Source organism: Buteo buteo, chromosome 24 (genome assembly GCF_964188355.1).
Source record: "Buteo buteo chromosome 24, bButBut1.hap1.1, whole genome shotgun sequence".
Taxonomy (NCBI): Eukaryota; Metazoa; Chordata; class Aves; order Accipitriformes; family Accipitridae; genus Buteo; species Buteo buteo.
Window position 1 is genome coordinate 3,198,812 of NC_134194.1, and position 144,179 is coordinate 3,342,990.

Below are 144,179 nucleotides of genomic sequence, written 5' to 3' on the forward strand. Positions count from 1 at the left end.
CTTCAAGAGAAGCAGGAGAAGGAGGAATAAAGACAGAAAAGGGGGAAATACCCACACTCTTGCCCAGCAATTACAACACTTGCTGCTGTATGGGAGGTTTTGGTTGAAGCGCTGCGACCCATGAAACACTAAACCCCCTGTCAGCACAATAAATAGTTGCTCTTACAGTAATCACAGAAGTGGGACAAAGCCTGAAGGACTCGTATCAAATGGGCAATTTCTCTATCAAAGATTACTTTAATCACTTTAATCAAAAGACCTACCACTTGTCCTCATCAACAATTAGTAGCTTCTCAGAATATTCCCAAAAAGGAACTCAGATGCCTCTTATTGACAACTCCAAGACCATATGTTACTTGATGCTAGTTGTTACAGGTTTTCTTGCAAATATAACTTCCTTGATTTAAAACCCATTGACGTTCTGCAGTAACCTTTCATCTTTTATAGTTAGCACAGTCCTGCAAATCTGGAATTAACTCCTGTTGGCAGCAGGGCTGAGCTGTACCAATTGTGGAGGGAACGGCGTCATTCTTGACAGTGAAGTGCACAGATTTGGGGCTGTGCTGGCCAGGTACCCTCCATCACTTTGAACTACTTTAACTGCAATGTTTGCTGATTGCTCTTTTCTCAGTGTTGGGTTAGTAAAGGGAAATCATCAAATCAAAGCCAAAAAATATGCTGCTCGTGAGTACTCCGAGGCAAAAACATGCCTTTCAGGTGACTGTGGTATCAGTCTCAACACTCAGTTTTTTGAGAACAACAGGTCATAAGTGTGGGGAAATTCAGATTTCTCTGGGGAAACAAGAAACTCCAGAAGATGCTTGGTGTTTTGGTTTTTTTTTTTTGTTTCAATCTAGAAGTATCTGAGTTCTAATAAATATACACTGACTTTCTCTTCAGAAATTAATCTGCCTTTTCTTTTATATTCTGCATTTTTGATAGTTTTATATAGAATCATAGAATCATTTAGGTTGGAAAAGACCTTTAAGATCGTCAGGTCCAACCATATGATAGAAGCAATGCAATTAGTTGATATGGAAAAATCCATGTCAAAACATTATCATCTATATTCACTGTCTGACAGGCAAACCTATATATTTGATGGCTATCAATAATTACTCTGGGTCTGTTTTATCTTTTTTGGCTTGGAACTTTGCCTGTTTGAGAGCTGAAAACTTTTAGTATGTTTTCATAATGTAAAAATGTTGCATACATTCTTTAAAGTTTCTCCAGTGTTTCATCTTGGAAAGAAAAGGAGGGAAAAAAATCCCCAAATATAGCAGGTTTTCTTCAATAGTGTTTAAAGGCATATTTAATGATTTAGATGGAATAAACTCCTATTCAGACGGAATAAATAAACAAACTCAGATTTAGGTGGAATAAACTCATATATCCCATACTTCTGCCAGCTAGTATTTGTCCTTCCCAATAACAGTCATCAGCCATAAGTTCCCCAGAGCCATTCAGCCTCCCAGGTGCCGGTGGGTCAGGGATGCTACAGCTGAGCACGGGGACAACCTGGATGCCACAATGACCTGCTTAGCCCATGCATCATCAGTTGATGATGATAGCCTGTTGCCTTTAATGAAATTCTTTCAACCCTATCGGTAGGACATCCTGGTTATAAGCCTTGGGTATCCTGTGGCCTCATTTCACAGTAATCTCCAGAAATGAAAGGTGTTTCTTGCCCATGTTTACCTGGGGGTAAGCATAAAAGGAGACTATTAAAGTGTCTGATGATCTACCAGGAGCGGGGAGATTGCACTGAAATTTAGGAAGGACATTTTCAAAGGCACAAATCTCAGTTAGGAGCATAGCTGCAATCTGTACCTTTGAATACGTCCCTTGGTGCTTGAAGTTGGGCTCCAAAAGAAAATTCAGCTCCTACCCAACTGATCTGGTCTCCTGAGGACCTGCCAGCTCCCACCACTGCCCCTGCCACCAGCCTGATTTACAGTCACAGAGAAACCCCCTCCATTTACTTCTCTTGCCTGAAGATATTATATTTTTAAATGCCGTTTTATGAACTTGAAGCCTGCAGTATGTTTCAGGAGAAAGCTCCTTTCCTTTCTGCTTTCCTGAATTGCTTCTCACCTCTATTTTCATCTCTTCTCCCTTCTATCTTCCTGGGATTTCTCAGGAATCATACTATTAGATTATCTCATCTTTTATAGTTCTGGCTCTCCTGGCCAGAATGGGACAGCAGTCCAGGTCAGGCACCTGACCCCAGCCACCCATAGCTGGGATGCCAGGTTAGGACCATCTGGAGCATCTCAAGCTCAAAAATTATGTGGCAGATTGTAAAATGGTACTTGCTAGAAGTGTACAATCTACGTTAAGCAGGAAAAAAAAAATTAAAACACAATTATGTCCTTGTATGGGAAAAGCAAAAATAACTACAGAAAGCAGGTATTTCAGCGAAACTAATCAGCTTATAGGGAAAACTTAACTGCTCAGATAAGACAAACACAATTGGCTGCCACATGCTGATGTTAAAACATTACCATAGAAACAGGTGAAATTAGGGGATAGCAGGACTGGGTCTGAAATGGCACAAAAGAAACAGGAAGATGGTCACAAGTACCAGACCTTCCATGTGCATTAAACCTGCATCTTCTCATCATCTGCCATAGTCAAAAGCTCTGTGTACAAGGCTGATCATGAATTCTAAAGCCAGTTCCTTGGCTGTGATTAGTTTTTGGTTGTCTCAACTATCCCCGCTGAAGATGTACATTCAAAAACTAATGCAAGTTTTTTGTTGTCTGGGAAAACTATAGACCACTTGGATTTAATTGCACCATTCTTAAGCGAAGCTTTGACTTGTATATATCTTACCGAGAAAATTAAATGTTTTCATCATCCAGCCATACTGAATAGTTCAGACTGCCAGTACTACTCATTAAATACACAGATGTTTTAAAGTTTGATTAGGGAACTGTAACAAACAGCCCAAATTTCATTAGCATATGGAAAATGAGGTAGCAGAGTTGAACATGCAAGAAGAGTTACTTAAGGACTAAGAGTAACGCTGAAAAATAAGAGCCTCATGGAAAAAAAAAGCCTCAAATACTAAACAATATGGAGCCACCCAGGGAAGTGGGTTTCCCTTTCTTGGTATCAGTTTTCTCCCCAGTAGAAAGGGGAATACAGCTGCCTCCTTCCCTCAGCACAGCCACTTGAGTGCGGTTCAGCCAGATATAGAGCATCAGCCACCCCACGCAGAGAAAGTAGTCTTTATGCCTTCAACAAAATTAAAGTCTTTACACACACCTGCCAAACAAGATGTACTTTCCCCCAAAATAACAGATATTGCATAGTCCAGTCTGGTTTTTCTATACTATGGGGATCCACATGGATGTGGTTGTCAACATCTCAGTGAGTGCCCAGTACAGCAGCAGCCCTTAAGGTATTAAATGAAGAATTTCTTACTTCTAGCTCCCAACCTGTGGATGTACCAAAGTCCACTGTACGCAAACCTGTCTCAGCACCAGGAAAGGGGCTTTCTAAACTGCTGCCTGCGAGCAGCTCAGCCTGACACAGGCAGAGAGCCTGGATCTGAACTCCCATCCGTGACAAATGTTACTGCCCATGAGAATATATTGTCTCTGTCTGCCAATACCAAGAGCATCAGAAGTGAAAATATTCTGCATCAGCTCCCCCCATCCCCTTTCTGAAATCACAAGACTGCATCAAAAATCATAAGACCGACTTAAAATATTCCATTCTGGGTTATTTATCTTTGTGATTCAGAGACTTCAATAAATATTTACTTGGTTTGGAGCTATTCCCAACGACCAAGATGGTTAAAACCTGTACTTTAAAATTAGCACATCAGTTCTTTGGAATTCTTTTCAATTCAACACTTTGCATGTATGCAAATGTATAAAAATTGAGATAATCACCCAATGTGAACCTGGATGCAGCTGTAAAAATTTTCTTCCAACATAGGTGAGCATCACCACAATAGCAGCAGAAAAGCTCCCTAAGTCAATACATTTCTTAAAATGGTTCAGCATTCAATAATTTCTACTTCTTTTCTCCAACCTGTCACATACATTGTCTTGCACAAATGCTTGCTAAAATTTGAATGCGCACATGCAATAAACCACAAGCAAAATGAAAGTTTAAAAAAAAAAAAAAGGGAGAGGCAGAAAACCAAGCAGTATCATTGTTTTCCTGTTCAGAATGTCATTCAAATACTCCTTTTCTTTGCATATGGTGAAATTAAAGGAAAGGAAGCCAAAGAGCAGAAGGTGACCACTTTTCTATCTACTGACCCGAACCCTCTGCACAAATAGCTGGACAGTTTGTATCACCAGTATCTGACACTTACAGTTATTGGATTTTGTTCTTTTAATACCACCCCTGACAAATGGAAATATCCATCCTATTTTAGCAAAAAGGGCACAGGATGACCAGACATGAGGTGCGTGGCTGAGCTAAAAATTTAATCTACAAATCCTAATCCAAGACGTCTTCTATTAAATCATCCTTTCATAGGCTTCAGTCGCTACATTTGGGTCTGTAGGAAGCCATCCCATGGATTTCAGCATTCCCTGGGTACTCCCAAATATCTTCAAAATTTGAAAAATAGTTTATTTTGAGACTGACATGTGAAAAGCTCTAATCTAAACACACATCAAACACCCTGCATGGAAGACAGAGAGAAGGAATTTTAATGCTTATTAGAGCTGTGGTTCTCTGTTAGTCTTTGAGACTTTGATTACAACCATCCTTCCTATTTTTATCAGGCCTGTCCTTGGCCACAAGAACATCCTGTTAAATTCATGAAGATCCAACTGTCAGATCCTTTGATCACTTGTTCCATCAGGCAACACCTGTGAAGCCCCAGGTCAATTTACTGAGTTACTACCAAAATACCACAAAAACTCAGACAGGGTCCCAACATGCAAATTTAATAATTCCTTTAGTTAATATTTCAGTGTTAGGGATATAAGTAAAAAAGTAAAAAATTGGAGAGAGAGACACAGCCTTCCTAAGCTTTCATTGCTGGGAAAATGCCTAAAGCCTTGACTTCAGACTTCTCCAAAATGATGCAACAGAATTGGATCTAAAGGCTTTCTCCTTTAACATTTAACCCAAGCTACTTTTCTTTCAAAAACCTGCAGTTATTTTTTCAGTATTTGTTAAGAAAATAAGGATAAACTTTGTGTAAGCTAGAGCTCTCTAGGTTTTCTATTGACACGAAAGTAGCAATGACATCCCACGTGCTAGGGTCCAGACCCTTATTAGGGCTGGCTGAAATGCATCACTGCCCACTGGAAATAACCCTAGTCCGTGCAGGTTTTTGGTTCCTCACGTGCTTCTATTTCCTACAGCAGTGGGGGATATATCCAAGCAGGTTACACGGGGTCAGGATGAGTGGGAGTCTTTTCTTTCTCTAATATTTCTGTTAACTCACACAGAGGGGAAGAGAGAAAAAGGAAAGAAGTATCAAGTGCAAGGCGGAGATGAAAAATCCCATCTGGCTTTCAAATGTGCATTTATACATGTCTCTAAAGCAGACATCCTTCACTATCCTTGGTCCAGTCCTATGAGGACTTGGTAATGTAGAGCCAGATGGAAAGAAAGAGGAGATAAATAAATGCATGTGTATGTGTAACGGTGCTTTATAGGCAAGTTCTTCTTTAAGTATGCTGTGCCTGAAGCAACTGTTTAAACAGTATTAAGCAGCTGAAAGGAAAAGTCCTGCAACCTCCCAGCCAACACCATGACTAGATGAGGGGATAACCCAAAAGCTGCATCTTCCAGCACTGAAGCTGCATCAGCCAGGCCAACGGTCCTGGCCAAAGATGGTGGAAAATAAGTGATTCATATGAAATGGAAAATACCTACTCACCCACTTAATACAACAGCTCTGGGGAATACAGAACAAACTCTGCAATTTGGGTTAATGGCCACTGGTCCTCGAGTGAAGTAAGCACATTGTGCTACATCTGTAGTCTGTTTAGGCTTTCGCTCCAAAGTATTTTTGCTTTACTATGTCCAACTGGCATAAAGCAACTCGCTCCTCCACCAATTTTATGAAGGTCTTTAAGTACACATAATATTCGATGTAATCATGTAGGAAGATGTGCATATTAAATATTACATTTACTGATGTGTCTTAAGGTATGTGATTAATGGCTTTATTTTACCTGCCTTAAAAAGAACAGAAATTCAATATAAAGAGCTGCACAATCCAAGTTCACATTCTACGGGGATTTTTGTGGGCTCAAATCCAAAATAAACTAATGAACAAATGAACTGGAAAAAATTCTAAAAACACACTCTGTGCTACTTTGGTTGAACCAGGAGAAATCCAGTGACCTGGGAATTAAATTGACGCAATTCGGTACTTCTTCACGACATACATTTTGTTCAATGTTAACTGCTTAAGCGCTCAAGGGACTTTTCAACCCCAGACTTCAGTGGAAGTAACGTTTCAGCTTTTAAATCATATTAAAAACATAAATTATACATTATAAATATAAAATTTCTAACACTTAATTTAGAACAAGTCCCGAACAGGGTGGAGATGACATTGCTGGGGCCAAGTGGAGAAGACTCCTGGGGTCTGCTCTGAATTGCCTCACTGACTTACAGATTGACTTTGGAGCAAGTTGCACAGGTCACCCTCCTTAAACACCAACATCAAAAGTTAACCTAAGGAAGGTACACAAGTGTCACTTATTCAAGTGCATACATACCAACTGCTTTACGTAATGCTCCAAAACTTAACCCCGCCTTGATCAGTATTATGTCAGTTTGAACACCTATCGTTCAGCTATAACAGTGAGCTCCTACCGGTGTAGTTAGAGTCTTACTAATGGCAATAAAGCATTTTTATAATAAACAGGTCTGCAATATTTATTCCCTACCCAAATATTTACCACTGAGAGTCTCTACCCTTATTCCATCACCTCTTCTGGCAAATCACTTATCTCAGTTCTCACCCAGCTCCAAGACCCTCTTGGCACACACATGGCAGGAGGTCAGTGTGAGAAGAGTACGTTTCTGCAGAATTAGGGGCTTGCAGTAAGAGGTCTCTAACACGCAGGAGGGAGCCATTCTACATTGAGTCAACAGTCAACGAGCCATCTCCAAAGCCTCGACCTACCTCACCCCAACAAAACAGCACACGACAGAACAAGACCAGAAAACTCAGCTCGTGTATGCAGCAAGAGCAGGGTTAAGCTGGCTCGTTACTCAGTGCTATCAGGAGCTGCACGTGCCTGGTAAAATCCTTCATCAGACAAGGACACGCAAGATACAGCCACGAAGGAGACCTCAGCGCACCGTCCCTGCCACCACCATGGCAAGGCAGAGATGAATTAGCACAGCATCAGCTGCTCCACCCCTAACCAACGAATGAAGCAGGCTGCTCTCCAGCCCTTGCTTTTCTGCATCTCTGACTGCACACCTCTTTTTTTTGATTCACAGTTACCGGGCGTTTGGCAGCTCCCAGGGCTTATTTGATTCATGCAGCCTCTCACTATATAAAAAATGCCCAGGACTCACCTTAACTCCTCTGCCTCCAGAAATCACTCCCCCTACTCCTCTTCCCAAGCATCCCAGCGTGGCATTCTGTAGCTCTACCAAACCGCTCCAGCCTAAGACAAAGTCACAGCTAACCTTCTTCTCCCTCACTTAACAACTTCTACAAAGGCTTTTAGTTCCAGTTCAAGCCTCTGAGATCACTTGTACCCTCCTACCTTCGCCAGTCCCCTTTTATCAAGGAGGCTTATCTCTTCCCACTGCTCGTATCCCTGATGACGTCCCCAGCAGCAGTTGTCCCAAGCCCCTCCACCCGAGTGCCCATCAAGCCAGAGCAACAGCAGTCAAAAGGAACCAGTTATTAGAAAGAAACCTGAAAAGAATAAATCCAATTAAGCATGTAAAAAAAGGAAAACTTAGTAAAACTTTTCTACATGTTTTGAGTAACCTTTGTGATAGGAAGGGCTACAGGGGATTTATTGTGTTTTCTGGGACCAGTAAGACTCCCCAGATCTCACACAGTAAATATGTACACAGCAATTTCAAAGTTCAGAAGAGCTGGTTGATGTCAAGCTTCTGCTCTATTTATTTATTTGGCTAAAAATAAATAAAAGATAAACCTCAAAATATCTAACCAGAAACATTAATTCTAGCTGAAACTATGTGTTTTGCAGCTTTTGGAAGTTATCTTACACCAATCATCAGTCTTAGTGCTTAAAAAACCCCAAAAGCATGTGTTTGCATTGTATTTATTTGCAGATGGTACTATGAAAACTTGGCAGAGTACTCAAGATTTAACTAAAGGAAACTGGAAGAGTCTTTCAGAGTCGTTGTTTTATTAACACATGGGAATAAATCATTTAAAACTAACAGCATAACGTCTGTGTTACTATATCAAGGAAATATGAGCTGTAGTGTACATCAATACTTGAATTATTCAAGTATCTGAAATGCATTTCATGACTTTGATACATTCCACAGAAAATACAGTAGATTTTTATCTGAAGATGGGAGTTAGAGATGAAAACAAATTGCTGGTAGATTCTGTTGGTAAACAGCCCAGATAAAAACGTTGGATGAGATCTTCCCATTTAACCTTGCCTATCTCCTCACCCATCAGAGAAAATTATTTAGTAACAGAGGAAATCTCAGAGGTCTGTTTGATGCAAACTATAAAAAGTAGATTTGAAAAATAAAACTAAGCATTCCTGAAATTATTCAGACCTCTGGCCTTCAGGAAGTACCACTACACAGTCTATGACCCAGCTGGAAACCCTTCAGCCTCACTTTCCCTAGCGAACTTCACCACTGCAACAGGGAAAAAGAAAACAAAAAGCTGTGCGTTCTACCAGCCTTAAATCCTCATCAATTTGTTTCCTTTAATTACTTTCTCTTAGCACTCCAATGGGTCAAGGACACCAGCATGCTGCAGCATCTGGGATTCATGCTGTGTTTTCTGAAGAGAAAGAGTAAATGGAAGGAGGTGTTGACATTGCATAAGAAACATGGTATTTCTCAGCAGACCTAATGGGTTATTACACAGGAACAAATGAAAGGTAAACTTTGCTGTGCGAGAGCCTTCTGTCAGCAATAAGGTACAAAAAAGGGAAATTATCTCATTTAATTTTTTAAAAAATACTGTCTTGATACAATTTATAAAATCAAATAATAGCCCAAATTGACTGAGGGTGTAACTTGATATAATTTCAGCAGAGTCATGCAGATTTGTAGCAGAGGTGAATTTTCTCAAACACATTTGCTGTTAATGAAAAACTGCCCATTGAATCCTTCCGTGAGACTTGCGAGCTGGCGAGGCTTTGTGTGTTGGACGGCCTCAGCGAGCACCCGGGCGTCTGCTGTAAAGTCACCTCAGATGTTTGAGAAGCGGCACAGCGCATCGACATCTGGTCCAAAATGCAGTGACCCACCAGGAGTAGTTAAGTATTCAGCTTCATGAGCTCTACAAATAATCATCGAGAGGTGACAACGATGTAATTTAGCCCTGGATGGTGACAGCGTCCTCTGGCCAGGACAGAGCAGAGGTGGCAGTGGTCACACTACAGTGGCAACCTCTACTTTTCCACCTTTTGGAAATTTTTATATATTTGGATATTGCTGTCTTTTGGCAAATAAAGCCACAAACTAGTGTGCATTGACAACATCTGTTATCAAGGCTGTTTTTGGAATAAGGTTGTTTTATTTTAATACTGAGGGCCTTGATGAAACAACCCATCAATCCCATCCATGGGCTTTGAGTATTATAATTTATTACCCACAGAAATGAGATCATTAAATGACCGGATAGGTAGCCAATTAAAACCGAAAAGACAACTGCACATCTAAGCTTTCCTCTTCTCCTCCTCCCAATCCCCCCCCCCTTTTTTTTTTTTTTTGGTGAGGTCCCCTTTATTCTTTTCCCGAAGGACCTTCCCCTCACTAAAAGCCATAGAGCAACTCAGTAAAGAAAAACTGCCCCTGTCACTGTCCCCTGCACAGGGCCCTTCTCCAATACAGCTCAGAGGACTTTCTGTCATTGACATATAGGAAGTCATTTTGTCTTCTGCTCTAGAAAAATGCCGGTGGGACAACAGTTAGGAGGGGGGGGTTGTTTTTCACTTTCGTTGCAGCTACTTTTGAGGAGCGGGGGCTCTGCTCCACACCTCCCCACTGCAAAGGGTAAAATGAACATCTGGGTAAGGGAAGAGGAGAAATGCCAGTAAATCCAGCCCAAGCTTATTTCGATACCTACAAAGGGTTTCGTGTATTTTTTTTTGGATGTGCAAATAGTTATTCCCTTCTTCCTTCTTAATTCCATTTGGAAGAGGGAAGAAATGATAAAAACGCCCACATTTTTCTTGTGCTCTTTCACGTCTGGAAGCACGCATAACCCTGGGCGGGGAGTGCTTGACCTTGTCACATCTTCAGTCTAATCACCTGAGAAAACACATGATGAGCCTGGGAGCCCTTCAGGTGATGCCCCAGCCCCTGCCCGAATCCAGCCCCAAAACAGGACCCCTTCCCCTTCCCATCAGAGGAGGGTAACCACGTCCTCCTCAGCCTGTGCTTTATAATCAGACAACACCTGCAGTCATTAGCAAACTTAGAGAAAAGTGGCACTGATTTTGCAATTGCAAGCATACTTAACATTTTATCCTTGCTCTCTTTTATCCTGTCCCTTCCAATAGTCATTAAATTTATTAAGTGGCTTCTACAAGTGACTCCTCTCACTTCTAAAAATGACCAGATCATCAGCACAGAATATATATCTAGGTTCAGTCCCTCTTTTCTTATCTTTTCTGACAAACCACTCTCCTTCACAGTTTTATCTATATAATTGATGAACCACACATGGCATAATTTACAGCCCTCTCTAGCAACCTTCTAAACTGCACACCAGTCATTCCAGGATCGCACTCTCTCAACTCTGCCGCTCTGGCCAGCTCCTATAAACTATTTTTTTTTTCTTTGGTCTATACAAATCTGCAGTGGAATAACCAACAACAGAGGCTTAACTGAGATTTCAGACAAAATATGCCAAATGGCTAAAAAAAAGAAGGAAGAAAAAAAAGCAGCTACAGTTACCAGAAATATCTGCATTCCTTGTTTGTGCACACAAAGGCACAGCTCAGCCCTTTGCCTTTGTGCAAGCAAAGGGAATTCAGGACTAGTAGACGCACTAACAGATAGGGCATGGGGGAAAAGGATGCTGCTCCTGCTTTCTTTTCCCTTTCTCTTAATGCATGAAGACCTTGCATCTATTGCTCTCTTATTAAGAACGCAGGAGCCGTGTCTCAGAAAGGAAGCCTTTCCATCGCATTTCCTAATAGCGGTGTGCGACAGACAAATGAACAATATCAATTCCCCCACAAAGGGTAGAATACGGCAGCAGATAGAAAGTAGCTCCTGCATAACAGAAGCCACCATTATGGGGATGGCAAGCATAAAAGAGTGCCTTTATGGGGTCTGAGATAGATTACAAAATCTCTACGAACTGAGGGAAAATAGTGAGAGAGAAAGCCTCTCCCAACAGTTACAAGAAAAATACAAGGGCGCACATACACGCAGAGAGAGAAAAAACCACAGTGACACAGAGTGTCCTACGTGGTGGAAGTGCTGGATCCGAGCTTCTGATGTTCAGACAAGCAAAGCTCACTTTCCACCCACAAAAATGGCATTCTCTGCCTCTGTGGAGTAACACCGAGCGCATAAAGCCTTCCCTTTCCTTCCCATTTCATTTAGATCATTTTATTAGGAATGTTTTTCTGCCGCAGTAGGCAGGACCCTGGGAAGAGGAGATAAATTCTTTTAATTATTGTGTATCCTGTAGCTCAGCAGCGAGCTGTGGTGGGGCAGCACTTCGACTTGCAGACATGAAGGCATCTGCCTGGCGCTGCCTGGAAATGCAGCAGAGCTGCCCCCTGCCATTTCCTTCAGCTCTGAGAGACAAAGGCTCCGAGCAGCCTGGGGAAGAAAACCTGATCTTGTAGGGGAGGCCACCGCTCCGTTCCTGAAAAATAAGAAAGCGGGTCCTTTTATATATATTTTTTCCAAGGCTCTGCTGCGTCCTTCAACTTTATCTTATAGGACTTGCAACAGCCATCGTTCCCTTCAGGCTACGCCCAACGTCCTAAGGTGTCAGTGAAAAAAAACCTGCAACAAGCTGAGAATCAACTTTTGTCCCCCTTTTTCATAGGTATTACTTAGGAAATGTACCATGTGGTCAAAGGTGCATGAAGACAGCTCAGAATAGCAGTGTCATCTGATTTACTTCTCATTTAAACTGGAAAACGCATTGTTCTTAGATAAAAAAGTCCTTTTATTTTTAGAAGTGATGTATCAAATATGCATGAATAGGCACATGTCTTTTCCATTGAGTGATTCCAAGCGTAGGGTTTGGCTCAGATACTGCCACCCTCCTCGTTAGACCTTGAAAACAAGCTTTGAAACAAGGGGAGAAGTTCCACAGAAGGAGCTAGAGAAAGCTCAGGAGAAAAATCTGCTGTCAATAGGAGTGTCATGCACTATAAATGGTCAAGAAGGGGTAACGATCAGAGAGACAAATTAATTTTCATGAACTTCCTTCTCCTTCTGCAGAAAAGTCCTAATTGAGGAGCATTTTCCCTGACCACAACATGAAACCTCTGGTGAACGAGCTCATTATCTGAGTGCCACACTGGGACAAGATTTGCCGCATATTACTTTTTAATAGGCAAGTGCTGACTATTTGCAAATAAGTAGTTATCTGAAAGTGTGAGAATAAAGCTGGCTGGCCACATTTTTCTACTTTTAACTGAGAAGGAGAAACTGTGTCTGTTTCTTACTTCTCTGCAGCATCCAGAATCACAAACTGTGTGCCTCTTCCCTGCGCACCTCTCGCTTAACACCATCGCTTCATCGTGGGTCTTCTTAGTGCCCCTGACCTGCTACAATTAACCACCACGAGCTTTGTCATTGCCATCAAGCAGGGAGGGAGAGAGCCAGTAGCTCTGACTTCTGCTCCAGCCTCTTGCAATTACCAGCCCACCGTATTCCATCATGTCTGGTCCAGCATAGATTGGAGGAAAATCCCTCATGGTCATCTCCAGATATTAGCTGGACATTTTAGGAGTTGAAGATTCTTTTACTGTTTAATTTGATGACATACATAGAGCAAGTGCATAAGCACTTGCCTGACAGTTTAAAAGCAGGAGTTTACTTTCCTTGCCATTTTTTAATATATCTGCTTAACTACTTTATCATCTGATTTCCAAATTGCCCTTTCAAGCCTTGCAGCAAAATGTGCATAATTGTGATGGATTTTTTTCTTTCCCTTCCCTTTGTCAACAAATGCATAATCAAGTCTAGTAAACTAAAAAAAACCAAACCACCAGAAACAGGCTAACAAGTTCTTCCAGCTATTCATCTAATTTGTATTGACATGGAAACTCATGAATTCAATTTAAAAGAATAAGTAAGAGTCAGGAGCAAGGCATTTACGTTTATGTGTCCTTCTTGCCGAACAACAAAACAAGACCCCTGCAGTGCTGGTCACATGAAAAAGCCATTAAAGGATTTGGTACTGAAGTGGCAAATTTCAGCTCAGTCGTGATAAATGTGTTGAAGTTACTTTGAACAAGATAAAGCAGAGGAGACCAAAATGATAAGAGTGGCTCTCCTGATGCTTAAATGTTTATGTCATTGGATGCTTGGGACACTATTATTTATCTCAGGAGCTTAAATATTATCCTGCATTCTTTAGCTCATCTTTGAAGTACTCTGTATAATACTATGCTAACTTCAGCCACGCATTTTGTAAATGCACAGACCAACAGAGCTGCTTCAACACATAGGAAATGGATGAGTGCATGGGTATTAAATCTACTCTGGCTCGATTTTTACAATGTAAAGCTACAAACAGAGCCTAGAGGAGCCGGAGATGCTCGGCAGCACTGAAGACCATGCCACTTTTTAAGCTGTGCTGCTTCTGTCTGTGATGCTGAGCACTGTCTGACTTTTCCATGCCCCAGTTTACCCATGTGTAAAATCTGCATGATAAAATGGAGGTGTTTGGAAATTAATTGATATTGATAGAGCCCTGAGAATCTTGAGTGAAAAGGGCTTCAAGAATGTGTAATAGGATCATTAAGTGAAATGCCAGCAGAGATATTAAAAGCAGGGTCAAATTTTTCAGGCTATGAAGAAAAGTGGAGGAGGGAGGGCAGAGAGATTAAGACCCCAGAAGAGGATGAAAGTGGAGAAGAGGCAATGAAACAACCTGTCAGACATCAGGAACAGAGGCAGAACAAAGGTCTGAATTATTAAAGCCAATTAGCAACTTAATAAAGAGACAAGTCTTTAAAAATGAAGGGATTAGACTACATTATGAAGGAACTTGAGACACTGGTCACCTAAGGAGAAAACAAATTGTGAGAGAGCAACGGCGAGGCAGATTGCCACAGAGCTGGTGATGGGGTTAGAGAGGGTAGGGGCAGCCGTGGGGCAGAGCCGGTGGATCTCTGCCAGCAGAATCAGGTTCATGTTCCATTTACTTTCTCTTGAGACATTTTGCCTCCTGAACAATTCAAGATCATGTCCAAGACTTTCCATTGGTTTTCGGCTGATGTATATCTCAGCAGCCTGGTAGCCAGTAGTTCAAGATCCTTTCCATCTCAGTTGCTCTGTAATATCTGGAATTTCCATAGGACTGTGCTTAGAGCAGCCTCTGGGAGTTTCCTTTGCATATTTCATTGACTTGTGATGTCAGAAATGCTGGTTTGATTCCATCTGCTAGCTCAATGCAAACAAAAAAGAGCAACAAGAAGTCATATTAGATCATTATCATGCCTATTTCAGTGTTCAAAAGACAAAACTAGTGGTATAGGAGATCATCATCTGCTTCAAAATGAGAGAAAGAAAGAATACAAAATATACTGCAAACAAAATCCTAAACTGAGCTTCAGTGTTAAGCTATGGGAGCAAAGAGATGGAAGAGAAAAATGAGAACGGACTCCACTGTGGACTGTCAAATGAAAAGCAGAAAACAAAGATGATATCTTGTCCTGCTCGGCACGGTGTTTCTTGAAAGTCTTGTCCTTTCCTTTCATGAGCAGTGAGGGTACACCTACGTATGTACACATACTTGCCAGTGCATGGGTAAATGAGGACACCCTGTTGCATGCCTACGAGTCGGGGCTTTCGCAGTAGTAGGTCTGGATTGGGCACCTGGACATCAAAGGGAGGTGATGGAGCCCAGCACCAGCCCACCGCTGATGAATCGCTTCCACAGAGGGGAGGGGAAGAGATGGTCCTCAGCAGTCATCGGACTGCTCCCTCCCTTCGTTCCCTCTCCTCATACAAACCTCCATAGGATTTTCCTGACCACGTTATTAATTCCACTGGTTTGATAATTGCCCTTACAAGAGATACCGCAGCAAAACTGCAACTGCTAAATAGGATAAATAGCATATTTGTAAAGCAAGAAATCAATAGATCTTTGCTTTCCTTCAGTAACCTCCTTGATGCCAAGTAATTTTTAATGGCCTTTTTGTCAATATCTGTACAGAGAGAACATATTACCTAAAATAACATTAAGGGCATTTGTCACTAGGATTTCTCCAGTGTGGGCTTGACTGTCCTTACCCAGTTCCCCGAAAACCTCAACAGACGGGAAGCATCACATACAGGTAATATTGCCTCCTAAAGCAACATTAGCAAAACTGCTGTTAAATATTGTGTTTGGCTCTGGATTCACACTTCAAGAAGGACATGGAAGTATTGGGAAGAGACTACAAGAAGGACCCAGAGACTACAAGAAGGACCCAGAATGTACCCAGTGGCTGAAAAATAAAACACATCTTATTTATGTCTAAAGCTCATTGAGCTGAGCTCGTTGAGTTGGCCTAAGGGCAACACACAGTATTAGCAAGCACACTCACACACAGGAATGTTTGGTATTAGGGAACATTTGACATTAAGGAAAAGGTATAATGACAATTTAGAGTTGGAAGCTGGACAAACTCAACCTCAAAAGAAAACGTACAGCTTCCTAGCACTGATTAAAGTTTGTAACCCAAGGCAGATGTTTCACTTTTTGCCACTTAAAGTTTTTAAGCTGTGCTTCAGAGCTGCAGAGAAGAGTTTTCCTCTCCTCTGACTGCATGACTTGACTTTGTGCTCTTTCTCTTTTGCTCAGCACTAGCAAGCCAAGCTGAGGAGGGAGTTCTCCACCGGGCAGACTGGTCTTTTGACATCATTCTGACAGTAGAGAGAATACATGTAGGTACTTGGATTTTTGTCCTTGGGAAGTCAGCGAGAGTTGAAGTTAACTTGTTCATTTTTTTCAAGAACTAAAATAATTGGGTCACTGAAGTATTGAAACGGGTTATTCATGGAAATACACCAAGGTTGTACAGGCTTAGGTTTCATGTGGATGATCTAATGGCTCCCCCAGAAAACAATTAGAAGCAATTTCTTTCTTACTTCTATGCAGAAATTGATCTGTTCCCATGCAGCAGCCAGCCAAGCCAAGCTTGACTGGCAGGTAAGTAGAAAATGATTTACGATGGGAAAACATGACACTAATTCTAAGCAAAACCTTGTCTATCACGATTCAAAGATCATATAGCTACATCTGAACATAGTACTGATAGCTTTCTTGAGGAGTTCAGCTAGCTCTACTCATGCCTCTGCTGAGCTGATATTGATGCTGCATTAAGATGTTGACATCGTCATATTTCTAATGATAAGACAGATCTCCCCCCTCTGTGAATATCAAAGAGCCATATGGTCAATTAACTGGGCCCAATGCTTACCCAGCATTATTACAACTTGCAACAAAGAAATATATATTTTAAATTCTTACTTGCATTCAAATTAAAAGTTGTTAATATTTTTAAAAAATCAGATTTATTGTGAACTTATAGCTTTTCTTAAGGAATCCTGGGGGAGAAGTGGCATTCAGAGACACAAAAAAAGAAAATTCACTACAAATTTGAGAAAGCGAGAATGAACCCCACGAAGCAGGAAGTTTATGTTCATAAGGATGTATAAGAATATAAATAATTTATTCCAAAAAGTACATGTTGTAGATTACTTGGCATACAAATGTCTTTGTTTAGGACTCATGACTTCTATTAGTATTAATTACTTTTGCTGGCAACTTTAAATGTATAGTGGCCTCAAAGCAAGGGCAATACCTATTAAGCTTAATTACTTTCTCCTTCAGCCTAAGCAATAAAGTAGTATGGTGGAGATCTGGTTATTAACTGAGCGTGGCATCCAAATGAAGACACAGTACACAATAATTGTATTTGTTGGGCCACAAGCTGGTGTTTCTCATTGGTGTCTCCTATTCCAGAGATGAGACGGGCCGTAGGCAGACAGTAAAGATTTTCTTCCCTTGACCTACTTTGGACAAAATCTCGTCCTCAGTCACATTTAAGCCCTCATCACTTTCAGCAGAAAGCCCTTGCATCAAAGGACAAACAAAGAGCTCCCCTCCCTGCTTGCAGATCAACTGTCACAAGCCAGGGCTTCAAATATTCTAAGGACTTTGCTGTATTTTTTGGTTGGCTGGATTATTTTAAACAAAAGAGGTATCTGCCTAGATAGCAGCATGTTTCGTGTTTTTCAGAAGAATAATGGTGGGTTTGTTTCCTTCAAACAATTTCCACCAGCATTTTTATGAAACTACTGAAATTTGCTCTGAGGATGTGCTTTAGCAGTAGGAAAAGTGATGTTTATGTGGTTTTGTGTCGGTGTCTATATCTATAGCTTTGAAACTTGTTTAAGTTTACCACTAACTTTGGAACTCCTTGGGAGCTAACTCACCTTACTAATACAAGATCAAAATATGACAGGAAAAATAGCTTGTTTTAAAAATGAACAAAATAAGTGAAAAGGCAAAAGTTTGCCCAAAATCACAATGACTTCCACAGGACCAGGATACCCTGCACAGTCCTGCCCCCCTGCCTTTTCTGATCTTAACTCTTCTGCACAGATTTCTAAGCCATTCTCATCATTAGCATTTCCAAAATGGCCCAGCTCTACCATGCCAAGCAGTTTTCAGATGTATTTCTTTGTTTCTTACTTTTCATCCCAGAATAAATATATTCGGGGGATATTTTTGAATAGGAACCCATTGAGTTTTTGCATTCAAACCAGCCTGTATTTCTGCCTAACAGTGATCCTAGGTCATCCCTGACATAGTTACTGTGAGTGATGTACCAAAACTTTACTTCCCAAATATTCAAAAAAGGATGAAAAAGGAATTTCAAGTATTGCCATTGTCACACTAGAGATATTTGTTTTTTAAAAAATCAAGCACACAACACATCATATAAAAATGCATCTGCTACTATTTGTCTAATCTTCCCACGCAAGTTTAACAATTTGCATGAAATCAGTAGACCAGCATATGCTAATAAGCATCAAAACGTCTAACTGCCCATTTGCATTCACAGGTACCCAGAACAGCAATCAAGGAACTATTAGTACAAGCTTAAAATAGGAAGGAAATTCCAACTTAATTTTTATGAGTGGCTTTTGACCATTTGAAGCATCAAGCATGTGCTGAATTCACAAAACGAGATAAGATCCTGGCCTCTGTTTTACAGTCAGCGAATAGATAAATGTGGGTCCTACTTACAAGTGTTTATTTACATCAATAAAAAAATCACACAAAAAGAATCTATACCATTGACCCTGGAGAGAAAGACTATAATGACTTGCCTAAATCTCAGATTAATGGGAAAAGAAAGAGTGCTGCAGCTTAGCCACCCAGAGGAGAGACTCCACAACTGCCGCTCGCTGCCAGGGAGCAGAGGGAGCCAAAGTTCTTAGCAGCCTCCTGGGCAACAGGGACATTATTTGGGATGGAGAAAATTTACCCACAGAATAGGAGGAAAACTCATGCTTGCGCGGATTTCAGTGGTGAAGCAAATGTTAATAAAGCAAAATGCCTAGTGACAAAAGGGGAGAAACATTTCCTTGTGCTTTTTGACGTGGGACGAAAATACTGCACTGACCGGATTTCTCCCTATACTCAGGAAAACTTTCCCCTATTTGTGTATCTTCCTCTTATGGTTTAATCAAATAAGAATCGATGCAAAAAGCAGTAAATTTCCTTCTTTACCCTGCCCCCCACATTATTGCCTGTTCTGGCTTATTTCAGCAGAATAAAGTCCATTTTGCCTGGGAAGATGCCGTGGCAGTGGACATCCTGTTGGAACTGGTGTCCTCCCATGCCGGCTGAGAAGGCAGCCCACTGCCTCTCCTCTGCAGCAACACAGAGATCAGAGAGCTCTCTGTGAGCTACAAGTAAAAAGACAAAGAAAATAAACTGAGCATTAAAAAGAAAAAAGAAAGAAAAAAAGGAAAATTATTAGACAGAAGATGGTATTTAAAAAAAGACACTAAAAAAATGTTATGAATGGGCAAAAAACTACTAGCGAAGAATTTGCTGTGGTATATGCCAACATTGTGGATCAAAAACTAGCAAAATAGGGAGAGTGTTTTCAAGAGCCTCTTTGCAGACCAGACCCAAGGACTAACGGTGCAGATAACGATGCGCACGTAGAAACACCCTGCTGTAACAGCAGCACCGGAGGCTGCGGAGGAAACTTCTCCAGGAAGGCAGAGGCTGCAGCAGAAATCATTTGGGGCTGGCAAAATAGTGCTTAAAGGGAGGATGTAAGAAAACAACCATGAGGCTGTTAAACAAGTGCAAGTGAACCTGGAGAGGCAAGAAAGTAACTGGAAAAAGGCTTTAATTGCCAAACTGCCAAATTACTGTGATCTGACAGATTGTACCAATCGGTGCCGCATAGACTTACTGTCAGCATCAGACAAAACTTCCTAAGAGGATAATTTTATCGCAGATGAAATCAGAGACACACAAGCAGCTAAAAGAAAAACAAGAAGGTTTCGGAGGAGAATTGTGCACCCATCATCATTAACTTTATTGACTTTGAAAAAGCCTTTGATAGTCTCAACAAAAATGCTTCCAGAAGATAAAGGCTAAGTGTGGATTATCTCAGGAGATAGTGGGAAGAATAGCAAACCTTTATGGAGATCCTGACTGTTGCAAGAGACTCACAATAGCAACCGGAGTCAAGCAAAGATTTTCTGGCACCCGTGCATTTGTTCATTAGAAAATTACTGGAAGAAGGAAACCAACAACCCACAATTTTGCAGACAGCAAGGCAGATTTCTCATTTTCGGCATAAAAGAAGCAGGTGGACACCAAACGTTGGTTGATATAGGGGAGGACTGAAAAGAGGTGGAAGAAAAATTTCCATGAAAATAGTACAGGATATGTACAACTGTAACAGTGACAAACAAACCCAATGTAACTGCTTTTCAAAAGTCAATGGAGAATGCTGAAAGGTTTAACTCCCCTTCTAGTCTAGCAGTAGAAGAAATAAAAAGAAGAATAGGAGGAGCAGGTGGAATTATGACCCAGGTAGGTAGACAGCGGAATAACAGACTATGTGTCATTGACAATAGGCTGTTGGGCCCTTCTTTTTCATACCATACCCGTAAGCTGTGGATATTTTTGCAGGTAAAAAGATTAATAAATTTAGAAATCCAGGGTGAAGCACACATCAAAAACAATTGGGACCAAGACTCACAGTTTTTTTCTCACTTAAGACAGGCAAATGCCTTTAGATTTAGGCATGATAGTCACTGAAATAATCACTGGTGGAAAAAATAAAATCTTTCAGGAAGCCATTAGAGAAAGCACTGGTAATCAATGGAGGATGAGGACAAGCTTGTGCTTGTTATTTTCCCCTCTACTTTGTGTGTCTGTGTTGCACTCCCCTTCCTTGGAAAAAGCAGATGCCTTTATAAGTTGTTTTCCTAGCTTTTATATTTCTAATTCACATGCAACATATAATTTGCTTTTCTTCGTTTTTCCTCATACCATCATCTTCCCAGGCCTCTTTCCCAGCAGTGAGTAACAAACAATGTTGATCGCCTCCTGCTATTTGTAAATCTTTACCTAAGAATATCTCAAATTACCATGATAATTTGCTCTTCCCAATTAAAATTAAGGAACATTGAGACTGAGAAAGAAATTAAATGCTGCAGTAGCCCACCAGGCACCAAAAAACCTGGAAGGTAGATTTATACATGCAAGTGAACAGCTCATATAGTAATAACAGTTTTCACATTAGTCTGGAGATGCTTTTGGGGAATATTGGCCTAAACGTGACATTATAATATATCATAGCATTCTGTAAAAATTATTTATGCACTTAAATAAAGTGTATGGCAAAAATCATTAATACGACATAAAAAGTTCTTTTGAAGAAATCAATATTTTTAAAGTATAATTTTAAAAATAGCTATTTCTGAGGACCATATCACAGCCCTCCATTTCCAAGCACAACAGGAGGTTGTAAAACCTCGTATTAATTTTCCAGTTCACAGACCTAAAAAGCATGATGTGAGCTTCTGTTCAGGAAAGGTGAGCCTTCCCAGTTTACCTTGGCTTGTCATCATCAACAGCATCATTAATTTAAGCAACACAGGGGCTAATTTAGTTATACCAAGCTTTGTTCATCCAATGCATCACTTATAGCTTCGCAGCCTGTATCATCCTCATTTCAGCCCCGTGGAGGAAGCGGTGGAGGAGAGAGCACGCCGCCGTGATGGACACGCGGTGAGGGGAGTGATGCAGTGCAGCAGGAACAGGCAGTGACAGTGATGTGAGCGCATGTCACAAGCGGGGCTGAGGCACATTTGTTGGAAAAGTTTGTGCTAATCTGCTGGCTGAAGTGTACCTTTTTGGACTTTGGTCTCCATTTTCATCTGCTGGTACCCCTCACTGATATAAATTCCCTTAAAAATTAATAATTTAAAAAAAACCCCTTCTCTTTCACTCTATTCTTATGCGGGTAGCAACCGTTAGAAAATGTGCTAGGTTTTTACTTCATCACTTCACCAAATATTATGGGTCTTATCATATGAGAAGAAGGGAATATGCCAACAGAGGTTGTCCTTCTACTGGGCCATAATGGCTGCACCACAGGCCTCAACATTCATCTCTCCAAGAAAAAAAAGCTGCCTTAAATTTCATGCTATCCATCTGTTCTTTCACAGAGGTGATAAACATGGTGCAAAGGCAATCCACCATATAAACCCTGAACTCAAAGTGGCTTAAAAACCAATGCCCATGCTGAATACCAACGCAAGTACTCAGGTTTGCGAGGAAGGCAATGGTGTAGTGTTGCACCCAATGGTTTACTTTTCCAAAGAAACTTTTCAAAAAAGCTTTTTTTCAAAGGCTAGGTATGGAAGAATATCATACGTACGACTACGTGACTGTCACGGACAGGCATTTTGCCTCAGTCTGCCCCTTCTGCATCATCCCACAACTCTCCCCAGGTGGTGCGGGATGCAGGATGCCTTCCCTGACCAAGTACCGGGCTTTTTAAAATCCCAGCCATTTCTGCTTCTTCTTTTGTTGTAGGTATTGTAAGAGAAATAATCCATAATTCTTTTAAGATATTTACTTATCCTTCAGGCATGAAAGCGTTTCAAAAGTGATACCAGCATCTATGTTATGGAATTGCCGCTTGTTTTTGTAAATTAAAGCCATACAATGTCATACAACACCCAATTACAATAGTTAGTCATTCCATTATAATCATGTGTTGTTGGCTTAGCTCTTGACAAAACATGGGGGTTTAAAATACATTTCTGTGACTCTGCTTGTAATTCTAAGCAGACATGATTCCAAATATTGATTAAAAATTATACAAGTTTTGAGATGCTTGTTTCCATTTATTGCAATAATGATGGTGTGACTATTTGGGACAGAAGGAAACTACCAGGATATAATATTAAAAAAAAATAATCAAGAATTAAAATTAGCCAAGGAATGAACTGCTTTGGGATGCAATAGGAGAGCTCCCACATTCTTTTACAGTCCACGGCATCTATGTAGGCTAAGCATTTCCCTGGCACGATGTTCTGGTGTGGGTTCAGTTATGGTGGCTGATTTTACTGCAAGGGCTGAGCCAACTGCTGCTGCTCGCTCTCCACCCTACCCGCCCCATGGCTTTCTGCTCCCATGAAATAAGCGCGTAGCAGCTCCCAGGAGACCACAGTTCACAAATTGGCATATGAAAATTAACGGCTCTGTTTATTATGTGGGTGGGGATGGGAGGGAGGGGACAGCTCTGTTGCTTGTCAGTGTATCAGTATAATTCACTCCAGCACTGGAGTGTTTTGGAAACAGATGCTAGGGCAGACCTTTACATGCATTTCTGTGCCAGATTTGCACTGACTTCACACCTCTAAAACAATGACCACTGAGAATTATGGAGGCTATATCCAAGCGACTCGCCAGGGCACAGGCTCAAGAGCCTGACTCGCTTTTGAAAATTTTAGTCCATAGGTCAGTAATAAAAAGCCATTACAAGCAATGACTATTTGATGACCATTAAGAGAAGTTTATGGGCTCTATCCAGCTGCTGTGGTCATGCCCCCAACAGAAAAGGATCGTCAAAGCACCTTTCGCTGTACTTAAGACCCAGCGGCACCCTCTCATCCAAACCATGACGCTCTGTGGGGTCAGAGCTGCTCCGTGCTTCCTAAAGCGTGACCTGTGACCAATAAAACATCTATGTTGTTTTAAGTAGCCATAAAAACAGTTAGCTATGACATAGCAAATGCATTTTTTCAAATTTTAAAGTACCCAGGAAATATATGCCTCTCACAAATAATGAACTTTACAGGAGGCCAATAAAAAGCTGAAGTATTTAAAAAAAATAAAAATAAAATCCTTAGGATCTTCTAATAAATTATACGTGAGTAAATCTTTGTAGTCAATCACTTTTCTTAAACAAAACAATATCCCTTAGTCAAAATCTCTGCAGTATCAAGGTAAGTGGTTTTCTCGTTTCCACTTTCTTAAAACAAACCTGAGCAATATTTTATCATTAGAACAAGTAACAGCCACTTTCAGAAAAATGCCTACATTTCTGAGATGGTTTGACCAATTATGGTGACATGTCTGTCTGGTTATGTCAACAGATGTTGTCTTGACATTAATGGAAGTAAGTGATCAACATTAGTGAATCTGACAAGTCACAGAACAAAGATGCACAGTCAGAAGAAATGAATTTTGAACAGATGTACCCGGGAAGATAAGTGAAACAGTAGAGAGATCAACTACACCTTGCGCTAGTCCTGACAGTCCCACAACATCAACGCCTGAGCTTTCCTGTAATTTACTCCGGAGCATTTTAAAGCTTCTCACTTTCCCCGATGAGAGACCATGCAAATTGTCCTTTCAGGGAAATACTGCGCTTGCTGCTATCTCTACCAGCAGGAGGAAGAGCCTGTGGATGGCTCAGTACAGTTTATCGTGTTTGTTGAAGTATTAAATCTGTGCCCAATTTTTTAACTGTAGAGACAGAGCTGTGCATATGAAACGATGGGTACCTAGCAATTGTGCATGCTACTGGCCAAACAGCTCACGACTTGCACGCATAAGAAATGAACTCTCTGAAAACACAGTAGCCACGTGGAAAGTGTATCAGAATAACACACACCCTCCATGTGTTCGGCATTTCAATGTCTTCTTCATTAACGCCTCACAGAGTACTATTATAGGATCCTTAAAACTCACAACTTGTTCTTTTGAAACTCACACAGGCTGAGAAGATAAAGCAATCCCTTGACAACATCTGCTTGCTAGCAATTAGCCTGACCTTCTGCTTCACTGGGCCAAATTCCCAATCATCTCTTCTATTCAAAAATGGAGATTTTGCATAAGACAGACCAAGACTAGCCACCGGCTCACTCAAGAACAAGGTTCGTTACACTTCAACACGCATGTCACCAAATGTCCTGCAGGCATCATCTGGGGATCTGCACTCAGGATAAATCATATTTGTGACAAGGATATTAAGACTGACCACATATTTAGGGGATGCTGCTGTGTCAAAAGCCCTGGAGAGGCTGGATTCGTGTACAGATTGCCTCAGGTATTTATCGCACTATATATGTAGTAGAATTGGGACACATATTTGCACCAAATACCATGTTTCCATGCTAGAGGAGAGTTTCAAAGATAGAAATGGGACTTCAATAACAGCACCTGATTCCTTCTGAGTGCGAAATGAGAAGTTAATTGCCTTTATGCCTTCAGAATATCAAACTGATAGTTTTATTCTGACTGCTGTAAATAGTGATTGCCAGGCAACAAGGACAGGATTTTCAAACAAACCCAACACGAAGAAGCTCAGATCCCAAGAACTTTCACTGGAGCTTATGCTCCAGAGTAATTTGGGCAGTTTTGCAAAACCTTATTTCAAAATACATATTACAGGCAGCAACCTGGAAAAAAAAATGGCTAGTAGCACAAACACTGTTCATTTTTCTGCCACACATTTATTAACATTTTGGAGGCTGAGTGGGAGAACTAAACTGAGGACACATAATAACAGACTTTGCACAAATAAGAGTTCAGACAAAATAGGTTTTAGTCACTGTAGAAGGTCATGGTCTTCAGAAAATGCTGAACACTTTTCTCTGCAGGGGAAAAAAAGGCCCTCAAAGATGTCACAAGTTGGACAGCTGAAGTAATTATTCACCTGGGAAACTTTAGGCTATTATCTCCAATCATACCTTCAAGGATTGGATGCTGATAATTCACAGTCATGGAAATGAAATGCTCCGGTATGAGACACGAGTGAGGGAGATGAATTACGGACTTCCCTGATAATGGAAAAATGAGCAGCATGTTGATCATATACACTAAAATTACAAACTTGGTCAGCCTCGCTGCAATGTAGAACACGTAGCAGGGCATAATAAATTACAGTGCAGCTAAATTATGCTGTCACATCCCTATAGAAAGTAGGACTGTTGAACTGAATACTGCCCTTGCACTCAGGAGACCTGACTTTGGCTACTAGCACTGGGCAACACTGGACAATTTGTTTCTGTGCTTTGCTTTGCCAGTCAGGAGGAGTGGGCAAAGGGAAAATGATGATTGGCATGTATCCCCCTTGCACATGGCCAGCATCAGAATCTCTTGTGATAGGTACTTGCCATTCTAGAAAATCCAATATATACCCCTTTCAATGGAGTCACCAGGCTGAGACAGGTCCTTTCTGCATGAACTCAGCCTGTTTTGGACAAGCAGAGACCACATTTCCTATACATTCAAAAATGCACCCTTTCAGCCATCGCTGGCCAGTTCCATACCACCAGCCAAGACCTGCTACTTACCCTTTGGTTGCTCATAAAACATGAAGGTTTGGTCAAAGCAATATGTGTTCTTTAAAGACCCTCTGAAGAACATGCTCTCTGAGCAGTGCTGCCTAAGCAGGGATTTACAAGCGTGCTTCTGTGCACATCTGTATCATCAATAATAAATACGGAAAATACATGTTTCCACGTGGGCTCTGAGACCTCCCCAATGCAATTCCATCAGCAGCGGTAGTCACAGCAGTCTTTTAAATTTTGTTCTACTTTATACGAAATGTCCCCTTTGTGTTTTGTGTAAATTCTCATGACCTGAGCTCAGAGGCAACAACCAGAGAGTGCGGAAAGAGCAGACGCAGTGCAGGACAGGAGAAGATGGGCAGCCACGCATGGACAGAGGAGACAGCCAGGAGCAGAAATAAGCCTGGGCAGCAATCAGAGGGAGAGCGCACGTAGCAGGGGTGAACCTGCCCATTAATGATAAAGACATAGAAACTGGAATATTAAGCCAAAACAAAATGATCTCCTAAGGTATAAGATAGTGTAGAGTGGTCTAAGAGATGCAGTTAAAAAGGAGAACAAAGCTCGGGAAGAACAGACAGGAAGGAAATCTAAATAACGCTGGTTAAACCGTTACCTAACTGAAAGCAATTAGGAAGCTCTTTGAAGTCCTCAGAGGACTCAAAAGTTCAGAAGAGTTCTGACGAAGGGAGCTTGGATTTTGGACCTTTGCTGGAAAAACTACAATTAACAGCCTTTTCATCTCTTAAGAAATTAGGTCCTACAAAAATCCGATTAAAAAAAAAAAAAAGCAAAATATATCTCTTGGCAGCCAGGTACTTTATGTAGTATATACACAGTATGGCAAAAACAGGTCACATTTAAATTCACACTGCAGGACAATTGATTTTTTTTTAAGATTTACTTTTTCATTGATTTTTCAGATAGCCCAGACACCATTTTGGTCACTTCATCAATAATATTAAAACAGAAAAGAGAAAGGAATACAGGAAGGAAGGGCAATTGATTTACTTTATTTCAAAGCCTTCTACTCCAATGTCTCCTCTGCTGCACGGTGGGCCAAAACCTCCCCTGGGACAAATCCAGGTATTGAAATTACAAGAGCTATTCCTATTTATACTTGGCCTGATCATGGTCCTTCACATTCAAAATCACAAAGCAAGCCATGGAAATCATACCAGTGCTAATTCCAAAAATACCCCACTCAACAATTGCTAATCAGTTCATTGATTTACCCTCATGCCGCTACATGACGAATTCAGGCTGACAGTCCATGATGGGAGAAAGCCTTTTAGTTAACCAGCTTTGACAACGGGATGGGAAGCCTTGTAGTGGTGTTGGCCAACCATTGAGTCATTGCCACTTTAAAGCATTCCCTCTGGGAAATTTCAATTATCCCTTTCCTCAATGATTTTCTTCTCAGAGTAGTCTTTAAGAATTTAGAAACAACTGTAAACAGGGAAAAGTCTAAGAGACAGAGAGTGTTCTAGAAATGAAGGGACAGAGGCAGAGTCCTGCCCCAAATCCTTTCTAACAAGCTGTTTTTGAGAGCTTCTACTTGACGTCGGCTGTAATGTTACAGTCTCAGAGCTGGAAGGTCCACAACGAGGAAAGCAGCCCCCATCTCAACCTTATTTTCCTTATCGTAACCATTTCGATTGCTCAGAAGGAGGAGATACCAACATGAGGGCTGAAACCAAGAAGTTTACCGAATATCTCAAATTCACTGGAAGATCTGCTCAAGTCCAGTTCATGTGTGTGGAAATGAAACACCCAAAAGCCGCAGTCCATTTAATGATCTCCCCAAAGCCATCTGACAGTCTGGAGCTGCCTCTTGCCTAGGGTACCTGGGTCAAAAAGACCCAGGCTGGCTCAGCCTCCAATACCCTCATGGGTGTTGGTCATAAAAAGTGTAGAATGTGTTCGCTCAGTGACATGGTCACATCAGTGAAAGCCCAGCAGAGACACCGAAAACACCTGCAGAGACACAATCCCCTCACCAAAGCTGCAAATGGCTCCACTCGTTCTTCTATCACGGTACCAGTTTTTGCTCCCTGAGTTATAAAAATCTGGCTAAGGCGGGCCCTGCTGATGGGAAGTCAAGAGCTGCCCAACTCTTGTAGGTGTGGGTGACCTTTTGCCTGTCCTCCCCTTGCAATTGAAGCTGCTCCCTCTCCCTTGCTAGAGGAGATCAAGGGAGGTTAAGTTACACCTTCCGGGATACAACTCTGTCTTCTCTTCCAGATGTGACAGACTCTCTCTCTGCTCTGGTATTTTACCTCGGGCCTTTTCCTACATGATTTTTTTAAGGTGGCTGAAAAGCAATCTTGATGTCATGGTTGAGCTGCTGCCTCCCTCACATCTCAGAAAACAGATAATTCGTTTTCCCTCCAGATATGTGACCTACTCCACAGATACTGGATGACCAGTTGGAGAAAATTAGATTTGACAAGTGTCAGGAGTGGCGTACGTCATACTCCCCAACTCCAGCCTTCCTCAGCTTCTCCACCACCAGCGCTTGAAAGAGTAACTGCGATTTCCCTGGAATTACTGGACAGAGAAGTTTATCAAGATGTGTTGCAGTCTGCTTGGCCAACTGCTAAAGTTAAGTCAGGAGATGGCTAGTGTCTCTGCACTGGTTGCATTATGGAAAACAGGGATTTCATGGACTGTTCTGATATCTACAGGAATTTCTGGAGTAGGGTTAAATTTGGGGTTGGAGTAGGGTCTCAGGAGCTACGTGGGCTCGCTGGTGGGACATGTGCTGAGCTAGGTAGGGTTGACTGGTAACCAAGTCACATGTCTGTCCCCTGAGCTTCTAAATAAAGATATATATTCTGGAGGAAGAAAAAAAGTAATTAAAAAACCCATGAACGTACAATCTGATCAGACATGGCCAGATCGCACATCAGCGGATTACCAGGACTTCAAAGAAATGTGTATCAAGGTTTTCAGAGGACATGGCAAGGCAGAGACAGTGAGGAAGGAAGGGCAGGTTGCCAAAAATCTGGTGGTGATGATGCTCCATTCTGGGGAGCAGGAAGCCAGGGACTGGACCAGCTTCAACCTTCCACATCGCTGTCGGGAGGCAGATGTGAGTGAAAGGGCAGTTCCGATAAAAAAAGGAGCAAAGAGTATCTGGACTCAATTTACAGCTCTAATTAGCTGATGTATAGTTATGAATACACTAAGGGTTCATACATACATAATTAATGTTAAATTATACAGATATTTGTCTGTCCATATACAGAAAGCAGGGATAGACTCATAATACAGATAATTGCTATGTAAGAAGAATGACTAAATGCACATAGTATTTCTGCTGTTCATAATTAATTAAATCACCACTAAAACTAGCTGGAGGCTTTTCTTCTGCTTAATGGTACATTTACAAGCATTTTTCTACTTACGGCATTGCCCCGTATAAGACTGGATAGTAAATATCCAAAGAGTAAAGAAGAAATACGTGACATCCAATATATACATTAGGAAGAATTGGCTCCTCTGAGGCATTTGAGCTCATTTTCTAGTCATGTGGATTGGCTAAAACAAATTAGCCATAAAAGAAACATGTTTTCCAACTCAAATAGGGTAGATATCAAATAAGCAGTCTGAAAACACAAGAGGGCTCACTGGTTGAAGCAAAGAGTTAAATCCACCCAAGGGTAAAGCTTAAAAACTTTCAGGAAATATTTCTGGATTATAAGGGTTCAGGAGAACAGACACACACACACACACACACACACACACAAAAGAAAAAGGATTTTTTCCCTATTTTGTTCAGACATATTCATACAATTCACAAAAAAGAATCACTGAAAGCCTTAATCTCTTTTGTTGCCTCACATTATTACCATTTATGATTATCCGGCAGCTTCCAGAGGCTTCAGGACACTTTACAGACCTACAAACCCAAGGGCTAAGTCATCACCAGAGCTGATGCAGAGCCTCTCCCTTTACCCCAGCCACGAGACAGCATACTGCATCACCAGAACCAGGCACAAATTATGAGGACAAAATAGCCTAATTCTGCAAAACCTGATTAGAGCCTTTCGGAAGCAATTCACGAGCCTCCTTCCACCTTTTAAGGAACTTCATTTAGTGATGATGTATGGCAAAACCACCACTTAGCCGGGTTGCGAACAGACAACACCGAATTGTTTTCTCATCCCCGTCTTGTAGGACCTTCTGTGCCAGTGAGATGGTGGGATTGTGTTTGCACAGCTGCACTGACGCTGCACTTGCTTTATCGATACAGAAACATTTCCAGCTTTTCCAGCTCCCTGATGGGCACCTCATATATACCAAGTTCCTTTCTAGAGTGAAATATAGACTTCAGAATTACTGCATGCTGCATGGTGGCATTGCAAAGCAGCAAACGGACATTAGAGAAGGGTTTGTAGAAACCATGGCATGCCATCAGCACAAGGCAAAGTACCCAGAAACTACAAACGATTTACGTTAGTGCCAACCTGTGAAAAATAAGAAAGCAAATAAATATACTCATCTCAAACTCTGGCTGCATAAATTCCTTTAACATTAGAGATGAAAAGGTCAATGCCCAAAGGCCACTGGCTTAATGGGTTGCTGTAATGTAATTGATACTGTCAGCCCCAGACACACAAAAATCACAGGTCAGATCCCCAAAACATAAAAAAAGGATTTAGTATCACAAGATTAGGCCTTAATATAATTGAAGCCTTTATTTTAGCCCTCCAGCTTTTAGTCTTTTGAAAAATAACATTTTCAAGCTCTTTTCCCCAGTACCATGAAGGTTAGAATTTTACCTTCCTTTAAAAATGGAGATGTATTTCTGTCATTCTAGCTATAATTACAGAAAAATTACAGCCATCCTATAAAACTATGGTTAACTACTAGTATAATTATTATCAACTAACATCAAACTAGCCTAAACTGACAAAAGCCACGTAGCACTGTTGTCAGAAGAAATTAAAGAAAAAAAACGCCACCAAAAAACCTGTCAGGAGACTAATGATAAAATCCCTAGAGCTGGCAATGCTGTCACTTAGCACAAACAACAAAATGCATTCAAATGAAAGTTTGTGCAGGCTGTCACCGGGTATATAATATGCAGAAAACATTTTTTTTATAAGGGCGTAGGACTGCTTTCTTGTTGACACTAATGCACGAAGAACAGCTGCAGATGGGCAGCAGCATTAATTTTTCATCATTCTCCCCATAGATTTCTGAGGGCTGTGAGGGTCCAAGGAAGGAGAATAAATACAGTGGCCACCTATAAAGCCAGATTGTCCCTCATTCTTATTTTGTAGCAGTATAAACAATGTTGTTGAAATTAATAGGATTTTACTACATGTACCTAGGAGGCAAAAAAAAAGGAAATATAATAACAGAAATAAACAGAAGTGTTTCCCTCGTTGAGGTAATAGAGCTTTCGGGCTGTTGTGTCTAAAATGGCACAGTCCCGCAGTTAAAGGCAGGCAGGCTGGTGAGAAGCTGCTTCCAAAGGTAACAGCTATAGTCCTCTGCAGCTCGCTCAGTGGTACCCGACACATCTCACCATGACCTAAGAATTATGAGCCTTGGAGACAGGCTCTGCAGACGTCTTCTGGAGTCACTGAGTGCCACCTGAGGCCACGTTCGGTCTCTCAGCAAGATGTCCGAATCGTTGACCCTCTCTGGATGCCGGTGAGAACATGCCCCTGATGAGCCCAGCTGGCTGCTGGATCTCTGCTCATTTGTGATCCAACTCTGCACTAATTCAGCTGTACTGAAATTACACACATCTTTAAAAAAATAATGTTCTCTACTGCTGTGATGATGATCAAGAAGCAATATTAAAACTGCTCTACATTGACAAAAAGCCACATAGCGGAGTTACAAAAGTGGCAATTTTTAGTGACTAATAGAATCTTATGGGGGCTTAAGCACTCAACTTCTCAGACACACACAGGGAGCCTGACCCACCTGGAGGGATGGTGACTGCTGATCCCAGGTTGGGGAATAGGGTCGAAAGAATTTGGGAATCTCAGAGAGATCTGGACTGTGGGGAGAAGCACATCTCCTCCACACATTTCTGCAGCGTTTCTCCTTCCCTAAAATAGTCCAGAAATTAATGACCTGGTTAATGCCTAATCATTATCTAATTTCATTTCTTTCAAAGATACTTCATTTTATCCCTTCCTCTGCTTTTTCATAAGCAGCGCTTCCTCGCTGTGCTATCTAGAGAAGTGAGGCCAAATTTCAGCCCAGGTGCCGGAGCACTAAAACGGACTCGATCACTACATTCACCTGAAGCAGCGAAGGGGTTTTCAGATCTTAAAAACAGCCATGAATCAAAACTGCTACAGTTCACACATTAAATAAATGCAGTTTCTTCGGATTTCCTGATGGGCATTTTCCACGACAAAGCTAATCATTAACTATAATCTGCGATTTCGTCTCTCATCAGCATAAAAATTAAGCAAGTTTGTAATACTGCAAAACCACACTGTGATGAGTCCCCCCGTCCCTCCTGCATGGCCCCAGTTCAGTTACTGGGGACTTAGACCTCTTGGTGGGGCTTGGGAGGTTGACCTGCTGCCCCATTCCAGCAGGGAGCAGGGCACAAAAGTGCTGCTAATTCTCCAAGAATTTCATTTAAAGATTCTTCCTGTCCCGCTGCTGTGATGTGACACCTAACCAAGAAATTTTCAGGGACTTCCATGAACGGTCTCTGAAAGAAATCCTCCTGAGAGAAGGGTTTGGCTGCATAAGCTTGAAGAAGGCCAAAAGACAAACAATGTGATGTAAAGAAAGAATAGGTAAATTAGGAAGGAAAAAAAAAAAGAGAGAGAAAGGTGAAAAGGTGCTTGTTTTAGACAGGGGGAAACTGAAGTTTCTTTTGCAATACCCAAGGAAGAACTTCAATGACAGTGATGGTTTCAAATACACTGCTCTATCTCAAGGTACTTCAGTGCGTCACCCCCGAGCATCTTTCACAAACCAAGTCAGACATTAAAGCTTTTCCCATCTAAAAATTCTAGGCACCTCTTAAAGAGAAAATGTTTTGAATGTCAAGAGAGACAACTATAAAAACTCCAGTTTAAACTACCACCATTTGCCATTTAATATCACTCATTAAAAACATCTGCATCAAGAATTAGGGGTGACCATTATTTTCATGCTTTATGCAATTTTGAAGTTTCAGGTGACCATTCCATGGGATGTAATAAATCCTCTGTGGCTGTGAGCAGTTGATATGGTTTATTTTAATGGCCACAGTTAAAGGTTTCATGGGATCAGGCCACAACCAAATCTCTTTATAATAATTCTTTAGGCTACTGCATAATTTATAGCCCTTATGCACTTTTCATGATCTAATTTACCTTCCTCTTAAAATATTTTGTAAAACCAGTGTTCCATTTATAATGATATATATCCCATTATAAAACATACTCACTACTTTGTTACCAGAATAGCATTTTATGTGTGTAAACCAAGGGGCATTAGCATATGCCAGAATTACTCTCCCAACTCGGTGATATACAGAGCATAATGGAATTATGAGCAATTTGGTTCACACTGTCAAAAATATAAATGCAGTGAGAGTCTAATAGCAGGCCTGCAAATAATGTTTCATAAGAAAGGCGTATTTTTGCAAATGAGATTCCCCAAAAAGAGTAAAATCTAGAAATGAGGTGGAGGAAGGCAGAGGAAGCAGGGTGTGGAGTCAGCTATGGGGATTGTGATTTTACGTTCTTCGTACACAACCACACAGAAGGGCGAGGGAAAAAGGCAGACTCCATGGGTTCACCATCAACATTGCCCTGGCATGGGAGGGAACGAAAAGGCCAAAAAGGTTGTGGGAAAAGGTTGCAATTTTTTTGAAGGAAGATTCACCAAGAGCAAACATACTAACAAACTCAATATTTTTTACCCTAACTAAAACATCAGAAAGCATTTCTCTCTAAAGCTGGCAGTGAGTGATCTCTATGGGCTCCTTCAATTCAAGTTCTTTCTACCCATTTCAATGGTATTTAACCATACCCAACTTAAACTAGATTTTCTTGACTTTGACACTAAATAAGTTTCTCTGCCTAAACCATACTCTAAAGGCATGGAATGATAGCTCAAGAGACACTCCAGCATGTATTATCAACCCCATATCTGGCCTTCCCTAAAGAAAACCTCTCACTCACTCAAGCATGTAATATACTCTCCTGGCAGGAAAAGTTGCAAAACATAGTTTTCTCATGTTACTGCAATAAGTAAAATATTACATCATCTGCCATGTCATAATTCATTAAAACAACAGGGGTTTGATCAGTATTTCCTTTTGCAAGATTGTGTATATACGCACTTACATGTGGTGGTTGCCTTGCTGGAGATATTTGTGATACAGTAGTTTTCATTTTTATCAGGGTATTTTCGAAATCTTGTTAGTTTCCCAAAAGTATCCACACAAATCAGGTGCTGCAGAGCTAGGCTATACTTACACCCAGAAATCTAAACTCTGAGCTGTATTACCTAAAATATCTATGGGAAGCAAATACCAGCAACATCTTACAAAGTTCTTATTTCCTTTTATTTATTTTTTCATTTACTTATGCTTTACAACATCAACGTTACCTAGTAAAACACAGCTACTTATTCAAAGATTTCCATGTTTCACAAATATCAATGACTAACTATAATAATGTTGTCACTTAATATTTAAGATAGTATCAAAGAACCTGTGCACTTATTCCCATTTTATATATCATGAAACTGAAATAAAGGAAATTTTACTGGTTTTCCAATAACTTTTCTATAATTGAATGTTTGGGCCAGAGTCAAGAATAGAATCCAAATTGCTTCATTTCCAATGTTAGGTTTCAAAAACAACCACGTTTTACCTCAGAGCAGTTCTCTTGCCAATTGCTAACGTCTCTGTCTCAGGAGTACCCGGTCCCTTTGCCTATTTCAAAGCTGGCAAGAGGAAGATTTGAGTTTTAAGGGAACTGGATGGGAACATATTTATTTGCTCCCAAAAAGTACGTGCATGTGTTCTTACAGCAAGAAGATTCAGCCTGGCTATACCCCTCCCTTTTAGGCTCTCTAAAAAGCTGTGCTCACTTCAATTTACAGTAGCTTGCACCAACTCAATAACCCTGTTCAAACTCATGACAGTGACTATTATCTGTATGCCAGCTGCTTTGATATAACCAAAAGGCTGTACAACAGTAATCCAAGGATACATGCTCTGCTAAGTTAGATTTTAGCTCCCATAGCCCACTGACTAGAGGACATATTTCTGCATCTCCCGAAGTCATATATATAGAGAAACACAAATCGCATCTGCAGCTGTGCCACCAAGTAATGATCAAGTTCTGTAAGAGGCACAGCATTTGCCAGGCTCTTTGCTGCTTCTTATGAAAAAAATAATAATAATAAAAAAAATATATATATATAATCCTTTACACCTGCATTTAAAATGCATCTTGATTTCTGGAGGGTTACTGAACACAAGACTGCATATTGCATTTGGCAGTGATAAAATCAAACTGTCATTGCTACTGGAGACTGAGCACAGCTCATATATATCTTACCTTTTAAGCCCATTCTATTGAAGCTGTACCACAAATAAAGATGAATAGTATCTCTTTCTAAGCCAGCACAAAAAAAACCTCAACCTAGCAGAAACTGCACAATACTTATCACCTTTTCACAGGATCCTGTTTAAGCTTATAAATACTTTTTTATTATTTCCAGATTTCATTCAAGATTTTTGTTAAAGCTTTTCTACAAAATTTGCTGGTTTAACCTCTCTCTATCAGTTTAAGATTTGTATCAGTTCCTAACAGAGAAGCTACCTGTAACAGACAGATCTGCTGTCAATGTATACGGGCTCGAAAGCAGCTGTCAAATTTTATATATAGCCAAGAGCTTTGCTCTGCTGTGTAATAGGGAAAAGATTTAAGCCACTGACAATTACTAAGGGCTTAAGTCCACCATCCTACTAAACATTAAAAAAAAAATAAAATCTGTTTGTTATATACTTCTTTTTTTTTATTTCAATCCCCTTAAATAAATAATTCTCACTGTGACAACCTGTATCAGTATTATAACAGCGTGGAAGGAATAACTGATCTATCTACCTCTCCGGTCACACTGCTCGATTCCGGTCCTCAGCACAGGCGAACTGCTGATGGTTCTTTTACACGCAAGGTCTAGTGGTGGGGAAAAGAAGTCTTATATCCATTACTATGAGGTTTTGCTGATTCGGTAGCCAGTTATATTTTTTTACCATTTCTTTGGCTTTTCACCAATACTATTAAAAGTTAAAGTTTAAAAGGCCCAGCCAAGAAGATAGGGAGATTTGAATGCTACTGGTGTGACATTGCCCCTCGGGCCAACGTCTGTGAACTATTTAATTTCTACTTATGCCCTATTTTGAAAACTTAAAGAGCACATAAGTTTTGCAAGGGCCTTCTGAACAAGACACTCCACGGGCTTTTTTCAAAATAGGATGAGTGGGAGAAAATCATAGTGGGACAAGCTGAATGACTGCCTTCACCCAGTCTGACCTCCCAGGTCACACTTGATTTGGTGCAAGGGTGAGACATACCTAAATCTTCAGAAAACTTCTAGATGCCTGAATTCCCCTCAAAATCGCGGGGAGTTAGTCATTCGTTTTGCAGACCTGACGTACACACAGGCTGTAGACTGGGCTCTCCTGTGTAGCAGAACCCTTCGAGGGATAACGAAGACCTGAACAAAGTGCAGACGGAAACACCGCAGGTGTCCATCTCTGCCGCCAGGGTTAGGAAAGCTGTTGAGACCTGCACCCGCAGGACTGCATCGTCTCTTCAGTCCCCTTGAAACCAGAAGAGCTCTGGCTTTGGTCTTGTACGGATATTGCTGACCTCTTGGGAGCTGCTCCCTTTCTCTAGAGCCCTGCCACCGCCTGAGACACAACTTTCTTCTCCCCTGGCACCCTTCAGACCACTCTTCAGCTTTTCAGAAAGGCAGCTGAAACTCTTTGGAAATGCTGTGTTTACCCATAGTGGCACAAACTGCTTATCCACATCTGAATGATAGTCTTAAGCAACCATGTATTGAGTCCTACTACCAGCAAAATCTTGGTGTACCTGTTTTTCATGACAGCTCAGTGCCAACAGGAGAGCACCCATTAGACTTATCTGCTACATTTGCTATGGAAAAGAAGCTGCAGGCACGAAATGGGTAAGTCTACAAGCAATTACTTATTTGCATGGAATTTATTAGATTTGTAAATGTAAACTTTGCCTCATGGGCTTTGGAGAAGGGGTGGCATAATTCTAAATCAATAGTGAGATTACATTATGTTTTATGGGCTTTTTTAAAAATCTTTTGTTACATTTTCTGCATGTACATCTTAGAGTTTCTGTATATCTTTCCAGTCTCTATGCATTGTTATTTATGTTTATAGGTTGTTTGAGGGAGACATTTCCAATGGAAACCAGAAATATTAGAGTGGGAAATTTAATCTCTTCAGAAACCAAACAAAATCAAGGAGACAAAAGTAATGTGTGAGAATGGTTTCCTTACCTGCCAGCCCAGAAGGCTGCAGAACATTTAATTGGCCTGGAGGTACAAGTGGGTGACAAGGTCAGTTAGTGCAGGGAGCAGATTATCTCAGTAATCCCTGGGTCTAGGAAACACCGATCAGCCAAGCTTTCTTTTTTGCAAGTTAATTTCCAGTTTGAGAAGGGTTCAAGCTGAATATTCTTCTGGCCAGAGTCCAAACAAGCACTATTAACCATGGCCCAGCCAGCTAGAAAGCAAGCATGAGTTTTCATAAACGTGATTGAACAGAAAAAAAATTCCTACCACTTTTCTACTCTGAATAAGTTAAACAGGTCTGATCACAGCAAGACAGGTATGGGTTAGAAAAGCATTTGGATTTAGAGGCCACTCAGAGGTAAATAGGGCTAGACCTAGATCTTGCCACTTCCAAATACATTTGGCTTGTGTATTGGCACAACCCACAGCGGACAGAGACATATAATACAAATTTTTATTTTAATGTTGATGTTTCAGCTGGTATTTGTCCCAGAGATTTGGGGTTTGCTTGGGTACTAGTATGCATTTCTACTTGGGCCCACAACCATAACTGGAACCATGTTCTAGTTTAAGCAGGACAAAACCTCAGCACAAACTGAAGCAGAAATCCATGTAAGACACAGTTTCTGTCTCCTTTGTCCTAAGGATGAAGGAGAAGTGGAGAGGGAAGAAGGGTGAAAGAGAAGGAGCAGATAGCAGGGAAGTTATTGATGATGGTGGTGGATGAATGCAATCTGTATATCCCAAAGGTCCGTCTCAGAGAACAAAAACTACCAATTATGAGGAAAACAACAAACACAGCACGTGTGGAAAATCCCACTTGGTGATGTAATCCCTCCCATTATTTCTTTATCGAACCACTCTGTCAAATGTCTGCATCTTCTCTCTGCTTTATTGCTGCAAGTTTTTTTGCAAATTTTTCACACTACTAAAAAAGGAAAAAAAACCCTAAGACTTCCATCTATCTCTTGTTGTTGATAACTCTGAATGAGCTTGATACCGTGACAGCAGGGCAGACCCAGCAGCACCGCATATATGTAGCCCATGCTGCCAGATGTTTGTTCTGTCCGAGTAAGAAATAGCTTCTCTCTCATTTCATTTCTGCTTGCATACCAGGAGCTGGATGCATTAAAAGCAAAAGTACCTTTATTACCTGCTCATCTCTCACTCCCATGTGCATTTGCTTCTCACGCAGGAGAAGATTACCTCTTTCAAGCTGTTCTTTCCCACTTTTGTTCTCTGCTGAGCTACTGCTTGTCAACACATTTATCCATTTGCTGCTTTCAGCCAAAGAAGTAAAAAAAAAACAGGTTAAAAAAGGAGCAGGAGGAGGAGAAACTTCACTTTTGGAACTGTATCTGTGTAGCTGAAAAAAGAAACATTATCAACTGCCAGGTGATCTGATTCTTCAAATAAAGGGATAAATAAAATAAGAGCATTTGCATGGATCGGCTCTTCATGTTGGGGTGAGATGAAACCAAGAATCAGATTTGGCCCCTCTCTTGCCTGCACGGGCTCCAGCTGGGGCTGGCTGCGCGCCCCTTTACAAAGGTAATGGCTGTTCTGCAGGGCAGAACATAAATTCAAGGTCTAGGTCAGGGTTTGGGAAACCACCAAGACCTTGCATGGCTCAGAGAGAACAGCTTCCAGCCTCAGGAACACTCTTCCTCATGCTCATTACAGTTTAAAGCTCTCCTATCTGTGTGGCATGAGGCACCACCAAGACTATGGGAAAAAAATGGAATTAGGTTCAAATCCCAAATGGCTTTTACTGGTAGGCAGTTTTGAAGCATTGGCCTCTGCCTTGAGGTTGTCCAACAGATACAAAGAGGTTTTTTTCTACTTTTCAAAAACCTTTGGAAGTGTTGCTGAGTCAGGCTAAGAAACTTCAGCAAAAGCAAACATTCATGTTTCCTTTTTACTAATTAACACTAACGATGATTTAGCAGTCCCTTGGCATGACACACTTATCTCATAATCTGCAATCTACACCAGCAGCTCTCCTCTCACAATCTCCCTGTCTTTGCTCTCTTCCCACACTCAACGCAGTGGTTTTGGTTCTTTTTCCCATCACTGCGTGGTACTGACAGGCGCTATGGATACACTTGAATTTGTTATATTTTAGACAACCTTGTTAAATCAAAACAAATCACTTCCTACATTCAGAGACCCACTTCACTGAAATAAACAGTGAAGTATTTTCCTGGTATGAATGCTGGTAGCCACAGCACTCTCAATGCCATTATTTGCATCACATGAAACGTACAGGAGCGGCCTCTCTCCCAGAGCTGATGAGCTTCTGCTTCCCGTGCTACAGGGCACCATGAAGACGAAATGAAGAGCTGGTTTGTAAGTGGTCAAGAAAAAAACAAAAACAAAAACAAAAACAAAAACCAAACAAAAAACCCAATAATTTTTGCACGCATTCATTTTGGTTTCTACAAGATCATATTTTCACTTTGGCTCAGTTGCTCTTATTTGATTCCAGCTGATTTGTTAATCTTTAATTAAGACTTCTTGGGCAAAAGGAAGAGGCAGGGGAAGAACACATGTTTAAATAGATAAGAGAAACTAATACAAACGCTAGAATATTGATCGCCAAGGTTTTAATTAGTTTGATATTGATGGAAATAACGCTTGCAGAATTGGTGAGAAAGCATTCTTTTCTAGAACGCTGTTCTGAACGACTTTCAGGATGGGAACCATGCTGAAGGAGATAGTATAAAGCAAAGGGTACTCCAGCCACTGTAATAACAAAGCGGTGACTTCAGCAGGAGACGGGTTGAGCCCGTAATTGATGCAACACATGCAGAGAGTGCAGCGCATAATTACAATATTGCCTTGCCAGGCTACCCAACAGACACTGAGCAGACACCAGCATCATCTTCTTTAATGCAATATTCATCAAGAAGTTATTTTTCAAAGCAGAGTATTTATTGATGTCTTGTGTCTGGCTGAACTTCAGCACACAGATGTTGTATATATTTCAAGGAGAATGTCAGCATTATGAAATAGTGCAGAATGTTAACTCTCTCTTTTTAATTAATCTTTGGTTGTTTGCAGTACGCACCGTTCATCATTTTGAACTGTCACCTCTGAAAATCTTATCACAAGAAGGAAAGCTTCTTTCTCGGGGCTAGATACATTCACTTTCTACTCTGCTTACTTAGAGTAACTCTGAGCATGTAGGTCAAAATTCATCCTGAGCAGGAAGCCAGCGAAATGCCTACGCACCGCTTACCTCCTCCAAATACAGTGTTTTGAGACATAAATGATGAATAGGGCTTGTAGTGACACTCAGTACCGGGCTGAAATTCACCCGTTATGATGAATTGACTACCAGGAGCTCCCGGAGAATTTTCTGTGATGGTTATCATCAGCTGTGCTTCCCTTTCTTGTACTGGCTGCATCCCAGCGTGAATCCTGGCATAGTTAAGGGAGGAGGTCAAGCAGATTTGAATACCCTCTGGACCATGACCTCTTTGTTCCTTATTTACGTAAAAAGTATGGTTACCAGAATAGCTGGTATAAAACTTTTTATAACCCCAATTATTGCCAAACAAACCAGGCAGAACGTGGAACAAACTATATTATGAATTTCCTCTCTTTTGGTTGTTTTAAATATACCCAGCTATTTACCCTTCACAGTGCAGAACCTCAGGGAAGGTCAGGGAGCCCCAGGCAAGTCAATAACAACATTCAGGTGTGGGGCTACTGCGCTAAAGGTACGATCCTGTGCTTGCTGCAGACACAGACATGTTATTAACTCTACCAGGAGTTTTGGTTTCATAGCTAGTATATAGATTTGACCAAGAGCTAGGTGGAAAATGTAGTCAGTCAAGCTTAGGATTTTCACAGAAGTCCTTTCCAACCTATATTCTTTGTCTGCATTAATTAACAAATTGTTAATGTGCCAATGTCTATCCTTCCAAGTATGTACTCAAAATGCTAATAATTCACTTACATTTCTGTGTTTTTAACTTGATAGATTCCCAAGGGTTTCCTTCCACCTATTGTCTATCTGCTGGAAGAAAGCTCTTCTCCTCAGTATTTATGAAACAATACATGGCAGACAAGGAAAACCAAAAGGGACTGGTGAGAAGTTAAATCAGAATGGGTGAAGGGTGTAGGAGCTGTCAGCAGCAAAGTAAAACAATAATTGAATCTTAAAAGCTCAATGCTACAGTAATAACTGATAATAAAATGTTCTTTTAGTTGTCTCAGTAGTCTAAATTTTAGCTAATCTAGTTTGATTTCAATAGCCTTAAAAATAGAAACTTACAATAGAGTTCAGAATAAGCAATATATTAAACAGTAACATTTATGCATTTGCAAAGATCTGCAGAGAATGATCCAGACTGACATTTAGTCAGTAATTTTCAGCCAAAGATCAGAGAGTACAAACTGATTATGTTGGGAACCTCTGAACCTCCCACTGAAACATAATTGGGTTTCCTCTACTTGTGCACCCCTCGTTTTACCCTCAAGCTGAGGACACGAAAAACCAATGAGCCACTTAACGGCACTCATTGATGGCAGGATTTTAGGAAGGACGAGGGCAACCGTGCCTCAGGAGCACCATGGGGACACCCAAACAACATTTTACGGGACATGGGCTGCAAGACCCATCACCTGTCATCCCTAAAGCCCCAGTTAGTCCAGCAGAGAGGGCCCTGCTTCTGCAAATGGGTTGATGTCGGGCACTACATGCATAGACTGGTCAAATCTAATTGAACTGCTTGGGTACACGTGAAAAATTTTGCAGGATCAATGCCCACGTGCCAAGAAATGAATGCATTTCTGGATGTTGCTTAGCAACTCTGTAAGTTTGCAGTGTGGACATGCCGACACTACTAATGGTCACAGTATCTCCTGGCTCCATCACACAGGGCTGCTTTGCAGAAGAATAAATACCATTTTCATCTCTGACCGGTTTCTCATAAATCCATAAAAATTCATAAACACACACATTTTTACGCGTTGGATTTCACACAGTTGGGGAAGTTTACAATTCTTTACTGACTCCAGTGTCAGAAAAAGGAAGATGCAAAACACCGTCTCTAAAAGGGTAATGCAAGTCTGAGGCATTGCTCTGAAGATAACACTATGCACTATGGCATATTTACTGTCTTTCAGGAATTTCATGGCAAGTCCTTATGAAAAACCTGCAACCTCAACCTGGAATTAAAAAATACACCTCAGTTATTCTTGGCAACCAGCTCATTCCCAGTGAGAGAGATGCTGCAGGTGAACTCCCACCCTCACTGACCTCAGCAGGGCACTAATGGGGTTACACAGGTGTAATCTTGACCAGGATCTGCCCCTGCAATTCCAGCCCAAGGAATTTGTCTGTCATCTCTATCCACTCAGCTGGAATTCATCAATATCTGTTGCAGAAACAGGTAAGAAAATGCTATTTATATGATGTGCGCTTTCTAAACTTGCATTGTAAAGGTCATTACATTAATCAACATGAACAAAAAGTGCTGCGGGTTGCCTTTAGTAAAGATTTTAAGCACCACACCATCACAGCACCTTCTCCAGCTCCACTGGCACCTGCCATTCCCGTGGACTAGCTCAGAAGTCTCCTCCTGAAAGGCATTTTTTTCCCTGAATGAGACAAACCAGGGACTGTGCATCACAGCCAGTCTTTGCCAGACAATATCCACCAGGAGGGAACTTCCCTCACATTCCACTCAAAGTTGGATGTCTACCACTGAAGCAAAAACCTGGTATTAAAGGCTAGAACAACACACATACCGATCAGGAAAGCGTGTCCCCGTCGAGAGAGAAGTGTGTCTGCTTGAATTAAGGTTCACTTCATAGTCAGGTCCTGTGTCATTTTATTACAAAGGTTTGAAACCAGAAACAGAATAAAATATTTCAGTAAGTACACTTTCTGTCCTCAAAGTGCTAAGATGCTTCTGGTATTTTATAGAGTATAATTTTGTGCATCAAATAAAAAGGAGCAGCAATGAATTCAAAGGGTTACTTAAGTATTATTGGGAGGGGTGAGTTACATTTTCTTTTAATGACTTGAGCTAGGTAGCAAAAAGTAAATAAACTGCACCCCGTGCAACGTTTTGGAAGAGGCTACTGGTTTCTAGGTGTGATTTGAAGCGTAGTCCCTCTCCTGATATCATCCTGTGAGAACAAATGCAGAGTAGCAAAGAAGAAATAAAGTTAAAATAAAATTTTCAAAAAAGAGCCCGGGGCTTTGTTTCTGCTCTCTTCACTTGTTACCACAGCAGCTAAAGAGGAACAAAACCCAAACCCACAGTCCCTTCTCTTCCACCCTAACAGGATTAGGTATCAGTTACAAAGGACACTTTGAATACCAGTCACACATGAAAACCAAGCACCAATTGCTGATCCAATTAAAATACCAGTGACAAACCCAATTAATTAGAATACCAATTAAAAATTATGAAACAAGTTATTATTAGATTACCAATTCCAAGTAGACCACCATTTAAAGTGTGTCTCTCAGAGCAATAACCTGGAATTCCAGGTAAAACACAAATATGTATTGCTAAACCACCAAAATAAAAATGAAACATTTTAACTTTCTTGAGAAAAAAATATTTTGGTTGCTTGGAAATATTTTTTTTTTATTATATTTGCAGTTTCTGATTTTGTATTGAATTTTGAAATGTCAGTCTTCCACAGAACAGAAATGCTAAATTTCAGATAGTTCTAATAAATAAGAACACACTGTACATAGACATTCTAGTGTTAAGACTGACAGTTGTTTTATACTAGAAGGCTTGCTGTTCTGCTGCTCTTGTTTTTCTTATTTCTTTTTAGTGAAGATTTATATTCATAGCATCCTGTATCTCTGCAGCACTGAAAATACAGATAATGCTGAACCAACAAACAATTCTTCACAGCCAAGCCCCTGGATCCAAAAGGTCACTTTTCCAGACACAAGCTGAATCCTCTTGTATCAGTAGAACGTATTTAGTTCATGTCCTCGGTCCCTTACAAGAGACCCGAATAGAAATGTTCAATGAGCCAAATCATGACATTAGTGTACACGACCCTTGCTTTCGCTCCTCCACCATTTTGGCAGACACAGGAATAATTTTTTCTCCCGTTCCAGGCTACTGGGCAGCTCAGAGGCAGGCAAAGTAGGACAGTGGCACATTTCCATGTTCACGACACACCCCAGGAAATTCTGCTCCACCGCCTCTCTGTTTCCAGAAGTCCGTGAATACCAGGATGCCCATTTTTGAAGCCCGATCACAATATACGCTCACAGGCAGAGATTGCCAAGGCCCCCTTAATACCCCGCTGCTAGTTTGAGCAATTAGTTGTGGTCTTAATAGTTCATTCCATGCTTGCCAAGAGCGCCTTTGACCTCCTTGTCCCTGTTATACCTCTTTTCCCAGGCCTTCCGAAATCCCAGCCATGCAGCTCTCCACCAGATACCCCACAGCTTCTCACCTTGAGCAGCCAGCACAGCCCCGGATAGTTGGTGTCAAGAGATCTCTCAAATGCAATAAATCAGTAATGTTCTAAGGATGAGAAAACTAAACTAATAATTTATTATTTTTTTTTGCCTTCACATACAGGCAAACATGCAACTCCAGGTACATGCAATCTGAGTGCAGGTAAACAGAGGTTTTGGCAAACACAGGAGGAGTCTTGGGTGATGCGGAAACCTCTGCACCCTCCTGACCTTCGCTCCTTGCTAAGCCCCGGGATGAGCCAAATGTGACGAGCGCTGCGGTGCGTCAGGTCTCAGCTCGCAGCAGGTGAGCTTAAATCAGCTCTGACGGGGAAAAATCCCTGGCAGGGTCATTTAACAATCCAGTAGTTTTATAGGAGGAAAACAGTGAAACTAAGTGTATCCCAAAAAATGACAACCCCTTTCTCTTCATTCAATTTGCCATAACTATAAGAGCATAGCAAACGTACGGAAACGCTTACGCCTGCTTACACATGCTGGTTTAACATAATGTTCACTATCGCGGAGTGGCACATGCTCTCACTAGACTGTCCATGGTTAAATAAGCAAGTTTTTGCTTTGTTTTGCTATGCTATGAAAAAAAAATTAGCAAAAAAGATCTAAATGCACTGTGCATAGCAGAGAGTGACAGCCGTACAAAGCCTATGAAGGCAAAATAGTTGTCTTTCATGAGTTGAAAATTATATTGATATCTATTGACAGGCTTTGTTCGTTATGCACTTGGGAATATTCTCTGCTGATCCCAATGCAGAGCTAAATCCATGAATTTAAGCAGACTCTATTATACTGACAGAAAAATCACATCCCTAACCTTAGATACCCAGAGGTACAATTATTAACCTCCATGACAACTTTTAAAGAGCAGTTCAGTGGATAGAAAATAGCAGCTTTTGGCCTGTAATGTAGAGCTGGACAGAAAATTATATCCTTGTGTCAGAATTGGATCGGATGGGCAGAACCCTCACCCCAGTGGACAGATCAGCTTCTCCACGGACTTTGGTGAGGGCTTAAAAGAAATTTGTGTGATGTCCTATTGGATTGCCATGGGCCCCACTGATTCAGACCTTTTTAGACATCATAAGCCATTTCCATTAGGCTAATAAAGCCCTTCTTAGCGCACATGCAAGCTCTGCATTTATCCAAATGCACGAGAGATGGGAGATTTTTAAAGCAAAATGATCGTTCAGTATTAGATTCGCATCTTCTGATTTCTTTCCCATGGAGATTAAACCTTAATGCTTTTTTTCCTTTTGGAAATACAACTTGCCTGGGATGCGAGTTAGACTGCAGCACTTCTACCCGTACAGCTGCTGGAGGAGGAGGACAGGAGACCTAAACCCTCCTTCTTCAAGCCCAGGAGCCAAAGGCTTAGAGGAAAAGCAGCCCATATTGCCCCGAGTTGGAGTGGTCCAGACTAAGAATTTGTTTAATAAAAGGAATTGTGGATTTATTTTTTTTTTAAAGCTTTTTATGTGAAATGATTCAAGGAGACATTCCCCTGGCTGCACAAGCACAGGGGGCAGTGGGAGGGATTTCTCCTCGCCTGGCAGCATGTGCTCAGTGATGGGGGGAAAACTTCACGTAGTGGAAAAGGTTCCTTCCTTAATATTTTTGGCTTTTCATAGTTCTGGAGGTTGAGATCTACCTAAGCCCCTCTTTTGTCAGGAATGCGCTGAGGTTGGGAGGAAGGAACGGATTTCTTTTTCCTCCTGAACTGATTAAAATTCCTAATTAAGATCTTCATTCTTTAAGGTTTCCCTTAACGTGTTGGCTAGGGACTGACGGAAGGTGACTTGCCGGGAGCTGTTCCCGTGCACAGGAACGACAGGCTGGTGGGAAGGACAGAGATGGGGGAACGCGGCTCACCCCTGCAGCCCGGCGAGGCCGGGGAAAATGCCTTATCCCCGGCTGTAACACAGACAGCTGCAGCTGCCTGCTGCATCGCTGCCGGGGCTCCCAAAGATACTTGCCCTATCACCACCGAATATGTCACATACAGCGAATTACCACCAGCCCAAGGACATGAATACAGCTATATTAAAGTGACACCAACTCCCAGTTCTTCTAGTCTGGTATTCTCAGCCCAACCCTTCGCTGAGTGCAGCTCTGATGCTGCGCACAGCATCCTCCATTGCCTTGTGGATTTCCTCCGTTTTTTTTTTTTTTTTCCTTTTTATTGCTCTCCACCTTCCTTCCTTCTCTCATTTTCCCCAGTGCCGATTCCAGGACAGGCTTGGCTGGTCTGCGGCAGGGGCTGCACCCGTGAAATCAATTAAGTCTTTCCCAGCTTCCCCACTCTGAGTTCCTCAGTGCCCTGTTGCTGCATCAACTTCTCTCCACACTGGGCATTATTACTAAAACCTGGGTTTATATATTATTCCCTATCCCTCCAGTTTTATCATCACGCACTGAGCTGTACTGAAACATGCAAGGCTTAACCAAGCAGATAAACAACAGTCAAACAATACCAGCACCATCCTCATCCCCCTCAAACCCCCACAGGTCTTCTCTACTTAGCAGAGAGAAAGAGAAGGGGGGTGGAGTCTTGTTTTAGTTGCTAAGACATTAAAAAAAAAAATTCAGATATCATTTTAACACATTTTTAGATGATTACTCATGTCTTCAAACATAAACCTAGTCCAACAATAAATATGCTAACATACACATTAAAATTGCACAGTGCAATTTTCTTATTATGTGCGGCAAATGTAATTCATACAATGATTGGAGACTAACTATTAAAGCAAATTATTTGTTTAATTCTAAATAGCAGAGCTGTAAGTAAAAGGAGACCCCACTCACTAAATAACCTGGGAACATAATTACTTCAAACACATCCCATGGGACCTATTTCATCATCGTTTCATGACCTCAGAGGAGATAATGTGAAGAAAATGGACTGTGTGTTTTCCTACAGAAATAGAGCCATCCAATTCCTTTCCACTTTCCTTCACTTAATTCTAAGGAGAAAAGTGCTCAAATTGCTCAAGATACTGAATAATCATCCAACAAAATGCCATCTCATCCTGCCTTATTTCTTCCTGGAGCTGATGGATAAAGTCATTTGAATCCTTAAGGATGAATCTTGGTGGGGAGGTAGTGAACACATTAATGCAGTGGGAGTAACTTGGCCAAAACAGCTAGCGGTGTGTGGAACAGTTAAGGTTGCTAATCAGTGTCCCCACGCACACGGTGTAAAATACAGCAATAATGACTATGTATACAAGGTCTGAGTGTGCATTTCTACCTATGCACAGAGAGGAAAACCAGACATCGAGGATCAGGTCAGCAACCAAGAACTCAAAGGGACACCTGCACACTGCACCTCAGAAAGAACGATTATTTTGAACACAGGTGTGAAAATCTGGGCAGAGAACCTTTTCTTTATGGAAGCGTCAATGATTCCCTTCTTCCCTCAGATCTGAGATTACCAAATCTGACCTCGGAGAAAAAAAGTTTGTACGATGGCTTCAGGTTCTGACAGTACTATCCGTGTGTGCAAATGTCAAAATGTAGAGAATTATGCAGTCTTACATCAGCAGTGGCTTTGGCTTTCTCACTGGAAATCCTTTTTGCCCCAAGGCTGCCCTGAAGGTAAGAAATCAGTGCCATATCCTCACCGGACTGCAGATAAGACTAAAGTCTGTGTTATTGCTCCAGCTCCCTGCTTTGGAGTGAGTACCCCATTGCTGTGCTGGGGTGCAGAAGAATGGCTGACAAAAGCTCCTGTTGGTCTTCCACCCAGAAATCATGTTCTTTTGGAAGCGTGTGGACTAGACTAATCCCCACCATGGTCTACCTGGGAGGAAAGCAAGAGCCACTCAGCATTTACAGAGGCTTGACAAAGTGCACTAGATCAACGCACGCAGGTGCTCAACACCTCGCTAACGCATCCATGCCCGCGTGAATATCCACAGCCGCATGAGTTACCCTGAGAAACTATGGATTTTTGTTACATCTGCCAGTGAACTTCCAAAGGAAACTTCTGCTTTGAGGATTTGGATGTACTCGGTACCGCTGTGCTCTGCAGCACTGGCTGGCTTTGACAACTTAGCAAATCTCCAGGTTTGATCCTGCAAGGCTCGGCGATATTTTTAGCTGCCTTCAGAGGGGAGAACCTGCGAAGCAGCTCACCACCTGGCAAGCCACACAGCACTGGTGGCTGTACTTGTACAGGAGAAGAGACGAAGGGAATTAAGCAGATTTTACAACTCAAATTCTAATAAGCAGCCACTCACATTTGCATTAGCACGGTGATGTTTCACCGTGGTGTTGGGGACAGCGTTCCTTTGACCAACCTAAAAGTGCAGAACTGCAGGAGCACAGCGGCTGTGCAACTTGATGTCACAAAACAGTCTGGCTCTCCTTCATCAACTCGGTTGTTTCCCCTTTATCAGATTAATTAAAGGCTGAAATTTGATTTTAATTTCAATTTCATGTTTCAATTTTCAAGAACTATCAAATTTCCCTTATGTTCAGAATATAAAATATAAGTCTTTATTCATGCAGTCCTGTTTTAATCAGGCGAATAAGGAATATCCAGGAATCTGTTCTTGCTCTTATATTTAAAAGACCGGAAAAGCATTAAGTATGTGGGCAAAGAAAAAGCTCAAGTAAAGGAGAAAGTTTAGAAGGAAAATGAGTTTATATTCCCTAATCTAGTGACTAGCCAAGGAGATTTTCAATACAAGGACACATAAAGGGGAGTTACATGCTAAATATCTTGTTAAGAAGAAATCCTGCACTTGTACCCTAAGTAGGAAAGCTAGCTAGAAGGAAACCAAACAGTATTGCACATTTTAAAAGATACCAAGGGGCATTTCCAGTGTGGGAAACCTAAATCTTTGGTCTGTGTCTTGGTAGTCAGAACAAATTAACTGCAAATGGGCATGGCTGTCGTCATCTTATCATAAAAACAATTCAGGTTCAGCAACAAGCGTGGGAGAGGGGGAGCGAGGTGAAAGTCTTACAGCTGGAAGTCCAGATGTTAAGGGACCTCCGTGTGAGATGCTCAGTGGAAAAGCAGAGAGAAAAGTTAAACTACACTGCACCAAACTGAGTACTTCAGGATGACTCTGCAAATATCGATGGTGAAACTATAGAAAGCAACTCTGACACTCCAAGAGCGGCAGGACGAAATACAGATGCGCGGTTAAGACTTACATATTTCTTTTAAATGATCACGGTCCAATTTCAGCTCTGCTGTAGTCTCCCACTCTATTTTCAGAGAAGGCAGCAGTTCACTCTGTGCCTCAGTTCTTCCTCTGTAAAATGGAGTCAATAACATTTTTTTTCTCCCACGTGGTGCCTGTCTTACCGGGATGTCAGTGCATGCTTGTGCCATACTATCCATCTATACAGTGGAAAGCCTGCTTTATGAGCAATAAGCATATCAAATAAGGTACCAGCTAAAGAGGTATAACTTCAAATACCAAAATGGGAATTATTTTGTTCCATGGACAGCACCTGGCTGTCAGCAATATCCCCACTGGGGCCAGCCAGAACCACCATTTATTTGTGCCTGGAAAATCTCCATCGGAACACATGGTCTGAAAAATGTGATGATTTATATGTTTCAGTAGATGGATTCTCAGTTCCTGAAGATGTAGCTGAGGAAAACTATGTGGGAATCTAACCTTTAAACTTCTATACCTTGGAGGACAATGTTTTCCAAAGACGCTTCAACTCAGCTCCTTCATGTGCATGTACAAAACTGCTCACTTGTGCCTATTAAATTGGATTTGGGTGTGGTATATGCTCTTTGCAGGACAGGATTTTGAGTTTACATCAGAAGACTTCAGCTTGAAAAAGAAGATAAGCAGGAAAGAAGTCAAGGAATTGGTTTCTTTCAATGCATTAGTGCCTGCAGCAGTTTTTGTTTCAATAAAAAAAAAAAAAGCAAACTAGCACAGCTCATTGATGCAGAAGCGTATAGGTAAATGTCAGTGCAAATACAATACAAATCTCTCTTAATATCATTTGATGTGGAAAAAAATACTGATTTTTCTGGCTTTTAACTTCATACAGGTCTGTGATTTTGTGCTGATGTTTGACTCAGGAAATTAAGAGAGAAGATAGCTGCATTTAGAGACGGTTAATAGGCTCACCACAGATAATGCAGAGAGATGCTGCCAAAACTGTAATAGATGCAGATCATTTAAAATTTGATAGGACCACCTAAGACCAAAGACAATACACACGAAAGAAAGCTCAATGTTTGCCGAGTAAATACAATAATGATAGATTGGGCGTGTTAGCATAACCCAGGTGGAAATGCGGTTTAAGGGATGAGATGACAGCTCTCTGTCCAGAGAAGCAACTGTTTTCTTTAGAGGTTTGGTTTTGTTACGGGCGGTTTTTGAAATGCACAGAGCGGGTAAAGGCAAACAGCCGCGGAAAGGGGAATGAAGCTGCTGTGAGTGGGAGAATCAGGACGAGCTCGCAGGGGTGCACTGGCTGATAACTACCGGAGGGTCTTCCAGGTGCTATCAGGAAGACCATGCTTATGACGTTCAGGTGCTCCTGCCTTCCAAGAAATGGCTTCTCTCCAAAATTACAGATCCTATCAAAAGCACCTGCAAAACAAGCAGGAAGATTGCAATGATCATCAGATCCTTCAGGAAACATCACCAGAATAATAAACCACAACAAAGCATTGGGTTTCCAGTGAGCTAAAGTGCCACCCTACTCTTTAACTCCGTCCCCGTGTACAACATACAACAAAAATGCTATTTGGTGAATGTGTCTCGACTTACATTTTGAGCAAGTCATTTGTTCTTACCGCTCAACGATCACTGAGTCAAAAGGAAGATTATCCTGGCCCCCCGGCACAGCCCAGAAAGCCAGGTCTGCGGTGCAAAGCCTGCAGGTCCCTTTGGTAACACCCCTCACTCTGGAGGTTGGGAAACTCTCCCGGTATTTGCTAACGTTTTTTGTTGTTTCTGGTTTTGTGTTTTGGTTTATTTATTTTTACACCTTTTCACTTGTGGAAGAGTCTCCTCGCCTCACAGATGGGCATGTCCTAGTAGGGTTTGTCTCCATCCAAATTATTCCAGCAATTAATTTCACACCTAAGCAGCTTGGCTAAGAACGAGTTGCTCCCAGCCCCGCTGAGACTCATCTCTGGGTTTATGTCCTTCACTGAGACACAAGCAGTTGTCCTGGGGGTCACAGCCATCACAAACTTGACCGAAGCCAGGAGGCCACAGTTGAAGAGGCAGTGGTGAACGTGCCTGCCCTGTCCTGGGCAGTCCACACTGGGGCAAAGCCAGTCAGATTCTCCAAACTGCCTTTTTATCCCCTTTCTAGATGGGGAGTGAAAAAGCACCTTCCATGATCATGACTTAGTGCAACTTCTCTCTTCAAAACCTTGCAAACCAGAACGACCTTCTCAAGGAAGATCCTCTGAGTTAACTAAAGGACAACATAAGAATAGGTAAATTAAACAGCGTTACAACTGCAGATGGGCAGTTTCTTTCAGAATTAAGTCAGTCTGTTTAATTAAGCTTAACTCGCTTCCAAGGAAAATACTTTTTCAGAGAGCAATGACTGATATAAAATACAAGTCTCTGCCAAAGAGCAAATATAATTATTCAGTATAAGGGAAAAGGAAGAAGCAATACAACCAGCTTTTACTGGCACTGTTATTGAATCAAACCTGAAAGTTTGACAAACTTTAGAAAAATGTAACAATATAATAAAAAGTATTTAAATTGTATTATCTATTAAGAATCAGACTCAGGTACTGTGTTTATTTCAGATGTTTCGTCACATCTATATGATTGCTGCTTTACATAAACATTTCCAAATAAGAATTTACTGTGTAATTTTTCCGTCTGGCCCTCGTACAGCTGAGACTTCCCTTCCAGGTGGCAGGACAAGGAGAAGGGAAACTCTTCTCACCACTTTTCAGGTGTACAAGTAGCTGAAATTCCCATTTGTTACTCTGCTCTGAGCTGAACACCCTAATGAGAGGAAAATCTGAATTTGCCATGGAAAAATCATCCTTTTTTCTCACAGCAGCTTCCCTCAGGGTGAAATTCTGGCCACATTGAAGGTAATGGCAAAACTGCCTTTAACTTCAGCACAGCCAGAACTTCAGCCTTTATATCCAAACCTGAAGCTCTAAATGACATAGAATGACCTGGGCTTATGAAACTTGAATTATTGTTATTTATTTTTAATGCTTATAACTTCAGTCATTTCTTCAACGTATGTTGATTCAAAACCTGAAATTTCTAATAGCCTACTTACCCTCTATGTTTATGTATGTAAACATAAATCCTCAGTTTTTCCATTCAAAGACCACACTTATTTTTCCAGTAACAGTTTCTCCTGTATCTTTTTGTGAAAATAACCATCCAGTAAAAAGAAAACAGAAAAATATTCTGAAAATAACTTCCATCTCTCAATAGAAAATTTAAATCAATTTGATGCTTCACCTGGAGTAAAGTCAGAAATCTCATTTTGTGACATATGGTAAAGCATCTCCAACGCAGCTGGGAGCACCCATTCTCACATGACAAATCTGCATAACAGGCTTTGAAAGAGAGCAAACATGTGTCTAAATCAGGGAAATCACAGCTCCTGACCTCAAAGAAGCAGCACAGCTCCACATACTCAATAACCCCTACAGCTGTCCCCTGCTCTTGGGGGAAAACCCGGCCCCGTTGGAGACACCCATGGGCTCCAGGGACAACTTCTCACTCAAGTGCAAGAGCAGAGCCAGTCCCGTGCAAGAAAAGCAGCCCGACCGGTATGAAACAGAGGGCTTGGAGCGGCCAGGCTCACGCAAAGAGCACAGTCTTTGCATGGCCAGAAGGAAACCTGGGTTTTTTAGTGGATAATCAGATGTATCCATCAATTCTCTCCACATTTGGTAGCAAACAACATCCACCATACTTTCTGCATTCACACCACGCGCCATCCCTCATCTAAAAATTTCACAGCAAGATATGAGCGTGACTTAGACCTTTTAATGTAAAGTCACATTATTTTCAATTTACAGACAAACCAAGGCACAGAAGTACACACTGCGGCTTGCTAAGGCATTGCTGTTTTCAAAGGCATTATGCGCCCCGTGATTTAATTACAATAATCAGGTTTCCTCTCCTCCGGTCACAAGTTGCAGCTCCGCACTGTATTGCTTTGCCAAAAGGAGACATCCTTGTCCAGCCGGGGGGACGGTGGCCACTTTGGGGTCACTTTGACTATACGGCATTTGACCTCGTTTGTGTCTTAATCTCGCTCTTGGGATCATATCGAAACCTTCCCCGACATTGGATCGGGACACCCCCGCATGCAGGTGTTTGTTCGCTGGATCGGACCACGCAGCCTTTATGGCACTTACCGGTGATTACATCGATTCATATTTTGTTTAAGGGGCATAATTGTTCCGGTGGAAAGATCACATGCCTGTCTTTGCCGTGAGAGCCACAGGGGCAAGGCAAGGTGCACTGTTAAGATTGCCTTTAATTCTTATAAAGTGAATCCACATAAAGTCAAACCTAATAACCTTGCAATGAAAACCTGATCTTTGCTGGTTTACCTCAAGTAGGAATCTTGAAGATTAAAAGGCTAGCATTTTCTAATTTCCTCATAAATAAAAAATGTGGTAAGTAGAAGCTTTGGCTTTAGGGGTTTCTTTTTTTTTTTTTTTTAATCTATCCTATATATAATCTTCTATGAATACATAAATGTAGAACAAGAACAAATCTTTCAAACGTAACACTGAAATCGTAAATACTTCCATGCTCCTTAGTGCAGTCCTAATTTTCCTTTCAAGGTATACAGACTTCTGCTAAAGCAACATCCAGGGCCAAACCCAGCTCCACAAATAATCATCTTTCTGAGCAAGATAATTCCCATAATCGTGTCATCTTAAATACGGGGAAAGTCCTATCAGAAATACTTGTCTTAATTCCACCTTTGCTTATAAATACAGAAAATATCCCCCACCAAACCAAAAGGCAATAGGAATTTGCCTAAAGCAGCCAAAGTAAAAACTGTGTGAGGACCTCGGGCTTTGAACTGCTGGCAGGCACTTCAATTTGAAAACAGAGTAAAACGTGTAGGGGAGCCAGGATTCCACTTACAGGAGAATATTAAAAAGTTTCCCTTTATTATTATGCCAGTCTGTATTGTGGTTTAAAATCCACATAGGGATTGCCAGAGCTTGTTAGCTGGCTTTAATAGTTGCATTAATAAATCCTATAAACTAATTGTGTAGTGACTAAGTTAATTACATTCAAATGAGATAGTATATTTCTCTACAAATATGATAAAGAATTTATAAAGAGATATGCTCCTGTCTGGGAGCCCAAAAATAATATCCAGCCAGCAACTCAAATCCCCTGTAATATGTGATTAAATTGATGGCTGTAGGGATAAGCAAACTGCAGCAAAGGCAAGAGATCACAAGAAAATATTAAACTGACTTATTTACACAACAAAATAATGAATGAAAGCAGAGCACAGAGCTTTCCACACAGCCAGCAGTTTAACTTCCAGCCAAAGGTGGGAATCTGATCCTAAACCTCCATTATTTTTTTTAACGGGCAAGGACAAGTATATGACCCTATGTAATAAGAACCATTTTTTTCCATTGGTCTTATAAGCAGACCGTGAACTTTAGCTCCCATCAAACAGAGGCGATGGTTTGTGTGCTGAGCAAAGAGAGGCACTTTGGAGCTGAAGGTAACTTATGGGTCCCATCCTGCCCTGCAGGCACCTGCTGGCCCCAAAATCACCCTCTCGGGCCTCCTTCTCTGCTGGAACATACTATTTCTGCCAGACAGCGAGTCCCAAGCAATTCTCCTCTCCCAGGTGAAAGTTTGGGGTTACTTTTGGCCCATGGCTACATTAAAAGACCTCAGCTAACAAGCCAGCACCAAGCACAAAGTAGTTCCAGGGCACAAGGATGTTTTACTTCCTCTTTATTGAATCCAATAATCTTGCCCTAAATTTAATGGAGAAACTAGCCCTGGCAGAGCTGTTGTCCTCCCCATAGTCTCGCTCCAGCCCCTCCTTCGAGGTGACACAAAAATTCACCATTGCTTTGGTAAGCTGAGGAGAGACTCAGGCTATTCTGGGTCGGGGGGGGGAAACAACAGCCCCTTGCTCAGCCCAGCATCCCTGAGGAAGGGTAGAAGTAACCTCGGAGTTTCTACCCCAAGGGCGAAGCTGCAAACATTCATTGCAGATGGGGTGAATTTCTCAGCTAGACACCGAATTTAAAAATATGGGCATGACAAAAACTGGGGTGTTGGAAAGAGAAACCTCAACTTAAGCTCTTAAATCCATAATTCAGCTCCAAGTAAGCTAGCTGATTTCAAGACTGCTGAGTACCCAATTAATAGGAGCTGGCTGGGGCTTAGCACTGAGAAAATCAGGTCTTCTGTTTATGAGCCTGGCTACAGGTTGAAGAGACTGATTTTGGCTTTTATTTTTGAAAAATATTGGCTGAGAAGACTTTCATGTCATGCTCTACTTGCACAGGACTATTCCTAAAATAAATGCCAAAATTCAAGTTTTTAAACTCTGTACTCCAAAACTGATGTAAGCACGTATATGGATATGAGAGACAGATGGAGTAGCAACCGAGGTGGCTGCAATTTTCTGGAATATGGGCCACCTTGCCCTGGGTACTGATACTGAGAACAGCAGTTGTGGCCCTCAGGCAGCACTATTCCCTCTGCAACTCTCCCCCAAAAAAGTGTTGTCAAAGGTAATTACTCATTAGCCTTCCCTTTTAGGCTATGCAGGAAAATAATTTTCAACAAAAAGTAATTATAAAAAAAAATCACTCAGTTATTTGGGATGTGAGCAAAGCCTGCTTCCAAGCACACATCTGGTAAACCCAGTCTGAGTTCAGACATCTGAATGGATAAAAACTCAGAAAAATGCATGAAAGGAAAATGCTGACAAATCTCTTACTCCAGCAGTATGAATGGTGTTGCTATAATGATAGAAAGCTATTGATTGTCAACTACTGTCTCATTCAATTGATCAGGTCCTGCAAATTTCAGATAACACTCACGTCGTTAGAAGCCAGTATTGTGCTCTCGGTGGCTATGACTGATTGCCGCGCTATCAGAGCTTTGATCGTCTGATAGTACAAGTGTTGGGGAGCTTTGCTATTGATTTGTAGATAAAAATGTTCCCGTACCTTGAGACCTGTCAGTGAAATTCTTTGGATGGAAAATAGCATTGTACTTTAATTGTAGGTCATTTGCTAATTAAGTGAATTTACAAAGAACTTTTTGGGGGAAGAGCTGTTACACGCACCTCCTGATTTGCCACTAGGCAGGTGGCAAAACTTACTGAAGGACCAGGTCAACATGCTGTACTACCTGAGCTAACAGCTCATTGAACAGACCTGCGAATTCCTAACTTTAAGCTTAAATTCACTATTAGCTGATCAGCATATGAAAATTACTGTAAAATTTGGACTAACGATGCAGGTGCTTCTCAAGAAGAGACCTACAGCAGTAAGGTCAGATCGCTATAGCTTCTATAAAGAAGCTGTATGGTGCTGTACATTGCTGTGCACCCTCCTCTCAAGCCCTTCCTATGCCTGACCCCTTGTGGGACTTCACTGTTTATACACTAGCCATTTCATCAAAAAGTGCTATCAAATCTACATCCCAAAGCCCATAAATCCAATTATTTTCTTATTCAGGTTCTGTTGGCTTTGCTGAAAAACAATTCTTCTCTGAAGGCCACTGACAGTGTTAGTCTAATTATACTGCATATTCATTTCTAGCACTTAAGGATGATGAAATTAGGCCTTATTAGTTGGTAGCATTTTCATTTAGTTTTTCATAAGGTGATTGGCATATTGAAATTACAGCACTACCCGGGATGCATTCAGTCCGGCCGTAGCTCTACGTGGAAGTTATGCACAAGGTCAGCTGCTGGGTGTGAAGTCTCCCAACAGAAGCCTCAAGTCAGAATTGCAAAGCCAAGTGCCCATTTAAGATGCAACTTCTTCCATTATGCTGCAGTTACAACACAAACTGGAATTATTTTCATCTTCTTATGATAAACTTTGGATAATAGCTGTGGATTATATCCTTCTTTAGAAAAAGCTCCTTTGGTTTGGGTTTTTTTTTTTCCTTAGTTTAAGCTATTTGTGGATTATTCAACTGCTTTAAGATTTTTAGAATTCACATTCACAGATTAAAAGCTCGAAAATTCCCAAACTTACCATATTAACAAATCTGTACATCTAAGATGACCCAATAAACAAGTTTCTAAAGCATGAAAACGTATTTCAGCATCATTATTGTACTGGAGAATTTGAGGTTTTAAAAGAATAGCTGGCATGTGTAGATGACCTTTGTCAGGTTGCCAAAAATGTCTTTTTGGAAAAATATACTTTTATGTTACAACGTGGTTTTCTTTATGTGAAAAATGCACTTTATATACAATGAGATGTAAGATGAGAGGATACAGAAGAGGTCAAAGCAAAGGACTCCTGGTGACCTGAGAAAGGGCTCTCTCCAGGAGAGGACACGTTCAGGGGTACTCTACATCCCTGAGTTTGGATGTCACTCCCCCAATGCAGATCAAATGAACTATTTTTAAAGTGTGTATGCCTGAGCATACGTCCTTTGCCTGAACTGAAAGCAAAGACCTGAAGAGCTGTGATGAAGCTTGGCTTCATTAATGGCTGAGAGCATCTCTCTCCAGCCCGCCTTGAGCTATTTTCTTCATAGAGATGAACCATCTCCTGTTGTCCCACTTTGGCAAGAGAAAATTTGGGTCATGCAGAGCAGCTCTTGCTCCTCCATTTAAATTACAAGAATAAAGACAGCAAAATTGTACTTTCCTGTAGACACATTGCTTTTAGCTTTACCAGCTTATGGCAGCTCTTGAGCACAGGTTTGTTTAGAGAAAACACAATATGGCCAGGGTGTGGGAAAATTCAGCAGCATACATTAGTTCCTGAATTTGTTGATTATAACCCATGAAAACTTCTGATATTTCTAAGCAAATATGCCACGCCACTGAAAGCAAAAATATTTCTCAACGACGTTTTATTCATAGAAAAGATGAGGTCTGGCACCACATTTATACAGCTTCTCTTAAAAAAAAAAATAAAAATAAAGACTGCAAAGTTTCAAAAGAAGCTCCTTCAGTTTCCAAATTATTTTATGCTTCTGTCCTGACCTTTTTTTTTTTTTTTACATGACATTGTTTGCTTTTTACATTAATGTTGTTGAAAGGCTTGGCAGAGGTCTACACTGTAATGACCAGGTGATCCCCATCAGCTCTTTCTGGGGTTTTGTTCTGGATTTGGGTCGATTACAACCAGCCAGTTCCTGATTACAGAATAGCAATGTCTCTAACGTTCATGATCTTTAATATCACCTTGGGGCAGGAGCTCTGCTGGTGGGAGGAAGAGAGGACTCATCCTACACAGCTGACACTGCTTGCCCTTAAAATGAGCAATATCAATAAATGGAGGATCATGCCCCAGGATGAGATCCTGCTCTTTAATGATCCCCATTATCTTCCTCATCCTCTGCTCTCCTCCTGTCCAGTCTGGCAACATTTAATCTTTTATTAAAGCTTAACAATAGTTTTATCTGTTTTTATCTTTATTTGAGCTGAATTACTTCAGTTTCACTTATTCCCCTCCTCTGGAGAAGAGTTTTGCCATAAACAGGTGACTTTTGGACTCAGGATTTGTAAAAGTGTTTCCAGGATCCCAGAGGATGTTTTGGATGGTAAAACAAAAGCAATGCTTCAAAAAGGAAAGCCCTCAAATATAGGAGGCCTCACTGTTCGTTATTTCAAAGTCTTGAACGGTAAAAAAGACTCTTTACTGTAAAAGAGAGACATTTCTCTGCAAGTACCCTCCTCCCCTTCTCTTACATGTCCTTTGCAAAAGTTTAAAACAAATTACAAGGAATTGAGAGCTTAAGAATACCTCTTTGCTTCTCTGAAGTTAGGAATAGTGACTCAAATTAAAGGGTAGGTTCTTTTCCCATCCTTTCATAGAAGCTAGAAAAAAAAAAATTTAACTGTTGTGATTCTGACAATTGTTTGTGCCAAAATACTAGAGTAAGTGTGGGAGGAATGTTACACAGTGCACAGAAACCTAAAGCAAAGATGCCAAATTTTGCTTAATTTAGGCATTTACTGCATTTTCTTAGACTTTGGTAGAGAAGTGGTTAAGTCCAGAAGATGGATTAAATATACATTGCTGGGTGACCAAAGCCACATCTTCACCAGTCAGAAAGATTACTTCTTAATTACCGCTAGCTACAGGATCTACCAACTAGCAAGAGGTAAGAAATCCTTGTGAAAGATGGAGAGCAACAGATTGAGGTATGCTCTGCCTTCAGACTGCATTCTCTTCAGAGCCACAACCATATCTGCCCGCTGACCCTAGTGCAAAACCCTGGACTTTTTCCTAAGGAAAGGCAAGACTCACGTTCCAGGACTGCTGCAATAAGATAGCACATTGTGAAAACATTTCTGGCAAAATTGTCTGCACTTACAGCATGCATACATATGGGAAATTATGTACAAAGAAACAGAAAATCTTTGCTATTTATTTCCAGTTAGTTGGGATTCAAACACATTCCCCATAAGAAGTCCTTTTCCATAAAACCCTTCAGAGTTTAACCTGGTATGCTCTGTGATATTCCAGCTGTCAAATCAGATCTCCGTCAACTTTTTCTTCTTTACTCTTGACCTGAGTTTCTCTAAGAACACTGTTTTAAATTAGATCCCATGAGAAACATGACAGTAAATTCTTAGTTTCATGATGGTTATAGAAGTTGCCATTGTTTTCCCATCATTATAGTGATGTTTGAGGCACTGAAGGAGAGGAATCATTTGTTAGTTCTCCTGTTGTCTGCTTTCTGCTCACGAAAGGAAACATAGGTGGAAATTTATTGACACCCTTGACAAATAGCGCGCTGCTTTCTTTTGCAAGAATTAATTTATCCTATTACACTAAGACATCATCACACATTTGGAGTCTGACTCCATGCCCAGCTGCACCGATTTTGTGCCACAGAGAGATCACTTCCCTGTGTCACAGAGGAAAGAAGTGATTCCCGGTATTTCTTTCATAGGCGATATCCTTCTATATAATAATTCTGAGGACATGTCATTAGCTTGTGTCATGTAGGAAGAAAATGAGGGAGGAGGAAGCTTTTGTTCCATAACACTGTATTTCAGTCATTTAGTCTTATTGGTTTTGTGCAGCTAGGAATGAAAGATGTAACTTCAGGCTTGCTATTGCTCAGGATATATGCACACTAAGAAAGAAATGAGAGCAGAAAAACCACAAATCTGCAGTAGCAGGAGCAGAATTTAGGATCTACGCATTTAAGGCTCCTAAATATGCAGAGAAGTACTCAAAGCATCCCAGGATTAATTCCAAATTTTTGTCTGTCCCTTTGACCCAGGCAGAACATTATTAAATGGAAATCTCTCCCTCCCCCCTTCCCCCATCCATTATCCTCAACTGTAGGATTTTCCATGCAAATAATTATATGTCCTTAAATATCTTCTTTTTACCATTCATCTCCACTCTACCTATGGTCTACAATAGTCGCTTGCTGAGTTTTGTGCTAATGTACAGAGATGGTTTTATGTGTTTCATGGAGTCTGGCACAAAGAGGAGGAAAACATCTGGATTCAGTAGCAGGAATCCAGCCCCGATGCAGGACAGTGGGGACTGACCTTTGCTGAAGTCATTTTGCCCATTTCTTCATTACCCAAGACTCACACTCTCTGTAAACCCGTGACTCGGAGTAATTCCACCCGGTCTGCAGACCCTTCGCTCTTACTGGGACACTTAATTCCTGGCTAGGTAACTGTTTCAGTCAAGTATAACATTATGAGCATGATATTTTGCAGCAATAAAAACCCCACTGAAGATCCAGTTATCCCACCAAAAGACTGTTTACAGAACCGATATAAATAATAACAGTGCCCAAAGCGCTCTTTGGTTGACATTAACTGTGGCTACAGCAGAAGCTTGTCATGACTGAACAAAAAGGATGCTTCTTTTCAGCCTAAAAATACTCGGCGCACACACTCCAGCTAGAGGAAACCACTTCAGTTTTACCACAAATAAACTTGCCGTTAGACAAGGCACTGCAATTAATACATCCAGCCTTCAGGGTGATTTTTGCGTTGGCATCATTCATACATATTATTTTATATTAAACATTCATTTGTAAGGTGAAAAATGTACCTTTCTTAGCAGTAAAGATAAACTCTTGTTTATTCCAGCTATTTTGGCAAAGCTCTCCAGCACGCCCAGAAAATCCTGCAGCCAGTGCTTAGGATTTCCACGTATCACAGGGTTTTGTACCTGCAGAGGAATCTCTTAAAGAACTTTGGATGCTAAAGCAAGATTCAGAACAACACAGCCAGCAGGCATCATAATATTTTGTCAGTAATAAAGCATACATTACTGCTTTTGATACAAGACTCTTCCCAGTAGTTTTCTCCACTAGTATTTTGGGCATTAGGGAATTGCCTTTTGCAAAGATATCATATTAGGTATAGCCAAATAAAATATATTCCTTATTTTTGAGGAGAAAAAGTGGCTTTGTTCCCTTAAGCTGACCAGTCCTGCTAGTATAATAAACTTAGCAGCATAAAAAAGGCTTCACATTAAACCCATGCAAGATACACTCTCTGCAGCCAGGGAATGAGGTTTGAGTAAGGTGAAGGCATACTTCCTCTAATAATCTGAAAACCATTTACATTTTGAAAGGGTCACTGGTACTTTACACTAGTTTTCCACTTCACTTTTTGAGATCATGATTTCAACGCAGTGTTGACCATTGACTAAAACCAATTTGAACAACACAGGAGTGGGAGTGCTCAATACAAGTGAATGTAATAGCTTTGCCTCATCATTATGCGAAAGCATTTATAGTCAAAGACAATGGCACTAATAGATTCATTCATTCATTCAGAAACAACCCTAGACCTTTCAAGCATGCAATTAAAATCTCTGTCACTTTATATGGAGCAAAGAACTAGTGTTTTACTGTCTAGTCACCAAGGTGTAAACACATCTTATTTGACTGATTATGGCTCCGAAATCCACAAAACAATCAGGATTCATGAATATTTTCGTGGCTATTGAACAGATATCTGAATTGAATTGCTTTGCAAACAGTGACGAAGTCATCCAAATAATAAGTGAAGGTACTTATTACTTGATCAAGTGTAAGAGAAAATTTAAAAAATCAGAAACATGAGACTAGAAGGACTCTCCTGGGTCACTTTGTCCCCTGCGAGGCAGGTAAGCGCATCACTTGGGTCAAACATCATCTTAAATGACTTTTCTCTTTTACCCTGCCAGCTCCTGCAAGGGCTTCCCAGAACCATGCTTCTCTCAGCTCCTGTCAATTTATGGCTCATCTATACTCATTTGCTGTCATTGCAGTAGCATCTTTTAAGTTAAGACGTTCTTCCCTCACTCTTGCTCTCTATCTATATAGAGCAGCCTTCAAAGGTTTCATTTTGCTGGGCCAAAAAAGCTCTGCATTTGGCTCTTAGTTTCATCCTGTATGATACTTTCTCCCACACAATTATCAAACTCTCTACCCTTTGCTCTACAGCTTGAATCCACCTATTTTGACTATGAGGGATCGCTGCAGTACCCTTACTGATAATTTCCACAAAGACATTAATGCCTCGGTATAAATGGAGGAAATACTTCGGCTGTTTAATCTTACAGTACATTTAGGTTTTATACAGCCATACTGGTTTAGTGGTTCATAATCACCCTGTGATCAAACACCACGCCACAATCTTTCTCCTCATTAGACATTTCCAGTTAATGAGTTTCCACCTTACAGCACCAATCCTCATTGCAAGTTTCTAAGCCCATAATCAATCTCACTTTTCCTTCCCTTTCGAGTTTCCTACATATCCACAGAAAAGGTAAGCACACCTGCAGGCCTTATGTATGACGCCAGTGGCAGGCAGGTTTTATACCTCTGGCGCAGACATGCTCCAAACCCCTCTCATGCGCTGCTACTCCAGCGGATTACCTTCTCTGGTTTGCCCTTCTGCAGTGAAATATTAGCTAGAGATTTCATCTTTCTTATTATTCCCTCTAACTGAAATGGAGTTATTCACGTCACTTGGTTAAAGGTTATTTTCCCCAAGAAATCTACAAAGGCTGGTGTGGGAAAGCATTTCTTCCTGTGGGTTCAAGGAATGTTGGATAAGAAATCCATAAGCTGTTACATCAAGGAATAATTAGGCTCCACTATGTGTTACCTCTAGATGTTCCTCCGACATTATCCACAAAGTTGTCTCCCCATCATAACATCGTTCCTAACAACAATCATTATGAACAGCCATATTCCATTTCCAAGAATTTTTTTAAGACAAGCCTGTGAAGACAGTTTTTTTCACCATACCAGTAACAACAACCAGTTATCAAAACAGACCGTGCAAATGAATAATATTTACCATCTGAAGGGCCAAATTTCTCCCAGTGACATTAAGGTGCTTAGTGATACAAATACACATTTTTGAAAAACCCACACGCATATAAACTGATTAGATGCTTGAGTCTATTAAAATTAATGAGTTAAAAGCCTAACGAACTCACTTGTTTGCTTTTAGAAGACTCATAAGGCACCAACCTAAAAAAAACAACCAAACAAAAAAATCTTTGAAGATCTATTCTGAAATACAGTTCACTACAGGAAAAGTTGGAGGGGGCGGGAGCAGGGGAAGGGAAGAAAAGAGATTGTAAAGGCTTTTCAGTGTGACTCTCATTGATCCAGTCCCAAATTATCACGGATTTACTTGCTACTCACAGCCTTGACTTCTGTCCTCCCAAAAGAGCGTTTTGTCATCCTTGGGAAGGATGTACTCACAGTTCTGCTGCTGGTGAAGGGGCATCAGCTGCAGGGCTTTTATTTCGCTAAGTCCTCAACTCTAGTCATCCAAAAGCTGCACAAATCAACCAAAACCCCATGTACTCTCCTATTATAAGTTCCCACTACTTCTTTCCTGCACACCTGCTTTATGGGACGATGTGGTGGAACCGGGGCCGTTGCGAAGAGCAGCGCAGTCCATGGAGGAACCTCAAGGGTCCACCACCATCACCCACCGCTGGCTCCGTCTCCCAGCGGCTCATAATCCAGTGCCAAGCATAAAGCAGGCGCTCAGACCCGCCTGCATCAAACCCAGCTCTGGTGAGTATAGTGTGACAAAGGAATTTCGGTTGCAGGCCTGATCACATTAATGTCCGGGCTATTGAAGAGCAGTCAGAAAAAACAGAAGATAAATAGCCAGATGCGTGCCCACAGGCGCACAAAGACATCTCGCGTTGAGTTCTGTACTCCAGAACATGTATGATACTTACTGGATTAAATACAAGAAACACAGCACTGCTGACAGCTTTTCTTAAATATTCCAAGTGAATTTGCTGGGTTCAATTCAGGCAAATGCTTTTAAACACAGGCATTCGCTCAAGCGGCAGAAAGGGAACAGAGGAACAAACCGTGCCTTGATCTGCTCTTGCAGCTCTCATGGTTTAACCCCATCCGGCACGTAAGCACCACGCAGCAGCTCGCTCACTCCTCCGCCCTCCCAGTGGGATGGGGAGGAGAATTGATAAAAAGAAGTAAAACTCATGGGTTGGGAGAAGAATGGTTTAGTAACTAAAGTAAAATAAAATATAATAGTAACAATAATAATAAACGATAATAATAACAACAATGACAACGAAAAGGAATATAAAAAAAAAAAAAAAAGAGAGAGAAAAATAAAACCCAAGAAAAGACAGGTGATGCACAATGCAGTTGCTCACCATCTGCTGACCAATGCCCAAGCAGTGATCCGCCCCTCCCAGCCAACTCCCCCCAGTTTATATACTGAGCATGACGTTCTATGGTATGGAATATCCCTCTGGCTTGTTCGGCTCGGCTGTCCTGGCCATGCTCCTTCCCAGCTTCTTGTGCACCTGCTCACTCGCAGAGCACGGGAAACTGAAAAATCCTCAACTTAGCATAAGCGCTACTTAGCAACAACTTAAACATCAGTGTGTTATCAACATTATTCTCATACTAAATCCAAAACACAGTGTACCAGCTCCTAAGAAGAAAATTAACTTTGTCCCAGCCGAAACCAGGACAGTAGCAAAGCAATAATTTAGCCTGAAAATACATCTTTTTGTCCATAGAAAAATACACAAACCAGAATGCTCCAGGTTAGCAGGTGGGGATTTTTTTTTTCAAGGTAGAATGGGAAGACTTAGGGGGGAAAAGTGAGGAAAGGTAGATTTTGTGCTTATCTTCGTATGACTGTGATGGTTAGCGTGGATGTGGGTGTGAATCATCGGATATGCAAGCTGAACATACACACGAGGACCCCATTCTCCACGTGTTTCCAGTACAGTTAGTGGATGCAAAGAGTCTCTGTCTCTCCTTCACGTTCTGCATATCTGCCTCCTACTGACCTCGTGGGAAGCTGGAGACACAAACCTTGGCTTGGGGCAGGATGAACATCTGGGCTGGTCATGACAGCTTTAGCGGAGTCTTGCTTTTGTCAAGACTGCCAAGGAAACGTCTTTGTGTCAAGGAAAGAAAACAAAGGGAATTTCAGGAAAAGCTGTGCCTGTGCATATTGAACAGATGCTTGTTAAATAAACCCAGCTCAAATATTGTTTTTAATTAACTCCCTTTTTTCTTAACAGATAAACAAACAACAATAGTACATGACACAAAGGAGGAGCAAAAGCCCAACTTCGGGGGCAGACAACGCAACTTGCTTAAGATGCTGACAAGTTCATAAAATATAATGTTTCCAGAAAGCCTTAATTTTACAAAATACAAGGGCCCCAGCTGCTCCAGCAACAGCTTGGCTATGCCACCAAGCACTTACCAAGTTTAACAAGGAGGAATGGCAATTTTGGTTTCTCCATATAAAAAGCCTGTCCAACATATCTTCTAAGACATATTTTAGAGCTAAATACAGGTCACAGAAAACATGAGTCAGTCTTGGGCCCCAGCCCAAAGTCTCCAAGACCTCAGCCCAACTTGCATCTCGCACACCACCGCTTGAATCGGGGTGCCACATCTTCTTACATATGAGCATTGATATTAAAAAACCTACCTTCCATCCACCAGAAACCGAGAAGCACGACATCAGATTGCCATCTCGTTCAAGACAAAACAGATGTAATGTCTTTCCACACTCGGTACTACTGCCTTTTTCTGCCGTGACACAGGACAGCAGCTAAGCACAGCTCATCTAACAAAAGACTCGTAGAAGAATGGAAAAGGGCAACAACACGTTAACAACCATACCTGCTCCCTGACATGAGCAGCAAACCTTCCCTGTTCGTGCAGCATTTATGAGCATGCTGAAACATATGGATCAGGGACTTTCGGTAGCAGCTGAAAGCCTGTTAGGATCACTGCATCATTTATGAGTGCAACTGAGAATATTAGCTTATTAGCACAGGGCCTTTCTCATCAGACAAGGCAGAGCCTCACTGTCTGTCAAAGCCAATCAGCCTGTACATACCTGTAGGAAAAAAAAAATCTCCAGATAAATAGATCTAAAAGGCTTCCATGTGCTATGGGCTTCTGACCTTTCAGCTCCAGGAAAACAAAGGAGAGAGAATACCCAAATAAGAACTCCTGCATCAGTAATGTCCCAAAAACCTCACAGGACATTTGTGAGGTGACTTACCTGTTATCAAATTGTTATTTGCACTAAATAAGGCCAATTTAAAAGCCAAACCATAAATGTTCTTTCAACTACTTTGTCTCATTTACCTGAGCAGCCCCAAGCCTGAATGCCTGAAATGATTTTAGCTGTGGAAGAAGGAAGATGAAGCCTTTTGTGTAGTAAAATCTCAGTCCACTGGCAGCTGTATGACTGAAAACCTCAATGCTGTAACGCAGATGTATCTGGTTTCTGTGAAGATATGCCGATATATTCATGGCTAGATTTACTTATAAATGAAAGTTATCAGGGTTAGGGACGTTACTTTATAGCCTGTTTTGCATTGACCGTAAAGGCTTCCTAATAGATGTCTGGAGCTGCCGGGTATTACTGCAATATAAATAATAAATAATAATACATCATTTTAAATGTAAACAGAGGCATTCTGCATTGAAGTACCTTTTCAAGTGTGTTTGAGATGCAGCACTATTATAGTTCACACTTCAGTAGCCTACCCTTGAGGTAACAGACACATAGATATGAGCTGTGACATTTAAATTAGCAAGAAACATCAAACATAAATAAAAAAGTCATCTTTGGTTGTTTCTGGAAGCTGATCACCCGGCAGCGCTTGAGCACTAGGCTTTATGTTCTGTGCAAACTTATGTGATTTAGTGCAGAAACACTGTAATAATTAACATGTTAATGCCTGTTCTCAAAGTTGCTTTCCTTAGACCATTTCCTATTCTGCTAAATTGTCATCACAGAGAAAAACTGCCCCAAACTGGAGTAAGCTCCTCCTCTTAGGAGCTGCTGTATGCAGCAAAACCATGTCCTTTCTCCCAAATCTAGACAACACTGACAATTCTGTCACTCGTGCTTGAAACCTCAGATTTTTTACTTTGGAAAGACGAGGCCAAACAGGGCTGAAGGGAAACTCGTTATTCTGGGGTTTGATGGAGAGAGGTTGTGACCACGGAACAATTAAAAGACTTTTCACTTTTAAAGTTTCATTGGATTTTTCCCTGGTATTTCCTCTTGTCTCAAGTGCCAATGTAGAAATACTGGCTCCGTTCCCAGGCATTTCCGTGGCTGTTAGGTTGCATCTCAAAGCATCCCCTCGCTGGCTGGACGGAGAACCGGCAGATAGCCGGGGCCATTCCCACACCTCCTGCCCACCGCACTGCCAGCACCTCGCTGCCACTCGCAGGTCATGCTGCTCGGGTACTCTGGGACCTTGGTGGCCTTGTCCAGCAAAAGGGAGAGGTAAAGGGAGAGGGGAAAATAAAAAATATTAAAAAAAGGAGTAAGACCCCAGCACCTTGTTGGGTGATGGCATTATTTTTCTCTATAGAAAGAAAAGAGCAAGCATCTTCTTCACCTGTCCCCAGCGACAGTCCCCACCTTCCTGGGCAAACCCGTCTGATGTCCAATAGCTTTTGCTTTTCAGGTTTGCTGTTTGTTTGTTGTTTGGTTTGTTGGGGTTTTTTTCTTACTTATCCAGGCTGATTAGTCCTTATTTCAATTTAAGCCTATTCTTTGTAGTCCTATCCACACAAAGACTTTCCAGTTGGAAGGTCCCTTTCAACTGAAACAGATTATTCTAAGACCACATTGTTCAGTTTTTGTTCATAATAGGCTTTCTTGTGCACAAAACCTGTCCTCTTGGCCATCCCCTCATCCACTCAGCTCTGTGTGGAGCAGGCTATACTTGCATTACACTACATTAGTATATTCTAACATTAGAGTACAATTTTCCAGCTGGTTTTGTACTTGCATTGTAAACGTTTACTTATGGTAATGTTATATGAAACTGGCTCGCTACCCACAAGGTTTGTTGCTGCTATAAATGAAAACCGAATAGGTTTGACATGACTTCTTGTTAATTATTTTTCCTCTTGTTATCTTCTATATGCTTACAAATACACTGTTAAACTGCTGCACTGCAGGCAGCGAGAGTCAACGCACTGGGTTAAATAAAATTTAACAATAGCAGGGATAATTGAACAACATAGATGTATTACACACATAAATAGATAAAAACTATGTCATATACATGCATGTACACTCATACACGGGTAGTGCTTGTATAAGCTTAAGTCTAATAGAGGTGCCTCGCAACGTCTTGTCAGATATTTGTGGTATTGAATTTAATTTAGTATACAGATCATGTCAGCCTAGGCCAGCTGGAAACGTCTTGTCTCTGGAACCGCGCGGTCCAGCCTTATTCTGTCAGCTCAGCATACTTAACCTGCCAAAAGCCCTGCAACTCAGGTAGGAAATTCAACCTAGGGAGCGAAGAGCAGATTCCTCTTGATCTCCTCTTCAAGTCAAAATGCAGATCTGAATTGAAATGCTCAGCTGAGGTCTCCATTAGTGCCAAAACAATGTTGTGAACTTTGTTATTAAGACCAGGAAAAAGTCACAGCAACATTTCTGGGGAGCCAGCAGACGTGGCAGTCCTGCCTCAGCCTCAGAAGCCACCGCAGTGGCTTGGAAGCAAATCCCACCTCAGGTCCCAGGGGCCAGCTTTCAGGATGGCTGGCTGGCCGGGGAAGAAAGCAGACAGGCTTGTCCTGTTCCCTCTATGGCAACATGAATTTGTTTATCATGGATCCAAGAACACTGCTCTGGAGACCAGTCACAGCCGATTAAACATGAAATAGGTGAAAGAGGTGAACTAGGACACGTTAAGACACATTCACTTACCAGGTCAGCATCCTATCTATTTCTCAGCGTGCTTTTGGTAGCGCGCTCCCAAGCTGCCTGGGAAGCCTTGAAGGGCTCATCGTGGATGGTGACATTCATGATCAATCCTTAACTCCCAGCTAAGCCTACGTCTCCCACTGCCATAAAAACGATAAACACGAGGAAGTTGCAACTTTCTTTTTTTCCACTGCATTAATCAGGAACATTTTTCTTGCTCATACCGGTTTGCAAGTTTTCTTTCAGCTGCTCTCCCTATGCATCATTTTAAAACTCCTGGTTAGAGATACACACAACTTATCATTGTCAGCTGTGCACGCTTAGAGCAGCTCTGACATTTCCACAGATTTTAAAAAATTTGAGTCAGGACAAAATTTGGCAGGTCCACTAATAAGTAATATTGTTTTTCTTTGAAAAGGCCCAATTCTAATCAACCCACGGCAGTGTAGCGATTTTTGCATCCATTTGTCCTTGGCAGAAGCTGTCTTTTTCTAGAAGTAAATTTCATCAGCTTCACCGAGAGAATGAAGTTGTTTTTTAATATTCGGTCCTTCCTTTCTGACCTCTTGCTTTTTAGCATTACAGTCTTAATGGGGAGCAAAAAAAATATATTAATTAACAGGAAACAAGAATGAGGGCTTTGCTTGGGGTTAACAGTTTAGAAAAGGTCATCTTCTGACCCAAAAGACTGTCTGCTCTCCTCTCCTGTGTTCCACTTAAACCTGGCCCAGAGGTCATGGTGTCCACTTCTTGCAAGACGGGGTTTTGTTCCTGTTGTCTGTGGGATCTGGAGCTGACACAAGAAATTTGTATCAGAAGATCATCAGATAAAAGAAGTCATGTGAGACTCACTAAAAAAAGCAGGGGGAAGGAAGGATATGTCAGCAGGACACAGCGCTTCATAAGAGCCTGGACTTATCTCTGTAGTGAATGTTATCTGTAAGATTGATAAATGTGCGACAGACTGGAAGGGGGAGAGAGGACAAAGTCATTGTACTGAAAAACTAGGCCTGGCAACAATAAAAAACCCTATAAAATAGTTAAAAACCTAATAGCTCACTAGAGCTTTTTGCCAGAGCAAGTCCTCTATGTCCAATAGTTCTCTAAAGGCATTAGAAAATGAAAGGAGTTTTAATGCACCCCTACATTTCTTTTCTTTCTAGTTTTACAAGGGGCAATGTGGCAATCTAATTATATTGTGTTGTGAACTAGTATTATGTCCTGCAAGCAAAGGTAAGAAGCCTTTTTTATTGTTCCATTATGCAATTGTTGGTACTTTTTATACTTGTTTCAGCTTTGGTGCAATAACTCTATATTGTAGCCAACATTAATTTTTTTTTTCCTTTTAACCATTCATTGTTTTGCAGTAATAAAATACCCTGTGCAAACAAAAGCACGTTACCCAGACAGTATATAAACAAGGCCATTCCTTCATGTCTTGCTTCCTCAAATAGCATACAAGCCCCAGAGGAACCTACAGCAAGGTGGTGGGGATGTTTTGGGGACATTTTCTCCCTGTTTTAATGTTAAGAAAAACAAAAGCTTGTGTAACTGATAACAGTAGTCTCCACCTGAACTAAGCACACCAACAGCCCTAGGAACTGCCCAGGCAAATACTGACGGATGAAGAAAGCCACCACTCAAATCCTATTCTTTTTATGTAAAACCCTCACCCTTTGTCCTTTTCAATTATGTATGGTCATGTTCTTACAATAGCTTCTGCTGTCACTATGATTTAAAGATAAGGTTTATTTCAAAAGATCATTTGTTTCCAGTGCCAACATAGCTAGTCTTACCAGATAAATAAGTGCACAGTTTTTGAGACCCCCCCTGGATTTCTTTCCTCCTTCCCCAGAGCCTGCCACCTGAATCTCTTGCTAATCATTTCAAGGCTATTTGGAAGGTAGTCCTTGCATAATTTTTAGCTTAGCATAAAAAACTGCCTAATTGCTATTCATTTGGCTTGGCAGCTATTATACACTGAAGTGACCTCTGCTTCTCCGTTAATTATAAATAGTTTTGTCTATTGGATAAATTGAAGTGAATTAGCTCGGGTTTAAGATCTTATCAATAATTTAAATAGCCATTTCAAACAAATAAAATAGGGGAAAAAAAGAAGAGCCCCAAAAAACAACCAACCTTATGCAGAACAGGCTAACTTCCAAGTGTAAAGAACCAACAATTTGTTGATTTAGTAGTGAGGGCAGAATTTAATAATAATGCTAAATGCAGAACAGGTTTTGTTCTTCCATGCGCTCAGGCCCGTACATTGGCTGTGGAGCAGAAACAGTTTCGAGGTCTGGTCCCTGCCCAGCGCGGCAGCCCATTAGCTGCAGCTGTCGGAGACATCTGCCCAACCCAATTACCGTCAAAGCCAAGCGGCAACAGCAGCACCATCAGCCCCGTCGCAACACCCCTTCCCTCCACGCTCAGCTGCCGCCAAGCAATTGGGCTTCTGCTAGGCCACGCTTAAAACAGAGCTCAGAAACAGCTTTATTCTTAAGCAAGGTCACGCTTGGGTGAAACGTATATGCAAGGTTGATGGTATCATCAAGCCTTGAAGAAACAACATCTCTTTCTTTCTGCTAGGAAGCATCAGCCAGAATTTCTTTCTGGTGCAAGGTAGGCAACCGCTCCTGATAAGATAAGCTCTAGTCATAAAAAATACATACAGCATAAGGTCAGGTTTCATTTTGTTCTGTGATTCATTTTAAGCCTCTAGAGAGGCCATCCAGTGTGAAGACTTCACAGAGAAAATTGCAGGAGGCTATAGCAAAGGGAAGGACCTGAGCACTGATTTATCTATGTAATTCTATTATAGGCAAAAAGAAAGCTCTTTTATTTACAAATAACTTGTAAAGGTGAGCAACGACGAGAGAAGATTTGCTGTAACAGATAGGAACCGCTCATCTCATGAAACCCTAGTGAAAGCTCCACCAATTTGGCGTCCAAAGTTGGATGTCAGATGAAAAGATGGGTGGGAGCATCACTGACTGTCAGTCTTTGCTTTCAGCTCTTCCCTGTGGTATGGGGTCTTCTCCCCCCAATCCCTCTGACACTTCCAGGTTTTATCTCAGTCCTTAGTATTGTTTGTTTTTAATTGCTAACCCAGTTTAATGAAAGCAGAAGCCAGCAATGCCTGGACCCACCCACCTGCCTCGGACAAGGGTGCTCGATGCACCAAACGTCACACGACAACGTTCAAGGTCAGTCCCACCTCGGAGAGATACTATTGATTCACCACAGCCAACAGCACCGACTCTGAGGTCAAAACATATTGAAAGCATTAGCACTTACCGCTGTCGAGTGTCCTTCCTTTCCTCTCTGATAACCTCCGACTCTGGTCAGTGCTGGCAGAAGTGTGTTATATTCCCAAATACCCCATAGTACTTCTTCGGGGTTTCCTGAAAATCTGGAATATTTATTCTCGGCTATGGCACTTTCCTTATCTCGCTGAGCAAACAGTTGGACACAAAATGCCAAGAAAAGCTGTGAAAGACAGAAGAGACATAACAGAAATATGTAATAGCTGGTGGTAATACCACTGATGGTGTTCAAAGCAATTTGTAAGCAGGAAAAAGCTATTTCTGGCCAGAAAATAACAGATTTGCAGAACCTTGCATAAGGATTACATTTCTTTTCATATATACTTAACACATCTTTCATTCACAAAAATACCTTTTTCCTCCTAACATTTGTCATCCTGAAAGAATGTGAAATTAATTTAAAATGCAATAAAGCAGAGCTGTTATAGATGCCTGTTTACTATTTGGGGCAAAATTTCACCGAATACAATACTGCACATAGAGCAAACCTTGACTTTCAAAGCACAAAGGAGCCTTTTTTCTGCTCTATCAGGAAGGACAGAGCAATGGTGGATGGAGCCTTAATAACCGTAAATTGTTGCCTTTTAAAAGTAAGCTAAAACCAGCAATTAAAAAACTTAATATAAGTGTGAGACATTAAAGAACCAAGAAATATCTAGAATATTAGAAATGCAACAAAAAAGCAATACTGAGAAAAGGTCTAAGTTTTGCTCAATCATAACGAGGCTTGGAAAACAAGGAGGACATCCCACGTGTCCCCAAGGAGTCGTCACAAGCCCCAGCCTCAGCACTGCAAACAACCGAGTCTATCAGAAGATAAAGATCCTCCAAATGTATTTGTTCTCCACATTTAATATTAATCAAAGAGCATTATGTATTTCATACATCACTTGATTGTCCTAGCTGTAGGGGAAGAAACGCTGGCTTGATAGAAGTAATGCAAAACAACATACATAAATGTGTAAACCAATAATAAAATAAAAAAGAGGAATCAGCTGATTAAATAAAGGGTCTTTTGAAGTCGGGCCTCGGTTTGCATCAGCACAGGAAGCGTTAGGCTGTTGGAAAAACCCACAAGCATCAAGGCAGAGGGTCTGATCGCACACGGTAATCCTTCCATTTCTCTTCACTATTTATTTTGGTCCCAGAGTTTGGTAGCAGCTTCCCGAACCGTTGACCACGTCAAAGGCTGCCAGCCCGCGGGGGCTCGGGGCTGCGTCGGGAGCTCCGTACCTTGCTCCAGGCTTTGTCCCCAAGTCACCTGGGGATTCACCCCATAGAAGTGACCTCAGGTGTAATTCATATACATGGAGCATTTGGAGGGCTAGAGAGAAAAAGCTTTGTGTAAAGGCAATGCTTTCATGAGAAGACTATTTAGGAAAAAAACGGATGAATGAGTACTTCAGCTTGGGCATACACAACCTTAAATCAACGCTCTTTAGGGCCACTAATGTGCGGGGGACATGAAGGAGAAGCTCTGGTCCATAGGAAGAGCTGCTTGCTCTCGTCCCAAAAGGCAACAAGGCAGCCCCGAGCGTGGGGAACCTGCCCCTTGCTGGTGCTGGGAGGTGGGACACAGCATCCCCCTGTGAGGACGGGGAGACAAAACAAGCAGGTAGGTAAAAAAATGGGTGCTAGAAAGGGCAGCGATGCTGGATGCCTGACCTGCACACAGCGAGCACCGAGTCACCCCGGCCGGCTGGGGGTTAGAGACCACTCGTGTCCCACACACGGCCACCAGCATTTGCCGTTTACATGGAATGGGTTTGGAATTACCAAACCGGCTTTGCCACTGTTGATGATGTTCAATTTTAATTTTTTTTTTTTTAATGTTGCTATTTTCAGCTATTTTCTGTTGTTTCACAGTATGGCAAGGAAAATGGAATGCATCTAGTGCTGCAAACGCTTCTCCATCACAATCGCTGGGGGTAAATTGTGCTGCTTCTAGGTATTAAGATGACTAATCTCAGCTGTACATATATCCTTGCATGCTGTGTTTAGAAAACATTTAGTAACGCTAAACCTAAATGAAAATAAAAAAGCTGCTAATTCTATCACTATAAATGTATTTTAGGACTGAGATCCAGCTGAAGGAGGATCACTTCATTTTTTTCTAACCTTTTATTAATATTGGGCATGTTTTGTTTATTGGAACTTAATTTGAGATTAACCAAATCCAGAGTTTTCTGGAGCTTCACACACTAACACAAGGTATTAAATAGCATCAACACACGGGAAAACACTCGGCTCGCCAAACTAAACACTTCTTGTACGATTTCTGTAACTGCTTTTCCTAGATAAGACCTTATGGTGGTTATTTTTAGATTATACACCAAGTGAGTACACAAAGTGTACTGTATTAAGCTAACTCCACTCAATTTACCTAACTGTCTTGAAGCACTCTGGGGACTATTAACATGGAGGGAGTTGCTTGCTTTTTTTTTTTTTTGGTTAATATTTTGTTTTGTTTTGTTTTTTCCCCAAGTCTGCTCATCTCGTGGCCTCACATGTCCTCTTCTTGCTATAAAGACACAGCATCCAATTTCTGTCTCACCTAGAAGATAAGAGACTGCCCTAGAAAGCCACGCTGGCGTAATTGCACTCCACCTGGCACTTGTTTATAGCACGGTTTATGCTCACATATATACCATGCACGCTGAGGGGAACCTTTTGGACAAGGACAGTGTAATTCATTTTGAGAAACATCTTCCTCCTGTTTAAGAGTTAGTATAAATTGAAATTCCTCAAGGGAACCAGGTATGATATTTTTCATTTTCTCAGAATCCATAAGGTTTATTGTTAGATTTATTCCTTTATTATTATTGATTATATAAGGGCTGAAGATGGGGCTGAGGTGGAATCCAAATTTTTTTTTTTTTTAAGTGCCGGTTACATGTCCATGCTATTGATCTTCAAAACAAAAGAGGTGCTGAAACCTGAATTTTTCAAACAAATTTTGGAGTCAAGAATGCAGTGTTCATTCACCTGGGCAACACCTGAACCATAATTCTTTTTTATTCAATCCCTTTCCGTTTGGGATTCCAGTTTATCTCCCCGCTCCTCCTTGGTTAAACACCATCTAGTGCCACAGCCAAGAATCACATCATACATTAACAAAAAAAAAAAACAAAAACAGAACACAACACACACAGAAAAAGAAAAAAAAAAAACACATAAGGCCCAGCCTTTCTTTTATCAGCAATACCTGAGAATTCTGAAAAATCCTTAAATTTAAGCCTCACAGCATCACTCGGGTTGAGAACTGAATCAGAAGATACTGCTTGAATTAGGGGGAAAAAATATATTTAAAAAAGAATAATAGAATAGAAGGAAATGGAATTTATTTCTCTGCAAACTGGGTTATATCTTCAGCCAAAACCATCCTCCAGCTCCTGCTTTTAATCACCTTCAGCCAGCAAGGCCAGCGGGAGTGTTTGTAAATACACAATACTACTCTCATCCACATAAGCAGCATTTGACAGGGAGTACCAGGCGCAGCCCGGCCGCGCTGCGCATCCACAGGCTGATGGAGATCCCCGGCGTCAGCATCGCACCCCCCGCGGACCCCGCGCCCCTGGGGATGCTCTGCTCTCCGAGGCAGAGGCAGCCTGACCTGCCCCACCATCACCCTCATTTCCAGAGATATTTTTTGTAAACTAAATCAGCACCCGTCACCTCTGGCTTTTTTTCTTTAAATTTTTTTTCCAGGCTGTCTTATCTGGTAACGTTGCAGGATGTTGCTTTGGGACAGATTATAGCATGCCACAAACACAGGAGGTTCTGAAAGAAGGAAGTTCTCTTCCTCTCTTCATTACGGAGGGGAATAAGATACAGCATGTTTAAAATCAGGCTTGTTCTCCAACAATTACAGCCTTTTAATATTCCTCCAGCTTAACTCTAGAGATAAATCATCATTATCGACATTCAATAGTTGGCACTATAAAAGAACAGGGACATTTTTCTTGCTTAAGATGAGCCCTCGAGAGCCGCGATGTGATCCCTGGCACGCAGCCGCGCATCGTTGCGGTTTTACACCTCGCCCGACACATGTGTGCAGAACCCCACTCGCTTTTTGAAGGAGGGGAACGGCGAGACAGCCGCGGCGCTGCTTTCAGCGCTTGGTGATTGAACGAATCACGTCACCGTTCTGACTGATCTCTTCATCACCGCGCTAAGAATAGCCGAGTCACAGGCTTTGCATTTCACTCATCACCTGAATAGTTCCGTTTTTCTCCCGTTAGGAGTATTTTAGCTATTTCCCTGGACAGTAAGAGAAAGCTCCTGTACACCAGCACTGCACCCGCTGGGTTACACCTTAGGACTGAGCATCCTCTAACACCTGACGATCGCAACTGGATACGGATCAGCACGGCTCTACTGATTTCACTTTAAACTAATTTACATCCAATGAGAATGCAGCCATCGTGTTTATTAAATGAAAGAATTTGGGAAGCCTTCTCCGTAAAGTGCATTGGAGCACACAGAGCTTCGTCTGAGGTCAGCCAGATGCTACAACAGTTATGGCATTCATTAAGTCATTGAATATTAATGACAAATTAACACAAACTTTAAATGAGAAGAAAATTTTCACCTTCAGGCTCTCTTAATGAATTCCATTGTATATATTTTCAAGCTAGCAGTAATCTGACAGACAATATTTTTCAAATATTTCATTTACTTCATTTTTAGCTATTTTTTCCTTCCCAACAGCTAAGAGCCCACTGATTCCACCTTTAATTACCATTCACAGCCACATCTGTTCCTGATGCTCAAACAGAAAAAAATACCAGTTAAACACTACAAAGTAATTTCTCATTTACTTTTTGAATCATTAAACAACTATCTTTTCCTGCATACCAGTTTTAAATAGTGCAACAACCTGGGGAGGCAGGGAGAACAAACAAAAACTCCTTCTGTTTTTGGAAAGTAAGGAATCAAATTCAGTCCAAATTCCTGTTCCTGCTTCTGCTTCTCCTGAATTCCATCAATCACTTTAAAATAATTGTACTGGGTTTCTAACCCGGAGTTGTGTTGCTCAATAAAGCACAGACAAGTGAGTGCTGGTGGAGAGAGGGAACATTTTAATATCTGGCATGCACACGTGTATGCCTCTCTGTTCCTGTTTTCCTTGGAACAAATGCTGTTATAATTTCTTCAAGGAATCAATAACGTCCATTGCCAGAGCACTGCACTGTTTGAGATGCAGATTGCATAGGGAGACTGAAAATTTATTGCATTGTAAACGTAGGCAGAAGGTGGTAGGTAAGCTGTAATTAAAGTTTTGCTGATAATAAAAAATGGGGGAAATAAGCAGACTCCATAGTCAGTAAATGTTAGTACTGCTGCACAATCGCAGCATTTTGCAGAGAAAACTGCAGCACTAGGCTCTTTTTCTGCACAATTAGCCTAAGGAAGTGTAGTTTACATTTCAAACCCCCCAAAATGCTGGCATCCCGTGTGCCCTTCGTCAACACTTTAGATTCTCCAGAGCCTTTCAAAACTTCAACTCCCAGCTTTTAAATCTTATTCGAATCCTTTGAAAATCACGTCTTACGTTTATTATTCTTGGTGTGTGCTTTTATCTGGGAAGCTAAAATTAAGTAAGACCTTTACGATTACACAACTGATGCATTTTTTTTAGTCTTCCTTATAACAGACCTGGCAGGGCACAAGCTGGCAGGTGGCGAGACGTTTAATGAAAAGTCAGCAAACCTTCCTGCAAGGGTTTATCTGACGGACAGGCAGAGCGCTGGGCTGCAGAGGAGCTCCCATGTCCTTCCTCCCCGCCTGCATCTCTGGAGCGAGGAGCTGCCCCTCCACCCGCTCCAGCAAAGTTTTACATTGAGGCTGACTATGTAAAAAGATACAAGGCAAAAAAACCAAACATGCTACCTATTTCCTTTTTCTTTCCCCTCCTTTCATGACTTCCTTGATTTTCAGATTTCTGTCCTTGTCCCAGGGTTGGGATTGCTCACTACTAATTATCCAATAAAAATAGAGTTGAAGTATTAAATCTATCCCTAGTTAACCCAATGTCTTTAATAATAAAAGAGATTTTGCACAAGGGATAAATACTGTATCTCATTTTCCCACTCTTACAAGTCTCCTGTCACTCCATACTTATTAATACTGCTACTAATATACTGTTCCCAGTTAGCCACTAAAATAATTCAGTTATTCCTATTAATTCACCAATAAAATGTGGCCTCACAAAGCCATAAAAAAGGCTTTGTTGCTTATGGGGTTTATTGGCGGGATCTATTTGCCCAATTCATCAAGAAGTTTTCCCCAGGTTCTGGTACTATGGCCAAAACCACTCCGGTATGGAAATATGATAAGAAAGCAGTATGTGATCCCATGCCAGGTGTCATCGGCTTCTCCCCGCGTATCTGGCAGTGACTGATGGCACAGACAAGTGTCCGTCCCTCCAGGTTAGGGGTGAGTGGATGCTGCAAGAACTTCTTCCCAGAAGGAAAAACAACTACTTTCTGGTTAAAATTCAGAACAGCTCACTCTCCGAGAGAGACGAGCAGCCTCCCAACAGCAGGATTCACCTCTGCTCCTGAAAGGTGTGAAACCCCAACACTAGGCACAGAGGTTGCTGTTCATGCCACAGAGAGACAAGCACATAATTTAGCTCCTAAATTAGCAATCTAGTGCTAAATTATGAACGGCTCAGGCCATTCTATGGAAGGAAGAACTGGAGAAGACACTTCCCTTACAAATACCATCTTTGGCAATCACACACAGCCTTGTAATGGGTGTTTGAATCGGAAAAGCCCACTGAAAGTCTACAGCATACCTCCCTGGACAAAGATGCAAAACACTTCCCCACAGTCTATAACACACCTTAGACTTTACTAAAGAGACTGGGCAAAATGCTCCAGAAGAAGAGAAAAAGGAGGATGCTCGAGGTCTTTTTGACAGCAAAGAATCTGTTTGGCAAAATACTCGGATGGTCCAAAGGAGTGGACCATGATCCATGCTAGCAGGGAACGCGGTGACTTCAGACCAGGTAACTTCAAGGAATTTAATGGTTATTTAACCTGAGCTTCTCACCAGGCTTTGCTGTCCATGAACGCTGCCCAGCACTCTGCCCGCAGGTACAGGCAGGGACCTACGTCTGCTCAGTCGCTCACGGCGGTTTGGGCAGCATCATCTCCTCTGACGCTCTTTCCTTCCAATTTGGTCTTCCTCCTTGCCAGACAGTGAGATTTGATGGGATCCATCAAAAAAGGCAAAGAATCAGCAATAGGCAGAGATGCCAGAAAGCCCAACACAGCGTGCTTCCCGCTGCAGGGAAGGTTTGGGGTCAAACACTGCAACAGCAACCACAAGAATTTAAAAAACAGGAGAGCTAAGCTCATTGAGGAATTGGGCCAGGGTTTTTAAACTGGATAATGTTATGACTTTGGATTCTGAATCCTAATTAATAAGCAGCCAGTGCGACTGTGCAACACTGTCCTCTGTTGGAAAGAGCTTACCAGACCACCTGAAGCACTGCTAGACGTCCTCTGTCTTAGCTCACAGGAAAAAGCCCAGTCAGTTTTTAGGGCTTAACATCTTGTGATTTGGCTGATGTCGTCTGTGTGGGCTTCCTCAGCATTATGCATCACCCACGAGTTGTTCCAAAATATCATTGTGCTTTGACTTTGCTTTGTGTTTATTCAGTACTGGTAGCAGTAAAAAGGCTTTGCACAAGAGAGCCATTGAATTAATACGAGCAGATTTATCGTGCAGGCTTTATAATCTTTCTTGCACACCACGCTCAAAATGTCCAATGCATATATTAGGAGAAAGGATGCACGCTGCGAGGTGCCCCATAAATACCCCGGTGCCTCTGCAGATGGGGAAGCCAGTGACCTTCTGGAAGCGATGCAACTCATAACTCCACCTACTTGCAGAGACAGGACCCGGGATAAAGCATCATTTTTAGAGCTGCCATCTCTAGAGACTTCTGAGAATAAAAGAGCTGACTCACGGGTGCTACAGAAGAAGGATGACAACTCACGGCTTGCTGGGAGGAGGATAATAGCACGGTGCAGGGGCTGGCACCCACCTACCCCTTGCACCATCTTACCTCTTGCCCTGAAGACCTAGGCAATAAAGGGGCTGTTGCTGCAGCAGGGAGGAGCGAAGCTCCATGTTAAAGCAAAAGAGATCCAGTAGCACAAACGCTGCCTGTCCGCTGCCGTCTCCTCCAGACCTGCATGCGCTTCCCTCCCTCCTCCTCCCCAAGGAAAGATGATGTTTCCTGGCTTTACCACATGGTTTGCCATCCTTCCTCCCATGTATTGCTTTTGTAAAATCGTATTTTTCTGTTTTCAATCTAATTTCTTGTCTTCAAGGGCATCTTTCTATCATCATGGGAGGAGACAGGGAATACCTTCCTCAAACTCAGGCTGTTTTACCTTTCTAATGGATGCAGTTTGAGGAGGCTCGCAGAAGTCACACATCCATCTACTGGAATAGCCACAGCCCCTTCTCCAAACAGCAATTGGCCCAGTGACACCACACTAGGGTGTGAGATGGGGGAAAATAATACGACCTCTTTCAGGATCTGATCTTAAGTAAAAGGACATCTTCCCGCTGATGTGTGACCTGGGTTCATGTATTTTCCGTCTGAAGAGGGCAGACTCTGTATGTCACCAGTGCTCTGTCATCTCTGCCCACTCAATGCCAGCACTGGTGACACCGTCCTCAGTAAGACTGACTGCAGCAGGCAGAGTTCACACCTGCTATTGTGAGGGGCCTTGCAGTCATTAGTCTCCGAAATTGCTTTCCATCGTGTACAAGAGACATAACAAATGGCTAATTTAATAAAATTGTGTCAGTTCATTCAGCCAGAGAAGCAAGGATAATAGCAGCTGATTCTGGAAAAAATTGGAAGCCGCTCGGATATCATGAGTTCAAACTTCTTGTAATGGGAGCGGCGGTGCCCAGGTTTCGGCTGGTCCCTGCTTTCTCCTCTCCGCCTGCTGCACCGTAGCAGAGGGAGAGGAAAAACACAGTGGCGTGGCCCTGGGAGAGCAGGGAGGCAATGCAGCTAAACAGCAGATTGCAATAGGGATATTAACCTCTTCACCAGTTCCTGTTGTCAGGAATTCCCCTGTCCTCATACCATTAAATTAAGAGCATCCACATCTTGGAATCAATCCCAGCAATCACCAGTCCAGGCACCCAGTGTCCAACCGCTGCTTTCTCCACTCTCCCTGCTATAGAGATGCCAGTCTTAGAATTAAACGGGACAAACTCCCCCTCTCCAGTCCAGCCCCAGCTCTTCATTCCACCTCTGAAAGCTCTGCTGTCGTTTTTAACGAACACAAGAACGGGTCCAGATGTGGGACAACCAGATGTGGGACTCCCATAGCAAAGACCTGAAACGACTCCGGCTGCAGGGGCGACCCAGGTTAGGGAAGAGGCAGATCTGGCAGCAGAAAGCATGAGAAGCCTGGTCCCCTGCACAGGTCTGCCGTGCTTCAGACAAGGACACAGACATGTTGAATCAAGCACCACATCACACAAAGCAACACCGGCAGCAGAGCAGATTGAATTTTTTCACTGGACGTTATGGATACATAATCCTTGTCACCACCGCAATAGCAATCAAGGCTGAATCATCAGCTTCCACGTTACCTTAAAGGTGAAATTAAATGTTAAAATAAAAGTCATTGAAGAGGCCCCTCCCACCTCCTTTTACCCAAGAATAAATCTGAATAACTCAGAGAAGCCTGCTACCAGATGAGCAAACAATTTGATCACATAGTCTTGCGGATGTAAGATCTTTAATAGATTTTTAAACAGTCCTTACCCAGTGACCTTTAAACAAGTTGTAGTTATCATGTGCAAATTCATTATTTCCTAAAATGTTTTAATTTTATAATTACCTTGAATACACTACTTGCATTCAATCTAGACTCAGAATGAAACTGAGTGGTACTGAAGGAAATTGTGTGGATGGAGAACGCTGATTTTCTCGCTTTATCATTTTGGCTGTATGAGACAGTAGGGTTTTCCCCAGGTGCCTGCAGCTGCCAAAGGCTTCCCACTGCCTGCAGTCCTTCTGCCTCTGCAATGCCAGAGCACAGCCTGACCTGGCTTAAACGATGCTTCCCCCCATCGCAACATGCTCCCAGCTGTGCTAAAGGCACGACCGCTGGGCAAAACATCTGCACGAGTTTTTACCTCCTGGTGCCAGCAGAGAAAATGCGTTCCGGCAAAAACAAAAAGTTTGACGCCTGCTTGCCTGTGGCTTTTTATTTTTTTTATGGATTTTCTGGTGTTCATTAGGTCTCCCTCTTCCACCAAACTGTTTCTTCTGAAAAATGTTCCTGGGAATTTTAAGCCCTGACAGAGAACTGGAGGCTGCCCTTGAAACATGTTCAAAAGTTGCTGGGGAAATGGAGGCAGACCGGCAGACAGGAGTCTGAATGTGCTTTTCTTAATTCTCCCTTTCCTGAAGGCTTTTTATGGGTCCACCAAAGGCCATTGGGATTCCCAGGAAAGCCAGCTAAAAGTCCCATTTCAGCTGCCCATGGCACCGGTCCCATTCGTAACCCACTCCCACGCCTGGACCTGTTCCTAAGCTGGATGTTCAAGTTACGATCAAGCGTATGGGACGTCATGAAACCCCGCTGCTCCTCCCTGCACAGATTCCTTCCTGCTCCCCTCGGCCAGCTCTCTGCATCATGCTGGGGCTCCCCCCTCCTCCCTGAAACCCTCTCCCTTCCCTGCCACCTTCTCCGCCTCATTAGGGACCTTGGTAAGTCTCTGAGGAGCAGTTGGGCAGAAGTCCCTTGTTCCTGAACGCATGTTTTTTAAAGGAATGCAACACGCAAACCAAGAGCAAAAAAGCCAGACAGACACCATCCGTCGCTGTCAACACCAGAAAAAGTCAAGCTGGAGCTGTGGGAAGCACCCATTAACCCCAGCAGTACCTTTTTATCACCTGATGGCTTTGCAAGAAGGGGCTCTCATGCATCCAATAAGGCTGTCGTGGTTTAACCTCAGCCAGCAACTAAGCACCACGCAGCCGCTCGCTCACTTCCCGCCCCACCTGGTGGGATGGGGGAGAGAACTGGGGGAAAAAAAAGGTAAAACTCGTGGACTGAGATAAGAACAGTTTAATAGAACAGAAAGGAAGAAAATAGTAATGATAATAATAACAATAATAAAATGACAATAATAATAATAAAAGAATTGGAATATACAAAACAAGTGATGCACAATGCAATTGCTCACCACCTGCCAGCTGATGCCCAGTTCGTTCCCAAGCAGTGATCCCCCCCAGGCCAACTCCCCCCAGTTTATATACTGGGTATGATGTCCCATGGTACAGAACACCCCTTTGGCCAGTTTGGGTCAGCTGTCCTGGCTGTGCCCCCTCCCAACTCCTTGTGCCCCTCCAGCCTTCTTGCTGGCTGCGCAGGAGAAGCTGAAAAATCTTTGACTTGGTCTAAACACTGCTGAGCAACAACTGAAACCATCAGTGTGTTATCAACATTCTTCTCATACTGAATCCAAAAACATAACACTGGACCAGCTACTAGAAAGAAAATTAACTCTATCCCAGCTGAAACCAGGACAAAGGCACACAGAGAAACACAGCTTCCCAATAATGAAGAAAAAAACCTAACCTAGTAAAATTTGCTATATCTGAATACTTGCAACTTCTTAGTAAAACAGTCTCAAGTCTCCCCAGCTCCCTGCCAAGCCCTCGGCAGCTGAACACCTGCACACTCCATCTGTCCCTACCTTCGCAGATCACCTCCTACTTCAATCACTTGCCACCAACCTGTCCCTCACTGCTTCCTCCGGATTACTTCTCTCTCCAGACCTGATGGGACCAAAACACTCCAGTCTGCACCATTTGATTTCTGATGGAACCTGCTGCAGAGTGCAACCTTGGAAAAAAACAAGCACTCGTCGGCAAACTGCTTGTCCATGTTCTTCATGGGTTTGCTTAACTACAAAAGCTTGTGCTGCCTCTGGCTTGGAATTTAGGAGGGCTCGATAAAAATTAAAAGCTCCAGCACCAGCAGAAGTTAGAGGGGGGAAGAGGCACCATCAGTTGTGCCCCTGTAATTCAGTTCCTATTAAAAAAAATACAAGAGTTTGGGAGGTCTAGACAGGGACAAGAAGAATTGGGCATAGATGGAAAATGTAACCTTTGATGAGTGACAAGTGAGATTATACGGATGAATACTAATGAGAAAGCTTTGAATAATTCATACTCGGGGTTCAAGGTAAAACGGTTTAACCTGATACCTTAGTAGTTTTGCTATCTTGCTGGCCTCAGGAATATTATCTCAAAGAACAAGATCTGAACATAACCCAGGTTTTAGATGTTAATTTGTCCAGAGGTATTTAAAAATCAAAGCTCGCTCACAGTTGTCTAAAAATTGCAGTGCAAGCACTGCAGGTCAGATGGCTTTCCTTCAACCCCGGCCCTCCAACCTTGCCCCATGCCCATCAGCACTTGCACCAGCATAACTTTTCAGCATTATGCTTCAGAAAAAACCTGGACCACCAATTCTCACAAAGGTGAAAAAAACAAATTGGAGGAGTCTTGATCACGATGCTCCAAATCACAAAGGAAAATGCATTTCTTAGGGCAAGGTTATTTATCTTACTAAGCTCTTCCCAGGAAGAGCCCAGTTTAGAAACTGGGTGCAGTTTCAAAATTTAGGATTACATTTTATCCTGTTTCATCTTCTGCCTTGCCGAGTCCTTCACAGCACTCATTTTAAATCTTGAAATAAACTTATACCTTTAGACAGAGTCCCAATTAACCAGTCCTCCGAGAGAAAGCCCTCTGTTCCTCCAGTGAATAGGAGGAAACCTGGACAACCACCAAAGTTATTTTTAACTGTACTGTAACATGTTGGTACAAATTCCACTTTCACACATAGCCTTTCAAGTGATATAAAAGATGACAACAAGTGAGATAAACTGGGAAGCAGCAGCCATTGAGGGCATGAGAAAAAACTCTCTCTCGCGCGCACGCCAGGCAGGAGATAAATCCAACATTACAAATTAGCACCATAAATATTACACGCATTTGCAGTGATTTATATACTTATTTTATCTAAGCCAGGCATTTCTTGCTTTCTAAGGAGGAAGAAGGATAGCAAAAGGATACCCATCCGTCCCAGGTGCTGCTGCCTGCATTGGGAACTTTCTGCTCACCCGTTACAATAATGCCATGCAGCTTGCCAGGTTTTTTTTTTATCTGCAGATCACCGCATGCTTATACAAATGTAAATAAATCGGAGGTTTATCCTAAGGACAAATTCGTCTCATTCGATCTGGTGTTTCAGTGCTTCTGCTGCACTTGCATATCAGAATTGCAATGCAGCTGCTATATCAAGAAGCTGTAAAACACAGACGCATTTGCCTATAGCTTCCTTTTTGTATTCTTCCTTCCTCTCTTGCGAACTTCACATCACCTTTCGTACTTTATCACTGTGCTGCATAATCTCTATCTCTGCAGAATTGCTGGGCTCACTACAGCACCTAATACAAAATATAAAATATTGCACTGTTCACCCATGCAAAAGGCCAATTTTCATTAATCAAATATTCAGAAGAGTCAGTGCTCTATTATAATAAAAGCTCAGAAACCAGAGTGTGAGGAAAAACACATAAGATGGAGTTTCACCACATGACATGCTGAAAAAATTCCCACCGGGAAAATCTCAGCACTTCATTTCAGAACAGCCATCAACCAGCTCCTGCTGCTGGTGGATGCTCTGCACCTTTATCGCAAATAAAGTACAATAGCAATGAATATCTGTCTCTAGTAAAACGCATCCTCCCTTACTCCCTTACCTGCTGGCAGCGGAAACTCCAAAATATTGCACAGGAGGTGTTGCAGTACGCTTAGTGCACAATGCAATACAAATCCACTGAGGGGATGAGCTGTTGCAATCACCCACTGAAGAAAAGTAACTTAGAGATGTAACAAATGACACTTTTCATTTTGTAAACACGGTTTAATCCCACCTTGCAACAGCCAAGAGGGTGAGAAGTAGCTCTAAATGCTTCCAAAGGCACGGAGCCCCACCAGGAGAGGACCTGGCGCATCCCCCAGCCGCCAGCCTGGAGGAACCAAGTTGCGCCAACATCCACTCTTGCATTAACAACTGGGTATTTATTTAATACACGCAAGATGCTTGATTTGTGTCTTTTCATTTCTAAAGCTTCCAGTTTGGCAGCAGAGGACAGTCAGGACATAAGGACAGAGAAATCACGAGCTCACATTTAACAGGCGCGGGGCAGGATAACCCAAGAAGTTCCCTTGAATTGTTCATATTTTAAAGGTGGGCTTTCCCTCTGCCACATCCTCAAGTTTCCACTTACAATTTTATATGCCAGGCTCCAGCTGGATAATCCTGCCAGCCTAGGATTATACCAGCACCCTACCCATAAAAACCTTCCTGCAAAAAAAAAAAAAAGCTGCTCCACTCACACCTAAACCTTGAGGGTCTCCTATTCCCAGACCTTCTGTGATGCTCTGGGCAGCTTTTCAGTTTATTCACACAACACATGCTCCACTTCAGCAGCTCCCCGTGACATCTGAGGCCCAGCAAGAGCTGGATACATGGAGAACAGCACCCAAAAACCCACTAGACCCAACACCCGCTGCAGGATCCACGCGCTCGAGCTGCCACCCCTCCACACCCGTGCCGTCCGCTTCCCAAAAAGAAGTAATTTCCCCAAAATAAGTCATTTTGCAAAGTGAAGGCTCTAACCGAATTCTAAATTTTAATTCTATTTTATGCAGTACTGCAGAAAAGTGGACACTGAAAAATTATCTGACTGGGAGCTTAGCAATAGAAAATCATAAATCATTCTGGCAGTTATATAGTTTTCTTGTGAGGTAGTGCTTATGGGAGTAGCTGTTAACTAACGGAGGCATGCGTTTGGCACTGGTGCTTTTCAGAGTCTCCAGTCGGTAGGTGTAGTGACTATTGATTCGACTGCAGTGTCCCGGTTCTGTATTTACAGCCTTTTCCCAAGGGACAGGGAAGCAGACGTGAAGGTCTGTCACTCCCAAAGGTCATTTTGGGACCCAGGAAAGGATTTAGGGGTTGGATCCTCTGTGAGAAAAATAGTAATAAAACCAAAACAGAAGTAACAGGCAGCAAGAATACAGAGAGACTACTTATTGTTAATTAAATCTGCAGTGAGCACAATGACAGGAAAAAAATAGGAAATTAATTCATTGTCTATATAGCAAAAGAAACTAATGGATGTTTGGGGAGGTTTTGACAGCAAAGAAAAAAAAAAAACAAAAAACCCATGTGAAGCAGGAAATTAGACTACTTTTCCAGACTCTACAAGGCCCCATTAGGCAGAACAATTAGCAAATCTTTCAGCAGATAAAAATAGAAGAGCTTGTGGTCACACTGCTGGATTTTACCTCAAAAAACACTCATGTGCGTTAATTGAGTCTTATGTAGAATTTTGCCAAGCGTGTCAGCTATATTCCCAACTGGAATAAACTGATGGGGCACAATGGAACCGGGACGATTCATCCTAGCTCATCTGTAATGCTACAACCAATATTTGTTTATGAATAGAACCCTTGTGCTAAAAGACGAGCTGGTTTCAAACTTTTAAAAGATTTTAAGTCTCCTTCAGTTGTGAATCAGGAGGAATGAGCAGGAGAATGTTCCGCAAAGCTACCAAAACCTGATTTAAAACAAGGAGAACCGAGACACCTAACTCTCAATTTAAGGAGTTACTTCCTGAAATATTTATTTTCCCAACAAATCAATAGCTACAAATCCACAAATCCAAATGGATAAAACTATAGAGGAAAAAGTAGTTTGCTTTAGAGCCACTAAAATACTTGAGTTGTGCAGCTTAGATTTAATCCAAAAACATTAAATGCGAGCAGAAATGTATCAATACTGACATATCTCACAACCACCATCATATAAAACAGTGGCTGTTTGTCAAGTTAACTTGCTTGCTAATTACCTACTATAAAAAAAAAAAAAAAGGAGCTAAGCACACGTAGGTGTGGAAACGTTTCAAGAGGGAGCTGGAAAAAAAAAGTTATTTGAGCATTTTGCATATTAATACTGCTCTTACTGTTCTGACTGCTCTTATATTTAATTGCAGTGGTTTCAACCACATCAGGATAATCAATCATCTCTTTAAAATGTAATTAACTCCTGCAAGAAACTGTTCATGAAGGGAATTAAGAAATTTACTGTCTGAAGCTAAATTTGGGGTTACTTATAGATTTCTTATAGAAATATTCTAGTACCGGCACATTAACTTCTAGCTCTGCAAGTGTTGCTCAGGTTACATTTCTGCTGAGGGTGGGGAGAAGTGGACCTTCGCAGGAAACACGGGACAGAAGGAAGGACATTTTGGGGGTTTTTCAGGGTTGGGTTGGGTTTTCTTGGGAGAGACAGTGGGGTGAAGGCAGATTGTCTTTATTATCTGGAACTTTTAATGATTTTTTTTTTTTTTTTTTACAGTATATATTCCGCAAAGATCCTCTAAAAGGAAAAGAAGAGAATAAGTTTAAGTCAATAATGAAGCTGCTCTTGAAGAGGCAGATTTCATCTTTGCTTAACACAGCAGTATGTTTTCTGGCTCAGTACTTACACACGCTCCCCCCCCCAAGCCATAACTAACCCAGCCTTTACCTGCGTCACCTACTTGATGCGCAGCAGCTTCCAGTCGGAAAATTGGGAGTCGCTTCCCAGCCATGGGGATGAAACACCAAGCCAGCTAATCTATTTGCAATAGATACCAACTTTTCACCTGTGGATGGCCTACAAACTTAATTCTTTATCAAATTCAAAATACACAGATTCCTAAACCCAACTTGGAGGCCCAGTTCAGTCTTTTTTTCAGAAAAATAAAACCCACAAGAAATCAGCTATGTGAATCATAACAAGAAGTTGTTCTCCACCAGACAGCATCCTTGTCAGCTTCCATTATGCTCTGACATATGATTTAAATGGGAGTTAAAAGATAAATATTCACCAGTTATTTGATTTTATTAAAGAAGTCTTAAAAATACCCTTGATATACACTTCAAACGAGACTGTTGCTTTGCAGCTGCCTGAACTGTGGCATTTACCACGCAAATAACAATAAAAATGAGGGAGAGAACCAGCAAAGGGATGGCAAATAAACATTACTGCCTTTCAGCTTTCTCTGAACCAGCGGCAGACTAGGCGTTAAAGAAAAAAAATAAATTAAAAATAACTTTGCCTTAAAGAGTTTCTGTCTAAGCAGCAGCTCATTGAAAGTTTTTCTTGCTCATATGCGCACACAGTCGTGTCCCAGCGCGGTTGGCCCCGGTGAGGATGATGCCCACAAGAAAAAATTTCAGGCAAAGAATGGCAGCTCTGGTTCCAGCCACACGCAATGGTCAAAGGAGGGCTGCAAAAAACTCCCAATGCGGAGGGTCTCGGTACCACCTTCTACAAAAAAAAACAAACCAGCCTCACCATTTTCCATGTTAGCTTATGAACAGCCATGCAAGTTACACAGAGAGGTTTTAACAGATGGAGCAACCAGCTGGAAGTCAGATACTACTTTCCCTATAGCTGGACACATACAGAGCTCTATTAAATTTTAAATTTTAATCAGAGAATGTCAAGTTCAAAATTAGACTTAAGCCTCTGATTTTAAGGTTTGGGGAATGAAATATATTATCAGTCATAAATGCCCTTTATTTGAAGGAGATGGGGAGTGTCATTCTTGTTTTAAAAAGCAGGCACATAGGCAAGTCATTTCCCCTCTATCCCTCACAAAACACACGAGTTCCGTGCGAAAGACTCAAAGCAGGATATAGCACAGCCAGGCCAACTCAGTGATTTTAAAAAATAAACCAAAATAAAATAAAAACCAAAAAGCCACCATACCTAAGACTTTTACGTGAGAAATCTTAACAACAACAAGTGTAACTCAAAACAATCTTTCTGCTGGTGACAAGACTTTACTGTAAATGTTAACAGACTCTCATATAATGCAAGACCAGACAAACACCCTCCTCGGACCCCCACCCCGTGAGACCAGGGACCTCCAATGCCTCTCCCATCCCACGTGAGCCTTTACCCTCCAATTACTGCGATGTAATTACAAGCCACCCGCCACTGCTGGGATATGAGCACGGGGCAGATCCTGAGCTAAACCCAGCACGTCCTGGGGACACGGTAATTTTTGGGGGGTTGCAGTTAGAGTGACGGGCAGGTGGTGATGAGACTAACACCTCTCCTGATGGACTCGCACGGCATTCCCCTGCTTTGTGAAGATGAGGATGGAGACTTCAAACCTGCCGTGCTCCCCTCTGGTCACGAGGGCTGCATGGGTTTATAGCTTGTTTTATAAGTATCATTAACCATTGCTGCCCTAGGTAGGAGTTCTTCATCTGGTTTTACTACATGTGATAATGGGATTTTAAGAATTCTTTCTCAGACAATAATTTTCATATTTGTGAAAAAGCATAGGACTGTCTATAATTGAACATATAAGCAGAGCATGGATATTAAAAATGGAATAACCTTCACTTCAGAAAGTGCCAATTTTTGGAACACCCAGGAGAAGCAAGTGCCTTCGCAGGAGTGCGGGGCTCTGCGGTGCAAGGTTCCCCGGCTGAATTCAGCTCAGCTCGGAGAGGCTGCCCACCCATGAGATGTGCACAGCGTTAAGGGATTCAAAAGTGCAATACAAGAAATCTTCAAATGTTTACTTGTCTTATACAGATACTTTCCACACAGCAACACTAAGATCCAGCCCAACACATGAAAGCCCTGATTCCACTTGAAAATCTAGGAATATATATTATTTTTTTTAAGAGTGCAAGCTGTGAAACAGAAGAGAACAGACTCAGATTTGCAGAATACAGTCGCTTCTACTTTAATCTTTGCCTCTTTCCTGCCATAACTAGAGAGGGACCCAAGATGCAGAGGTTTCATTTGAATTATTATGCCGTGCATTTCAGCAGAGAGGGATTCAGCCTCCTGGCTCAGACCTGTTGCAGACGGAGCCCAAGACACAGAGCACCGACGCGCAACCGGGCATCGAAGCACAGGGCTGGAGGGAGAAGGGAATATCTGTGTCCGTTCTCCCTGAGCAGACCCAGCTTTTCTAACACACGGAGGAAACAAAGGGGAAAGAATCGGCAGAATTAATAAATGCAACTTCCCACCTTCCCCAAGAGGAGGAACCCAGGGCTGATCTTTGGTGCCTGTTGCGATGCAGAGCAGGTACAGCCCCAGGGCTGTGCATTTGTCTCGGTACTAATCTGAGACGAGGATTAACCCGATTGAGTAATTACGGCCCCCAGTCCCCTTTACTGGAGCACAATCCGACAAACCAGCGGACTGGATCAATATCAGAGTCTGCGCTCTTTTAAGAGGATACCTAGAGTCGCTTTTTTTGGCACACTCTGTGTCAATAAGAGAGAAACACCTTCAGCTTTCTACTTCCTAACTTAAATAACCCTGACAGCCTAAGCAAAAGTCGGGATAAACAGCAAGTATCTCTATATAGACAAGCACGCGGCTATTGCCTCAGACCCCGAGTAAACCTTTCCAGCAGGCTGAGGCTATTCAGGGGTGAGGGACTGGTGTGGGATGTTATTCCAGCTGGGACAGACTATGTTGTTTTCACTAAAACCAGAAGATGTATACCCTGAGTGAGGGTTTTCGGTAGCACTGTCAAGTCCTAGCTCCATTTACCACGTACAAAATCTGTGCTGGATACACGGGTAGCATGAGGCACGTAAGAAACATCGCAGTGGTCATTACACAGAAAGACATAGCTTTTGTAGGTAAAATAATTGCAGTTCTCCACACAAGGTAGTATCTGCTAGGCAGGACCAGGAAACCCTGCGGAGCCTAAAGAAACTCTCAAAAATCCCACTCCGAGCCCTGACACAGCCCCACCGCACCCTGTCAAGTCCCTTCAGTCCCTTTTCTTCAGGATTTGACAAAAGGACAAATTAGATGTGTCCCTCCAACAGGCCATGAAACAATCAAAGGAAGTTTTGTACAACGCAAATGCAGTTCTGGTTTTATTACACAGATAAATAGATTGAGATAGGATCCACCTCAACACTTACTTATAGTTTTATCATAAAAGTTAACAGTGAATACTGTTCTAAATTGACATGGTCTGTCTTCCAGTTTATCAGTGAAGGGCAGAGATGCAATTTATAATTACTCATGTATTACATTTATTGCTAATAAAACAGATATATTTTTTTTAATTTTCACGTGGCACTTAGTGAAGGCTTTGATGACTGCAAGAACCGTTTATACCACCACCTGTCATTTAACCTCAAAATACACATTCCTCACATCTTGAAAACCCTATGAAAAAAAGAACCAAACCGAGGAATGAGGTTAAGCTGTCACCTCTCCCTACCCTCCACACCATTAAACAAGCAGACAGACAGACTTAGGTCCCTCCACCTCTTGGCAGCTCTTTCTCCTCCCTGTTTTGTCAGCAATAGTCCTCCTCCAGCACTCAAGCCTAGGGCGGGCTGAGGTTTATTTGAGCGCAGCACGCATGCCAGTCAGCCTTCCTATTCATCATGCTCTGGCATGAAGTCTCCTGATAGTTTTTGTTCATTTGTCCATAGACTCAAAAAAAAAGTGAAAAGCCTGAAAGGGAGATCGGGAAAGGTTAATTGGTTTCGTTGACCATCTGTTTGTGCTGTGAATAAACGCTGAGAATAACGTGTAACAAATAGCATCTACAAGGATTAAATAAATCAATTCTGGGGATTAGAAATAACCTAAGGACTGTGTTAATGGAGCAGGAGTCCGTGTAACAAAATCAGCCTTACTGAGCTGTGGAGTTTGTGACATTTAGGGGATAGAGAACCAAGGGTTCCCAGGAAGCCTGGGGTGAAATAGGAAAATAAAACAATTAGATGGCCAAGTAAAACTTGAGCAAATGTCTAGACAAGTACACATGGAGGACAGAGGCTGGTCCCACCTGGTTCCAAAAAGTAGTTACAAGTCTGCAATCTCTTCTGGCATTTTATTTTCTCCTTGTCCCACCCCATATTGAGGTAGTACTTTAAGAACTCCTATACTGATAAAGTTAACATTTTCAGGTTTTAATGCTAGTTTTCCCCCTCTTTTCTTATCCTTTCCTTTCAGTTCTAGAAGGTTCAATGAACCTCACTGAATATGACTCCAGCCCACTGCAGACTGTGATCTTTGTGAACCAGGATCACCCGGAAATTTCTTGAAACAAAACTTTGATTTGATAATCCATGATCTGTTTGAACTACTGGACAACAGAAACATTTCAGAAGTGTCTAAATAACTTTAACTGGTCAGTCCCCCCTTTCAAACACAACAAACCATTTAGGAACAGTCGTAAAGCCCTTTGGTGAATTGTGGTTGTCTTTATCTGTAGATATCCACCAGCAGTTGCAGATACTACATATATTTAAAAAAAAAAAAAAACAAAAAAAAACAAACAAAAAAAAACCCCACGCCTGTAATGTACCTAAACCTCATGTCTTAAATTCCATAGAAAAGTACATAACTTAGTGCTGGGAAAAGAAGAATACTTGCTAACAGGAGATTGTGAAAGTTGCAGCATTCTCCAATTTGTGACATACCTTATCCATTTAAAGCAATTTTGCACAATCAATTCATTGTATTGTCCATATAGAACCCGTGGAAAGCATCCCAAACCCAGAAAACTACAGAAAAATCAACAACTGAAATTATTTTAACTTTCTTCCAGTAAAATTGCCGGACTGCTCGTTGTTGCAGAAATAACACCACACTGCTTTTTGTATAGAACTTTCTTGCCATGATCAAGATCAACCCTTCCTTACTTGCAGCATCCTGCAGGTGTTACTTTAACAATACCATAAAGACATAAGTGAATTCTTGTTTAATTAGCAGAATAGGGGCATGCACCATCAGCCCTCCAGATGCAGGCATGAAAACTGCTCAAGAATAGTTCCCCAATAGAAAATCCTATTATTATGCAGCGAGTAGCTTATTTTAAATTTTGCCTCAAAAGCCTATCGAAGCTAAGTCAAATTTCACACCAAAATGAGTGGAAAGAAGGTCTAGGCTTCGGTAGCTGGTTAACTTTCTTGTGTGCTAGCGAGTGCCACAAAAAAATCTCTTAGTAACTGCAGTATTAAAAATCCTCTCTATTCTAACTACATGATGATACCACATAAACAGCTGTAATCAGCCCCACTGGACATGACACAAACATAACAGGAGAAAATTAAGTGGAATGTATCTTCAGAGAACGGCATTTCTTTTCTCTTGAGCTTCCTCAGGATTTACAGTTAGTATAAATGGCTGCAGTCTTAGAGTTAAAATTTATTCACATAGAAGGAATCTTATAAAATTAAGAAGAGGAAATAATTCAGATATATTAGAAAAATCTCAAGGAAAACGAACAAGCAAAAATCCTAAGGGGAAAGAAGAAATTTTATACTGACAGGATTCATATTAGAGAGCTTTCAAGCCTATTATTTTAGCTGAACTCCCATTGCTAATGCAGATAGAGGAAAAAGCTCAGAGATGGATGTTCTGCCAGACCCACAGATGAGTTACAATAGGTCTTAAAGTACATCCTGTTTCCTTGTAATAGACTGTCTGTTCCCGTACCCAAAACCACTCTGAGTCACAGGAATTGGGTGGGGAACAGGAGAACCCTTACTGCTCCCCTCTGAATTTCATTTTCAAAATCATAACTATCACTCAAAAGGAATAATATTTGTATACGAATTAGGTAGAATGAGTCATGTGAATTTAAGTTTTTCATCAGAAGACTTCATTAGGTGAGTTCAAGCACAGTGGGAACTAGGCATCACGTCTTGCTAAAAAACCACATGTGGTAGTGTACGCACATGACACTCTATGTCCTAAATGTCCTTGAGAGGGAAAAGATAACCTGTAACAGGAAGGAACAGGCCATTTCTTTCAAATGAAAGAAACGCTGGATTTCAGGCCTTTGTCCAAATTTTTTTATGGGATTAAAAAAAAATGCTAATCTCAAAAAGGTTTTGGTAAACTGCCTGGATGAAAGCTGTGGCCTTCAGCATATATGTGTAGACAGCAATAGAAGAAAAAAAATATATTCTGGGAATAGTCTTCCAGAATGGGCCAAACTTGGTATGAAGTGATTTTGACAATTTTGGTAGGGCTATGAGCCACTGTGGGACAGGTTTCCTCACCAAGAAGGAGGGAAGATCATTTGAAACACAACATCCACATAGGAACCTGGTGAGATGGTCTCATACGTTGTTAGACAGTTGATTCAGTTCAGCAGGTTTTGTTTAAAAAAAAAAAAAAAAAAAAAAAAAGGTGTTTTGCTCAATGTTTTCATAGAAAATTCCAGACTAGTCCTTGAAAACGCTAACATGAAAAGATGAATTTAATAAAAGGCACTTCACAAGTTTAAGTGACAAGCTTAGATCTCCGATACAACTGTATCAAGAACCATTAGCTTAGAAATATGTACAAATACAGAGCGAACAAGTTCTGAACATAGACAATGATTGATGATTAATGATCAGTTTATTAGATGTGACAGTAGCTAATGTAGTGTCTCGAGCTCATGCATTGCTCAAAACGTTGTAATCCCACTGTAAACATGAGGAAAAATAACCGCATGTTGCCTGGTTTCATGATTTTGCCCTTGAGAGCACTCCACTGACAGGACATCTCCACAGCCTTACAGGACCCACCAGGGACCAGCAGCCCACGGGAAAGCTTTGCTCTACGAGGCCACTTCCATCATTTTGCCTACAAAATTTCCTAACCTTGACCCAAGGGCAGCCCCTCTGCCAAACAGCCCGTATGGGCTCAAGCGCACACTACACGTAGCTGAGAGACTTTATTTCCCACAAGCAACAAAACAAACCTCCCCCCGTTGTTGCTTGGAGCTCATAATTCAGCAAACACCCATGGCAATAACTTCAGAGTAACCTTGGTATGATCACACCACCTTCTGCAAATCCAGAGATCAGTCACATCCTGCTCGTGCACAGAAACCTACACTCCATGTCAGAAAGTTGAGATTTACTTATTCCTTGTACACAGTTGTGCCAGAATTATTGATCCCAGGAGTGGCTGTAACCTTTGGAAACTATATTTCTTGGTAGCACTCGGCAAAGAGAGTGAATAGGATCTCAAAGAACCAGAAGACCGAGAAATCCAGCATGAACGTAGAAGCCATTTTTAAGTGTATAGAAAAATGCATTGCCTTTAAAACTGATGCCATCCTTTTGCTCCAGCCCTCTCAATGAATCAATGGAAGCTTTGCCTCTAGAAACAGAGCTCGGCCGTGACTTTCTGGTGTTTCAAGAGTTCCTTGAACTACCTACGTGAAGACTAGTCTTCCATTTTTAACAAACCATAAGAACAGAAGATGTATTTTAAACCCAGAAAGTTAAGTTAGACAGTTCACAATACACGCTGGGAAAATCTCTAGTTGTGCATGACACTCCACATAGCCTGTTGAAAACATACTGTCAGTGCAGATCCATGTTCGAGCTGCAATAAGAAGATGAAATAAAACTACATAACCAAAAGTGATGGGATTTTTCTTAGGAGTGAATTGAAAGAAATAAACTCTGATAGAAAACACTGTATCTTAGATCTCTTTAAAACAGATTCCTGGGGATTTATTATTTATTTGTGTTAAGAATGGAAAAACTTAGAAAGAAATATCATGTTCAATTTCTGTAAGCTGTAAACTTGCAAAGAAAGATCCTGCCTGATTGTCCAATTTCAGGTTAACTGTTGGTGTGAATTATGAGCACGGTCTAATTTTTTGCACTTACCTGGAGAACTTAATTGTCAGATCTTAACTGTGTTAATGTTTGATAGGACCTTGCAAAGAGACACACATCTGCCTCAATTCTGCACTCCAGTTAACTCATTAATTGCCGTCACATTAACCACTCTCTCCCTGCTTCTGCAGCTGCAGAATAATGCTTGCCAAAATGCGTAAATTATTCAGTGGCCTCTTAATGCAAAGATAAACTGCCAGCCTCAATATTTGCACCAGATGATACAGCAAAACCTCCAAGGATCCCCATTTTAACACATTTCCTGTCTGATTTAATCTTATTTATGCACTAGCTTAAACCCCTCTGCCCTCATTGAATTGGTTTTGCTGATACTTAAGGATTTCATTCAGGAAGCCTCAAGGCACATGGCCATCTCTTAAAGTAAAGACCTATTTTTGATCTGGATATTTATACTCTGAGTGTTTGAATAATCATCACACTTGTATTTTTCCTAACCAGAATCAGCAGCATTACATGCCACAAACTCACTGTCATCCACCTACTCCATCTATTTACCTACTTCTGCAACCTCCTTGGCATACCCAGATCACCCAAAACTGTGGGTATGGGTTAACACCTCCCAACCTCATCCTCTGCTGATACAAGGGCTGGGACCACTGCAGCCATACAGGAATAGACCAAATTTCCTAATTTCCCTGTATGCCAATGGAAGTCAAAGGCCTTCTTTCCATTTATGCTTTTGAATTATTTTTTTTTTCCATCTGTCCTTTACCCCTTGGAAACATGACCACTCAACCAGAAAATTGCATAGAAATTATCCACAAGGTTTGAATTAACAAACTGATGTTCCTGGGGTTCAAACATGGGCTCCCAAACATTCAGATTTTGCAGCAAGAGGAAATAAACTGCTTCTGGGGCACAGAAATTGCCAGCCCAGCCCTTCCCAGGAGGAGTTATTCCAAAAGTTCTCTTCAGAAATTCATTTTCCTCTCTTGGCAATTACGCAGCTCCTCTATATTTCACCTACAATTTATCAAACTTAAATAAAGACATATTTTGCATCTGTCGCCTATATACAGAGCTAGTTACATGTCACCATCGTGCCATCTCAGTTATTTCAAAACAGAGCTTATACCACTAAGCCATTCCCCAGTGGCACTACATATCCAAAACAAGCCTTTCTTCCCTGCCAAATCCTAACAAAATAAGTTTAGAGCACAAACAGAGCTTCCCAAGTTCCTCATATTCGTGAGCAGTGGAATGTGTCTTGTCTGGCAGAATTTAGTATTCAAATCTGCCAGGTGAAGTCCCCTTTCTAACAACCATGAAGGACAATACCTTTTAGAAACCCCTTTCTTAGAAACTCTTGGTTTTTAGTCTGCTCGTACACAGGCCTTTGGGATTTGGAGCACGCTGTATGCAAGAGCAGGCTAGCATTTTATTTAGGGAAAGAAAACCTGATTTTGTCAGAGTACCTGTCCACTTTGAGTCACCATACAGTCACAGATGCGAGCTGCAAGCTTGCCACCCATGTTTGGCATGAGGTTTGTTACTTTTGCTTTAGAGTACACTTTTTTTTTTTAAATCTCATCTCCTTTAATTCATCTGAGCCCAGGGAGCAGCACTTCGGATGGCAGCACTGGCTATAAGCCCACAACAGTAAGATCTATTGGGTTTCTTCATTTCCTGGACATAATTTTTCTTTACTCCTTTCCATTAGACGAACTCTTTGTTTGCACCTCACCTTGTTCCCAAACACAACGCTCCTTTGGTCAGACACTACAAGCAACCTGCCTTTGGTAACCTGTGAAAAATCACTTCTCAACAGCTTTGCAAATTTTTGAAGGACGCTAAAGATCAAAACTAAGTTTAATTCCTCAGGACGGTTCTTAGGCTGTGCCAAACCACATTGAAATTATCTGAGAGAGGAGTAAAAACAGAAGCTGCGAAACCCATTTCAACTTCCATCAAGTCGAGATGTAACAAGAGGCTGGAAGAGCCCATGACAAGCCAGAACAGCAGCAGGTACATACCCGCAGGGACTCGTCCACTCTCTGGGACACCCAAATGCAGGAGCTGGGTTTAAATTTGAAAAAGAAAAACTTTTTTCTGGAGTAGAGCACAGGGGCCAGGGGAGGGGAAGGGGAGATGGCACTGCAGGGAGCGAAGCAGTCCAAAGCTTGGCTTAGGTAGCCTGGGGATAACGCTAAATCCATATTCCTCAAACAACCCCTGACTGAGGCAACTGGCACCCACAGAGGGATGCAGAGGAGTGGGAGGGATTAAAAACAGCTACTTCCAATTTTCAGGTTTCCATAAAATTTCTATTCAAAGGTCCAGGCTAAATTGTGTCTCCTGAAGAGGATTCTTAGGGATAGCGTTCGCAGGATTAAATCAAGTCATGTTTAGGTAGCAGTATTTGCTTAAACCCGATTTTCCAAAGTAATTGCTTTTAATGAAACTTCAATCTGTGTAAAACAAAGATTTAAATATTCTGCCTACAGATCACATTGTGCAACAAAAACCACATTTATCTTGCATAATGAAGTTTTTTTTTTAAAAAAAAAAATCTATTTCTATCTCCCACTGAGAAGAGATTTCATACATCCTTTCCACATATGTCAAGAATTGTGAAAGGATGGGGATTTTTTTTTTGTCCTGTGTATTATTAAACATAATAGTCAGCCACCTCTAGAACCCATCATTGATTGAGATAAATGAAGCTATTTAAAAAAAAAAAAGCCTAATGAAGTCTCTTTGGTGCCTCTGAAACTCGGCAGTAAAGATAAATGAGAAACAATTTCTCGATATCCATTATTTTAAATTACAGATATCAGCCCTGATGCTGTTCTCAAGGTTTATTGAATTTTCATAGAATATCATCAACTTCTACATTCCACACGTGTAATTGAAACCCCAGACCAACGTGTTTTTCTCTGGTGTCAAGTTTAAAAGGCAGAGGAGAACACCTCTGCCACACCTGGACCGCACGGGAAGCCGATTGCCACCGCAGCTGATGTGACACCGCGGCTGAACTGCGCGCTCTGCGCCGGTGGGGACATCAAACAGGAGAGCTTCACCTCTGCTCTCGCTGTTTATTTGCCAGCCCAAGTATCTGGCAGTTCTCGTTGCAAATTTAGCTTTGTCACAGTCTTTCATGGGAGAAGTAGTTTCTATTTAGCCCAGCGTTGGTTTAGGTAGCCGGTATTGCCAAAGTTTTTGGATTAATAGGGAGGTGAAAAGTGAAAAAATAAAGAAAAAAAATTTACAAGTCAGGGCCTCAGAATTATGTTACTGGCTTAAAATTAAAAAGGTTTTTCTTTTGCTTGCTCTGCAATTTACCTGGTGCTCTTTCTGCTCTCCTCAAAAGACTATAAATACGAACAAACCGCAGGCTCCTCTCCTCAAACCCAGGATCTACACATCAAACCAAAGCCAAAGGACTCAATGTTTCCAGCCGGCCAGGCTCTGCCTAAAAAGGCCGTTGATTTTGAGCAGGTCCCAATGACGGGCTTCCTACTCGCTGGCCCCCCCCGAGATGGGCACTGCCACCCTACACCTGCCCAAAGCTCCCGCTCAGGCACAGAAGTATAATCGAGTATATAAATCAAAACAGAGATCCTAATTCAATGCAGACATAACCTACGGAGTCATTCCAGGTCCCCTTTTCTTTGTAATTGCCAAGAAGTGGGTTAAAGAGGCAGCAGGCAGCGTGCAGGACGGGGGTCTCTGCCTCGCGCCCACCAGGGTCTGGTTTGGGGACAACACAGGCGTAGTTAAATCCCTACCTTGAGAGTTCCCTGCTTCTCCCCTGGAGAGACACCCACGACATCTCCTGCTGCTGCCCTCAGCCTAAAAGCATCTTTGTTTTTCCTCCTCTGTATTGTAGACACGGAGCAAGACTTGCAAATATCTCAGCAATTGGGAGAAAGTTAATGACACAGCAGGAGGATGCTGTTGGATTTGTCTCTTACGGTTTTAGTATTTGCTTTATTACATTGGTATGGGGGTAGCAGAGCTGCTACTGGGTAATTTAAATTTAATCATTTATTTTGACACTTTTAACTAGAATGCCAAAAATACCTGCAACTGAGAAGCAGCACTTTATTGTGTGCTGCCATAAATCTACATTACAAAAAATACTCCTCTTTAGTCTACTTTGATTTATCTTCGAGTGAGAGCTATCCAGAATTGCATAACGAAACATAATACCGCTTACATTTAATACGGCATTTTATCTATTACCTGGAAAAGGATCTAAAACTCATTATTATAATCTCTAAAAACGTTGAATTTTTAACTTCACAGCATTTTATAAGAGCTTGAGAAATATGAACTTAATCAGGGCAAGGCTAAGGTTCAGGACTCTACCATAAGGAATCTTTTGGATCTAAAAGCTTTCTACATGGTAGAAAATAGAATGTCGTTCTATTAAATGCAACCTATTCCTTAATACGGTCCATTATTTTGCTAGGTCTGTCTAAAATCCTTAAAGCGATAGTTGCAATGGCCTTACTTTTTTAATCCTTGCACACTCAGCTGGGTATCTGCTGCTTCTTGCATAACCTTCCCAAAGCTCATCTCATTTTGGAAGTTAAACCCCGGCTAGAGGTTTCTTTAGTTCCTTAAGCTCCACGTGCCTTGCAAAAGGCTGGTGCTCTGAACTGCTGACAGCTGTTTCATCTTCCATCTTTTAATTGCACAGACTACTTACAGACCTCAAACGAGATAAAGCAAAGTAGCACCTTCCGGAGCAATTCCTACCACAACAGCTAACAAAAGCAGCCCACCACGACCACGGCAATGTTTCCAGCAACTCCATCATGTGTAGACCCAGGAGCACCGGCTGCTCGCTGTCGTAGCTGTGTCGACTTCTAGCGTTGCGAGCAGAGGCAGGCAGGACAGAAAAATCTGGCATTTGGCACATCCAGCCCACACATACTCAAGGATTTTAAATAAGTTTGGGTTGTCATAGCAGAGTCTGTGTGGGGAGGGACAGCGAGAGAAGAGAACAATATTGGCAGTTCACTTCGGGTATTTGCTCAAGGTCCATTTCTAGAAGGAACCTTGACATGGAATTAGCCGCTACTGTATTTTACAATAAACTAATCCCTTTGGCACAGATCTTCAGCCTCCCTTACAGCGGATGACACAGGTTACTCTTCCACTTCTGCGCTTACGGGGCTGAAAGCGCTTGCTGGGTGTGTGCACTCAGACGTGGTACATCGTGCCCAATTTCTTCCCACATCTGCTTCTTGGGAAGGCTTCGTACAGCCACCCACCCTACGGCACGCACCCCTCTTCAAAACTAAGTCTCTTTATACCAGACTGTTCTCTAGTAGCTTAATTCCAAAGCACCTAAAGTGATCTTGAAAAGCAATGTGTTTATATACACTAGGTGGTCTTCTGAATGCTTCATGAGTAAAAACAAAAAACAAACCAACCAAAAAAAAAAAACCAAACCCTACACTCATTACATGCAATCTGCAGAGCTACTTTCATAAAAATTGTCATAGTACAGTGGCTTTCCGTATTACAAAGGTTTTATGTAAGGAAGAAGCAGGATTTGTATTAATCTGGCAGTTTTACAGTCACGGAAGAAAGCCAAATTGTTTGTGTTTCAGCGATAATCTTGTGTCAGTGAGCTAGTTAACGTATTAAGAAAAAGAAATCAGTAAATGAGAGTTTGTAACCTCCTGCCTGATCAGGACCTGGCTGTTAAGGACGCATCTGCTGGAGACGCACAAGGAGAGAAGCACTGAACCAGCTCAGCGTTTCAGCAGAGGAGCTCTCACCCCGCCGCAGGAAATTCAAGTGCTTCCAGCACTGGAAGGACCCATTGACTTTACTCTGTGGGTTGCCTGTACTTACAAGCACTTTATCAAGTGACTCGCTTTATTCCCTCCTCCCCGTTTTAGTTATTAGAGAGCCACGCGATTTTTCTGAGCCCAGTGATATAATCAGGACTGAGCACCGAACAGAGGCGACGTGCCTACAGCGTACATCGCCCAGGGGGGCTGCAGCATGTGCTCAACTTGAGATGAGGCAGGAGCACCAGGAAAGCCAGAGGCACGGACCAGAGACCCCGGGAGGCTGCAATTCCCTCCTAACCCAGAGGGGTCTTGGGGTGACCACCCTGCAACCCCCCTGAGACTGGGAACAGGGACACTCAGGGTTTCACACCCTGTCCCCTGCCACCCCAGGGTTATTCCCACCTTACAGCTGAAGCATCCTGATGTAAAATGAAAAGACCATTATCACTGACTGGGGAAGGGAGGGAGAACCCTGTATTTTTTACTGCAGTTTGCAAGTTTGATAACCCCAAGCTCCCTGGAGTGTGCATCGGTGCGGTCCTCCCGGCTGGGCACCTGTGCTCAGCAGCCCCTGGATGATGCGGTGAGCAGCAAATGTGCTATTGAGATATCCGACATCTATCAAAAGCTTCCTGTCTACTTCAGTAATTGTTTAATTAAACATACATGGAACTATAAAAAAAAATACAAAAACCCAGCCCCAAGGATCTTGAGATTTTACTAAATTTAAAAATTAAAAAAAAAAAAATTTGAAAAGATCAAGCTGTATTTTAAGGAAGAACAGAAAAAGGAAGCAATGAACTAACAAATAATGATTGGTCTATTAAATACTGTTATCAGATTATGAAATGTTAATCCATGCTACAGTATCTTCAGATCCCAGCTCTTTGAAATTCTGTCATGAATAGAAATGAACACAAATAAATCCAAACCCAGCAATTAACAGCTGAATTTCCTTCCTGGACTATTTAGAACTGAGTAATTAGGAGAGAGACACAACTTAGAGCAAATGGAGAAGGATCTCAAAATATCTGTCCCCATTAAGAGATTTTGTATTTGCATCCCAGAAACAAAATATATCAGGCCGCGTCCTTTGCTGGTATAACGTGACGCTGTCTCATTGATTTCAATAAAGTACAGCAGCTTAAAGACTCCAGGCCTTTTGACATAATCCTTTCATTTAAACTCAGTAAATCAAAATAAACTCCACTGATTTCTGTGGAGTCACTGATCTCCCTTTGGGTAAGCTAGAGGAAAGCTGGGAATTCTCTTCCAGGGGGATTATCACCGCCTCGTAGTTCACAAGAAGTTATCCCCAGGATGGAGACTTTAGCATGATCTGCAGAGAACACAGACCTCCCCCCGTCTCCAATTCTTCCTTTTCCAGGTGCACATTGCCAACCCCAAAGATGTGTTGCTGACCCCAGCATCCAGCAAATGCTTCCCTTCCTTTCCGTGGAGCTCCATCTCCCCTGCCTTCACTGCCAGAGCACAGCCTTACGACAGAGTCAAATTTTGACTTTTTTTTCTGGATCTGTGTTTCCCTAGATCCTTACCCATGATATATCACTGCTAATCAAGCTGCTGCCTGCCTCCTATGGCTCTTCTGAGAAGTTATTACCCTTCCCATTCATCACCAAGTCGAGTTAATTCAGGCAATCTTCCTGATCCATGGCCTTGCACACTCAATTGCGATATTTCATGTGATATGATATTTCTCTATAATAATAGTTTCACCCTTTGAAGATTCAGATAAAGGACACCAAGACATTTTCAGTAATTAGTGCTACAGAAAGATTCAACGCCCCTTCTCGGTAGCCGGGAAGAGAAAAGCTGCTCCAGCCACACCATCTTTGACACACGGTGATTGAAGGGGCATGCGGAGGGGAAACAAATCAGAATTTCTATTTGGATTCCCTTTTTTCAAGTGGTTTGAACTTGAGCTATAAACATGTTGACTGTTTTGTTTTCCAGAAATATTGCCTGTGATGAAGGCACGGCTGGGAAGCCTCTGCAGGAATCTAATCCAGCTTTCTGTGCCGGCTGGGGAAGGTCAACTCACCCCATACATACTTTGATTTCTCCATGCATAGGGTGGGGGAGTGAGGAGGGAGAGATGCTTTTTTTTTCCACTTAAAGGAAAAAAAAAAAAAGCAGAATTCAAGCACTGTAGGTGCTCAAATCTTTTTAAAGCAACCAAAAATGTTTATGGTTTTCAGAAGGTATGTACCCTGCTCTAACATTTGGATTAAAATGCATTTAGGGGGAAAAATAACTAATATTCAAGTGCGTTTTAAAGAAGTTAATCGAAGGAAACGTAGGCTTCTTGATCTGCCTAGGAAAAGAGATAGTCTCCAAATCCATTTACAGTGATGCAAAAAATTTCCACTACTAACAGTAATGCAGAACACTGAGGTTTTAAGTCTTATGGAATTTTTAACACGCTACAAAACTGCATTTGGATAAAAACACAGAGATGTTTTCAAGAGCAGGTAAGTGACTTGAGAGTATGAGTCGCAGTCTTCTGATAAGTATGTACTCACCTGAATTTAAAAAAAAAATCAAAACAGATCCTTTAGCAAAAGTCAAGAAACATCTGAGTTTCTGAAAATCATACATCAAAATGAACCACCTCTGATGGGATGCCTTCAGGAAACACTGTGACGCTCACCATTCCGCCCTAACACCTTTGATCTTAAACACACATTGGAGACTATAGGGAATGAAGTTACACAGTCATTCTGAAAATTATGCATATGGGAATTAGAAAGAGAGGTCATATTTGGGCAAAAACTCAATTAACCACAGCAACAGGTAAGAGGAGAATAACTGGGAAGAATCAGAGATAAATTACATTCCCATTTATCCTGTTTCCTGCCCTCTGCCCACCCCCAGCATTTCCTCCATCCTCAAATATCATCAGTTTGCCTCTGCAGGGCTGGAGAAAGAGAGAGAGGCCACTGAAAACAGATTTATATCTGAGCTAACAAATAAAATAGAGTCTCTGGCATGCACTGGAACTGCAAGAACTTGCCGCAGCTCAACTATTTGCAGACACTGGCTCTGTTAAAAGAGTGATGCTGATGGAGGCAATGCAGGAAATCACCTCCCGGATCCCAGCACGAAGCATTACTTTTGTAAATTACAAAAGGACACAGTGGCTAATAGGATCAGGACCCGGAGTGCAATAGAAGAAGAGAAAGGACAAATGAGTGATGTCTAATATAAAGTGCAGTTTTGTTTGCTCTTCACCACCTGAAGGCAGCTAGCTACTTCACAATATTGCCTGCATTTATAAGGTCACAAGGTTCTCTCCTAACACGGTTACAAGAGTGCAATCGCCATTAATTTCAATAGAAGTTTCAAACATGCAGCAGCAGCAAAATAAGGTCTTAAAATTCCACCTGTCCTGCAAGATATTTATTGTTCTAGAGGGTGAAATCCACTGCAACATGCAGTTATTACTAAAAGCCAAGATGAGAAAAAGAGATTCTGCTTTATCTAGCAAAATAGGTAGAAGTCTAGGCTTTCCTATAGTACTGAATATGGGGTTTAAAGGCGGCGAGTATTACACAGCGTTGAAATGAACTCACATGACTTAAAAATCACATTTTCTTTAGAATACCTTTTCCATCACTCCCTCTGGACAGCTCTCCAGAACAGCTTTCCTCCCAGTGTCATTGTCCGGGTGTAGAGTCCACATGGCACTGCCCTAATGATGCCAAAATACACAGTTAAAAAGAACTGGATTAACTGGTCTATGGCTCTTACACAATGCTCTATTTAACTGGAAACTATGACATCAGGAAGATTTAATGCAACAGTTTTTCTCCTAATACCAAGCAGTACTTCTGACAACTTGGAAGCTCCAGACCCACAGCCATAGCCTCCCTCTCCATTTGCACAGCAAAATGCAAAATAAATGTTTTGGGCTTCTAACTTCTGTACCGTGTAAGTAATTAAGTACTGTGCTCTTAAAACTGGACCGGGAAACATAGTTCAGAAGCAAGCTAGGTCATAGTGCGCTAACTCTGAAGTGTTATTTGAACCTATTAATATATTTTACAGCTTTTAGTTACTGTTTCAGAAAGAATGAGTTTGTTACTGTAAACTGTAGAATCTGTAACTTTCCATCCCACACCAGCACTAATTCGCTTTTTTTTAGGTAGTTTGCATAAAACCCCAAAACATCAAGCATTTGCTTGAGATACACTGCTAGGGAGGAGAACAGGCAGGTACTGACGCAACTGTTACCTCCAAATTTGTACCTTGTCACTGGGGTACTCACACGATTGCTGTGTGTCCTTCCTACAGCTGCCAACACCCAGACACAAGAAATTAAAAATGCCTTTGTGCTTTAAATCAAAAAGAGCACTTAAACCAAACCAAGTGTCTGATGTTTTATTGTAATGAACCATTTCTTTCTTTGAAGTGTTGGTACTTATTCCTGGGAGCAGACAGGAGAGAAGGAAAGGGGAGGCTGAAAGTGGTGTTATTTTGTCAGTGATACCCCACAGGTGAAAGGGTGTCTGCTTTCCAGTCACCCGACGTTAAAGGGATCCAGCAGCACAAATCACAGCACGGAGCACAGCACCGACGGCACTGGCACACACGCAAGGAGAAGCTGTGAATGTCATCTTCATTTTCCTGCTCTGAAGCACCCCAGAAGCACTGTTGCTGGTAAAAGGTGCTGGTAAAAACCAGTAATAGCAAAAAGCCTTTTTGTCCTGCTGAGGAAGGTCTGTGGACCACTTACTCCAACTTCTCACATGCTTAGCAACCCTTAAAAAACAGACACGGCTACATACGATCTCATGATGCAGCTGCATCAAACAAAAATAAAGAAAAAGTAGATTGAATGCATCTACCACTAATTAAAAGCTAGCTAAGCCACAACTACATACAAATACCAAGCTACCACCTGCAGCACTGAAACTGGAGCTGTTGTCGGAGGTGACACCCCAGGAAGATGGATTTGGGCACCTCCACTTCAGAGGAGGAGAGAAAGGCGGCTGCTATGTGCCATCTGCACAGCCATGACCCAGAACAACTGCAGCATTTAATCTTCTCCGAGTGCAGCTACTACTAGCACTACTCTGATATTTAAGATCAGGGTAACATTCAAAACCACCACTCAACCAGCATTTTGCCCCAGAAAACTCACTTTCTTTTACTATTTTCTTTCTTTTCCCCATGAAACAGCGTTGCAGTGAAAAACACAACTAACTTAACCACAAGATATACAACAGCGCATTTGATTGGCGACAAAAGAGGAGAAATGAGTTTATTTCCTGCCACATCTCCAAATGTGTTTGCACTCAGAGACTGCAGTGAACAATAACAGTAATGGAATAAGCCACCTCTGTGGCAGGTCAACTTTATCCGTATTAAGGGTTTCATCTACCAGCTGTGGCTTTATTGGTACAACGTCCAAGTACAACCCAAGCCCATCTACCCACCTACGTTGCCATCAGAGAAGGACAGCAGTGGTACGTGTGACAGATCTTGCTTTAACCTCCCAGCCCAGGTACCAATTGCAACGATGTTGAGGCTGCACAAACTTCAGCATGGATAAATGAGTACACGTGCGCTGGGAAGCCCCGGGAGGGCTGACGATCCTGAACCCTGGGCTCCCACCGCTGCAGCATCCTTGGCAGTCAAGGATGTGACTGTGGAGATCCAGCTTAACTCAAGGCAATCGCGTCCTCAGCTGAAGCATCACGCTGTGTTATTCAGCAGTGGCAGTAGGTAAATCCATTGACATGCCCCAAATCAATGGATTTACTACTGCCATTTATGACTAACACAGCTGAATCAATCTGAGATACTGTATTTGGGAATCAGGTGGGATATCTCCATGCAGAGGGTCATACAAATAGCAGCTGCGCTGCTGTTTATTCCCAGCTTACTCCCCACTAAAGTCAATGGGAAAATTTCCAGACATCAATACCAAAGTTTAAAACAGGGCCAGCTGGAACTGGGACGAGGCAGTGCACTGGGAAAACCCAACCCGGCCAAATCAAACCCCAGACGAAGGGTTTGTTATTGCCAGTGGGGCATTACAAAGGCTGTCAAAGACAATGAAAATACCAAATTCAAATAGACTGCCTGTTTCCCTATACACATGAAAATCACTCCAGTTCCATTATTAATGCACTTGGGCTCATTTGTCACAAAAATGAGTCCAAAACCAAGAAAACCTCTAGCATTTTTATGATAATGCTGGTAAATCTGTGGGATGGAAGATTAGACTGCACACTGTGCTTCTTCCCAGAAAATCCCTCCCCACCATTTTAGATTATTTTAAATCAAAATGAGGAGAAAAATGAGCTGTTTAAAGCCTCAGTAAACAAACAAAGGCCTCTTACTAGTAGGCCTTTATCCTCAGTTTATGCCACTTTTATATTTTGTTTTATATGAAAATGTAGTGCCTTTAGCCGTCCACCTCCGCTACTGCTGCTTTTAACAGTTTTACCCATTCAGACAATCATTTATTTACTATTTCCATTTTTGTTTTCACTTCGAGATGAATGTATTCTTTTATCAGTTATTTATTTAGGATTTCAGTAAATTGATTTTTCCCTTATATGAGCACTGCACAGCTAAAACATTCAAACAGATGAATCCCATTCTGCTCATTTGTTTGATTTTCTCTCCCCACTCATCTGAGTTCCCAGATTCTCCCTCTGCACTTGGCAGCTCTTCTGCAGCATCTCCCGGTGCACCGGGGTGTGCACAGTGCCCCGTGCCATGCAATGCCAATGCAGTCGTGTAGGTGCTATTTTAATAGCAGTAAGTTGTAGTAATAGAGGAGGTGGATGAACTTACACCTGCACATAACGGTGCCAAAATTATGACCCTATCAGCCCTGGGGTGCCCAGAGCATTAAACAGCCCCACGTAGCCCACGTCCCCAGCAGGATGCCCAGTCCAGGTCTTCCACTTTGGTTTGAACCTGCCCCAGAAGCTGAAAGGGATTCTTCCCCAACCCCACAAAGTCTGCTCTTTACCAGCCCACAGGAAAATAACAAAATGCTATTTTGCAGCCTTTTCCCCTAGCCATTGCAAATGCAAACACATATGTGCTCATCTCTATTTTCATCTCCCCAAGCCTGGCACGTACTCAAGAGATCGTGAGAAGAGAGACTTGCATGGCATGCTGGAGGGGAAAAAATAAGTGCATTAAGGAAACGGTGTAATAAATCCACACCTGTCAGGGAAAGGTGCCCACAGAAACAAACCGCAGATGAGCAGACTGTTTCAGTCAGTCTTTCAAAACTCACCCCAAAGTGATAGAAAATGAGATGGAGATGGGCAAATTACAAAGCAAAAAGTAGAATGCGAACATCCCAACACAGTCCTTTGCCCAAATTCTCCTACCTATTTTCTCTACAGCCTCAGAAGAGCTTGAGGAAAGGGCTGCTGCTTTCTTTTCCTTATATCAGCTCCTACATAGGGTCAAGCAGAGAAGTTTCCATAACTCACAGTCTATATGGACGCACTGAGCACAGCAGAGACCTGATGGAAGCTGTTGGGAGCCCAAGCCACAGCAATTCTTTTCAAACCTATATTTTATCATCACCAAGTTGAAAACCAAAACCGAACCTGCATGGCATGCACACACTGCACCGGCAGAGGTGGCCTTCACCTTGCTCACCTCTCCGCCACGACACGGGCTGTAAATGAACGCCCGTCCCTTGCTCGAAGCACCATGTCCTCCGCAGCACTCAGCGCCCAGGAAGCCAACAGCATGTGATGCGCTCGGCAATACTGTTAACTCACTGTAAAAATCCCCTTCGTAATTTTCCCCATTGAAGAGCTTAAGTCTCTTCGTTCTGTTTTAATGGAGTAATTTATCACCCGATTCCTTTTAAAAGTAACTAATATAGATAGATTAGATAGTAAGACATGATACATAAAGAATAATAGTCCATTATTAATAATAAGTTTCCAATATATTATAATTTTGTGTGATTGATTAGAAAGTCCGTTGTTTTACTCTAACATCTTTTTAAAGACTTCTCAATATCAGTTCAAGATTAAAAAGTTAAAGGAAGCTTAATCATCAGTTCTAAATGTAACTTGGAAGAGTATTGGATTCGGGAGCACTTGAAATTGTCATCTGGCTTCTTGAACATCAAAGGGGGAAGCGTTTTATTCACCCCCCCGTTTCAGTATTGCTGCATCCCAATTGTTTATTCAATGCAAAAGTCCTTCCCAAAGAACAGAAGAACGAATCAGTTTATGAGTTAAACGATTAGGACTGACCCAGCTGCTTGTGAAATTACAATTTCTTCATTACTCTCTAATGAGCAGCATCTCTCCATTCTCCATTAAGTTCAGCGGAGACACACACTTACAGATGGCCAAGAATCTAGTTTATAGATTGTCGTGGTTTAACCCCAGCCAGCAACTCAGCACCACGCAGCCGCTCACTCACTCCCCCCTCACCCAGTGGGATGGGGAGAGAATTGGGGGCGGGGGGACATAAAACTCGTGGGTTGAGATAAGAACAGTTTAATAGAACAGAAAGGAAGAAAATAATAATGATAGTCATAACAATAATAAAGTGACAATAATAATAATAATAAAAGAATTGGAATATCCAAAACAAGTGATGCACAATGCAATTGCTCACCACCTGCCAGCTGATGCCCAGTTCGTTCCCAAGCAGTGATCCCCCCCAGGCCAACTCCCCCCAGTTTATATACTGAGTATGATGTCCCATGGTACAGAACACCCCTTTGGCCAGTTTGGGTCAGCTGTCCTGGCTGTGACCCCTCCCAACTCCTTGTGCCCCTCCAGCCTTCTTGCTGGCTGCGCAGGAGAAGCTGAAAAATCTTTGACTTAGTCTAAACACTACTGAGCAACAACTGAAAGCATCAGTGTGTTATCAACATTCTTCTCATACTGAACCCAAAACATAACACTGGACCAATTACTAGAAAGAAAACAAACTCCATCCCAACCAAAACCAGGACATGGATATTTCTAAAGCAATCATTCCATCAGGACTTAAGTAGCATTCCTTCCCCAGCAGAGAAAAACCTGTGCACCAGTGAACCAAAGACATGAAACATGGAAAAAATTACGAGTTTAGAAAAGAAAAAGAAAAAAAAAGGGGGGGAAAAACTCTAGTATATTCATTTGCACCAAAATACAGTCACCTTGTCCACAACACAGCTACGGTCCAGAGCCACAGTTTTCCAGTGTCTTAGAGAAAGTTATGTATTTATTATACTGCAATAAGTCAGTTAACTTCTGTGACGTGTCAGCCCAGATATTCAGCACATGCTGCATATCTATGTGAAGAACCTCGCAGCAATTTCTGCTTCCAGACACAGAAATTATGAATAAATTCAGCCTCTGTGTAGTTCTAATGACCTTGATTAAACCTGAAGGAAATTGGCTCTCCAGTGAAACTAAACATTTATTACAAGAAATACTTTTTAACCTCTATTCTAATTCAGGCACTTCTATATTTCAGCCTGAAAATCATCTCCAGTCTCTTTCATGAATGATAATTCAGTGGGATAACACTGCAAAAACAATCCTGCACCTGGGTGCGATTATCTCTCCAAAAAGAACATTTTCAACCAACAACTTGCAATAAAAATCTAAGCTGTAAATCATAGAGAAGTCAGTAGTTTAAGGTCAGAAACTTTGGATAAATGAGTTTATATGATAAGTAGCAGTAGTCTGACTGCAGACACCTCCTGCCCTCTCCAACGTGGGACCCCGTTGCACCAAGCTGCACGTCTCCCGGGCTGCCGAGGGGCCAAGGATGGGCTCCAGACAAAATGTCAACGAGCAAATCACTTGGTTGTCTTCCCTCCTCTGCCGGGGCAGGGAATTGATCTTCCTGAGGGCCTGGTACCTGCACACACGCACCGACACACCACCCAGGGCAATGGCAGAAAATGAGTTCGCGTTTCAAACGATGAAATTAATACACTGGCAATAGAATATGCAATTTCCCTGTTTATTGCCTTTCAAGTCAATTCCATCACCAGAGGTTGTCATTTTAACAACAGGGAGAAAATTAATTTGACAGAATTTTAAAGCGGCCCTGTTAAGTCACAGGGACCTCTCGGCTCTACTGCTGTACCCCAGAAAAGGATGAGCCTTTTCCTTTTCCATCCCCTTTCTGGCTGCAGGGCCTTTCCCTGGACACTCAGGAAACAGGGACTAAGTGGAACTGAGGCAAAAGTAGGCTTTCAGTCAGGAAAACCTAAAGTGCTTTGGAAAAAAAAAAGATATTTATTGTTCATCCTCATGATAATCTACCAGATTTCTCTTCTGTCAAAGAACAAACAAAAATGTTGTTTGCAGTCAGCAGAATGTCTCTTTTAGTTCCTCTGATTTAAAAGAAAAATCTATACACTGACTAACTTTACTCGCAAATCATACTTTTGGAGCCAAAGAGAGAAACACATTGTTTTGGAAATGTCAAAATGAGATATATCTTATTATAATGAGACATATATAATAAATGATATATTTAATATTTCAATACCCCCTACTTTGGCATTAGTTCATAATTTCATCCAAGACTAAATTCACTCTGGAACAGCATACCAGAGATCTATACAACCCCTCTGCACACACAGATCAGCATCACATCACCTCTTTCAATATTAACACCCTTTTCAATCAACTCAAAAATGGGCTATTTAGCAACAAACAAATCCAAACCATTGCTCAGCTGCTACAGAGGCTCCGTGTCCGCCCGCGGTGCCATCCCGAGCACCCACCGGCAGCTGTTAGAAGAAGGGCACAGCTGGACAAGAGCGCCGTGTCTCAAATCGACGGCTACATAAAGAAGTGCCCTTCCTTTTCTGATAAGGGCACGGATTACATTTCCACCATTATAATCAGCAAGGAGAAAAGAAAAAGAGCATTTGGACAACAAACGCCTGCTGAGGAACAGGATGGGCTTAATCAATAGCCAAGCACAAAATTATCTCAGCAGATTTCAGCTCATTTCCATAGAAAATGCAGAATCTGCAAAAAACAAATAAATAAATAAAGCAAATTTCTCTTTGCCAGCTCAGTGGGGAGAGGGCTCCGGACCACCCGGTCTGCCCCCCCAGCACGGGCAGGACCTGCTCAACACTGCTTGGGCTCGCAATCTAACATCAAAGCTGTTGTGCAAAAAAACAACCCCAAAAACCCACAACCCACACCACCAAACAAAACAAAAACCAGAGATGAAAGCTTCATTCTGAAGAAAACATCCTGCAACCTTTCTGGCCTGAATTGAGCAGATTACGTCTGGGCTTTATTCTGCTCTCAGTCACATGCGTGGCAATTCAGAGCAATTTGGCCAAGTCATTAGCCATATGCTAAGCAGGGCTTCTCCTCCTGCTGCCTTCTTTCAAGTTGTCTTGATAGACACTGCTTCAGTCCTGTTTATGACTTTTTTTCCTTTTTCTAAACCACTGTAGCTTCTGTTTTAGCGTCATTTCCCCCTACATGCAAGACAATCCTGTTGAACATTTAACGTTATTTCACTACATCTAAACCAGAAAACACAAGTGTTTCACAAACTCTGTGTGATCGTTGTTGAGAACAAAGATGAGGGAATTTTTCTAGAAACAACCAGCAAATGGAAACACATTATTCGGGATAGGGAATTTCCTGACCTGACTCCATTCTCTGTACACAAAGCATTGGTAGCAACCATGAGCAGCAGCGATGCCCATCCTTTGCTTGCTGCAGTTGCAAACACCACCCCAGCCCAGCTGCAAGCGTTTGGTCCTGGATCTAACTTCAGTCAGACCTCAGGCTTCTCTTCCTTCCTATCTGGGTCCTATTCAGGGAGCGAAACCCGTATGTATCCACGTTCAGAGCAGAAAACTCCATCCTGAGCAAAATTTGAGATACAGGGCAGTATTTTTCCTGCTGGTGATCATGTTCAACGTGCATTTGTATCAGCCTATTTCTCTTCATTACAAAAACAATAAAAAACAAACACTGACAGAGCTAAGAGCAGGGGGTTGCAGTTCCCTATCAACAGTTGAGCTTGGCCATAATGCTATTCATATGAAATCTGATATAAAACCTCCCGGGTGTCATGATGTTCTTTATATTACAGTAAGTTCAATACATTAAGGATGCAGAAAAATCTCATTTGGGACTGCAAAACAGCCAAGAGTCCTTGCAGATTCCCCAGGAGCCGGCAGAACAGCAAATCACAGCAGCTCTCCCAAGCGGTGCAGAAGTAAAATAATCCCACGTACCAGCACCAGCATCCATCTGAGGCAGCACAGAGTGCTTTACAAACTTTAATAAATGTAAACCTTACAAATCTCTCTTGTTTTTCAGATGGTTTATCGTTACCATTCCTCGCAGAGGAGAAGCGAGGCGCAGAGGTCTGGCAGCACAGCCAGGGTGAGCGGGCACAGACCGGTGCAGAGCTCCTGCGACACCCGCGCTAGCTCCACATCTTTCATCCCTGCAGGGCCAGCAAGATCCCTAACACAGACAGCACACAGTCCAACCATCTCTTTGCAGAGCAGCTTAAGACCACAGCAACAATCCCACCCCGGGACCCTCTTGATTAACACCAGCACAGCAAGTGTGAGGACACGCAGCCTCTGTTACCGCAAACCTAAACAAAGAAATGTACAGGACTCCATGTACAGCTTGTTAATATTTCATTATCTGTACACAGCAGGCTTGTAAATAACTTTCTGCAGTGCACAAGAGCCCGGGCTGCCTCCTTGCTGCCAGCTAGCAGCATCCGACCTTGTCCCCTGCACCCGTGTTCCCGAGGAATCGGGGTAAGGACCACTTCACCCCGTTATTCATGCTGCAGAGATGCTCAACAGCACTACGCTCACAGTAGCTCTGGTGTTCTGGATTTGTCCATCTCAGCAAGAATTAGGGAGCCCAGGCAAGAGGCTTACTGACAGAACAAAAAACCCAGGACCGGCTGAGCCAAGTGCCTGCCACAAGATTCCTTAAATCACCTGGCTTTTCTGAGGCTTTACGTGCCGGTCAAATGCCAGCCATCTCCCCTCCTCATTCCATCCACAAGCAGAGAAGCGGTGTCTGCCTCCCCCCGGGTCTCCCTGTACCAGTGAGCACCAGTGCTTGGCCTCTCGCTGCTGCTGGGGAGGGGGTCCCCCCTCCAGGGAGCCCCAGCGACTGCTAGGGCAGCGCATGCTTCCCAGAAATTCCTTCAGCTAGAACAAGTGTTTCCTTAATTTCTTTGCAATAGACAATACCTCTGGGCAGGAGGAGACCCTGGGAAGGGGCTCACCCAGGGAAGAGCCCCAGTACACCCCAGCAGGAAGGAGTCACCCCTTAATGGGCTCAGCTCACAGTGTCGGCACAGACCCCAGCATCCTCCTCCACTGCAGCCCACTGAGGCAGAGAGCTGTTAGATCTGCTTTCAGCTTGGCACAGAGAAGGTAGAACACCTCTCTGAGATGTCATGAAATCCCTGGATGCTGTTATCATTTTGTTTTAGAATACCAGAACAAGATTTATTTCTTATTCCACTCCAGCAGCAAAGGCAGCGTGTGTCTCTTTTGCACGCTCAGCTAGCCTGGGCCCATCGCACCAGTTATCACCAGTTATACCCCATCAGGAATACGCGCTGTATCAGGAAGTTTGCGTGGCATCAATGTCACCAATTCCCATGACACAGACCGCATTTGGTACACAGATGGGGAAAGAGGAGGTTTTACTATCAGTCCAGAAGACTCTTGGCTCAAAAGAAAATTCTGCCTATTTTCCACTGTTTCCATCCTCAGACAGTGCTGAAGAAATGGATTAGCCATTCACGAAGGACTCGAAGGCCAAAGAAACCTAGCTCTCGCAGGCAGTGGATGCCACCACCAACCGTTGTCCGTTAAGAATGCTTTGCCTCTGTTTGCCAGACATTCAAAGGCAAGGAGAGCTGTCAAAAGCATCCCAGCTGAGCACAACTACCATCACTATCTACAAGGAGACACAGAGGAGGGAGAAAGCTGCTTTGGTTTCTTTGAAGCTTATTTATTCCGATGGAAATGTTATCAGGAAGGACAAATTTTCGAGCCACCAAGAGCGGCTCCTTCCCTCCCCTTTCACCCCCCACACTGAGCTCTTCTCTGGACTATCAAATACTAAGACTCAGAGCAAGATCTTAAACCCCAGCATGCCGCAGCCCAAGCAACAGGCAGTCTCTGCCTCAAATTCAACCTGCTCCATTTTTATGTGCTCCAAAGAGAAAATGACATTAACACCCCAGTGCTCAGGGTCGCCGGGACAGGAGGGCCACGCTGTGAGGGCAGGGCAGGTTCCTATTATTTCATGTTCCTATCAAAGTTTTTGTTCCTGTCAGCATACACTGAAAACCAGACTGAGAAGTTGAAGCTTTTCCATTTGCTCCAGCATCGCTCTATACAAGCACTGAATAAAATGTTTGGGAGGCAGCCCCGGCTTCAAAGGGGAACTGCATTTGGGACCCAGCCTGGGAGGGGTATGGGTGCACCCTATGGGCCAGGGCAAGTCAGGGTGGGTTCAAGCACATTTAACTCACAAGGGCCAAAAAAACAACCTCTAACAAGGGATACAACTGCACATCACCCGATTTCTGGTCCTTGCACCCGTTGCATTGCATGAGCTGCATAAGGAACTGAGATAAGCAGAGAGCTGTGCTATGTGCAAGTCCTTCCCACCACGGCCAGGTCCGAGACAGTCCCCCAGCACCCTTCCAGGAGGATCTGACCACCCAGCACCCACTGCAGGACACACAACGTGTCCTCTCTGCAGGATTCCCATCGCTCCTGCTTCCCTCCCTCAGTCTCATCCCAAAGCCATCTTCCCAAAACACAGTGCTTTACAGCAGCTGCTTTCCAAAGGCGCTGCTTAGGTCTTTCCTTCGCTCTGCTTTGCTCTGCCACGAGATGCTTCATCCCAAGCAGAGGCAGCGCAGGGAAAGGAGAGGAATTACCCCGGGGACAACGGTGGCTGTGCGGGCTGGGACAGCTGCGGGCAAGGCTGTCGAGGCCAGGGTCTGCCTTCACCAGCTCCCGCTTTTTGGGGACAGGAGACAAACAGGAGCAGACAAACAAAAGAAAACAAAGATACTGTCTTCCCTCTGGGCATGCAACAGTAATAACACTGATGGGCACTCTCTGCCCAAGAGTTAGCCACCAGAGGTATAATACGCAATCAATGAGCTACTTATTTAACCAGAATAACTCCATTTGTGAATTATGCTGTATTTCAAGCTTATCGGGATATGTGTTCAGGGGGGTGAAAGCATTTGCAGTTGCACCCCTTGCCGATGTGCCGTACGGGCGACAGTCGCTGCAGTGCAGCCGCTCAGACTGCGGCTCCGCACGTCGGCCCCGTTGGCCCCCCTGCACAAACCTCCCTTCCTCCAGCGGAGCTCGGTTTGCATCCCCTAAGTGCTAACGGCAAGGGGCATTTGCACAGCCTCTTGTCAGGCACTGCCGGAGCAGCGTCTGTGGTCCCAGATGTTTGCTTACTGCTCAAGGTGAGCCGCTCGCCAAGGCGTCCCCATCGCTCCTCTTCCTCAGAGGAAGACAGAGTAGAGGAGGATCAACTGCAGATGCAATACATCCAGAGAATCCCTGTCAAACCACTGAAGATGCCTCTGCCAGAAGATGTTCACATGCCAGAAGGAATAGACTTTTCTCATGCAACTCCAAAGTAGAAAGGGGGAAAGTAAAGGCAGAGAGTTTTGTTGCACCCCGCTAACCCTGATCCAGGTGGGACAGCTCAGAGCTGCAGTCTCACCGTGTTTTGTTGTGTATCTCTGCGTACTGACACGCATTCACGGTGCCGAAGGAAGAGGCCAGCACATGCTGAACGAGGAAAAGCTTCAAGGTAAACAATTGGTGCTAAAAAAGAAGGAAAGGGTGTACTGGCCATGATACCCACGTAGCTGCACATCCCCTGCCTCCCCATCCTCTCTCTGCTATCCAGTAATTCACTAAGCTTGTGGGGACTAAACGTTTGTCCACCTCTGCATCTCTCCCAAGGCAGGTCCAGAGTGGTCCGTGGATTCAAGGGTTATTACAGATAAGGGAGGAAACAAGAGAAATTGCATAAACCTCACTTGTTTTAGAAAGCCCTTTAAAAATTGTAGTACCACATACAACACCACAACTCTACCATCATCACGTCCACAGATTCCTTGAATACTGTGAATTACTATTAAATGCTGCAAAACCCACCCCTGGGATCCTGTGGAGCAGCAGCATGCAGCTAGTAGCACAATCCTGGAATTCACTTTAAAAATTCCTACAAGGTTTTGGGTTCTCAGAGAAACAGATTGGATACACATAAGAACTTCCCAGCTATTTCTGAACTGCAGGTTGATTATATCTGATATATTCAGGGTTATAACACATCAGCTAGTCAAACTGACTATGGGAATGGACATCTCTTTAGATATTGGTTTCCAGCTCCATTTTGTGCAGGTCAGTTGAGGTGCTGTGGGCACCCCACCAGAGCTGCTTACCCTGCTCTGATGGAGTTGTTTTCCTGGAGAAGACCCATGCCTGTAAAACTGAAACCATCTGTAGCCATACATCCACCCTGGACAAATAGAAAAAAGTCACAGAGAAACATGGACAATTCTCACTGTGTTCTGAAATGCAAAAGCTTGTATTTTACCTGTTATTTCAATTAATTTCATTTCAAATTTTTTATCTTGCTGAAATACTAGCTTTGTTCCACTTATATATGCTTAATGTATTATAATATGTTTTCAAGTAATTGAAATAACATATTTTATCATATTAAAACTTCAGAATCATAGGAAGGCAATAATTCGGTCTTATTGAAATAATAAAAAAGTTGTAAATAATTCACATACTTTTCTTTAGTAATTTTCTTTCTTCACATAATTTTATCTTTTCATTCCAATTCTAGGTGAAAAGCCTTGAAATGACAGAATTTCCCACCAAAAGAAAATTTTAGGCTCTGACTGGTTCCAGTCCTTGACAGAAAATTCATCCTGTGCTAATTTATAGGACAGGAAAATAATAGGAACTGGATGCAAGTGATTATTTACATTTATGAGACTTTTTGGGTGCTCAGTGCAAGTTCAAAGCATTCATTTGTTCAGCAGTTTAACACTGCCGTGGAGCAGGGGGGTGCTGTCAGACCCGCAGTGCAGGAGGGGATACAAAAACCATCCCTTTTTACCCAATGCTTGTCACCAAAATGGCCTTTATCAAATCATCCACCACTTCCACAGACTGAGCAATGCCCTTAGCAAATGCAGAAAACCCATGAAGGGCCAGGAGTAGAAATCAGAGCTAAAGCACAGAAGGACTCCATCCCTAAGTCAGGAACTCATCAAAAATTAATTAGACTGTAGGAAAGCAACCCCAATGGCACAAACAGAGCCCTTGCACCCACTGGCATCAACCCCAGGTGGGGAAGGGAGATGCACCCCTCATTTAAACCCAGTCCCAAAAATAGGCAGGACCCTGCTGCCAGCCTAAGCCCCACAGAGACACCAGCTCTGCCCAGTGCTCACCAGCTGCCCAGTACTCCGACACCCAGGAAAGCAAGTCCTGGTGTTGAATACCTGAACATCACTTGGGGTTCTTGTCCAAAATTAATTTGCCTCAATGCTTTAATGCGTGTGTTTTATGAGTCAGCTTGGAAAAACGCTATGTGTTTGCACTTATGTACTTTCCCTTGGCATAAAAAACTCCACTTCTCAGTCACTCGACCATGTCTGCCCTGCTAAAACATTTTGCAGCTGAAATGCCTTTTACTCAGGCTTTTGCATTAGTCATTAATGAGGACCTTCTCACATCAGGTGGTTTTGTTTATTTTGGTGTTAAAAACCCACACTTTGCAGTGGGGGAACAATTTCTGCAGCACAAATCAAAGTACAAGCTTCTGAATTGTACCTTTCTTACTAAAAAAGAGATTTAGAATTAATGATAAAACATAATTCAGACAATTGTTGCTACATTCATTAACAGGATTACAAGTCCCAACCCAGTGGTACAAGGCAGCAAAGGGACCCACATGGGAATGGTGGCAGAGAACAGAGCTGAGAAAAAAAAGCATTTCCAACACAGGGAGGATGCAAAGGAAAATTCAGTATTCCTTCTGCACTCTGCTACCTTCTTCTGAAGCATGCCCGTTATCTCATGGCCATAGGGTTCCCTGCCACAGACATCACCTCCATCAAGATTTGAGGAGTGATGACCCACCTTGAAAGCCTGGCTATGGAAAACAGTGCTGCACACTTACTTGCCTTTCTCCCATCCTCAGAATTATAGTCAAAGTCCAGAAAAAAACATCAAGAGGCTATAAAGCTTTGTACAAAATGAATCACCTGAGGGATTTTACATAACATTATCTAGCAAACAGAAGTAAAACTGAGAAATGCCTTTTGTCTGGTCCCATAACCTATTGCAAGGGAATCAATCCTCTCCAGGAACAAGTCAATAGGGGTCCAACTTTGCCAGGACTGGGAGAACCAAGACGTCATCCCAGCGGGTCCCAAGGAAAGATCTGCACCAGAAAACCGCCACCCCCTCACTTACTGAGCCATTTTAGATTTCTCTCTCTCTTTTTTTTTTTTCCCTTTATCAATAAAGGAGGCTCATCTGGAAGCAAGGCACATACCCAGGAACACCCATGACAGGTTAGCTCAGCAGCAAAACAAATAAGCTGTAAAGCGAATGCATTAATGACCTAACGCATTACTAAGCTTGCTGTGTAATAATGCCGTGTATAAATAACAGACTGCAAAGATCATTAAAGCCAATCAAAAGTATAGATTAGCCCATAAAATCTCTTTAATGTCTCCAATATTCTGATACATGGAAAGAGCAACCCCAGTCAGCAAGTGGATGCAGGCGCTCAGCAGCAGCGTTGGGCTTTCAGCATCTCCACCGCTTGTGGTACCAGTACAGATTTTCACACTGCAGTCCTCCACAAGGAGAGGTGTAACTGCCGATAGTGGCTGTATTTCTGCCGTAGGCTCCCAAAAAGGCCAGATCCAGCACAGCTTCTCTGCCAGTCCCAGTCTCAGCACCTCGGTCCCATTTTGTGACCCCACCAGCACAGCCTGGCACCACCGTGGGGACTTTGCCCACCCCTCCCGGCATGTTTATGGGATCATGGACACACCGCTCTCTCCAGCATTTCCAAGTCACTTGGATACAGAAGCAAAGTTCTCATGCTAAAGCATCTCGTTAGCAAAAATCTTTATCAGCTGGGGGAAAAGCAGCTGCTTCTCATGTTCTCCCCAACAGACAGCCAAGGGACTCCACGTTCCTAAACAGCTATTCCTCCTTAACCAACCGAGATCACATATGCTCAGTTTCTGCTCTACATAGAAGCGCTTCACATTTATCTACCATGTCTGGTATTTCTATTTACAATATTTCCTAATTAAATTTTATTTACGTAAGTTTACCTACAAAAGTATAATTACATTTTTGCTTTAACTGGATGCATTTACAACACCAACGTGGCATTACGCATGCAAGAAAGATAGATGGGAGAACAGGTGAGGAATAACTCACCTACATCAGTATTTTGCAAATCATCTCCTACATCCACAAAGCCTGCTAATATTAACAGATGGCATATAGTTCCTGCTGAAAGACAGACACCAGATCCTGACCTGAAGGGCATGTTTGTGGTCTGACTTCCCATTTCACAGCAGAGCAATCTTTAGAGCCCAGCAAACTGTATTCTGTGCTCATATATTCTCTAGATGAAGAACAGGGTCAACTTGTCTACCATCTTTTAAGAGAGATGCGCTAGCAAGGAGGCTAAAATGAGAATCTTCCGGGAAAAGACTTCACATTTTACCTTGCAGAAGATCAGACAATTTAAGTTGTGTTGTATATGTTAATAAAAGCAATTCCTTAAGTTGCTGTTTAGTATAAGTAGTGTCTGGTGCAGCAAGTAAATTCAGCAATTAATATTAGCCATAACCTTACTGCAACAATTTTTCTTAAAGTTTTTTTTTTTTTTTTAAGAACTACAACTTGTGCTGAAAGCACATTTACATTTTATTACCCCTAAATGCTTAATTACCATAGCTATTTATTAATCAAGCATTAGTTATCTACTACTGCTACTTTAAACCTCACAATTTATATGCAATTCTCTCTTGCCACTGAGTATTGCTCCTTCTTAAGCAGTAACATAGGAAGAAAAGGATCAAAATAAGGAAAACGGGTTTAATTCATGATGTCTTATAAGCCAGTTTATTGTTCCAGCCAAGCTCATTAAATGCTGCATAAAGCTATAAAGTTTATAGGTCTTCTTTAAAAGTGAAACTGGGGGGACAAAAATCTTAGCATGTTCATTTGGCCAGTCTTCCAAATTGCAAATCTCTGCTGGACACATCCATTTCAAAGACTTCTTCAAGGCAGCAGAAAATTTTTAATGCTATCAGGGTATCCTGATCCTAGCCCACCTTTAGCACCTAGAGACAAACCTCCAAGAGAAGGGAGGTTTTGGGGGCTGGGTTTTTTTGTTGTTGTTGGGCTTTCTTTGGTTTTGGATTTGGGGGGACATTTAAGGGGGTTTTTTTGTTTGTTTTGCTGGGTTGTTTGGGGTCTTTTTTAAACACTCAGACACTATGTTTACCTTTTTTTATTTTTTATTTATTGAACATACCAGTAACTCACTGAGTTTGTAGTTATTGAAGCATGAAGGCTTTTGGACTAATTTGAATTAAAATGAGACATTGTGGATAATATTTGTTTGCTTCCAGGCCTTTACAATGGAGCCTTCAGGAAAAAAAAAAAAGAAAAAAAAAAGAAAGAAAAAAATTGCAAAAGAAAATATGAATTGGACTTCAAAGCTGTTAAAACAGATTCTGGCTAGAGGCCTTTCCTGGGGTGACTGCTTTTTCAAATGCAAATATGCAAGACATTTAACTATGGATGAAGCAGACCTCAAGTGCTTTCTATTGCTTCAAACATTCTCTCCCCAAATCCCATTTCCTAAAGGCTTGTGCCTTTCAGGTGGTAGCTGATTTAGCAGCTCCAGCTTGCTTTTCTTGGAGATAAGTGATGCTCAGGCTGGGAGCTGCAGCCCCGCTCCTGAGAACCAGCCCTGTCTGCTCTTCACCTTCACACTTGTGGTGGTCCACAAAGCCCAGGGAGGTAAATCATCTTCCCTGGTCTCCATCCTGCACGCTGTACCAGATGTCAAGTTAATAAATACGGCTTCCAATTAAAACCATGTCAACAGAGCTACATTGCTGGGACTGATAACACAGGGGTAGAAACCCAGTAAGAGGCAGAATAAGAAATCTTCCGGTTTGGCTGGTTTTAAAGGAAAATAGTGCAGTCAATGGAAATCTCAAAGTGCAGCCAAAAGGAGGAAAGCAGAACTGACAGCTAAAAATCAACTCTTGTTCTGTTTTTTCAAGACATCAGCAAAGGTTACAACCTGCTGCACGGCAGCTGTGGACACAGCTGTCATTTTGGATTTGATTTCGTAATACCTGCTTTCGAATTAGGCAGACTTCAAAACTGATTAGGAACAGGCTTTTCTTCTGCAAATGCTTATAACAAGAAATGCTTTCTCACAAGTCATACAGCCTTATAACCCTTTGGCTAGCTCTAAAGATACATCCAAAAAATCCACCCCCACAATCACAGCCTTTTTATCTCTGCAGGTCCTATCCGAGCGCTCAGTAGTCTGAATTTTTCACTGCTATCAAAAGTGTTAATAACTAAGACTCAGTAATTTTTCAGAACTCCTTTCAAGCCTTTCAGGAACTTACTTGTATGAAATATTAACAGGAAAAATGTTGTGAAGTACTAATAAATTTGTCTCTCTCCAGCCTCTAACAGAGAGGAAGAGCTGTACAGCAATTTTTCAACTTCTCTTTCGGTCCTGCAGGTCTTCGGGATGTCGGTTGGTAGCAGCATCCCGTAAACCAGCAGCCCAATCGCACCGACCCGCTGCAGGCGATGGGAACACCAGCACAGTCCTTCAGCCATTGCACGTCACGGATGTTCTCCATCCCGATACCCAGGAATATCCTAGCTTTGTGCGTAAACAGTCAGTCACTTCTCAAAGACGAGCAGTCAGGTTGATAAATGTATTTAGCTGCCTGAAGATGCAGAAGAGCACCCAGGGAGAGCTGCTGAAATCCTTTAAGTGACTAACTCCAATTTACTCTCTCATCTGCGTGCATAAACCCCCCACGAATCCCACACATCTGGCAGCAGAACTGGTCCAAAACCGAGCAAACCAGAACAGTTCTGCTTGTGCTAAGTGTTACCTTTCCACTTCAGGGCACCTTTTTCCAAGGTTAAAAAAGCAGCCGGCAGCTCCATATGCAGGCAATGCACCTTCAGTCATCAGCATGCAATAATAGAGACCATCCATTTTCCATAGACAAGAGCGCAAAGCTAAGGTGTCTGCACGTTTAATTGAGATTATGGTGGGAATTAATTATAAGATTAACAATCCCCTAAAGTGATGTGACAGAGCAATACCCATAACTGCAGTACAGGTTTGATAGGACTATAAGGTCATTAAAAAAGTGCCATTGAAGTACATCTGAATGAAAAGAAAATGACATGTGACACTCCCGGAACGAGACAGTCATCAAGTATGTTTGTATGGACCGAAAATTTCTTTTCTGTTCTAAAACATAAGAGCTATTTCAAAATGTGTACAAAAAAAAAGCAGAGTGAGATTAATCCCAGGCAGGCAGGACCAAGGAAAGGGAAGGACTCATCAGGTGCGCGAAGAGCTAATCCTGCAGGAACGGTGACAGAAGCATGTAAAATTAACAAGCCAAATTGGTCATTGTTTGTGTAGGTTGCCTGTTGCGATTCAGCATGAGTTATTACACTGCAAAATTTGAGGGGATAAAAATCCATTACAGCTCTTCCGTATACCTTGCTCCAAGGAGTCTTTGTCTAAAAGGAACTATATTTTAGTCTATATGCCAAATGTTTTCAATACAGTCCTTTAATACAACATTGTGTTGAGAATTTCAGCCTGAAAGGAAGTTTTGGTGCATTATTTCTATTGTTAGGTTCTTCAGCTCTTATGCCTACACAGAAGAAACAACGCGGCAAGGGAAGTTAGCCCTTCCATATGAAGTGTTAATAAACTTAATAATAAAACGTTTCTCCAGGCATCAAATCCTGCCCCCACTGAGGACACTGGAGTTTTACCATTAACTTCAGTGAAACTGAGACATAGCCCCCAGCTATATATTTCGTATAAATTACATTGCTATTAGACTTGACTCCCAGCAGAAATTACATTCATACAAGCTCCAATCCAATATCACGACCTCCAAAACACTTCCAAATATTTTCTTCTTTCTTCCACTCACATGCACAGAGGGTTTTTTTTTCTCTTGAAGTACTATAGCAATTAAGACAAATTATTGAGATTAGTTTTTCTTCTTTTAGGCTTACATCAGAAGTTGCATACAGAGGGTCTATTTTAAAAGCAAATCTTCAATCTTTCCGGACTTGGCACATACAGACACAAGCCCTGGTGCAGTAAGGTGCACGGACACATGAGCCCGGCTGTCCCGTAGCTGCACTGGAGAGCCCAGATTCAGCCTGGAGCCTCCCTTCTTGGAAGTGGCTGAGCACATCAACTGGCTTGATGTCAAGTGGAGTTAGCTCCTGCTCCAAGAGAAGCGCTAAAAAGCGTGCTTTGTGCATGGAGTCGAAGTGCATAATAAATCATACTTCAGTTCTGCCGACATGCCAGGAAGACCAGGTTTTCCCTCCCCAACCTGGTGCCTTGGCTGCACCCCACTCACAGGCAGCATGGGGAAGTCAGAGCTCCAGCAAACATCAGTTTTGAGGTCACCTATAAATCAGCGCCAACTTCTGCATCATACAAACCACACAGGTTCAGCCACGTTGAATGCAGCAGGACTTGTCCAAGGCAACGGCCACCTACACCGCCTTTCATCTAAGCCACCATCCAACACACCTCAACTTCAGCACAAGAAACCTCTGACACCTGGCAACTCCCTTGAAACCAACAGAGCACAGGTTTTGGAAGACCAAGGAGCATGTTTAGCCTCTCCTGACTGAGCTTCAAAGCTGAAAGGCATTTTTAAATGTTTTTAATTGGATGGAATGATAGGTCTATCCAACAGAGGAAGACAGGAATCATGACCAGGATCTGCCAGGGTTGTTCACCATCTCTGATGCTGCCTGGTAAAGTACCAACCCACTCATCTTGTGGTAGGGAGCAAGCAGTTTGGGGCAAGGTATTTTTTAAATGTAAGTGTTTTCCTCAAGAATTGTTACTTGCAGGTGAATCCTAGCTCCCTGGAAAGCATCAGTATCTCCTTTTACCATAAAACAAAACCTCTGGTCTGTTATTCCAAGTTTATACCCAACTGATACTAAGAAGATTCTGGAAAAGAATGAAAATCAGCTACCCAGCAATGGAGAATTCAGCTCTTTGCATATGAAATTAAGTTTTATTTTGCATTTTTAAGCCCCACTTTCCTCAACCTACCTTCTCCCAAAGTCAGCCAAGACCACACTCCAGATACTTGATGAATAACCATTCAACATCAGGGGTAACCCAGGGAAAGAAGGGAGTCAGGCAGTGTATCTATATTGCAGGGTACTGTAGTTATCCAGAGCAGCTTTAAACAAGATGCCAAGTACTAAAAATGGTGAATTAATCTATGTTAGTCTCCTTGCTTTACCAGCTAGACAGATCATTTAAAGCTGTTGTGAGTATCTTTACATTACACTGCAGACAGCAGTGGAGACATTTTCACAATTCATCCTGTAAAGCAGTACATTCTAATTATTATTTGCTTTGTCTTCTGTTTAGGGCTTTACCAGTTAAGTGGTGGAAAATCAAAAGGATATATGCAATAGTTATTCTTTTGTCTTCATTGCTATTAAATTGCTTCTCTAGCTTATGTCAACGTGTAAGTAATTGTGCCAACATTTAAGTATTTATCTGCTTAACTAAAAAGAACATTAAAAAAAAGAAGCACTAGTTGTTTAGATGCCAGCTAGAGACACTGTGGTCTGCAGACATTTTCCTGTTATTTACAAGCAAAGGGGCATCCCATTTCTTCTGCTTTTGAGATAACCTGCCCCTCTCACCGATTCCCTGCGTTCCCACAGCCAACAGTCCCTCAGCGCTACGATTTCTGGCACCTCGGGGCTTTCCTGTCACTCAACAAATTCACCTTTATCCCGTGTCACGGGCCTGGTTATGCTAACGTGCATGTGAGCAGACTGCAGATGGATCTAGATTATCAGAACAGCCTTTTCCTCCCCCTGCTCTCCCTCTTGCCCCTTGACTCTTGCAGTTGCAACGTCGACGTTCGAGCACTCGGTGGGACCTGCGGACAAGCAGGACGTCTCCTTTGCTGTCACAACGCCTGGGGCGTGCAGAGAGCAAACAAGGAAACAAATCTGCTTGGGAAGGTTCTTGCCTACGCAGCTCAAAAGACACCAACCAGGGCAACCTGCAGACTCAAACAAAAGCGGAATCCTTGTTTCCCCTCCTACGGCCGCTTTGCTCTCTCATGCGGGACACACCTTTTTGTGCAATGTGCCCCCGGGGGCTGCGATGATGGGTTAGCCAATTATACAGCGAGAAGAGGAATTTGATGAATGGATCATTTTTGGTGCACTCTGCACTTTTGACTCATAAATTCCACAGAAAACAAGGTAAATGGAGCATAACTTATTAATGAACAGAGCCCTAAATATCAAATGATCTGCTGTGAATCATCAGCTGGAATTGTAGAGCCTTCATATCACGCTAGTTATAGCGTGCTGCAGCGGTTCAGCAATGAACAAACTCCGCAGCCCGGTGGTAAGACTTACAAGATAATCTAGGAAATAACATCCTGCTTTATCTAAAGCACGGTACAGCGGGGAGCTTGCCAGACCTTCAAACCGTGACCTCTGGAGAAGGTGATCTTGCAAGCTTCACCTTGCATTGCAAGCCTGAAAGCACCATTAAGCCCGTGATGAATCGCGAGCCTTGCGAGAGGCACGTGCACCCTAAATCTCACCAGGAAGCCGGGGGAAATTCAGACAGCTCCAAAGAGGGAGTCCAATGAAGTCTCCATACAGTGAGGAGACTTGGGAGCAAGAGCTTTTCATACTGCGTGACTTCTACCCCTTCACTGATGAGTAGAAGCAGGCAATTCTACCAGGTTTGCGAGCCTAGGAAGATCCAGATTAAGTCTGAAGCACCACACTGATTATTCTGAGAGCCCCTCAAGGCAAGATAAAGAACACGAAGGACCTCCATTTTCCACCTTTCTAAAAGCTGTGGTTTTTTAAGAGTTGAAAAAAGCATGAAAAAGAGCGAAAGAACAAGGAAAAACCATGTATCTAAGTACTTCTGCTCAAATTATCCCCATCAGCACGAGGATCACACAGACATAGATGAGCATGAACACACACGTGCCCACACACTGACTGTTTACTACTCATGATGAAATACTTGGTCTGGCATTTTTCTCACCGCTGCTCTGCTTTAAAGTAACTAGCTTGTTCCTATGCTTTTTCTTTCACAATAGAATCTATTAGCATCTCCACAACTTCTGGAGTTCTCTTTTCTGCTGTTTTCCAATTTTCTTTCCTGCTTAATCTTTTCTTAAGTGTTCTCAAGCATTTGGCTACAACTCTGCCTCCTGGTACTGAGCTCCAGTTACCTGTGTGCTGTGGAAATAGCTTTAAAGAAAATTTTTCTTTCACCTGCATGGATAGAAGTAATAATAATAAAGAGTGCCCACTTCCACATACAGGAAGAAATGGCCTTTAGAAGGTATGACTGTGTCATCTTTCAACTGTCATCCTTCTAAATAGGCTTGAAGTGAGTTCCTCCTGTAAATGCATCTCTTCTTGCAGCAATACCCTATCTGTATTCTCCTTTCTTTCCTACCCTTGTGCACATCATCTTGTTCAAATAAACTGTCTGCCAAAATTTCAACCAGCAGATAGCAATTAGAACATAAAAGCAAAACAAACTACCACTTCTTGATGCTGTGCCATAGGCAGGAAAGTCAATAGAAAGTTACTTTAGCTGAAATTGATATTTAAAATCTATTTCTAGAAGACCACTTTTGCTGAAGGCTGTGAGACCACCCTCTTGTCAACCACCCATAAGGCTCCAGCTGCACCTGACAGGTAGAGCAAGTTTCTAGAGACTATTAAGGAAAGCAAAAATAACTAGACACATTATTGCAATCTGACTGAAAAAGCAACAAACTGGAAAAAAAAAATATATCATTGAAGTCAGCAGAAAGAATAACTTTCTACCAGCAAGATGTGAACTCCTATCAAAGGGAGCTGGGAAGCATCTTCCTAAGTCAGCAAGGGAACACAGCTCCTCAGGCAAACCTATAGTTCCCCCTTACTGATATAAAGGCATATTAGTAACTAATAATAAAAAATGCAAAAGAGAAACCAGCGCAAGGAATTCGGAGATCAGCAGCAATTAACTCCATCTAAAGAAGAGCCTTTACTGCCTGACTTAGCTATGTTTACACAACACTGACTTAATGTAGATCTTCCTGGAGATACTGTCACCACTAGAAGGTAAAAGGTCCTACTCATTTTGTCATCTTCAGGTGGATTTTTCATAGGTGGCTTGAGATAATACATGGTGTTTACTTAGCTAGCATATGATAGATAAGCAAGATTTGCTGCTAATTCCCAATATTGATGTGCTGAAAGTGTTTTCTCCTGGAAACATAAGGGTAAGGCTAAAGTTACCCATCTACTTGAATAATGTGTACAGTTTACTTCGGTATCCCCTTCCACAACTGTCCCTGCCTTTGGCAACATCACCCTGACAGAAAGGAAAATAGCGTTAACGCATTAAATTGAACAGCGAGATTACATGGGCTGCCTCTTTGAGACAAAGTGTATTAACTACTGATAAATTCCACTTCTCTTCAAAATTAGAATTAAAAAGTCACTGGCCAATACCTGCAGAAAACAAATTACATCCCTAGAGCTATCCAGTAGCTGTGCTTTGTCCACAGATGTCATTGAGAGCCAAAGCCACGAGCAAGAAACGAGATGGCACGGGCAGCTGTTTGACTTACAGAGGGGAAGCAGAGACTCAGGGAGACAAAGTACTCCCAACCCCAGCCAAGAACCTCTTTTCACATCACCTATTTCTCTCGAATACATCCCTCTTCTCACACCTAAAGGAGAAATATTCTCCTTCAGTGTTTAAAAAAAAAAAAAAAAAGAGAGACTGAATATCAAGAAGAAAACAAAACCCAAACAAAACCAAACCCAAAACACAACTGATCTTATCACAAGCAATCAATCATCTTAAAGATCTCTTTGGAGGTGCTAAATTATCAGAGGTAGCACCAGGGACAATTTACCATCTCTCCTCATGTATATTTTGGCGATTTCAGGAGCGGTCAGGTATGCCAAGATACATCTTTCTGGTCCGCTCCAAGGATTGCCTTCATTCTTCATTTGCTAGATCATGTCTAAAACAGAAAAATGCAGATTTCCATGGCAGCAGCAGGTGCTACCTGGATAGATCCAGGCTGGTGAGAGCACTCCTAACGCAGGAATACGGCATTCCTCCCCACTTCCCTCCAACATTGTCAAAGGCTTTGCACAGCACCACTCGACACCGCTGTGCTAGTACAAACACAAGAAGTACATTTTGAAAAAGCAAAATTATTTTTCTTCCCCTTTTTGTATTTAGAATAATGGCTTTTCAACAAGCCAAATGGGAAACTGTGTTAATGTGTTTCCATAGGCAAAGCCTGAGAACATTGTAAATTGCCTTGCTTAATGGACTCGGGAATTCAGTTATCCATTTGGAAATTCCAGACCTTTAAGCGAGATCAAATCAAATGGTTTAGTCCTCAGGAAGTGCACACATGCAGTTTTGCAGCTCTGTGGGTATCATTATTTATGTCTGTTGAATTTGATGGAGCAAAAGCCTTTCAGAACAGAGGAGCACCCACATCCACCCTCCCTCCTGCAGAAAGGCACCGACAGCCCTCCTCACCCCACGGGACTCTGCAGACTCCCCATCCTCCAGGGCTCCACATAATTTCAATCAGCACAGAAAAACTAGTAATTGAAAGGACCAGCGGGCGTCCGCACCTGCCTCTAAATGCAGTGTAATGACCAACAGCTTGAGTGTTGTTTTTGTTTTGGGGTGGGTTTTTTGGGGGGAGGGGGGGTGGTTTTTTTTTAAAGATACTCAAAAGAAAATCAACTCATTAGACTGTTTTCCCTGCCACAGGCAGTGGCAGAGGAGGGACAGACTTGTCCACGCCACGCCACCACCTCTCATGCCTGCAGAGCCGCCCTCGAGCCACAGATTGCGATGAGACCAGAGATTGTGCTGGGTTTGGGGGACGCTACCTTTGCAAAGGAGCCGTCGCTGGCATTCGACACCTTTCAGCACGTTGTGAGCTGTGTTTGCTCAGGAGGGGAAAGCCCAGGCGAGAGCCTGGTCCCCAGCCCAGGCTGGCACAGCCCCGGCCACGCTCGTCCCCTGCCCTGGGCAGCATCCACCGCTCCCGTGTGATGGAGCTTGCACACGTGAGCTGGGGGTGAAAAATTCCATCTGCTCTGGCATTCAGAGCAAAGCAGAGTCCAGAGGTGGTGTTCATCTTTCTATTGCAATTAACTTACACCACTCTTTTTTTTTTTTTTTTAAAAACACAAAAGTTAAAATAAGAGCACAGGCATGGTCATTCTGGCTGGGACTGGCTGCTGGCTCAAGTTAGGATCTTCTCAGCTCTGGGCACATTAGAAGATGAGGGTATGAACTGGCATCCAGGGTGGGCTGCTTCCCAGTCCCCCCGACTCACTTCTTTATATGCCAAGACATAAGAGGAGATTTAATATCACTACCTGGCACATGCCAGCCCCAGCTCTCAGCCCATCCAATCCTGACTAGGACTGGGCAATAAATACATCCAAGAGGGACGTAGGCTGCCTGCCCCAGCAGGAGAGGGGCTGCCTCCGTACCAAACACCACCCGAACCCTCTCCCACCGAGGCTGTGGGAAGTCACAAACAGCGCAGGAAAAGCGAGGACATTTTGTTCTGCATGTATGAATCCTACAAGCAAAGGAGTATAAATAAAGGAGGAAAAAAACAGAGGTGAACTAATGTCCTTTGCAATTTAGGTAAAGTATAAAATTTGCCAGAGAACACAGGTTCCAGGTCTGATTACTGCTAATTTACAGAAAAGTGCAAACATGGGTACGCACACCCCCCGATGCCAATAATAAAACATACACATCAACAGCTGGGACCTAAAGCAGAACTGAAACATACTGAAAATATTTAATTCTTTTCCCTTCTGTGTACCTTAACTGCTTAGAGAAAATTTTTTTCCCCACTCAAAATTGAAATGAGAAAGAAAAAAAGAATAAAAAACACTTCTAGGATTAGATCCTGAAAACCAGATTCCAGCTGGGAGCTCAGCCACCTGCAGAGCAGTATTTATAAATGAAAGCACTGACATGACTTTAAATACAGTGTCGTCAGAAACTTAATTATACAGCAGCAAGTCTCTAATTGGAAGTCACAGAGCAATATATTGGCTTTGTCATGTGATTTGACACTCTCCAAACTGCTTTCCCAGGGTTGTTTGTGTTATCGGTCCCGGGTTTGAACAGTGGTGTTTATTTGCTGGCTGTGGTGGGATTAGCCCTATTTATCTTCATGGGCTTTGTTTCCTTGAACACAGACCTGATTCACACGGATTTGTTTCGGTGTGCCAGGAAAAGCCTCGGCTTTGCTTCAGCCAGCCCAGAAGCATGTTTGTGCTGGCCCAAGCAGGGTTCTTCTGGCACCCAAAAACCCCCACCATGTTCAGGCTGGTACATGCACGTCCCTCCAGCAAGACGAGCTCAGAAACACCAGCTTTGCCTCAAAACCCTTCAATGCTCCAACCCCTCCAAGCTTCATAGCATGGGGTTCCTCTGCAAGCACAGGCTGAATAAGCATTGCCAGAGATTGGCAAGAAGAAAAACAGGCTGAAGGGAAATGGGTTGCTTAATATCTGCATTACAGGGCCTGGGGAGCTTGGGTTTTTTCCCTCCACAATTCCATTTTTGTGTGCCCACACCCCATATTCCTTGTTTTCATTTTACTTCATTAAAGGTGCTCTTCAGGAGCTTCTCCACTTTGCACATCTTGGGGCTGCTGCATCCCAACCTGAGCAATCCTATGGCACCTCTGCAAAATCAGGACAGAGAACAGGGGGAAACCGAGCTTTGCTTTTTTAGGCTTTAACATCCAGCTCCCGATTGCCTAAATAACACTCATATGCTGAGTCTGTTGTCTTCAATGTGGTACCCTGCATGTTTTAGTTTGGAGGACGTCTCCTCCTCTTGTTTCTTACCAGTTGCATCACACAGCAGCCCTTATCCTTGCCTCTGTGTCCTTTAGCAGCTGGGACTTTTAAAAAGACATTTTCATAGCTACATACTGTGGCAGGCTGTGTCTAAAGAAAGCTGGTCTAAAATTAACTGTTTGGACACTTTTTAAAATATCAGAAATTAAACAGTGGGAATTCCAGCTGGGCACATGTGGTGCTATTGCATAATGGTGCTGTAAGGAAACTGGTCCTGTTGGGGTGAAAATAAACCCCGTTTCAATTCTAGTCTGTGGGAACCCACAGAGCAGGCAGGAGGTGGGATGGAGGGGAGGCATGGGCATGTATGTGAAAGGGAAACGTTTATAGGGAAGGAAGCCTCTGTTGAGGATATGTCTACCTATGATAAATCAATTTGAAAGTTTTAAAAGCAGTGTAGTTTCACACCAAAATATTAAATTAGTTCCTGTAATTAAAATCAAATATTCTGTAAAGTGTTATTATTTCAAACTTTAAATAAATAAATAAATGTTTCTCGAGAAAAGCTCTGAAAAAATTACTTAACTAAAGGTACATCCTCAGTGCCCTTTGTTTTCCACATAGTCATGTTTTCCTTTGCCTGAACTACTGTAGATACAGTAATGCAACCTCCCTCTCCTCTTTGGGATGCTTTCTTGGCTGCTGAACTGATCCATCTTAAAATACAGGCACCAGCTTGTGAGCAGTTAGTTCACTTTCCAAATCTGATTCTTTCTTTAAACCGAATGTGTGTCATTCAAACATCAGGTTTGTTCCCCTGACCTGTGTTTTCTTAATCCAGGTATCCTGTTGGTGTCACTGACAAGTACATACAAATATTCCAGGTTGGGTCTCTCACATTTGAAAATAATTTATAGCATCCTTCATCTCTGCCTCAGTCACACCATATATCTCCAGGGCTTCCCAGTTAATTGAAGGAAAGTCAAAATAACACTAATCACCATTGTGTTATGCTTGCATCTCATCCTCTGGTTGCTTAGCCTGACGCACCTCCTGCCTGAGACGTCCTCCCCAGATTTCCCCGTCTTTTGGCCAACCTTCCCCTCCCCTCTTGCCTGCTCACCCCACTCCAGAGGTGCCACAGGATCTCTCCAGTCAGGATCCAGCTGTGCCAGCTGAGCTCCTGCTATTCCTGTAATGCCTGGAGGCTGGTATCTGCAACACCAAATTTTGAAGCAGGAGATTACAGAACTGTAATTATTCGAGCTGGAAGCTTCCAGCCCAACTGATTTGTCCCCTCATTTAAAAATGTACTTGTTTCCAAACACAGTCGGGAGAGATACAAACACGCAACCCTTTGGCGTGGGTCCAGACGGCATCGACGGCGCTGTGCCACACACAGCATCACAAGAGAGATTTTCCATGGCTAAAAAAAGATAACAGTGAAATTGATATTACATCTCAAACTAGGCTTTATGAAAAGCCGAGACAATAAATCCACTCAACTTCAGATAGCCTGAAGAAATGTGACCTTTTCCCTATAGTTTATAACCCAGAAGGCTGAAATGAGCACCCAATCCAATTACGTTATATTTTTATTTACCTAATCCGCCAGCAGATGGCCTTTAAATTTTCCTAATTTTGGAGATCTGCTCAGGCAGAACTGGCAGCAAGACTCACATCCCTCCCCATAGGGAAGGGTTTGATGAGAGCCCCGTGCCAGTCGTCACTTGGTTATTGCCTTCCCAGGCCTCTGCTCATCAGACCCTTCCCTTGTAATTAGATACATATATTTTCTTTGTCTTCCTATTGGATTATGAAGTATTTAAGGCAGGTATCATCTTTTTGAGCTATGAGTGTACAGTATCTATCACAAACAGAGACTAACCCTTGGCTGGAGCTCCTAATCACCACAGTAATGAAAATATTTCATTTTCAGTAGTAAATTGAAGAGTCAGTTCTCAATTAACTGGGATAACCAAAGGATAAATACCTAAAGTAGAGCAAAAATATGGTTAAAAAGGCATGTAATTTAAACTGAACACAATATGCTTTCATAGCTTATGTATAAAATTAAATTATTGAATGAAACCACGCTCCCTTCATTGTGACAGCTCTATTGACCACATGCCCATGGAAAGGCTCAAGCTCATGGATCCAAATGGAAACACTTCCTTTTGTTTCCTTTTCCCAGTTCTTTAGACACATTTTTGGATGTTCCCCCGCCTTGCTCCAAGAGGAAACACTCGTTACAGCCAAGGCAAAGGGTATATCAGAAACACCCCTTCTGTCAGCTGCAGCATCTTCCAGCAGCTTAAACCACCCATAACGTTGTAGCCTGCACTGACAACCCACTTAATCAGGGCAGAAAATACTAAGTACCCATAAGGAAACATGGCATGAACATTTGTTCACAATTCACTGAAGTTATTTTAAGCTTCATTTTCTTAACTGGGTATAGAGCAGAAGTGCCTGCGGGGGCCCAGGATTCACATTTTCTCTGTTTAATGGTGGTTACAGTTGAACAAGTCACAAACTCCCTGTGGGCTTCAGCCGCACTCATCTGGTTGTACCTGAACACCATAGCTCAGCACTGAACTATTCCCAATCCCTATCAATGCAGAAATCAGAATCTGTCTCCGTTTCCTTCCAACTTAATCTCCTTAGTAAACACTCTCACAAAGTGCATTTGAAAGAGGGAAAACAACCCAATTCATGGACAGATGGTGGCATAGAAGTATCGCATCTTCCCCCTCCCCGACGCACCGATTGCCTTCACCAGTCCTTGCTGCGCAGAAGACGACGAAAAAAAAGCTTGATAAAACAAGTGGCCAGCAGACAGCCCGAGGAACTGGGAATGAGCCATGCAACTGGAAAAGCAAGACAGTCCAGGAAAACATGAGGAGAGGGAGCCAAGGCTCCGAAACGTGTTGGCTTGGGAGTTTAGTTTTTCTCTCCCTGTTTAGCTGTTATCAGATAGAAACAGGTGGAATTCAGGAAAGGTTTATCCAAAACTAACACCTGTGCATGTTCTCTCGCACAGCAGCAAACACCGGCCGTTCCAGCCCTGCTCAGACGGGAGAGGAATGGGGACGGCTGCTGCGCCGGCGATGGAGCAAACACCTCGTCCCGGCCCCTGCTCGAGCCCGAGCCTTCCCCTCGCCCCGTTTTACCCATCGACTGTCTCGCACCGCTCTTTTCCAGAAGCGACCCTTCCAAAATATCGTGTGATGGGCCACAAAATACCAATGCCTGAGCACGCTAACCCCAGCGCGTGGAGGAAGGCAGGCTCCCTCGTCTTCGATGCGGAGCCTGTACCCTCAGATTAGAGGACGGCTCTCCTCCTTCCACAACAGCAGGGACAGACGCAGCCGCACGCCATTCAGGCATCACTGCAATTTTTCTGAAACACTGTCATTTTGTGGGAGGATAAGGGACTGCTCTTTGCTCCCACCTTTTCAGCTCCATCAGGTGTTAGCGTCACCAGAAACTGAAAAGCTTCCTCAGCCACCGGTGTTGGCATTGCCGTGTTATCCTAATGCGGCTCAAAAGCCATCTCATCGGTGTGAGCCTGTGGCTGACTCTTCCAGCCGTCAACAGGAGAGCTCGTGGCAGCCTGCAACGATTGCAACTCAGTGAATAGCAAGAAGAAAGTTTTGGATTATTTATCGAATGTAAATCAGAACTTAGCTTCGCAGATAAAGGCTACAGAATGTGGTTCTGTAGCAAGTTTGGGAATACTCCTGAAAGATCCTCTTCCCATAGGAACAGCAGATGAAGTGAAAAAATAATAGTTTAGTAAATCAGCTGGTTAAAAAAAAAAAAAAAACCAAGCAACGCACACCACACACAAGGGCCTTGAATTGCTAGCTGACAAGAGGAAACAAGAAACCAAGCTAAAAAAAAAAAATCTTATTTGGATGTTTATGTGCAAGCATGAAGATGAATTCCTGTCTGTTCAGGCCTAGCTAACATCAGGAGTATAATTTCCAAGTTATTTCATCCTTACCATTCACCTCAATTAATTTATATTGCTGGAGCAGCTACAGAAAGACTCACAAAGCAAATAAGTTGGCGTCTATAGAAATATAATATCCGCCTTGACATGGCCAAGGAGTGCAGCTGAACTATGGCAGGGAGATGCGCTACACCACTACCAACATGAAATTACCCAGCAACTCCTGCACAGCATCCTACTGCCATAGGTGAGGGGTCACCTGCTGGGTATCAGCTTCCCCAGGTGGTGGGGTAAAGAAGTGCCTTCTGTGCATTAAGTCTTTAAGTCTCCTTCCATCTTCAGGAACAAACCCTAGAAGCCTTTAAGCAACATTAGGAGCTCATTTTTTTGCAAGAAATTCTGCTCTAGCTGAGCCACCAAGTACCAAAGGAGTTAGCTATCCTGATCTTTCAGTGCTTTGACAAGCTTCATCTCATCCCCACATAAAAGGATTCCCTACGTAATCGAGTGTCTTCTTCCAGACAGCTTTCCCCTACCCGAGGCAGCCCAAAGCAGGGGTTTCATCTTCCCTTACATCTCGGCAGACTGGATTGGAACAGGTAATCCCCGGGATGTCAGACAGCCCCCCGACAGATGTGCCGAGACCTTTCCCATCCCACGGGAGGTTCAGGTACCCACTAAGCTCCCGGGACCGCTGCAAACGCTTCTTGTAAGCACAGCCTGGCTGTCACAGCCACCGATGGGGGGACACCTTCACCCTCCAACCTGGTTTAGAGCCCGAGCATCTCCAGGGGCTGTTCAGCTGCACTGCAGAGGATAAGCAAGTCAATCTTTTCTCCTCTGCCCAGCAGAGCCTGATTGAAATAAAGTACCCTTACAAATAAAATACGGACTTCAACAAACCCATCTTTGCACAGACCTGTGTTTTTCCGAACCACAAAATGTAATATAAATTACTCGGAGACATTTTCCCCTTTTCCTTGCCTTTTAGCAGAGCAAAATATGATTTACATTCTGTTTGCAGGCAAATCAAGTGAAATGCTTAATTATAAATAGCACTTGTAAATATAATCCTTTCAGCTGGAATATTTGTATAGAGAAATGAGCAAGACCTTAATAATGATTTCAGTTACAAAACTTAATTAGACCTGTTTCTCATTCCGGCTCAAGCACTATGCAATGCTCTGGTGTAAATTTGCACTTACTCGACGGGGCCATGAAACACCCAGGAACAAACCCTCAGTAGGCACAAGGCATCCAAACTCCACCAGCTGCAGTGATGCTGCGACAAGTCGCACTAGCTAAGGATCCATCCCCAAATAGGTACAAGTGGTCCCTAGCAAAAATGAAAATTAGGCCCATTATTTTTATTTATGGAGAGCTGAAATACACACTTTCTAAAGCCAAGTCTGCATTCAGCAGATGAAATATTTGTATAACTTGCCACCAAGGTTATGGAAAGGTAGAGGAGAATGTATATCAATGTTGACAGGATTTTTTTCCCCAGATATATTTACTAGGATAGATCGTCTTCTACAGGTAATAGACCAAGCATAAAAATAATATCTTGTACCCTAATTGCTCAGACATCATGAGGTGCTACCAAGTTGGAAAGCACTAACTCTGACCAATCAAGCTGCAGTCTTGAGGCCACCAAAAACTGCTAGATGATACAAAGCTGGAACTAGAGATTATAGATGACATTTAAGAGGCAAGAAGACTCCATGATAAAAAGCTGAAAACATTTCAATCAGGAGAGGCTTTTTCACGACACCTACTATGTCAGGGCTTGGCTATCCAAGGGAATCTGAAGTGCAAGTGACAAAAAAGAAAAGAAAAAACATTGTTTTGCACAGCTAGCTCTTTTTTAAAATTAACTTTTGAGGTTTGATCTGTTTTTGAGAGTTCATTCCTCCTCTTTGCTCTTTGGATGAAGCCCTCTGTTTGCCATCACAACTTGATGTATGATAATGAATGCAATATCATACACAGAATTATTCTGACATCGGGCTGAGAATAAATAGAAACAGTGTTTGCATGAATTCTCTTAAAAAAAAAAGGTTCTTATTTTTATGACACTGTCCCTTGTCATCAAGAACAAAGAAGAAATATGCTAAAAAAAAAAATCTAAGTAAAAAACCAAGCTGAATCTTTACAGACCATTACAGACCTCAGATATGAGCTGCCACAGAGCCCAGCTCTATTGACTCATACGTACAAACAAACTTCACCTGGGCAAGTAGCTGCTGTGAGGTCCCACCTGGGTCTTCAAAGTGCGTCATGAAAATTCACAAAAGGTGGGTGAACAGAAATGGCAAAAAGATTTATTGATTTATTTATTTCATTTTGAAAGCCTGGGAATTCAACCAGGTTCAATGCTAATTTCAATTTATTTCCAGGGAGGCTCAAGCACTCTTGAATATCCAGCTACCCAAGTATCTTCACCTGGGAGTATGCAGATACTTCAGAAGTCCAGACCTTCATCCTTTTCCCTAATAAAACCAGTAGTGTTGGAAGGCAGACCAAGAGGAGAAGCCCTGACAATATTTATAGTCAAAAGGACTAACCCCACTGTGAGCAATGCCTCAGGAACACCTTCCCTGATTTTAAGGGGAGGTGGTTTAGACTCATACCTAAAGACTTGAGGCATACAGATGTCTGCACCATGCTAAAGCTATACCATACTAAATAGCACATTAAAGAGTATCAAAGATGCACTGAGTCAGAGATACCTCATGGTTTTACAAGAGCCAAGACAACTTAAACCAGTGAAGTCAACATATAGGCAATGTTTACAGGAATGCATATTAACTCAGGGTCAGCCCTGGGTTCAGATTCACCAACACAGCTATCTAGTCAACGAGGAGTTTGCCCTGAAAAGCAGCCAGCAGCACCTATGCACAAATTTTGGCCCCAGCCCTTGGTTAGACAAAGGAGCGATGTACTGTCTTAAAGCCAACTGCCAAAGTGAGTCTCATGAAAGAGAAGAGATGTCAGGGCTTGGGAGCTTTGCTGAAGCAGGGATTAACACCTGTCAGCTTGGACAAGCTTTAAACACCTAGTAAAAGCACCCAGCAGCTTCAGATACACATTTCTACTTCAGAAAACAGAAAGCACAGGAGAGAAATACTATTAAAAAAAAAAAAGTTGTTTCTGTCCATTAGACCAACATATTTGTTAAATAGCCAGATGAGAACAATAAAGGTAAACAGAGAGATGTTTTGATGAGCCAATTTGTAAGTTAGGAAAAAAAATCTACCATGGAGCGATTACACAGTTGGTTAACTTTAGGAAGAAACTTAATCTTTTTATTAAGAAAAAGGAATGCAATTATAACTTTAGCATGAAACAATTTATCCTGTACTTGGTATTTCTTTCTCTTTGTCAGCTTAATGTCTCAAAATTATTTATCTTATTATGTATCTCTATGTTTGTTTTTGAAGGACATCTTTTTGTGCCTTCGAGCCACTTTATTCATTAGTTTTCTGGAGTTCATGTCCTATTTCATTATGTTTTAATCTTTACAGTTGTTAATTTGCATTTCATTTCCTGTTGTAGCAAAAAATTACTAACAAAAAAGTTATTGTAAATATTAATACAAGTCAACTGATAATCATCCAAGAAAGCATTTTGCAGCAATAACAGTTACCTATGTCAAAGGCAGAAAATAGCAATTCAAGTAGTTACGGAGACAAAACACTTCAAGTTCAGGGCACAGCACCTTCTTAGAAGCACAGACAGGGCCATCATAAAGCAGCACTTACAATTAACAGTGACTTGAACTTGCCCCTTTGTAACTCTGCTTGTTGGCCTCAGACAAAGTTCCCATTTTATCCCACAGAGAACCCCATAAGCCGTATTACCTGGTTTGGTTATTTTTACGTGTCCCCAACACACAGCTATGGTATCAGTAAAGAGCCGCCGTGGAGCAGCGAGAGCTGGGTTTTGAGCAGAGCCCACAAAAGCTTGGTCCAGACATTCAGCATCCTGGTGTTTGCAAGAGGATTGCATCTAATTCCTCACACTTGTTGTGCCTTTTTAAAAGCTCCAGCAACTTGCACCAAATCGCCCATCTAAAACCACTTCTCTGAGCACCTCCCGTCCATCTATCGCTGCAACCTGCTCTCCTAGATGCGCTGCGTGCAGAAAAAGCATGACAGCTATATGGGCTTAACACTCATAAAAAAAGAAATGAGGCTCTTTCCTTTATTGGTTTTCTCTCCAGTTCCTCAGCTTTTCTGTGTTTCCACAACTGTTTTGATAGGGACCAGCCCTCCACCACCACACAGGCCTGAGGGACTTTTTGCAGCTCCCTTCATTAGCAGCAGCTGACAAAAGGAGGACAAAATGCCCTAACTAAACTTCTGAGGACCTTGCAGG